Source organism: Thalassophryne amazonica, chromosome 7 (assembly GCF_902500255.1).
Source record: "Thalassophryne amazonica chromosome 7, fThaAma1.1, whole genome shotgun sequence".
NCBI classification, from domain to species: domain Eukaryota; kingdom Metazoa; phylum Chordata; class Actinopteri; order Batrachoidiformes; family Batrachoididae; genus Thalassophryne; species Thalassophryne amazonica.
The window spans coordinates 81,384,945-81,494,648 of NC_047109.1; the positions used below are offsets into that span (position 1 = coordinate 81,384,945).

The 109,704-nt window shown below is 42.1% G+C and overlaps 2 protein-coding genes and 1 long non-coding RNA gene across 9 annotated transcripts; 2 read left to right on the forward strand and 1 right to left on the reverse strand.

The window, feature by feature from the left end:
- The first annotated feature begins 3,233 nt into the window (after nt 1–3,233).
- shc1 (SHC (Src homology 2 domain containing) transforming protein 1) lies at nt 3,234–68,227 on the forward strand. 7 transcript variants are annotated; one of them, XM_034174771.1, is made up of 15 exons: nt 3,234–3,453; nt 7,497–7,632; nt 10,739–10,778; nt 46,153–46,317; nt 46,513–46,583; nt 47,029–47,092; nt 48,171–48,290; nt 56,104–56,157; nt 56,485–56,536; nt 58,142–58,268; nt 61,974–62,121; nt 62,928–62,985; nt 64,599–64,718; nt 65,192–65,448; nt 65,574–68,227. In XM_034174771.1, the coding sequence occupies exons 4-15, from the start codon at nt 46,156–46,158 to the stop codon at nt 65,700–65,702; spliced, it is 1,362 nt and encodes a 453-aa protein (XP_034030662.1). In that variant the 5' UTR covers nt 3,234–3,453; nt 7,497–7,632; nt 10,739–10,778; nt 46,153–46,155; the 3' UTR covers nt 65,703–68,227. The 7 variants fall into 7 exon arrangements, with proteins under 7 accessions (XP_034030662.1, XP_034030663.1, XP_034030659.1 ...); XM_034174772.1 differs by lacking the exon at nt 10,739–10,778; XM_034174768.1 differs by lacking the exons at nt 7,497–7,632; nt 10,739–10,778 and having other exon boundaries at nt 45,960–46,317.
- LOC117514355 lies at nt 61,369–85,935 on the reverse strand. Its single transcript, XR_004561867.1, has 3 exons — nt 85,924–85,935; nt 75,382–75,389; nt 61,369–61,494 (listed from the first exon to the last, which is right to left on the reverse strand). It is a non-coding gene; the product is annotated as an uncharacterized LOC117514355 (long non-coding RNA).
- Nucleotides 69,400–70,487, forward strand: lenep (lens epithelial protein). The gene is made up of 2 exons (XM_034174774.1): nt 69,400–69,435; nt 69,486–70,487. The coding sequence occupies exon 2, from the start codon at nt 69,841–69,843 to the stop codon at nt 70,033–70,035; it is 195 nt and encodes a 64-aa protein (XP_034030665.1). The 5' UTR covers nt 69,400–69,435; nt 69,486–69,840; the 3' UTR covers nt 70,036–70,487.
- Nucleotides 85,936–109,704: the final 23,769 nt, after the last annotated feature.

A 109,704-nucleotide genomic window follows, 5' to 3' on the forward strand; every position in this document is an offset into this window, starting at 1 on the left:
TCGGAGAGGAAGTAGCCTTTAATTCCTTATAGTGTTTATTTCCTCCAGCGGTAATAGCATCTGTCTTTAGACAGCAAAACCGTAGATATGTGGGTGTGTGAGACCATCTCAGCCAGTTTGCGTAGGTAAGAACTCAAAATACTAATACTGTAAGAGAGAGATAAGACTTTATTGATCTCACAGTGGAGAAATTCACATGTTACACGTCAGCTCTTAAAAAACACACAAGATGGGTGCGAGTAGAGGGAAATGTGCATCACACAGCGTGTGCAAGGATAAGCAATAGTATTAATACTTGTAACAATACAATAAAATAAGAAAATGAGGTAGGAATAGAATATATATATATATATATATATATATATATATATATATATATATATATATATATATAGTGAGGAAAATAAGTATTTGAGCACCCTGCGGTTTTGCAAGTTCTCCCACTTAGAAATCATGGAGGGGTCTGAAATTTTTATCTTAGGTGCATGTCCACTGTAATTCACCAAAATAAAAACAAAGCATAACAATGGTAAACTATAGTTTACGGTAAATATTGATGCACCGTCCAAAAAGTGACTAATATTCCATGGACTTGTCTGCTCCGCCCTTCATGCTAGTGTCAGTGCCGTTAAGCTAGCACCCTCCAGAAGAGTGATGCCCAGTATATCAGAAAATTTAACATTAAATATACAACAGAAAGGGAAAGAAAAAAACAAATTTAAAATACATATTTGTGGTTCTGGATGGTGCCAAAATATTTTGTTGTCTCTTTGTTAATGCAAATAAAATAACACTAGACTCTTTCAAAACATTTTGAGCCCCCCCATTGAGACACCCTTTGGACATTTTTCTGGTTGTCTGCATGAAAAGGAAGACAAGCATCACAATACAAGTTGATGTCCACAAATTCAATGAGAAAATAAAACCCACAGACGGGACAAAGCTTGCATGATGTCACCTGGAACAGCCCATATGAATCCCATATCTGGGCGTCGCCATGTTGGCAGCAACTGCTGCGCTAATTCACGATGAAATCATTAATGCATAAAGGGGTGGAGCATGGGTGGGTCAGTGTGTGTTGAAAGAACCCTGAACACACCCCTGTTTTCAAGTCTGAACCACTTAAGCTAACAGGCTAATCTCAGTTTGGTTGTTTGTTAAATCATATTTTTGGGGACTGCGTTGCAGTTCTCATAACGATTTGCTTTGTCTTGGGCATTAAAAGTTATGAGTATGTTATTTTCTCAAAAATAGTGCATTAACGGGCTTAACAGATCAGGCTACCAATAGCTGCTAAAAGTGCCAACTTCATTAGCATACAACAAATACCACGAGAATTTCACTCAGCGCGAAAATTGCAAAAGGGATGTCTTTGTTGATCTGTTAGGACATTTCACCACACAACAGGCCTTATTGTGTTCATAATGAAATACGCCAAACAGAACAGAAACAGCATCCACACCAGCTAGCAGCCACATCGCGTGGATACTGAGTCACAGTTGGATGCTAAGAGAGGCGGAGCTGCCAGGTTTCCTCCTCATGAAGGAGGAAACTATCTATAGACACCTTTACGGTGTCAAATCTCGCACATAATCAAATTCTCGCTGGGGAGGCCGAGATTTCGTTGTCAGTGTAAATAAGCATTTGCAGCAACTTGTTTGCAGCATTGCGTCGTTATGGTGGTGAGTTCAACCAAAATATGTATTTAGGTGTTTAACTAAGATAATCATGAGTCTTTAATGAGAGTTTTATATAAATAAAAGTGTGTTGCTGTTAGGGTATACTTAAGAAATTATTCGATCCATCAACATCAATAGCCTTTTTGCTTAACGATTCCCTTATCAGTCCTTCAGAGTGGCCGTTGTTTTGGGGAGTGTTTGTCAGGAAAATGATTATTTCTCTACATTGATTGCAGACACTGCAGCGGGTCTCTATCATCAACCATTTCTGCAGCGCGGCTTTGCTTTGAACCTTGAACCAGTGAAGCAGTGCTTCGATCTTTGATCTGCTGCTTCGTTGGTTCTTTGTTTTATTTCGCTTCATCTTAATTTTTCCCCGCTAAAACCCTAAAGAGCATATGTCTGTGAGTAAGATTTAACTTTTTATGTTAAACTGACCTGTTATGGTCTTCTGAGACAGTTGATAGATGCATTTTCTAACTTAAAAGGGGGGCCGCCGCTAATGCGTTAGCATGTCTATGGCATTTTCAATGTTAAAGTGCGCAAAGGATTCTGGGATACTCTAAAACTGTGAATAGAAAGCAAAACAATTTTTGTACCAGGCTGTAAACATGTTTATTTCTGCTCTAAAGTTGGTCATTTTAACATGGACTTCTATGGGAATGTGCTCTGTTTTGGAGCTAGCCTCAAGCGGCCAGTCAAGGAAGTGCTACTTTTTTCTTCTTCCGGTAGGCCTTAAAGCTTCTCGCTTGGTAAAACTTGAATTAAACAGTAATAGAGCATGTGGCTGGGAATAATGCCAAAACTTTTCATCTGTGCTAAAGCGGCTAACTCAAAATACTGCTTTTGAAATATTTTGAATCTTCTTGTAGGTAACTGGCACACTGCAACTGAAACTACATGCTTACTGCCACCTACTGTACAGGATGTTGCAGAGGGAGCGTATCATTTTTTTTTATCTAATACAATAAAATAAAATAAATTCCATGTAGACATATGGAAAGTATTCAGTGCTATACACTGAAAAAAAAACATGATTAATTTACTTGATTTAAATGTGTACAGCAGTCCCACAATCAGCATGTCCAACAAAGATAATTTAAATTATATCACATAAGTAAACACAGTGTGTACACAAATTAATACACTGGTCTGTATGTGTGTGTGTGTGTGTGTGTGTGTGTTTTTCCTGTTAAATTCGGGGCCTTGAACGGCTGCTTTTTGAAACCAGTGTGCCCCTGCAGAGCATGAAAATAAATAAATAAATTAATTAATTAATTAATTAATTAAAATAGGTCGTCAGAGTGCCTAAAAGAAAAACAAAACTTAACTTTTTTTCTGCTCGCAGTGTTTATTTAAGGGTTAACGCGTTGGTGTGCGGTCTGGGAATTTCTTTCTTTTGTGCAACGCACGCGGACTGCACCAGGTGCAGAGCAACGCCAAACACACGCACGCACGCACACACACACACACACACACACACGCACACGTAAGCGCGCGCGCACTGCGGTCAGATGACGTCGTCATTTGTTCGCGGAAGTGGTTTCTGTCGTGACCGTGTTGAGGGGGGAGGCAGCAAGGGGAGGAGGAAAGGAAGGAAAGGGAGAGTAAAGGAGAAGTTTAGACCATCTCTTATGAACTTCATCAAAAGTGTAATGAACACGGCGGATAAAACAATCGAGTTCCATCCCGTTCGATGAAGTCTAGCTGAAGTTTGTGCGCTAACTCTTTGGTGGGAAGGAAGGAAAAGTCGGGGGCAGTTGGCACAGAGCTGGTAAGTTGTTCCTGAAAGTTATTCACAGTTTTTTTTTTTTTTTGAGGGTTGCTGCGGGTTTGTGTGTGCGACGTATTACTGAGTGTAAATATTTTATGTGTATATGTTGTGTTCACCGGGAAGTGTTCTCAGCGTGTGCTCGTCACACAGTAAAGTCTCTATCTCCTGTAGTGTTGCGCTGTATGTTCGAGTTAAATTGTTGTACTACCTTTACTACCTTTTGTTCGTTACTACTGAAGTCTCAGCTGCACGAGCAACTACACGAGCACCCAGAACAGAGACCTCCGCCACTTTTGCTCTAGGATTAACAAAATAACCATGCAGTCCCGTTTCTTACAATAGAACCACTTATAGAATAGATTCACTATTTTTTTAACAGCTTTATGGCCCCGTCACAGGGCATACGACGATTCCTGAACGAAGGGAAAAAAGTTAAAAAAAAAAAAAAAAAAAAAAAAAAAAAAGGTAACAAATCATCAAGAAAAGGTGAACGAATGAGCTTTTGACTTTTCCCATCACCGACTAGCCTGCGAAACAAGAGCACAAAAGGAACCAAAGAGGAACAAAAGGAAACCGAAGGTAACGTTGATCTCTGCGCTTTAAACGAAACACACCTGGAGCCACTGCTGGAGCAGTGTGTGTGTGTGTGTCTGCATCCTGCTCTGCGTCCCAGGACTCGGCGCTGGGATGGAGCTCTGTAGCGCCTGAGCCCTGGAGAACCTGCAAACAGAAGCGTGCGATCCGACCCACTGTGGAGATCTGTGCGCACGTCGGTGGATCCACCTGCTCTGGTTGCTCATCCAGAACAAAAGAGTTATCATCTCCTTCATCATCAGAATCCTCACTGTTTGGTTCAGACTGATGACGGGCTGCATGCTCCGTCTTGCTCCAATTTATATATAAAAAAAAAACTGAAGCGCTTGCTTAACATTCATAAGACGGCCATTTTTACAAAACAGAAACAAACAAAAAACCACCACCACACTAACCATACACACTAATCTAATATAATTGAATATATAATGAGAGCAGTAAATTGATCAGTCCGCGTGAGCGCCGCGCATTGACTCTCCATGTGTGGTTACCAGGTGCAGCTGATCCACAACGTGAATTCTGTCTTCCAGAACAGCTCTAATATAATCATCTGAATCATGTACAGTGGGGTAAAAAAGTATTTAGTCAGTCCCTGATTGTGCAAGTTCTGCTACTTAGAAAGATGAGAGAGGTCTGTAATTTTCAACATCAGTACACTTCAACTATGAGAGACAAAATGAGGAAAAAAAAATCCAGGAAATCAAATTGTAGGATTTTTAAAGAATTTATTTGTAAATTATGGTGGAAAACAAGTATTTGGTCACTCACAAACAAGCATGATTTCTGGCTCTCACAGACCTGTAACAACTTCTTTAAGAAGCTTTTCTGTCCTCCACCTGTTACCTGAATTAATGGCATCTGTTGGAACACGTTATCTGTATAAAAGACACCTATCCACAGCCTGAAACAGTCAGACTCCAAACTCAACCATGGTCAAGACCAAAGAGCCGTCGAAGGACACCAGGAAGAAAATTGTAGATGTACACCAGGCTGGGAAGAGTGAATCTACAATAGTCAAGCAGGTTGGTGTGAATAAATCAACTGTGGGAGCAACTGTAAGAAAATGGAAGATATACAAGACCATTGATAATCTCCCTCGATCTGGGGCTCCACGCAAGATGTCATCCCATGAGGTCAAAATGATCATGAGAACGGTGAACAGAAATCCCAGAACTACACGGAGGGACCTGACGAATGACCTGCAGAGAGCTGGGATCAAAGTAACAAAGGCTACACACTACGCAGAGAGGGAGTCAAATCCTGCAGTGCCAGGCGTGTCCCCCTGCTTAAGCCAGTATGTGTCCAGGCCCATCTGAAGATTGCCAAAGAGCATATGGATGATCCAAAAGAGGATTGGGAGAATATCATGTGCTCAGATGAAACCAAAATAGAACATTTTGGTAAAAAACTCAATTAGTCATGTTTGGAGGAAGAAGAATGCTGAGTTGCATTCCAAGAACGCTGTACCTACTGTGAAGCATGGGGGTGGAAACATCATGCTTTAGGGCTGTTTTTCTGCAAAGGTACAAGACGACTGATCTGTGTTAAGGGAAGATTGAACGGGGCCATGTATCATGAGATTTTAAGCCAAAACCTCCTTCCATCAGTGAGAACATTGAAGATGCAACTTGGCTGGGTCTTCCAGGATGACACTGATCCCAAATACACCGCTCAGGACGAAGGAGTAGCTCCGTAAAAAGCATTTCAAGCTCCTAGAGTGGCCGAGCCAGTCTCCAGACCTCAACCCCATAGAGAATTTGTTGAGAGAATTGAAAGTCCATGTTGCCCAGCGACAGTCCCAAAACATCACTGCTCTAGAGGAGATTTGCATGGAGGAATGGGCCAAAATACCAGCTACAGTGTGTGCAAACCTGGTGAAGACTTAGAGGAAACCTTTGACCTCTGTCATTGCCAACAAAGATTATGTTACAAAGCACTGAGTTGAACTTTTGCTATTGACCAAATACTTATTTTCCACCATAATTCACAAATAAATTTTTCAAAAATCCTGCAATGTGATTTACTGGATTTTTTTTTCTCTTTTCTCATTTTGTCTCTCATAATTGAAGTGTACCTATGTTGAAAATTACAGACCCATCTCATCTTTCTAAGTAGGAGAACTTGCACAATCAGGGACTGACTAAATACTTTTTACCCCACTGTACCTGTCACCACATGTACAGAAGGGCTGGATTGTCATTCCTCCACTCATATTGTTATATTTAATAATAAAAAATAAGCGCACGCAGGAGGCAATTGCTGCTGCCACTGCGTTCACGTACCGTCAGAAATTACATGACTTTTTTGTTGTTTCAAATTCAGCAGTTGCTTGTGGCAGGAGCGTGGTTTTCATTTTATTTTTGGTAAAATAATTCCTTGTATCCACACAAAATATTAATTCTGGCCTATATTAGGTACCTGAGCCCAGTGAAGCTGACCCCCACCCAGATAAAAAAAAAATCCAAGCAAACAGGCTGAGTTTGCCTTGTAATTTCTGACGGTACATGAAAGCAGTGGCCGCAGCAGCTCTCAGAAACCGGCTTCTGCACTGTATGAAAACATTCAGCTGGTCAAACGAAGTCGAACTAAAAGCTAACGTTACAAAAACTAAGCAAACGATAAGAAACTATCAAGAATGACAGCAAAACAAAATACAGACAAATTGAGGTTTTCGGCAGCATTTGTTCAAATTTTTCGACAGTCTAAAATCCTGATGAAACACCAGCTGCAGGAAAGAAGCTGCACGAAGGTTAAACAATGCTAACAAAAGTCAACAAAAGTCCAGATTTCTTATTTTGTTTGGGCTTCGTTGCCCTTAAGTGCTGTGTGACCGGGCCTTTAGTCGCATTTCATTATTGATTAATCTGTTGATTATTTTCTGGATTTATTAGTTGTTTGGCCCAAAAATAGGTATGTGACAAAAAATTAAAGTTGAACGAATTGTGTGGTTGGAAAGAGCTTAAAGAAACCTTCAAAATGGGCTTTAAATATCTGTTCTGTGTCACATATGAAGAAAGTTATGAGCATTTGAAGTTCGGAAGATCTTGGTAATTTCCATCTTTGTTCTTAAAGGAAAAACAACAGAAAGGTGTGACCAGTTTCTCATAATTTACATCTCAAAATGATGGTACTCTGTCAAACCTAATTATCTAATTTAAACATGTGCTTTGCAAAGATCTGACATTTAAACACTGTTTTCTGACAGTAGTTTCCAAGCTAAAAAACTGACAATTTCGCTATGTCCGCCGTCTTGCTGAATCAAAATCGTTTTTTGGAAAATCATAACAATATGCATGCAAAGGCTTCGATCACCACCAAACTTCGTAGAAAGGTAGATAATTACATGAATTAAATCTTCTATATGGTTTGAAAACCTTTAAGGTGAATTTCTTTGACTTTTTCGACGCATAATTTCAATCACATAATTTTCTAAATTCTGCTTGCCACAGGAATGCCATTTGAAAGGAGGTTGAAGGGGGGAATTCAACTTCGTCATCAAATAGGGGGATTCCCGATTGCCAAAAAATAAACGCTTTCCACAAAGTGTGAACTCAGCACTACTGCCTGGAAAGTCTCTCCGGCCAGGTACAGCTGATACATCCACAGCAGCGGACGCCATGTTTAGGTCATACATGCATACCTACATAAAAATGACAGAAAATGGTGACAAACGATGATCAGTGTTTCCCAAAGCCCATGTTGACTCCTACCAATGTCTCATTTTGTCCGACACCCCACACTATTAACTTTATTGTCACAAAGAATTAAATACACCAAAAAACATTCACATTTAAGGTGTTGAAATCAGAGAATTTGGACATATTTAATTAAAAGGAAAAAAAATACTCAAAACAATAAATTATCACAGTAGTTGGAGATTAATTAAATAATCAAGCTAATTAATTATTCATTGTAACCCTGTGTCAATATACTGTTGGAATTCCAGCCTCTGAGTGCTTTTTTTCACCTTTGATAGTTTATAGATGTTAAAAAATGCTAACAGTGAATGGCACATTCTGTGTTTTAGCATTAACCACAGTGTAATGCGACACTTGCTGTGTACTGGTTTGGAATGGATCTCTGTTCCAAATTGTTCTTTACCTCTGTATTTGAGGCTAATTTTTTTCACAAAAACCCCATTATCATGAATTATTATTTTTTTGTGTGTGTATCATTGATTTGTCTTAAATGAATTGACCCCCCCCCAAAAAAACTACATTTATATGGGTGAAAATATGCCAAATATCGATTTTAGGGTACCTATCTTCTAGCTTAGATTTAGCGCTCTGGTGAAGTTAGCTCAGACTTTTCAGAGGTATACAGGGGCTTATTTTCTTTAATATCCAATCATCTAAAAACCACCTTCAAACCATGCTCAGGAAACAATGGTCATGGGCTCAATGGGAACGTCCTCTACCAACATGCTATGAACAAAATTTTTTTACTTTTGCAGTATGTGCAGTATGTCTCTTAAGGTTTAGCAAATGTAGACTGACTACATTCATGAATAAAGTAAGTCCCTTTGGCTGCATCCTTGTTTTCACTTGGGATTGCCACATCAGATCCAAGGTGGAACTGCATGTTGATTTGGCACAAGTTTTACACCGGATGCCCTTCATGATGCAACTCCACATTACGTGGAGAAATGTGGCAAGGGTTGGGTTTGAACCAGGAACCTTCCGCACCAAAATTAAGTGCACTAACCACTTGGCCATGCTGGTCACATTCATGAATGATCTTGTAATATTAGCAATGAAAGTGTAAACCCATGTTAATGAGTAGAAAGAAACCACAGACAGGAGCTCTTTCACTGGTATCCTGTGCATAGCCGTATTGCAGCATCATATTACATTATGGGTATTGACAAAACACAGAATGACATCCATTTGGGACAACCTGTTCTGCAGCGACACTTCAGCCAGGGTCAGTGCCTTTGTGACAGCTCAGTGAAAGGTCAGGATAACTGATTCTCTGCATATACATACGAGGTCTGTTAGAAAAGTATCCGACCTTTTTATTTTTTTCAAAAACCTGATGGATTTGAATCGTGTGCTTGCATGAGCCAACCTTGAACCTTCGTGCGCATGCGTGATTTTTTTCACGCCTGTCGGTTGCGTCATTTGCTTGTAAGCAGCCTTTGTGTGAGGATGGGTGGAGTCTCTCGTCATTTTTTCTTTGCAAGGAAATGGCGGAACGACTGGAGCAGCGCGACTGCATCAAATTTTGCCACAAACTGGGCAATAGCCAGCTGGAAAGCATTCGGATTATTCAGACGGCTTTCGGTGACGATCCTGTGGGCATCACACAGATTAAGGAGCAGTACAACCGGTTTAAAGACAGCCGCACAACGGTGGAGGGCACGCCGCACTCCGATCGGCATCAACACGCTGAAACGACTAGATCATTTCCAAAGTGAACGCTGTGGTGATGTGGGACCGTCATGTGATTATCCGAGAAATTGCGGAAGAGGTGGACTCGTGTGACTATCCGAGAAATTGTGGACAAACTGGGCATGTTACAACTTGTCCTGTGAGGCTTAATCACGGAGGCGCGTTTGCTGCGCCATCAGCTTCGTGCCGATGAATTTTTGCCGCAGCTCTTTTCATGGCAAAATCTTCTTTCACAGTGGAATGTGCCGAAAAGTACTGATGTCCACCTCTTCCGCAATGTCGGGCGTTCACTTTGGAAATGATCTGGTGATTTCTGATTAAAAAAGGAGATTTTTTTTAATGAAAGATGTGCGGACGGATTGCAGTGTCGGCTTGCAGCCGCCGCGCCCCTCCGCCACAGGAAAAACACCTCCGTTGGAAGCCTTAAGGTCAAGTTGGAACATGTCCAGTTGTTAAACAATTTCTCATATACTCACTCCACTGAAAGCCATCAAAAGCCGCCTGGATTTTACAAATGGTTATCAACACGGAGGTGTTTTTCCTGTGCCGCCGCACCGCGCCGGCTGCGTCCCGACGCGCGGACCCGTCCGCACGTCTTTCATTAAAAAAATCTCCTTTAACAGTGGAATATCCAGATAAAATGCTGAAACCGACTTCTTCTGAAACTTCTCTGTTCTCTCACGACGTTCTGGATCAATAGAGCCTGAAATGTGGAGGGTTTCAGCTTGAACAGGCTGACGACGGCGCCTGAGAGCGCTGCGCGACGTCTCGCACCGTGGGAAGTCCTTAAAGCGACAGTATCACCTCAAAATCTCTCATCAGCCGTTAAAATTTTCACTGAAAACCAGCTTAATTTTTCGAACCGTGTCCACTTCGATGTGTCTCACAGGTTTAGAAAAAATTTTGATCAAACAAAGCGCCAGTCTCTCAGCAACTTCTCAGACAAAAGAATTCCGACAAGGGGCTGGACGACTCCTCCCACAAGGAGTGTTCACAGGTGAATGACGTCACCGACAGGCGTGGAAAAACTCACGCATGCGCACGAGGGTTCAAGCATGTCTGACGTAAAAACATATGAATGAAATCCATATAGTTTTTGAAAAAAAATAAAAAGGACCTATACTTTGACAGCCCTCGTATGTTGGCGACCGCAGTCTCAATATCAAGGGATTTGACCACTTATGGGGTCCTCCATTTAATATATACACAGCATAACTTCACACGGATAAATGGTGTACTGTTTTGTTTTCCTCTGCAATCACCGAAGCAATCGCAGTTTTTTGTTTTTTTTCGGTTCCCAGTGGAGAACAAAAGACGAAGCAAGTGGGAGACGACGTGTTGGTAAGTGTTAGCCTACACAACTGATCAGAGTAGCTCCGTTCTCTTGCCTGCAAAACCACCTTGACACGTTTGAGCTCCGGACATAAACACATGTCCACTTTCCCACCGCATCGTCACTTTTTCTTTGCATTTTCACTATGTTTGCGTGTAATTTGCCCAAAAACCTATTGAAGGTGCTGTGGGTTGGTCCCCAGGAAGTAGAGAAATGACATCATATGTGTCATATTTTACCCCTTTAGCACCTGCCCCCAAACAAGACTGCAGTCTCCTATTACCAAATGAAATTAAGTTGACCACATGAAATTTCCATACCAACCTAACTTTTGATGATTTGGGGTTGTACTCTAATGTGATTATAGATTAGGGTTATGGTTATTGTCATGCTCAGAAAATTACTATGCTGTGATATCTGTGAGGTAATGATAATGATGCGTGTTGTACACTCATTAAGTGTTTTAGTGGGAATGGAACTTTTTGAAATTGTACATGGAGTACACAAAACAGCACACTAGCAAAAAATGGTCAGCAGGTAACCACAATGTCTCTTGCATTTATTTATCATTTCTCAAACAAGTATCAGTAACCACAGCAACATACCCCAGAGTAACAGCCTTCTTAGAAGCTGGAGTACTCTGCTGTCTCAACAGTGTGAGTGAGGAAACAGCCGTTGTAATGCTCATGAAAAAGCTGAAGAAACCTTTCAAAGTTTTTTCCTGAATGAAGTTGCTAGAACTGATGCATGTGATAAACAGAAAACGGCCTGCGTGCAAAATTGTTCCTTACTCCACCAATGAAGTTGGTTATGTATGGAGGTTATGTTTTCACCTGTTATTTTTTTTGTTGTTGTTTTTTTTTTTTTTTTTTTTTTGTCTGTTTGTGAACAGCTTGTAACCCACAATTTTTCATATATCGTTATTAAAGTTTTACAAAGGATTCATATCCTGATAGGCAAGAACTGATTCAATTTTCAATGTCAAGGGTCAAAAAAATTGCCAAGGGTCAGGAAAAATTTAGGAAAATTGGAAAAATCCCTATCCTTTTGAAAGAATGTTCAAAAAATCATAACTCTGTCAGAAAAGATCGAATTTCTTTCATATTCGATAAGGAGTTTGATCCAGATTACAGATTTTGTGGCCATTGAAACTCTATTTAATGTATGTTTTACATTATATCTTAATCAAACGTGCCTTAATCACTCTCATATTTGAAAGTGAGGTGCAGCCTGGAATGTGGATTTTGTGGACATTTGAATTTAATATTGAAAAGCTCATTTGGTGTACATTTTGCATTATATCTCAATGAAAAGTGTGTCAATTATTCTTATTTGTGACAATCAGGTGCAAACTTGCACTCTCAATGAATAAACTGTTTGAGCCACATCTGATCCATATTGCGAATTTAGTGGGTATTTGATTTTAACATTGAAAAGCCTTTTTGATCTATATTTTGTATTATATTTTATCCTATGAAAAGCCACTTCTAACAGGACTTTGACCTTGAAAATTTTTTCCAAGGTAAAAATTTGTGGAATTAGAAACTAGTGTTGGCGGAGGTTTGTGCTCTAATTTATGTCAGTGTCTGCTTTCAGGCGTTGGGAAATGGGTCTTCAGTTTTGCTTAAAGCAACATTTTTAGAAAGTGTAACATTGTAGACTCCTGCAGATACCCTGTAGTGGTCATCCACTGGACATACCGGATAGTCTGGAGACAAAGAGAGGAAAATGGGGGAGGAGAAGAAATATGTTTGAGAAAGGACACAGATTATGTACAAAAAAAAAAAAAACAGCCATACGAAGGTATTTGAAAAACATTGTAGTGTCTAATTTGGAGTACATTGAAAGTCGGGCTGCAAAAAACCCCCCCAAAAAACAAAACAAAACCCTGTGAAACTGAAACCAGCAATATTTTTCATGTGCCAAATTGTGGGAATGTGTACTGTAGAAGAAGAAAAAAGTGAGGCTTGCAACATTGGCTATGACTTATTGTCTTGTAAGTAATGTGGAAACTGTAGCTCTTCAAGCCATCTACAGCGGGGTAAAAAAGTATTTAGTCAGGGGCTGACTAAATACTTTTTTACCCCACTGTAGTTTAGATTTAAAGTGATATTATTTCATCCTTTGTGTCAGTCTTTTTTTTCCTTACCTGTATGAGGTTATCTAGCAGGGATGTACCATAATTTGAACTATGCCGTGTGACCTTGAAACCACGATTCCTATCGAACCATGAGGGAGATGTACAGTTGCACTCCTAATTCAAACAGAATCTTAACTCACAGGAGGTGATGACGAATGTTACGCAGTGTGATATTAAACTGAAATTCTTGACAGTCTACTAACCAGATTATTTCCATCCTCAAAAGAAAGCTGAAAAATTAAATCAAATAAAAATTAAAGTCCAGTGAAATTGTGTGCAGTATTTCAGGAACAATTTCTTGAGGTCACTGCTACAAGACACATGGCAGCAATTCTGTGGCCTCAGATTAGCAGTATTTTCATTGAAGTAATGGACAGTGTAATTCAGTTCAATGTATTTAGTTTATATAGCACCAAATCACAACAAAACTACCTCAAGGTACTTCACACAAGTAAGGTCTAACCTTACCAACCCCTAGAGCAAGCACACAGGCTACAGTGGTAAGGAAAAAATATTTAGGAAGAAACATCAACAAACAGACCAGACTCAAAGGGGACAGTGTATTCTTCAGAATGTTCTGGATGTGAGCATGTTGTCCTATAAATCAAACCATTTTTCTTAACTCAGAACATGGTACGTTCCTTTGTTTTGAACCATGCAGACTTTGTACTTTTCCAGTAAATTTACTCAGATCCATATTTTTCATATTCATCTGTAAGAGCTTTTTCCAACAGAGAAACTAGTACCATCCTAAGGAACTACTACTGGTTCTAAATGACAAACCAAGAACAGTATGTTTTGTAAACCCAGGAATAAAGGGATCAAGTGTGCAGGGCTAAATAGCAGTGATTTGTCAGACTTTAACGCAAGAAGAAGCCAGAGTTGTTTTTAATCAGATAGAAAACCACATTTAGACCAGAATAGAGAATTTACAGCAAGATGCACCACAGCTAAAGCTCTGCCATTATCTACAGTGACTCGACTTCTCTTTCTGAAATAACACTTCAGTCTCAGCAAAGACACTATTAAGAGGCAGACGGCAACATTATATCGATTGATAGCTGGGCTACAACATATGATTACTTTGATAATTAATAAAGTTAAGATCAGTTACTTGACTAATCTGGCAAATAATGCAATAATTAATCAACATCTCTAAATGGAATATTCAGCTTTTGTCTTGTTGCCTTGTACTACAACCCCTGGCAAAAATTATGGAATCACCGGCCTCAGAGGATGTTCATTCAGTTGTTTAATTTTGTAGAAAAAAAGCAGATCACAGACATGACACAAAACTAAAGTCATTTCAAACGACAACTTTCTGGCTTTAAGAAACACTATAAGAAATCAGGAAAAATAATTGTGGCAGTCAGTAACGGTTACTTTTTTAGACCAAGCAGAGGGAAAAAATATGGAAACACTCAATTCTGAGGAAAAAATTATGGAATCATGAAAAACAAAAGAACGCTCCAACACATCACTAGTATTTTGTTGCACCACCTCTGGATTTTATAACAGCTTGCAGTCTCTGAGGCATGGACTTGAGTGACAAACAGTACTCTTCATCAATCTGGCTCCAACTTTCTCTGATTGCTGTTGCCAGATCAGCTTTGCAGGTTGGAGCCTTGTCATGGACCATTTTCTTCAACTTCCACCAAAGATTTTCAATTGGATTAAGATCCGGACTATTTGCAGGCCATGACATTGACCCTATGTGTCTTTTTGCAAGGAATGTTTTCACAGTTTTTGCTCTATGGCAAGATGCATTATCATGTTGAGAAATGATTTCATCATCCCCAAACATCATTTCAGTTGATGGGATAAGAAAAGTGTCCAAAATATCAACATAAACTTGTGCATTTATTGATGATGTAATGACAGCCATCTCCCCAGTGCCTTTACCTGACATGCAGCCCCATATCATCAATGACTGTGGAAATTTACATGTTCTCTTCAGGCAGTCATCTTTATAAATCTCATTGGAACGGCACCAAACAAAAGTTCCAGCATCATCACCTTGCTCAGTGCAGATTCGAGATTCATCACTGAATGACTTTCATCCAGTCATCCACAGTCCACGATTACTTTTCCTTAGCCCATTGTAACCTTGTTTTTTTCTGTTTCGGTGTTAATGATGGCTTTCGTTTAGCTTTTCTGTATGTAAATCCCATTTCCTTTAGGCGGTTTCTTACAGTTCGGTCACAGACGTTGACTCCAGTTTCCTCCCATTCGTTCCTCATTTGTTTTGTTGTGCATTTTCGATTTTTGAGACATATTGCTTTAAGTTTTCTGTCTTGACACTTTGATGTCTTCCTTGGTCTACCAGTATGTTTGCCTTTAACAACCTTCCCATGTTGTTTGCATTTGGTCCAGAGTTTAGACACAGCTGACTGTGAACAATCAACATCTTTTGCAACATTGCGTGATGATTTACCTTCTTTTAAGAGTTTGATAATCCTCTCCTTTGTTTCAATTGACATCTCTCGTGTTGGAGCCATGATTCATGTCAGTCCACTTGGTGCAACAGCTCTCCAAGGTGTGATCACTCCTTTTTAGATGTAGACTAACGAGCAGATCTGATTTGATGCAGGTGTTAGTTTTGAGGATGAAAATTTACAGGGTGATTCCATAATTTATTCCTCAGAATTGAGTGAGTCCATATTTTTTCCTTCTGCTTGGTCTAAGAAAGTAACCATTACTGACTGCCACAATTATTTTTCCTGATTTCTTATAGTGTTTCTTAAAGCCAGAAAGTTGCCATTTGAAATGACTTTAGTTTTGTGTCATGTCTGTGATCTGCTTTTTTTCCTACAAAATTAAACAACTGAATGAACATCCTCCGAGGCAGGTGATTTCTTAATTATTGCCAGGGGTTGTAGTATTTGACAAGTGCCAGTAAGGCCATCCCTCCAATAAATACAGAACCTGTGCTGTGATTAAGGCATCATGATGTGATGGAGTCTCATTTTATGCATTTGTGCAGCACAATTATTTGTGCCATAGTGTCACTACTGAGCCCCCCCACCCCCCAAAAAAGACATTGCTCACAATACTCACATGTGGCCATAGACTGCATATACAACCCCTGGCAAAAATTATGGAATCACCGGCCTCGGAGGATGTTCATTCTGTTGTTTAATTTTGTAGAAAAAAAGCAGATCACAGACATGACACAAAACTAAAGTAATTTCAAATGGCAACTTTCTGGCTTTAAGAAACACTATAAGAAATCAAGAAAAAAAGATTGTGGCAGTCAGTAACGGTTACTTTTTTAGACCAAGCAGAGGAAAAAAATATGGACTCACTCAATTCTGAGGAATAAATTATGGAATCACCCTGTAAATTTCCATCCCCAAAACTAACACCTGCATCAAATCACATCTGCTCGTTGACATTAACCCTATGTCATGAAATTGACCCTATGTGTCTTTTTGCAAGGAATGTTTTCACAGTTTTTGCTCTATGGCAAGATGCGTTATCTTCTTGAAAAATGATTTCATCATCCTTAAACATCAGAAAAGTGTCCAAAATATCAACGTAAACTTGTGCATTTATTGATGATGTAATGACAGCCATCTCCCCAGTGCCTTACATGACATGCAGCCCCATATCATCAATGACTGTGGAAATTTACATGTTCTCTTCAGGCAGTCATCTTTATAAATCTCATTGGAACGACACCAAACAAAAGTTCCAGCATCATCACCTTGCCCAATGCAGATTCGAGATTCATCACTGAATATGACTTTCATCCAGTCATCCACAGTCCACGATTGCTTTTCTTTAGCCCATTGTATCCTTGTTTTTTTCTGTTTAGGTGTTAATGATGGCTTTCGTTTAGCTTTTCTGTATGTAAATCCCATTTCCTTTAGGCGGTTTCTTACAGTTCGGTCACAGACGTTGACTCCAGTTTCCTCCCATTCGTTCCTCATTTGTTGTGCATTTTCGATTTTTGAGACATATTGCTTTAAGTTTTCTGTCTTGACGCTTTGATGTCTTCCTTGGTCTACCAGTATGTTTGCCTTTAACAACCTTCCCATGTTGTTTGTATTTGGTCCAGAGTTTAGACACAGCTGACTGTGAACAACCAACATCTTTTGCAACATTGCGTGATGATTTACCCTCTTTTAAGAGTTTGATAATCCTCTCCTTTGTTTCAATTGACATCTCTTGTGTTGGAGCCATGATTCATGTCAGTCCACTTGGTGCAACAGCTCTCCAAGGTGTGATCACTCCTTTTTAGATGCAGACTAACAAGCAGATGTGATTTGATGCAGGTGTTAGTTTTGGGGATGAAAATTTACAGGGTGATTCCATAATTTATTCCTCAGAATTGAGTGAGTCCATATTTTTTTCCTCTGCTTGGTCTAAAAAAGTAACCGTTACTGACTGCCACAATCTTTTTTTTCTTGATTTCTTATAGTGTTTCTTAAAGCCAGAAAGTTGCCATTTGAAATGACTTTAGTTTTATGTCATGTCTGTGATCTATTTTTTTTCTACAAAATTAAACAACTGAATGAACATCTTCCGAGGCCGGTGATTCCATAATTTTTGCCAGGGGTTGTATAATGGAGACAGCCTGCATGATGTCATCCATTTCAATAGAGACCTGGAAAAGCCGAAATGACACCCTTATCTGGGCGTTGCCATGTTGAGAGACCCACCCTCACTGATTCACGGTGAACTCACTTAATGCATAAAGGGGCGGAGTGTGAGTTGCTCAGTGTGTGACAAAAAAGCATGACCACGCCCCACTTCTGAGTCCAAAATGCAAACTAACAGCTGACCTTGGTTTAAGTGTTTATTAGTTCATATTTTTAGGGAGTGTGTGGTGGTCCTCATAAGGGCTTGCTTTGGTGTGGACAGAAAAAGTTATCAGCCACGTATTTCCTCAGTAATTGTGCATTAAGTGAACCTACCGACGGCTGCTAAAACACCCTTAGCAAACAATATTAAATAAGATGCAAGAGTCTCACTTGTCCTCAGTATTGCAACAGGGACGTCTTAGATGATCCATTAGGACGTTTCACTGCACAACGAGCCATATTATTCCATGTGTTTGTAATAAAATACTCCAAACAGACACACAAATGAGTGGAGGCTGTGAGAGGAGGAGTCTAAGGACGCAGCACCTGTCACTCAAAACTACCACGGTCACAATTATACAGAATTTTATGAACCAAAACATATTAAACTAAGAAGTTACAAAATAATTCACATATGAGAAACATCTTAGTTTTGCACATAAATGCCACGGTTTCTGAGTTTTTTTTTTTTTTTTTTGCTCATATGTAAAAGCTAGTGAGAAATAAACACTTCTAAAATGAAAAATGCTATTTTGTAACCTGGGGAAAAAAAAGACATTTAACAGACGTCAGCATCACAAATCATATCAAGGTAACATCGGGGCTTTTCAAAAGCTCACACACACACACACACACACACATTGTTAAAAAGAAAAGAAAATATTCATTATGGAAATTCCCCCCAGATAAATATGTTCTCTTGATTAAAATGCGCTTTAATTTTACAAGATGGTTCAAAAATAAACTGACATTATAATGCTTGGATTTCAGGAGAAACACAGTTTTTTCAGTTGAGTGAAATGTTGGTGGCACTCTAGCTTTAAATGAAACAGTGACATTGAAATAGACTATTCTCCATCAAAATATCACCAGTGTCTTTTGTTAAAATGTCAGATGGCCTAGGTTGAAATATGTGGTCCAGGAGCCAGGGAGTGTTTATTTGCTTAAAATGAGAGGTTGTTTAATGGGTATTTCTGAGAAGGGTATTCCATGGGGCATTCAAAACTGAGGTGCTTGCGAGTTGCAGCCGGGGCATATAGCCAGTATTAACCCTTTTCCATTTTTCTTCAGCCGAGTCACAATTACTGCAAATTAATGGGGTAGGGCAAATTAAAACTTGAATAACCCCACTAGTTTTTGAGCTAGAATCATGTTCTATACCTTAAAATGTTTGGTCAGAGATGCTCCTTCTTCTGAATTACAAATTATGTAAAACTGACCCTTTTTCTGGGTCAGTAGAGGTCAAAAGGTCGCATGACATTGGCAAACCTTGAGATTTTGTCAAAAGTTCCATTGTGGCACTTTTTTCATGTGAAATCCAAAAAGGACTCCAAGAAAATCTCTATCTCCTTACAGATTAGACATCAGGGTACTTTTTAAGGGAAGGTTGGAGCTACGTTGCCCAATGTATGGGTGGCTAAAACCTGCATCAACTGGGGTAAAACGATCTACATTCATATTTGTTCCACATTTTGCTGATAGATGGCACCTCTGCATAAATCTTTTGTTTTAGGAGGAAGAAAATTAATCAGCATATCAATAAAGACAGTTCTTGAAATTAATCAATTAAAACTAGATATTTTCAGTGTTTTTTTTTTTTTCAATGATAGGATGTGGGATTCGGGTCAGGTAAGTGTAATTAGTTAATCTTCATCAACTGCAGAAGAGAAAAACAAAGGCTGTTACTTGTGTGGTGAAACTGAACCTAAAGTGAAAGTGATGAAACACATTGCAATACAGTTGCTTTGCACTGTCCATAATGAAACCATGTGCTAGCCCTATATTTTACAGGATCTGTGGTACACAGGTACCAGTTATCAGTTGGTCAGTAAAGCAATTTATATGGTATTGGTTTAATATCATTATGCATGATGAAGTTGATTGATGCAGAATAATCCTATGTGGCCTGTTGGTTTGATCTCGCATGTCGCTGAGGTAACTGAAGGTGCAGTGCCTGTTGTGGTAGTCAGAAGCATTGACACAGATGTGTTCATACTCCTTCTATATCATTCCCAATACATCAATGCCAAGTTGTGGCTAGATCCAGGTGTGAACTCAAAGAACACAAGGCATCTAATAGACATCTCTGAACTGGCTTTGAAAATCACCCCTCTAATAGCTGAAGCTTTACCAAGTTATCATGCCTTGACGGGCTGCGATTTCACTGCATCATTCATCAGAAAAGGGAAATGGAAACCATATGAGGTTATGGTGAAATGTGACAAATTCACCAAGGCGATGTGCGCTCTAGGGAACTCGGATAGAATAGACATGGATGTTGCTGCAACCCTGGAGGAATTTGTGTGCTCGATGTATGGTTTGAAAAATGTCAGCCAGGTCAATGATGCTAGGCTTCATCTGTTCAAAAAAATTGTATGCCCCCAAGAACAAGGGTGACCCATTGGGAAAGATAAGGGCATCAGATCCCTGCTATCTGCCACCATGTAGAGCTGTTTTGGAAGAAAAGCTGAAGCGTGCGATTCATGTAGCCTTTGTGTGGAAAAACGCAAGAAAAGCTCAACCTGTGGAATTCGGTCCTGTCGGCCATGGATGCAAAGTGGATAAAAATAACAGACTGAAGATGGTTTGGTTTGAAGGCCACCAGATGCCCCAGACATTGTCAGTTGAAGATATGGACTCGGAGGTTGAGGATAGGGATGAGGAAGGCGAGGACACACTGGCAGAAAGCCCATCTTCAGATGAGGAGTATTCGGAAGATGAATACGAATGAGGCAACTTGACATTTATGTGTTCTGTAGTGAATGATCAGTTTCCAAATTGTAATCAGGACTGAGGTCTGAGGGAGCTAGATAGCAATGTTTCTATCATTCTCAAAATAATTCTTGTAAAAACAAATTTATTTGATAGAGATGTGGGCAATTTAGGGTTGATTTGGTCAGTTATCAGTTTAAAATAAACCCATATTATCCAGTAACACTGTAAACCTTGCATAAGTTGAATCTGCAGGAAGGACCAGGGAATTGTGTTCGACTTCAATGTTCCAGTGACTTGCATGTATTTTTGAAGAAATGCATGAGGTGTATTTAGATTGGGCTTCCACTTGCACAGAATCCCAATTATCTGACTTTGACTTATGCAATGTATACTGTATAATTAATTTACCAATTATTTCTCATCTAAAAATTCCTCAAATTGTGGAATTTTTGTGTGCCATGGTGAATATGGTAAATGGACTGCATTTATATACCGCTTTTCCATCTGCATCAGATGCTCAAAGCGCTTTACAATTATGCCTCACATTCACCCCGATGTCAGGGTGCTGCCATACAAGGCGCTCACTACACACCAGGAGCAATAGGGGATTAAGGACCTTGCCCAAGGGCTCTTAGTGATTTTCCAGTCAGGCGGGGATTTGAACCAAGGATCTTCTGGTCTCAAGCCCAACACCTTAACCACTAACCCCAGTTATTTATATGCCAATTATTTATAGTTATTTTTTAGTTCTATTTATTTAGTTATATGCCAGTTATTTCAAATGTTTGAATCTATTCCATTAGCCATTGGTAAGATGATATTCATTTTTGCCAACTAAACACAGTTCCTTTAAAATATCATGTAAATATGTTTTATAACTTGCATAACCAAAATATTTTTCTGTGACTCTAAATCATTCTAATAAACTGCCCTTATGTCTATACTGTATGAATATATGATTATGTGGTTTTTGTTGAATTTTTCATGAAAACAGGAACCCAATAAAATTTTAGACAAAATCTCAAGGTTTGCCAATGTCATGTGACCTTTTGACCTTTAGCGACCCAGAAAAAGGGTCAGTTTTACATAATTTGTAATTCAAAGGAAGGAGCATCTCTGACCAAACATTTTAAGGTATAGAACATAATTCTAGCTGAAAAACTAGTGGAGTTATTCAAGTTTTAATTTGCCCTACCCCATTAATTTGCGGTAATTGTGACTCGGCTGAAAAAAATGGAAAAGGGTTAATACCGGCTATCAATCAATCAACATTTATTTATAAAGCGCTTTACAGCACTGACTGGTGTCCAAAGTGCTTAACATTAAAAACACAAATTTACAAAAAATAAAACACATATAAAATAAAATTTTAAAACAACACATAAAAAAGAACATACAAATAACAGAACATGTTGCCGGGGCTATATGCCCCAGCTGTAACTTGCAAGCAACTTGCAAGCACCTCAGTTTTGAATGCCCCATGGAATACCCTTCTCAGAAATACCCATTAAACAACCTCTCATTTTAAGCAAATAAACACCCCCTGGCTCTTGGACTACCCCACCAGGGTACACATTTGGTCACATGTCTGGTGGTGCAAAGCAAGGCGGGGGTGTTGCTTTCATTTATAAATCCAGGTTTACCTTATTGACTGTTGGGGGTCATAAATATAATTCATTTGAGCATCTGACTCTCCGCTCTGCTCATGATGCTACATATTGTCAGGGTCAGAAGTATGGAAATCAGTCATGTTATTTTGTCACTGTTTATAGGCCTCCTGACCCATATTCTGAATTCTTAGATGAATTTGGTGCATTCATCTCTAGCCTGTCAGCTAGTGCGGACAACATTTTGATTATTGGTGACTTTAACATTCATATAAATAACCCCTCTGATCCCCTTTGCAAGTCATTTATGGAAATTGTGGATGCGTTGGGATTCCAGCAATGCATTCAGGATTCAACGCACATTAGTGGAAATACCCTTGATTTGGTTCTCACACGTGGCCTTGCTGTCATGAACATTTACATTTTGCCTCTTGCCTCGGTGGTCTCTGACCACTCATTTATTAGGTGTACATTTATGTTGCCGCGTTTAGTGGACCGAAAGCCTTGTCTGTTTCTGCGACGACGCATTAATCCCTCAACTATGACTGAACTTGAAGCCATACTGACTGAAATTTTGGCTTCAGGTTTGGAGAATGTTCAGTCAGTGGATAGTCTTGCGGATGGCTTGAATTCAGCGCTCAAGGCTACACTGGATAAGGTTGCGCCTCCTCTTTTAAGGCCACACCTTCCGAGGGCGCAGTCGCCTTGGTTCAGTGGTTACTTGCGTGACCTTAGGCAGAAGGCTCGAGGTTTGGAACGGAAATGGCATAGTTCTAAATTAGAGGTGTTCCACCTTGCATGGCGTGATGCTGTCTTAGATTATAAGCATGCACTACTGGCTACAAAGCGTGCCTATTATTCTGATTTGATCAATAAAAACAAGCATAATTCAAAGTTTTTGTTGGAAACTGTAGCATTTCTCATTCATGGACAGCCACCTGTTATTCACTCTCCCTTTTCAGCACAGGACTTCCTGGACTACTTCGAGAAGAAAATTGAGGATATTAGGTTGAGCATATCTCAGCAGGCTTTGGTCCAGCCACCGCATACTGCTGTGGAGGTGGATGCGCCCACTGAGGTGTTACCCAGATTTACAGATTTTGATGGTATCTTGCTAGGCACGCTGACGAAGCTCATGACGTCTACTAAAAGCACAACCTGTTTATTTGATCCTATACCAACAAAACTGTTTAAGGACCTGTGGCCCACTCTTGGACCGACTGTGCTGGAAATTATAAATCTCTCATTAACTTCTGGATCTGTTCCTAAATGTTTCAAGTCTGCAGTGATTAAACCATTACTTAAGAAATCCAGTCTCGACCCTAGTGTATTAAAAAGTTATAGACCGATATCAAATCTATCATTTTGTTCTAAAATCCTGGAAAAAGTGGTTTTGCGACAGCTTGTGGACTACCTCACTGAGAATAATCTTTTTGAGCCACTGCAGTCTACTTTTAGAAAATATCACTCCACAGAGACAGCACTTACTAAAGTAGTGAATGACCTTTTGCGAGCAATGGACTCAGATACCGCTACAGTCTTGGTGCTTTTGGATCTTAGTGCTGCGTTTGATACTGTGGATCAACATATTTTACTCAGTAGGCTGGAGAATCACTTTGGGATTACTGGAACTGCTCTTGCATGGTTGACGTCATACCTGTCCAGTCGTTCTTACTGTGTATTGTGTAATGGCACCTCCTCTGATCATAGGGACATGAAGTTTGGGGTTCCGCAGGGATCCGTTTTAGGCCCCCTGCTTTTTTCCCTTTATGTAGCACCCCTTGGGAATATACTGCGGCACTTTGGGATTCCCTTTCATTGCTATGCTGATGACACTCAATTGTACATGCCAATAACTGCTGGTAATCTCATTCACATAAAATCTTTGGAAGATTGCCTTGTATCAGTAAGAAGTTGGATGTCTAGTAACTTCCTACTTTTAAATTCTGATAAGACTGAAGTTATGGTTCTTGGTCCAGTGAGGTATCGGCATCAATTTGATCAGCTAGCACTTAGCTTAGGTTCATGTGTTATACATCATACGGATAAAGTGAGGAACCTTGGAGTAATTTTTGATCCTACGTTGTCTTTTGATCTTCACATTAGAGACATTACGAGGACTTTCTTCCACTTGCGAAATATAGCGAATATTCGTCCCATCCTGTCTATGGCTGATGCTGAGACTTTGATTCATGCATTTGTCTCTTCTAGATTGGACTATTGTAATGCTCTATTTTCTGGCTTACCGCAGTCCAGGATTAGGGGTCTTCAACTGGTTCAAAATGCTGCTGCCAGACTTTTGACACAAAGCAGAAAGTTTGACCACATTACGCCCGTTTTGGCGTCCCTGCACTGGCTTCCAGTTTCTGCAAGATCGGATTTTAAAGTACTGTTATTAGTTTATAAAATTGTTCATGGACTTGCACCTCCCTGTCTGACTGACCTGGTAAGCCCCTATGTACCGGCTCGGGCCCTGCATTCTCAGGGTGCAGGACTTCTGTGTGTTCCCAGGGTGAATAAAAAGTCTGCCGGTCACAGAGCTTTCTCCTACCATGCTCCAGCTCTGTGGAACTATCTCCCGGCACACATTCGGCAGTCTGATATTGTGGAGACTTTTAAGTCATGTTTAAAGACTCATTTGTTTTCCCTGTTTGATCATTAGTGTTATGATGTGTTTTTATTCTTGTATTCTTTTATGGTCATCTTTTTATTGTGTTTTAAATTTTTAATTCAGTTTTTTTGTTGTTTTATGTTGTGTGAAGCGCCTTGAGACGAGTTCGTCGTGAATTGGCGCTATATAAATTAATAAATTTGAATTTTGAATTTGAATGTAACTGTTTTAAAATAAAAAGAGAACACACAATGCCTTATTACTGGTGTCTTACTTTCCCCAGTTATTGTTTTTCCACCTGTAAATGCAATATTTGAAGATATTTATTATGCTCGCAAAAAAAAAAAAAACAGAAACGTCTCTGACAGAAATGATGGAGTTAATTTATTACCAAAGCATTTACCAGTAATATAGTTAAAGTTGAGAAAAATGTTAATAACTACATTGCAAGTCAATTTGAAGTATGTGCCCATAAATCTTCTCATTGTGTTCTGAAAATATTCGGTAAGGGGCTGCAGTGCTCCTACTAAAGACAGTCTGGAGTGTTCTAGGTAGACGAGAAAACAAAAACATCTTTTTTCACATACCTTTACTGGGTCACAGATTTTTCTCTTTTTTTCTAATGTGTTTTATTACAGCTTTATAATGACTCTATAGTTTATATGTGCATCAGCTGCCTGTGAGGTTGAATATCACAGGAAACTGAGGACCCTAGCAACTGGAAAAGGCAGAGGGGCTCGGGTATCACCTAGCTGAGGCACATAGACGGCTACTTTAGGGAGGTGGGGATGGACCTGTTGTCTGTCCAGGTGATTGCTAATCACATCAGATTCACGGGCAGCACGGTGTATTAATGGTTAGCACTGTTGCCTCACAGCAAGAAGGTCATGGGTTCGATTCCCACTTGCGGCCTTTCTGTGTGGATTTTGGGAGTTCTCCCCATGTTTACATGGGTTCTCTATGGGTGCACCGGCTTCCTCCCACATCCAAAGACACACAGGTGAGTGTGAATATGTTTGTTTGTCTATATGTGGCCCTGTAACAGACTGAAGTCCTGTCCAGGGTGTACCCCACCTCAGGCCCTGTGACTGCTGGCATAGGCTCCAGCCCCCCGCGACCCTCAACTGGAGTAAGTGGTTGAAGGGGTGTGTGTGTGTGTGGCAGCAGTTGTAAAGTGATGCAACTGCACATTTGCATTTTTTTGGTCAAAAAAGAAAATGAGGATGGAAAAAAAAGATTTTCCAGGAAATAAAACATTTATTTTGTAAGCATGGTTTTTTATTATTATTATTATTATTATTATTATTATTATTATCATGAGGGTTTGTTTGTCTAACATGGAGGAGCATAAAAACCTAAATGTCTAGCTTCTTTAGGTATTGTCTATTTCTGGGTGAGTTTCAGAATGTCTTGGACATTTAGCCACTGATAGTTTCTTTGTGTGTGGTGTTTCTGTGTAGGCTCTCAGTTGTCCAGGTGGTTTCCATAGTAGAGAAGCTTGAATCTTCGACTGGACTGGGTTGCTTGACGCGAGGACGTTTCGCTTCAAATCGCAGAAGCTTCCTCAGCTAAAATTCTTGCTCTGGTGGTCTGACTTCTGTCTTGACTCTTGTAGAGAAGAAATGAGTGTGTGTGTTTGTGTGTGGTGTTTCAGTCCATCACAGAGGCAGTAAAATCCTGCTCTTAAAAATCAAACATAAGGAATTACAAAATACAATGCAACATCTTTATTCAAACTTAAGACAACAGGTGCGCCTGAAGTACAAGTATGGCTTTTTTAAACTGGGACCTGTTTTTAAATTTGTTTCGGCCTGAACATTTCACACGAGTCTAAAGAGAGTTTAATCGCTCCAGTATTTAGTTTGTTAAAACTGAGTTGGTGTATGGGACAATCTGAAAACACCACAATAAAATGCTGCTTCTGTCTAGTGAATATACTAAAATAAAATATCATTAGACATGTCAGGAAGCATGTAGTATGTAGCTGCTGAGGTACACGTGTGCATATTTATCTCAGTAAATGTAGATAAGTTTTAAAACCACCGATTAGGAACCTTACCTCGGTGACTCTCTAAAGTTCACAGTGAGTTCGTAACAGATGCAGCAATATGTACTTTCTTTTTGTTGTTCTTTTAACCAATGAAGAAAAAATGATCTATTTTCAAACTCCTGGCCAAATATTTATATATTTTTGAAAGTAGAAATGAGCTATAATTGATGGCTGGCCAAATTTATTGGAGCCGAATATACTGAGAAATGGCTGCAGGGCAGGGGGTACAGATGAAGTTGTGTGATGATGTCATAGTAGAGTGGTGTCTGTGAAAAGTATTATTTGAAATTTATTTGTTTTGTTTGTGTATTATCACATTATTTGTGAAAGTAATTTTTTTTCCACTGAAATTGTAGGTGGTGGTCTTAGTGCTTAAGCATTGGGCATGAGACCATAGCATCCTTGGTCCAAGCCTCCGCCAGACTAGAAAATCACTACAGTCACTTGGGCAAGGGCTTAATCCCACAGTTGCTCCAGTTGCACCTTGCATGGCAGCACACTGACATCACTGTGTGCGTGTGTATGTGAATAGCTGAATGTGATGCATCATTGTAAAGCGCTTTGAGCTTGTGATTCACATGGAAAAGTGCTATATAAATGCAGTCCATTTACTAGGGATATGAATCTTATAACAACTCACAATTCAATTTGATACCGATTCTTGGGGTGACTATTCGAGTCAGAAGCGATTTTCGATTCAAACTGATTCTCTGTTCACGATCAATACTCTTAGTAACAAAGGGTGCCAATTACAAGATTAACTACATTCCTCTAAGCTTGAAAGAGCTCTGAGAAATAGAATACTTAAAAAATGTTTAAGAAAATGTAGCTTTGCAAGGTTAATAATCAATAATTCTAAAGATGCGAACACAGAGATAATCTTTTGACAGAGGTAATTTATGTTTCAAATTTCTCATCTATAAAACAGAAAACCAGGCACATGTGAACTTTGAGACTACAACACAAAACAAAGTTCTCACTTAACTGTACCTTCACATTAATATTTTGATTACTTCTGAAGTTTGATCAAGTTTAATCATAATATTACAGCTTAAGCCTAATTTAACTTAAACCAGTAGGGCTGTGGCTAACAGCCCTTTAATTTTATCAGACCACTGCCATGGAAAAAAAATGAACAAATGAACACAAATAAACTGTTAATACAAGTGACACTACAGTGCTCAACAGAACATGTACTGTATATACATTTTTTTTAAATGACGGATTATTGTCCAGACGCAATGTCTAAGTTGTTTTGCAGAAAGAGGTCAACATGGTCTGGGGTTAGATTGCTCCTTTGTGCAGTCACAATATCCCCTGCAGTAGAGAATACTCTCTCTGCTGCAACACTAGTGCCAGGTATGCATAAGAAACGTTTAGCTAATTTAGCCAGGTAAGGAAACGATGCCTCATGGGAACTCCACCACTGAAGGGAGTCCTCTGAGAGTGACAGTGGAGGGGCCTCCAGATATTTCCTCAGCTCCTCTTCAGCTTTGATGCTGGCAGATTTGGAGACGGCTCTTCAGTAAATGTCTTTCCAAGCAGGTTAACAAGCGCTGATGCTCTTTTAGAATTTTAGGAGCAGGAGGGCCTTCTACTAATTCTTCTTCTTCTTCTTCTTTTATGGTCTCTGGATTCTCATCCCCAGCCTCAGCTGGCACCACCTCTTTCTGCAGATAAGCCAGAGAAGATGCCACATTCTATTTTTTCTGTTATATGTGGAAGTCCTATAACATCAATTGTATTCATTGCATAATATGCTCCTTAATTGTTAGATATCTTAAACATGTATTCATTAATCTTTATCCTCATTAATGTATATATGCATGTGTACTCTACACATTTTTTTAAAAATAGAATAAATATAATTACCTCGAGCTGCAGCCTCTGCAATCACTTTGGTATGGACGTCCAGGTGGAGGCAGTGAGAAGAATGTTCTTAGTCTGCATACTTATGTATCTCTTTGCAAGATCTTCATGGATAGTCATTTTTATTTCCTGCACAAGCGGTGCGTCGTCCTCAGCATGCGGTGTCATGCGGTCCTTCATGCGGTGTCATGAAGCAGCTGAGCATGTAATGGAGCGATCACTGACAGTGTGGGCGTGGAGTCCTCTGACATGATGTTCATCGTATCCCTTAATTGTTTGCGCGCTTTGGCCATTTCTTCAGCATTGGAGATGTCAGTTTCACTGAGTGTGCAGATGTCACCTGAACTGCCACCTTTTCTCACCTGCGGAGAGAGGAGAGCAACACAGACTGCAGGCTGCTGCTCTAAAAATCTTTAAACCATCTCGTAAGTGCTGTCACATCTTGTTGCTACATCGGTTTTCAGCCTGTGTGCTGGTATGTTTCTGTTTCTCCTACAGTGCATGGCTTGCGATAGGGCTTCAGTGGACAAACCCAGTGATTCGCCTTATCCTCCCAAGAAGTCGTGACACAGGGTTAAGCTTCAGTGCTCACTGAGCAGCCAGGTTTAATGTGTGTGCAAAACTTGTTATACGCTTTAACTTATCAAACTGCACAGCAGCCAGCATATTTGCAGCATTATCTGTGACTATAACCACATCCGTGATTTAGTTTCCATTTATTTGCCACACTGTGGAACATCAAATTGACACTGGTGGCTCTGTGGTTTTCATGCATCACTCGTGTTTGTAACACACGTGACTCAATCTGCTAGGTGTCGGTGATATAATGAGCCGTGAATGTGATGGAGTGCGTTGCTCTGGAAGTCCACGCATCGCAGGTAAGTGCTACTCTGTGGGCTTTGGCCAAGGCTTCCTCAACCTTAACTTTTGTCTCTTTGTAAAGTTGTGGTATGGCTTTCTCTGTGAAAAACTGACGTGACGGTATGACGTATTTAGGCTCAGTCATATGCAGCATGAATCTAAAGCCTTTGTTCTCCACAACGCTGTAGGGGAGAAGAGCTTTCGAAATGAAACATGCGATGGATTTACTTATCCGCTTTGCTGGTTCAGAGTTGGCTGGCAGTTTAGTGAAGTGATGGAGTGTGTGCTGGTCAGTAGATGGCAGAGGCCGCTGCTCCGCTTCTTTTAGCTCTGGGTGATGGTGCAGCATTTGGGCTCGGGGATTTGAAGTGTTCCCGAAGTACTTGACTTTCATTTTGCAGATTTTGCACACTGCATAGGTCATGTCAAGCTCCTTCTTACCCGGCAAATAATAAAATCCGAAGTGTGCCCAAACATTTGCCTTCAGCGAGGATGGTGCTGGCTGAATTAGCTCTTCGTCTGCCATGCTAAGATGCAGCTCACGAATGTTTGAAGCACACCGGACCCATCCCTAGCCGGGACGCTACAATATGAAGGCCGTTGCCTGACAAACAGTACACGCAGCTAGTAAGCAAGAAAATGTTTTAAAAAATGCCTTTCAACTATCAGTTCTTGGACATCTTGGATCGATTGATAATCTTAATAAATAAGAATTGCGATTCGGATGTGAATCCTTTTTTTTTTTTTTTTTGCCGGCATTTACCATTTCTGTATGCTGAGGGAATGAGTTCATCAGTCAAATTACCTGCTGATGTGACCAGTAGAAATGAAAACCTGCAAATTCTCAACCTTTTCTTGAAGTCATTTTAGATTACAGCTCATAATTCTGATTTCAGTCTCTTTTAATGCAAATCTTTAATAGTCCATGGATGGATATACATAAAATATACTGTGGAAGGCTTTCTATAGCTATTCTCTCCAAGCAGATCTCTAAGCATGATTATTATTATTCTTGTTATTCTTTTTATTTATTTATTTTCTACATTTCTGCAGTTTGAGTTACATTGTCTTTGCCACTGACACTTTGCAGCAATTGAGGATTGAACCCACAATTTTTCAGTTGGAAGAATATCCACTTTATGAGAGCAGATAGCTCACCGGGATAAGAGGATGGGCTACCAGTATGCTGGGCTGTATGGGTTCAATTCCTGTTATCCTACTGTCTGTGTCATTGGACAAGACTCTTAATCTGCATTGTCTCAGTCTACCCACCTGTAACTGGGTTCCAGCCTTGGCTGTGACGGACTGGTGTCCTGTCCAGGGGGAGTTGTAGACTCTCATCTGCGTTACACTGCAGAATCTGGAAATAAGCATTTGTACCGATGGATGTTAAGTCCTTTTATTAGTGCAGCAGATAAGGAGAAAAATACTTCAGTTATACAAAGAAACATAAAATTTGGCACTTGCTCACATTCAAAATATAAAACAAACAAAAACAAAAAATACACATTCAAGTGTTCCGTTCCTGTTCCACTTTGCAGAACAGTTAATTTAATAAGTCAGAAGTAATATATTTTTCATTATGATGAATTATATTTAACAAAATGACCATCGAGGGACCCTTTTGCTATGAGAAAAATCTCTAAAATCCTTTTCGCGATAGAAAACTTTCTTTTTTGTTTGTCTGGTAAGAGAACTTGGTTCTAGGTTTTGTATTGCTATATATGATGCAAAAACATATGTTGGTAATAAAGAAGATAGAAGCAAATCACAACAATGCATTGAAAACTCCAAATTATAAGGCTGGAATTTTAGTTTCCGTTGCGGCATTGACGTATCCTAAATTATTTTGAATGCAGTTGTGAGATACCTATAGATGCAATCTCTGCCTGTCATGAAATATTTTCTTCCAAAAGGTGCACTAAATCAAAAGAAGAAGAAAAATATATTTACCACTTTCACTTTGTGCTATTTTAATTGTATTCTGTAAGTATAAGCAAATGAAGATCAATAAAAAAAGTATGAGCTCATTTATGTGGCTTGTGGGTTTGCAGCTGAAAAAAAACTTCAGGCCAGACAGGAAGAAGATGTGTCCTTTTCCAAAAGACATTAGGCCGACTAACTCGGCAAACTCATACAAAAATCATAAGCTCATTCAGGAGACAGCTTACAGGTCACATTTGCAATTGCACAAAGTTGTACAAGCTAGTCCGAACCTGTAGCATTTGCACCTGCCACGGCAGCCAGAGTTGCAGCCACATTTGGTGAGTTGTTCACAACTCTTTGCAATTGATGAGTTGGCTGTCCAGTAGACCTTCCACTCATCACCTGCTTTCTCCCAGCCCCAATCAGATGGACTCTCTGCTTCTGGCTGACGTAGTATTGCCTGAGCCCATATGCATCCTGCCTGGTATGCTGCACGTTTGGTGTGTTGAAGCAGAGCTGCACTGGTAGGAGGGATGGCTTCATACGACCTCTGCTTCCTGGCAAACAGGTCAGGTCTGGCTTCATCTACACTGTCAACAGTGCTGGATCTGTCATACATGAGAACCACAAACTTCTCCAGAATCTCCATGTCTGCATCCTCAATGGACGGAGGCTACTTGCTCAGTTTAGAAAGTACTGGGGTAGCCTCTGGGAACATATCCCAAGTTTGCCAAGCTGTCTTCTTCCCTTTGTTTCTAAAGGCTGAGACCACATCAAAGCCAGTGAAGGCATGGAAGAATGGCATTCCTGTGGCCCTCTCTTGGCCTACATAGTCTGACAGGTCATGGATGGGAATCCAGCGAAGGCTCGAACCTTGACCGAATGCCAACCACAACTGCTGCACACCCATACTATGTAGAGTTGAGAAGACACTCAAGCCAATGACCAGCACATCTGTATCGTTGGCTTTGATCATGACAGACTTGCTGCCATGGCTCTATAAAACCAACAAAGAATACATGGCCAGGAGGGCATAAATGACGTGATCAAAACTTCTTGGTGGCCATCTTGAAATTTTGAGTGGCCATCCAGTGAAAATGATGATGACTTAACCTATGAAGAAGATGTGTCGAAAATTTCATGTTTCTTTGTATAAGTGAAGTATTTCACTGAAAAAATTAATTTATCTGCTGCCCTATATTAGGACTTAGTTCTTTCACGATACTCAACTCCAGTCACTCTGGAAGGTGAATGCACTGATGAGTTCTTCCCCTGATCGGTGGAGGAATTCATATGGTGGAGGGTTTGTAGATTTGTGGTCATCTGTGACACATGATTGTCAATACCTTGGAAAAGATATTGAGCAGTGCTCCCAACTCTGCTGCTGAAGATCACCTATCCTGCACATTTTCCATCTTTTCTTGCTCTGTCCACACCTCATTATCAACTAAACCTGATGTAGGATAGGTGATATCCAGGAGCAGGATTGTTGACCACTGATATAGAGTCTGTTGGTTCCTGCACGCTTATAATCTGTAAATGCACACAGTAAACAAGATGATAGTCCACTATTACACCAGCTGATGGGGTCATGGTGAAAGTCATCTATAAATAAGGGAAGGACAGACAGACTGTTATGGAAACAGACTGAAGGGTATGTGGGATGATTGAGGTGACTGAAAGTTGTGGGCTCAGTGCTCTTATCAGGTTCAGCCACACTATTCAGCCTCTGACATGATATTATATGGTGGAATTATCTGCACTGATAAAATGGATGGGAAAGCCCAATCAACAGCGATCTGAAACCTGGTAGATTCAAACACATCCCACTGTCCAGACACATAAGACACACACACACACACACACACAGCACAAACTGAAAGATGCATCCACCGTCCACAACACACACACACACTGTCAATCAAAGAGGAGCATCCTGGGCACTCGATCGCAGTTCAAAATCCATTAGATTAAAATTGGATTTGTCCAATTCTGCTCATCAATCAAAAGTGAAAGCTTGAGCTATGACTGACGGAACAGCAGGATACCTGTGATTGCTGAAGCTTCACTTTGACAGGCTTGTGTATTGTGTACCTACCCATACACGCACAGATATAATACACATTCATTCCGTAAATAAGGTTTGATTTTTATAAGTACGGAATGTTAGCAGTGATATTTGTAACTATTCTATTGATAAACCCCAGAGGTGAGGGACTAAGCTGCTGTACACATGCCAAAAGTGATGATGCTCACATCAGCGGAACATAGTGTGTGTGTGTGTGTGTTTTGGAAACAAACCGTGGGAGTTTGTTTTCAAGGTCATAGCATGTGGTTGTCGATCTCTAAATCGGCACAATAGGGCCGAGTCTCAGCTGTGTTTCCTGTTGCACTGTTCCATCGTGTGCAACATGCACAGTGCTCAGTTTGCTATGTTAAAGCCCACTCGAGGAAAATCGTAACCAGGATGATTAGATGTGAGGACTCTTACTGCAGCATCCATGCCACTGCATCCTGTCGGTGGGGCTTCTTTTGCCTGTGCGATTTCGCTGTGTATCTCTAATACTTGTAGATGTATGTCTCGTATTGGGAAAAACTCAGAAGACGCTATTTTCAGGATATAATGGACTCTCCAATGTGCCACAACGCAGAGCTGTGATCAGACATTATGCTCCGAACCTGAGAGCAAGTGGACCTGGACATTATTCTCTGGCCGAGTGGAACTTGAAAATGATCTCTGGCTGTGGATCCGAGTGAGGGCGAGTGGACCGTTCCGTGGCTGGCGATCGCATTTGTGATCATGTGTGAGCATGAAGGCTTCTTTTTGTTGTGGACTAATTTGGAAATCTTTACACTGGGTGAGTGGAATGAACAATATTTAATCAGTATTAAGCTTGTAGACTCTCTCAAATGTCATAAAACTTTCAGTCTCTATAAGTAACTTTTTAAAAGAGAATTAATGTTGGTTAATCCCTTTAAAAAAAAAAAAAAAAAAAAACAGCTGACATGCGGGTTAAAATGGCTGTTACGCTGTTTTAACCTTCATGTCAGCTATTCATTGCCGCTTAATGGACGTGGAATGTCTCTGACATTTGTACAGGCAACATGATGACAGATATATATATATATATATATATATATATATATATATATATATATATATATATATATATTAGATTTTTTTCCCAGTTATATACAACACTTATTAGGATTTTTAACAGGTTGCGTTTATGACTAATTGCTACAGGTGCAAAAAACCTTCTCACAGCTGCTCCTTTTACTGTGACTGCATCAAAATAAACAGTTATCACTTAAAAACGAGTCGCCATAAAACATCACACTTGTGTAAACTTTGGAATTAATCTGTGCCTCTGTTCTTAACATTAGTAGATACATTCCATTGAAGCACACTCTGGGACGCTCCTAACGCCTATATCACCTGTCGGAAACACCCGAGTACTCACGAATATTTGTTTTTGGAAGTCTCCGTAGCTGTTTGCTGCGAATGCCGTATACTTTGAAACCAGTCATGGAAGTGCACAACGTAATCTCGGTGGATCATCGGATGGTCACTAACAGCTTAAATCTAAGTTGTTTTGATTTCAGTGCAACATGTCCTTTAAAGCTGTATGGCTTTTCAAATTTCACAAAACTGACAAAATTTAGTTTCTACTCAAACCCAAGCATTATAATGTACGTTTATTTTTGTAACATGTTGCAAAATTATGGCTCATTTTAATGAGCTGTAATTTAGTTTTTTTTTTTTTTTTTCTTACTCACCGTGGGTGTGCTGCTGTTCTGTTTTTAGCTGCTGCTGTTTTACCTGGTCCTTTTCTCTGTGCAGTTTGTATGTTCTTCCCATGTTTGCATGACTTCTATCTGAGAGCTCTGGCTTCCTCCCACTTCCAAAGTCATGCAGGTTTGTTAAATTGGTGACTCTAAATTGTTAATATGTGTTGGCCCTGTGATAGACTGGGGACCTCTCCAGGATGTACCATGCCTCTCGCCCATTGACCACTTGGAAAGAGAGAGGCTCCAGAAGACCCCCCCAGTGACCCTGAATAGGATTAAGCGGGTTCAGAAAATGAATGAATTCTGCAAGATGTTTACAACATACCTCCTACTACTAGTCTGTATCATGGTCAGTTAGTGTTTATAAAAATAGCTCAGATTCTTTTAGAGATCCTGTCCCCCAATTTTTCTCTGACAGGTTTTAAAAGTGATATTAAAAATGTTAATCTGCAGCACAAGGTCATTTCAGTGCCAGGTAATTATCAGGTCTGGAGCAGGCTAAATTCTCATTTCCTATTCTGTTCCTGGGAGTGCCTTTATCTCTGTTTTCTAATCGAAATTGTCCCATATTCTCACTACATTGCTTGTGGAGAATTGCACTTCTCCTCAAAGGTAATTATCATGGCCAGTACTGTGAACGGTTTCATCAGATACTGCACCATTGTAAAACACTGTTCAGGTGCAGAAAACACTTTAGTTCTCAAACATAGACCCAACAACGAAAAAGTAATTGAAGAACGAGCGTACATCTGAATGGAATAATACTGTCCGAATGGTGACAGCAATAAGACATAAACTGCCAATATGAGGACAATCACATGTGTGCCAGTTAACTGAAAACGATGTGAAGAAGTAAAACTGTCTGCAGAAGTGACACTGGTAAAACAAGTTGTAAGTAAAGAGAGTGGCAGCAGGAAGGGAATGATGGAAGGAGATAGGGATGTGGGTGGGTAGAAAGGGGAGGTGGTGGAGGGGGCTGGTACAACCCAAAATAGCCAGCTCGCATGTTTGCTGTGTGCATAGTGAGCAATGAACCTAACAGAAAGACCTCCTGCTGAATGCCTAGCAGATCTAATGTTCACACATGCCCCCAGTATTTTGAAAATTTGATTGCCTTCTTGCTGTCTGTATTTGTACACAGCCCCCCCCCGCGCCCCATCACGAAGCTCTTTCATTTCATATCATCATTATCATTCTAGCCTCCGTAATGTGAACTGATGTTGGGCAGTGATTCATTCTGGCAATAATCTCATAGGGAAAAGGTCAGTCACTGCGCATGTTTGCGCACCAACTCATTTTAGGCCAAGTATGTGTAAGCGTGTGAGTGAGGTGGGTCACAAACTCTGAAAACAGATGTGGCCCTGGAGCATGTGTGTCCAGGACTGTAGCTTTCTCAAACTTCTTCATGTAATACGGGCTGATAAGCCGCAGATTCTACTAATGTATCCCCAAGTGCCTTGAATACACATGCTAACTTGTGTAGGGCAAGCTCAAACACAAACATCTTACACAGCAGTGCTTTCAGGTCATTCCTTTCATACCGCAGTGTGTGTTTCAACATGCACACAGGATCATTCCCATTCTTCATCACTGGGCCTGTCTCTTAATCTGTCCCTCTCACTTGATTTCATGCTCTCACAATCTTGCTCTTCATGTCTAATTTGTGTGTTTATGTGCTTGCTCAATTACACTGTTTATGCCAAGGAGGTCCTGTAACACTCTTCACAACTCATCCTGGGAGCAGAGCATGCTGAGAGTGAAGCATCTGCAAGAGCGGCTTTGGCGCATTTTGCAGTTGGTGTCTTGAGTTTTGTTTTTGTGTGTGCCCATCAGTGTGTTGATGTGCACTTTGATGTTTTAATGGTTACAGATGGTCTGGTAAGCCAGTAAGGTGAAATACACAACCAATCAAAAAACACATCATGACACAGTGGAGAAGAGTTTGCTACCACAGTGTATCTGTAATTTGAAAAGTCAAGTCTTTATGGTCTGAGTTGTACATCTGTTTTTATAGTTGAAACTGCATATAGACTGTATGTTTAGCAGTAAATAGCATGACTTCAGAAGGGTTAAAATCCTTCTCATTCCCTGTGCTGTTAAGTGTAGGACTTGCACAGGAAGAATGAAGATGAGTATGCAAATGAGATTTGTCCATCCCAGCAAGATTGTGTAGACAGTAACTCAAAGCAATAAATGCTATCATCTTATAATTCACTAAATGAAAATGTGCACATACCTAAAATAATTGATTCTTTTGTGATGATTTTTTGCACCAAATGAGTTGCTTTGCCTGTGTAACAGCAAATAGATGTGTTTATATAACACCTAAATAGATCCTTGTCATTTGATTGGTGGTGTGTTTGTCACATGATATTGATCATTTGTCCCATTTGCCATTTTGTTCCATTTACCCTGCAACTTTGGTTCTATTCACCATGTAATTTTGGTTCTATACATTTTGTACCATTGCACGCCGCGACCATATGCATTTCTATGCATTTTGGGTCAGAATCCATGGAACACTGCCATCTGCTATATAGGCATTTGAATAGCATCCAATTGCCACACTGTGGCTAACCTCTGTGGCTGAATCGCACTTGACAAACAGAATTTTCAGTTTTGCATATGCCTTTTTTTTTTTTTTTTACAAATGAAAAAACTGACATACACTCAACAAAAATATAAACGCAACACTTTTGGTTTTGCTCCCATTTTGTATGAGATGAACTCAAAGATCTAAAACTTTTTCCACATACACAATATCACCATTCCCCTCAAATATTGTTCACAAACCAGTCTAAATCTCTGATAGTGAGCACTTCTCCTTTGCTGAGATAATCCATCCCACCTCACAGGTGTGCCATATCAAGATGCTGATTAGATACCATGATTAGTGCACAGGTGTGCCTTAGACTGCCCACAATAAAAGGCCACTCTGAAAGGTGCAGTTTTATCACACAGCACAATGCCACAGATGTCGCAAGATTTGAGGGAGCGTGCAGTTGGCATGTTGACAGCAGGAATGTCAACCAGAGCTGTTGCTCGTGTATTGAATGTTCATTTCTCTACCATAAGCCGTCTCCAAAGGCGTTTCAGAGAATTTGGCAGTACATCCAACCAGCCTCACAACCGCAGACCACGTGTAACCACACCAGCCCAGGACCTCCATATCCAGCATGTTCACCTCCAAGATCGTCTGAGACCAGCCACTCGGACAGCTGCTGAAACAATCGGTTTGCATAACCAAAGAATTTCTGCACAAACTGTCAGAAACCGTCTCAGGGAAGCTCATCTGCATGCTCGTTGTCCTCATCGGGGTCTCGACCTGACTCCAGTTCGTCGTCATAACCGACTTGAGTGGGCAAATGCTCACATTCGCTGGCGTTTGGCACGTTGGAGAGGTTTTCTCTTCACGGATGGATCCCGGTTCACACTGTTCAGGGCAGATGGCAGACAGCGTGTGTGGCGTTGTGTGCGTGAGCGATTTTCTGATGTCAATGTTGTGGATCGAGTGGCCCATGGTGGCGGTGGGGTTATGGTATGGGCAGGCATCTGTTATGGATGAAGAACACAGGTGCATTTTATTGATGGCATTTTGAATGCACAGAGATACTGTGACGAGATCCTGAGGCCCATTGTTGTGCCATACATCCAAGAACATCACCTCATGTTGCAGCAGGATAATGCACGGCCCCATGTTGCAAGGATCTGTACACAGTTCTTGGAAGCTGAAAATGTTCCAGTTCTTGCATGGCTGGCATACTCACCGGACATGTCACCCATTGAGCATGTTTGGGATGCTCTGGACCGGTGTATACGACAGCATGTACCAGTTCCTGCCAATATCCAGCAACTTCGCACAGCCATTGAAGAGGAGTGGACCAACATTCCACAGGCCACAATTGACAACCTGATCAACTCTATGCGAAGGAGATGTGTTGCACTGCATGAGGCAAATGGTGGTCACACCAGATACTGACTGGTATCCCCCCCCCCCCCCAATAAAAAAACTGCACCTTTCAGAGTGGACTTTTATTGTGGGCAGTCTAAGGCACACCTGTGCACTAATCATGGTGTCTAATCAGCATATTGATATGGCACACCTGTGAGGTGGGATGGATTATCTCAGCAAAGGAGAAGTGCTCACTATCACAGATTTAGACTGGTTTGTGAACACTATTTGAGGGAAATGGTGATATTGTGTATGTGGAAAAAGTTTTAGATCTTTGAGTTCATCTCATACAAAATGGGAGCAAAACCAAAAGTGTTGCGTTTATATTTTTGTTGAGTGTATTTACAAATACACATTTATTTGTAAAAACCAACACACACATTAGATGAACTAACTTGTGTGTTTTTTTTTTACAAATAAATAAACCAACCAACCAGTAATGAGGAGGCATATTTTCCCATAATGTCTTTTGGCATCTGTGAGTTTTAATGCTCAAACCTCCGGAATTAACGCATTATTTTAAAACTAAATGATATTTGTGATATTTTCACTTTGTAAAAATGACAGAGTTGACGTTAATATCAATAAACTGCCCGGAATGCATTTTGTTTATAAATCTAAACCATAAGTGAGAGTTTGCGTTTGATGTGTTCTGTCACACATCTGGGGCAGTGTATGTTGAATGTAAATGACTCTTCTATACAGCAGTGGGTAGGGCACACAAAGACATAAGTGCTGACTCATTTGTGTTGGGTTTTTGACCGCCTTTGACTCTACTCACAAGCTGGCTTGTCATTAGCTGACAGTGTACTGGAGTTAAAACTAAAAGTTAGCGATTAGCTGTAGCTTACGCTAAATTCTTTATCGGTTTATTAGCTTAGCGTTACAAAAGCTAACTTTTCAGTTAGCGGATTAGTGGTTATCGAAGCTGACTTTTTGGTTAACTGTGCCCACCACTGTGTAAGAATTTGCTTTTAGCAAAAATAAATAAATTAATTAATAAAAATACTTTTTTCATAACCATGCAACATAAGCAGAAGTTCCCATGGAGAATCGAAGGTGGCATAGCTAATTTAGAGTCCATTGATAAAACCATCACACTAAACAGATGCCAAGATAAAACAAGAGGTTATAGCATTAAGGTAGAGGCTTAACAACTGTGCATACATTTATTGTCACATAGTTTGTGATGTAATTTCCAGAAAAGGTCATGTGTACTTCTGGTTCCTTGATGCAACATGCTGGAAAAGTTCCTGTGTTCCCCGATAAGGTTTCCAGTTCCTGACATTGTTATTGAGGTATAAAATGTGTTCTTGAGGGAACTCTTTAAGAAGTATACCACAGGCAGGTTATGCTGAATTGTCATTTGGTGATTTTGTGCTCTCCTCTCTACCGGGTTCCTGTAGCACCCTGTGGCTGTTTTGGATCCCTCCCCACCCACTACCCTTTACTTTCCACAGCATTGCTTTAGATTGCTATGCTATACTGGGACCAGTCTCCAGAACCTCTACTTGGCTGTTAGTCTCCTCACCTTTAACACTTAGTGAAATACGCTAGTTTGTTTGCCATTTTGTTTTTCTATGAAGGTTAAATAAATTGATTTATAGTGTCACACTCGTTCTGGGTGAATGGATGGATGAATCCGCTTCATCTTTCTCCATCCATTCTCTTTTCCTCTTGCTCTGTCTTTCGGGTGCTAAATGCAAATATGGGAGGAGTTTCAGATAATCAACATGGACTGACTGCCCCTCCTACCGAACCCCCAAAAGGAAAAAAAGCACATGTAGAATGCTCTTTGCCTCCCTCCTTTCTTCCACATCTCCATCTCCCCGTGGAGTTTGTGCATTAGCGTGCAGGAGCACAGTGTCTTGCTGTGCATACACATGTATGCTGCTAAATGACTGAGGCTGCAGGGAAGGGAAGGGGAGGGAAGAGGAAGGAGGCAGGATGGGAGAAAAGGAGGTGGGGAGGGCAGAGGCAGCAGTCGTGTGTGTGTGTATTTGTGTGTGTGTCTGTGTGTGAGAGAGAGAGAGAGAGGAAGAGTAAGAGAGAAGGAGATGGTGAGAGAGAAAATGGGAGGCAGCATCACCCAGCCAGACTGGGAGGAGGGGAAGACAGACAGCGTGCTCGTCCCTCTAACAGACAGAGGTGGAAGGAAAGTCGGAAAGAGAGACCGATGTGAGGGGAGAAGAGGAGTACAATAAGGAGTGCCATTGTCCATCCTGGCAGCTTTGCCGTTTCACCATCTGCTGAAAGAGAGAGAGACAGGAGGAAAGAGAAGAGGAGGCAGTCAAACGGAGGAGAAGATAGATGGAGAGATGCTTCCGGCAGTGACTTTGTGAATTAATCGAGCGGAAGAGCAGATCAGAGGAGAAGCACGTTATCAGGGAGTGGAAGGAGGGAGAGCCAGAAAGGAGGAGAGGAAGCATAACCGACAGTCTGTGGCTGTTTAAACATTAATATGGTTGTGATATGAATGTGGAGCTCAGCTTTAGGTGGATCACAATGGATTATCATCTGTACGCTTTTTAAACCAAAAAAGAGTGAGAGAGAGAACTCTTTGTTTTTCCATTTATTTAAAACAGAAAAAACCTTCGGATATTCGCCATACTCTGTTTATACACAACAGTCAAAATACTTCTTTTCTAAATATAGACTTTGTGACACGATTTTATAAATTGTCTATGAACACAGGAAATACCATGCAAGGTATTTAACAATCTCACCTTGTTAACCGCTGCACCAAATATTCAGGTTGTTTTATGCAACTTTTCTAAACATCAGTGTTGTCTTAAAACTAGGCAGTTAGTGCAGTTGTGATATTTATACTGGCTTTTTTCTTTTTCTTTTCCTTTTTTTTTTTTAAATCGTTTCTTGTTTTTTTCTGAAATGATGTTGGCCATCCATTTGTACATGCTCTCTTTGGAGATGCAGCTGCCGTGAGATGTCAACATTGATTGGGTTTATGGCTGACGGAACACCGGTCAAACTTTGATCATTTCCTGACTGCCTATTGATTGGTCTAAGAGTCTGTAGTTTTCCTACTATATGAAAATGGCTGTTTCATGGAGCAGTCTACTCCTGCCATAGGATTCCTTCTTTGAAAATTTCTGCTTTTGTTAGGAGTTCTCAGTATATATCCCACACAGGCATCACTTTTAATGTCTGTTGCCATAGCAACAGACAGCAGCTGCAGACAGCACGCCATTTTTTGTATTATTATTTTTTATCATTTAAAAACTGGTGCTGTTCCTCGACCTAATTGTATATACTTTGTACATAAGAAGCAGTAGACTGAATTAGTCCACTGTGTACAGTTTTTGAGGTGCGCCCCCATGCCAGATTTATTGTTTCCTAGATTGTCTTTGTCAGTGTTTGAGAATCAGGGTTTGTTTCAGGTCATCTGTATCTTGTACCTCTTCATTCCATGTGTTCGTTTTGTGATTGGTTCATCCTAATCTCACCAGTAGCAATTGCCATCTTCATCAGCCAAGCTGATGTGCCATTATCTGGAATTTTATGAAAAATTTGATTGTTGTAGTGGTTCCACTTGTACATATCACTCTGTTCAGCTGCTTGGTCTTGGGCCATCAGTCAGTGATTATTAGGTGCGCCATTTTTCTGATGGTCTTTTGGTGTCTACCTGCAAGGCCATCTCTTCTGCACTCACATGATCTACACTGTGTTCTGTGCATGAAAGCCAACCTCAGGGGGAAGGTTTACTCTGCTCATAGAGTTTTTGAACACACCTGTGTTTTTCTTTCAAATATTGCGAAGTCCACTTGTTGGATTTTTAAGTGCTAATACTTCTCTGGGCTCATTTTTTGCTTTTTTTTTTTTTAATAATAGGTGCAACAGACTGTTTTGTTTGTGTGCTGCTTGTGATTTGATTGTCCAAATCCTGTGTGTCTTTGTGACTTTTCAGTCATTCTTATCATCGGCTTTTTGGAGACTATACCCAGCCTGTTTGGCAGGGCTTCCTTGTAATTGGATCCTCTATGGTGCTTTTTGGCCAAGACCAGATGGGTGACTAGCAGCCATTGCTAGGCAATTCCTCTGTGGTGCTAGAGTGGTGTAGGCGACTGTTTCTATGCCATGTGCTCAGCACACACTGCAAGCTGCCGTGCTGTATTCCAGGCACATTCTAGTGTGAAATGTTAATGTGTGGGAAAAGTCTACTTCTTTATTGGGCATCACTGAACACTGGTGCCAAATTTACAACCTTATGTACCTTGGCCAGACGAAGTGTGTGTAAATCTTGCTGTCCTTCAAAAGAGCGACGGTCATTGGATTGTAAATGTTACTCATGCCTCAACAGCACGGAGGTGTAAACCAGCCAGCTTGGCGTAAGACTTGAAGTGCAGTCTTGCCTCTGACGTAGAGGTCAAACTGCTGCAGACTGTTCTGTTTGTGAGACTTAAGGTTACTGTTAATGTCAACAGACGTTGTTTGCCTTCTAGATCGGCCTATGCAGAATACAAGATGTGCTGTCTACACGGTAGTTTGCAACAGAACTGACTGACAGCTAACCTGAACTCTGTTGTTTTGATAAGCCTTGTCTTAGATAAGGAAGGAGTTCCAGAATACAGCATTTGACTTGATCATATCTCATGGGGCTGCATCAATGCGCTTCTCTCAGGTAACTGATTATGATCTGGCCTCGTGTTTGAACTAGAATCGTGGCAGTATTGAAGCAACAGAGAGAGGAAAAAGCATCCGTAGTCATATCAGTATAACAGAGTGTAGTTTTAGCTTGCATATTTCTGGCTGGGTTAGTGTGTTACAACTCTGAGATACTGGTGCCATTCAGGGAACCCTGATTTGGGAGTTCAGGCAGGACCAATCAGGTTGCATCGTCATCACAGCAAACCTACCCGTGGTTGTCAGCAGCCAGTGACCTATATTCTCCAGAGTTACATCACCACTGTGCGACTGCAGTCTGTGTCAGTGTATCAGACACAGATGATGTGCCAGACTGAGCCTATCATAATCTAATGGTGCTCCAGGAAACAAAACAAACAAGGTGGCTGTTTTTACAGAACACACTTGAACTGAGGCACCTTGTCTTATTTTGTCCATATCAGGAATTTCAGGCAGGAACGTGCCCAACTTTTCAGGTCCAACCTTAAGTACCGTACTAATTTGTTTTCTTTTCTGATTTCTACTGGTGTCTAAATACGTGAACCATGCTGATCCACTAACTGTCTTTTAATGTTGAAATAAAAGAGGCCAAAAGGCAGGGCTAGCCATTAATATATCTGACAGAGGGACTGTTGAACAGGACAGCCTGGAGAACGGGAGAGCAGACGGGGGAGGGGGAGAGGGGGAGCGAGAGATCATCTGGAAGAGGAGAGAGGAAGTGGTGGCGCGAGAGAGGGCGGAGGCATTGGAGAGACAGAGGTTGGCGGAGTACATCGTGTGGAGGAAGAGAGAGGGCTTCCAAGAGAAGAGAGGAGACCAAGAGAAGGGAGGAAAGAGTGCAGAGAAAGGGAAGGAGGCTGTGCCAGAAGTCATCTGGAAGAAGAGAGCAGAAGACGACGACGACACAGGGAGGGAAAAGGCGAAGGCCATTCAAAGAGGACGTGACACCGTGTGGAGGAAGAGGGAAAGGGAATAAAAAAAGAGGAGTCTGACAAATTTCAGAATGCGAAACTCTTGAAAAGTAGGTGTTACAGAAAGCATGCTGCCAGGAGGAGCTGGAGACTAGCCATAAATCAGTAAGCCTCCTCTCTCTCTCTCTTCTCTAGCCGTCCAAGGCTTCATTGAGCTCTGCAGGTGCTTGTTGTACTATCGACCAGCTGGAGCCGTGCAAGTGTCTGTTGTGTGTTTGTTGCTGCCGTGTTAGCGCACACAGCATCCTTGTGCTCGTCGTTGGCTGCTAATAGGATTTTTATGTCTGTTTCAAGCAGGAGGGATCTACCAAAGGGTGCTGCTACGCACGTGCACATGAAAGAACACGTACACAGAGATAATCTAAGAGGTATTGTGAGCAGAGAAGTTTTAAACTGTCCCATTCCTGTAAATGCACCCCTCAGTGCACTAATACACAAGTGAGGGGGTGTTGAGAGACAGTGACTTGTGTTGATTCTCCACGGTGCCCGTGACAGCTGGATCACTGGCCCTCACTGAGAGGCTATTAAGTTTACTCAAGATATTCACAGATATTGTTTTACATGATGGCAAAAACACTGTACCAAGAAGCGCACTTTGTGGCTCTTTCAGAACATGTCCTTATCCGTCCTCGGGAACACAAAGAACATTGAAGCAGATTAAAAGTGAACTGATGACAACATGATCTGCACTGGTGCACGCAACACAAACTTTTTTTATCTGCATACTGCCATTCGCTGGTACACCCCACTGCTCCTGTGCGCCTTTTCTCATTTCGCATTCATCGTGGACAAAGCTGTTTTTGACGTCGCTCGGAGCTGGCTGCCTGGTATTGAGTGGAGGACAGACAGCCACACAGATGGATGCAGCCGTTACACTGAGGGAGACTTACAGATGGATGTGTGTGTCCCTTTAGAGAGAAACTTTGAATACTGAAACAAAGAGACTTTGATTTGAATCACAGCGAGCCTGTGTGGACTTGTGTGAAGATAAAAACTGACACTGCACATTCATTATGGAGCTTGTTCCAAAAACCAAGTACACCCACTTTCGGAGTGAATCGCTGAGCTCAACTGATGAAACAAACTCCAATCCATCATCGTTCCCTCCTTCCAGCCCTGCTACCCCACTCACTCCCTCGCCTGGTTTGCCTTCTTCTCTTTCCTCCTCGTCTCTAACGCCCATCTTACCCCCCTCTTCTCCCCGCCCGGCTGAGAACAGCCCCACCACACTTTGCTCTTTCTTCCCAAGGATGGGATCCCTTCGCTTGGGTGTTTCTGCTACTCTTCTCCCAGGTCTCAAGGCCTCAAGCAGGCCACAACAGCCCCAGGCGCGTGTGGAGTCCTCCGGGGATGACCGGAGCAGTTCAAGCTCCTCCCCTCCGTCTCATCACCCTGCTCCTCCTCTAACAGCTCCTTCTCCCCCTCCCCGACCTCCTCTGCAGGACATGAACCGGCTAGCAGTGGTGTCCAGGAGGGCACGGGTGGAAGGAGGGCAGCTGGGAGGAGATGAGTGGACGCGCCATGGCTCCTTTGTCAACAAGCCCACCCGTGGTTGGCTACACTCTGACACTGTGGTTAGCACCACCGGGGTCTCCTACACTGTACGGGTAAGTGATTGTATAGTCTCAGTGACTGCATTATTCACTTAGTTTTTATCAAATTGTTTTCACATGCAGTTCTTGACAGAGAAAGACACCAAATTTCATTATTGTTTTTATCTTGTTTCCTTCGCTCCGTTCCATCTGTGCAGTCGGCCTGTGAAGGTCTGTTGGTAATGTGTTGTCTTCCTGTTTCCTGGGCAGTACATGGGTTGCGTTGAGGTGCTACAGTCGATGCGAGCGCTGGACTTCAGCACCAGAACTCAGGTCACCAGGTGAGCTTGCACACTACTCATTCGCTGCTTGTTGTTTCTCATTTCAGTGCTGATTTCTTTATACATGAACAGGATGCTAAAGATGCGGTGCAGAGTTTGAAGCACTAATTGCATACACTCTGTCAGTTTCTGCCCTACTTCTGCTTTCGCCAGCTTGCTTGCATTTTTTTCTTCTTTTTCTGAGTGCATCAGTTCATTTGAGTCCATGTATATGTGCCTGCTGCTCTCCATCCCTTAAATTACCACGTTCTGGATTCCTTGTGGTTTCCCTCTAGTTTCCGTAGTGATGTTTGTCTCCATGGCAAAAATGGAGTACAGTTGCCAGGGGCGATAAATTCTACAGCTACTGGCAGATAGCATTTAATCAGTACAATGGTGAGTCCAGGAAGGTGTGATAGTTAAGAAAACAGGCTGTTGCAACACTTGCATATTGTTAATGTTTCAGGGAGGCTATTTCGGTGGTGTGTGAGGCAGTTCCTGGAGCCAAAGGAGCCCAGCGTAGGAGAAAGGTACACACCATGCACGCAAGTACACACCCATATAGAGCATTATTTATTTATACTGCTTAAGTGGACGGCGGTAAGTGGGAATGGTTTTCAGCACAAGAGCTAGATTTAGCTCAATTGTCCACTCTGTGGTCAGTTGGCTACTCAGTCATGCATTTTCTGTCTCTCTGTCTCTCGCATACACACACAAGTCTTGATTTAGGCTGACTGAACACTAGTGTGGTTAGTGGGATTCTTGCAGGTAATTACCCATCATTCTTAAGTCTCTGTTCTCTCCTTTTGTCACAAGGGAGGCTCAAGAGTTTGCTCAGTAGGACATGTGGAGCCAATGCTAAGCCGAACCAGCACTGCAAATTAGCAGACACAGCCACCAGTTTGCTGTTTACAGGCTGTGTGTGTGTGTGTGTGTGTGTGTGTGTGTGTGTGTGTGTGTGTGTGTGTGTGTGTGTGTGTGTGTGTGTGTGTGTGTGTGTGTGTGTGTGTGTGTGTGTGTGCAAACAGAGTGTTCCTGTAAAACTAAAAACAAACACCCAAACTGTTCATTAAACAGGTGGCTAAATTCAGCCGCCTGCTGCTACGGCGGAGTTTGACCAAGGAATGTTTGGCAGCGCAGCACACCAGACAAAACATAGTTTGAAGATGTGATAAAATAGAAAGAATGAGGCTTCCTCTTTTGGGTGGACTAAGGTTAACGTGGTTGGATGGGCAACCTGTCAAAATGCTGGTGTTGTTCCCAAGCTTTGCTGCAAATATACAGTAGTGGAGCAGTTGAGACGTGCGGTCATGAGAAAAGGAGGAGGATTAGGCTAATGGGTTGGTACAATAGCACTGGTGTGGAGTGTGACATGCTCTTGGCCTTGGACTGCAGTTTGAGAACTGCCCTGGCTAGTCCTCATTGGTCACAATTGGCCTCGAAGACAGAATCACTTTCACGATTGCAGCTGTTCCCTGCACACAGGCCCTTCCACAGGCAGTGAGCCCCTGGTGGACCATAGTTTCATTTTTAAGTTAAAAAAGGAAGCAAAAAAGTCGCATGCATGTTGCTTGTTTTTAATGTTGAATACTTCCTTGTTCTTTGTAGCCTTCTTCGCGCTGTCTGTCCTCCATTCTGGGGAAGAGTAACCTGCAATTTGCTGGCATGACAATCAGCCTCACCATCTCAACCAGCAGCCTCAATTTGCTGGCCTCTGACTGCAAACAGGTAAAACGGGAAGCAATCTTGTTGTTGAAGATGCCTTTGTGTCTGTTGACCAGAAATCTGGCTCTGTATTGAAAAGCATCTGATTGGCAGAGGTCTGTACAGAGCCAGCTACCTAATGAAAATGCAACTGTCATAAGGCTGAATTAGATTTCTGTAGCTAATATACCTCCAAATATTGTTTGAAGGAATATATTGACTATACAACAGCTTTTCAGCACATCGTTCCATGTCACATCAATCAGTCCTGGGTGTCTTTTTCTTAACTTTGCACTTGAATGATTAACTGGAAGATTTTGGACATGTAATGTCTGAGGGTATTCTTTATGATGACCACAATGACGTTTTTATTATTTGTGTCCATCAAGCCACACCAAGTGGCAAGTTCAACGCAACCAAGCAATTGGAACAATGGCAACAACAGGATGTTGCATGCAATTTTAATGTGCAACAATTTCATATCTTCAGCGTTGTTACCAGAACGGTGGAGGTTTGCCCGCAACCAGGTGCACAAAGGATAACAATCACAAGACTTGGCTACAGTTGACCATGTTGTGTTGCGCCATGTTAATAATCACTTCCACACAGCTGAAACAACTGCCTTCGACACTATCAGGACAAGAGGAAGGCTGGTTAGGAGTAAAGCAGTGCATCAGTGTGTTGCAGCTTTGAGCATTTGTGCAAGAAGTAGGGGTGGGTGAGGTCAACTTAATTGGAAAATCGCAATGTCTAAAGTAAAACATCTTGATAGATGAACTGGAGAGGGGAGGGGAGTGGTGTGTTTTGTACAACCCCAATTCCAATGAAGTTGGGACGTTGTGTAAAATGTAAATAAAAACAGAATACAATGATTTGCAAATCCTCTTCAACCTATATTCAATTGAATACGCCACAAAGATGAGATATTTAATGTTGAAACTGATAGATTTTATTGTTTTTGTGCAAATATTTGCTGATTTTGAAATGGATACCTGCAACATGTTTCAAAAAAGCTGGGACAGTGGTATGTTTACCACTGTGTTACATCACCTTTCCTTCTAACAACACTCAATAAGCGTTTGGGAAGTGAGGAATTTTTGATCCTACGTTGTCGTTTGGCCTCCACATTAGAAATATTACGAGGACTGCTTTCTTCCATCTGCGAAATATAGCGAAGATTCGTCCCATCCTGTCTATGGCTGATGCTGAAACCCTGATCCATACGTTTAGCTCTTGTAGATTGGACTACTGCAATGTTCTAATTTCTGGTTTACCGCAGTCTAGCATTAGGGGTCTCCAATTTGTTCAAAATGCTGCAGCCAGAATTTTGACACGAAGCAGAAAGTTCAACCACATTACACCCATTTTGGCATCCCTTCACTGGCTTCCTGTCCCAGGGAGATCAGATTTTAAAGTTCTGCTACTAGTGTATAAAATTGTTCACAGACTGGCACCTCCCTATCTAGCTGACCTAATTCAACCTTATGTACCGGCCCGGGCTTTGCGTTCTCAGGGTGCAGGACTACTTTGTGTCCCTTGGGTGAATAAGAAGTCTGCGGGTTACAGAGCTTTCTCTTATCGTGCCCCTGTTCTGTGGAATGATCTCCCTGCGTCAATAAAACAGTCAGATTCTGTGGAGACTTTCAAGTCCAGACTTAAGACGCACTTATTTTCCCTTTCATATGGCTAGCATACTGGCATAGTATAGTTCTACGCTTTTTACTCTTTTAATTCATTTTATTAGGAAACGGAGCAGGCCGCAGCCTCAACTTTACCTAAATTCTGGGTCTATTAGTGAAGCTTAGGGCTAGTGGCCGGCAATCACCTTAGTATTTCCTGTTTTTCTTGTTGTTTAATGCTGACAAATTATACTGTATTTCTTGTCTTTCTGATGCCTCATTCTGTTTTTTTCTCTGTCTAAGGTGCAGCTCCATTCAGAGATGGATGTGGTAGTTGTGCTGGAGACCCTCCTGTTCTGTGGAGGGTCCACATACCACTGTCCCAGCTTTTTTGAAATGTGTTGCAGGCATCCATTTCAGAATGAGCAAATATTTGCACAAAAAACATTATTGAATATAGGTTACACAACGTACCAACTTCATTGGAATCGGGGTTGTATATAATTTATGTTACACTCTTTAAAATCTGCACTCATGGATTAAAAAAATAAATATTAAAATACTGTTTCTTTATTTACTGTTTTTAATGTAATAATTTGTCATAACAGGTCAAGTGAGGGTGAACCTCAGCTGATTATCCCAAGCAGATCTCGAACTGCTTCATTCAGAACAGCAGAGTACTTTTAGTTCTTTTCACCATTTGGCAAGTCGGGAAAAGTAATTCCTCTTCTTGATTCTTGATGACTCATATCACTACCCCCCCCCCCCCTTCTCTGCAAGAAGACCTCAGCTGTTTACATGAAAATAAAAACTCACTGCCATCCTTCATTGTAATGTCGGCCAGCCTTTCAGTGTTGGCCGAAGGAATCGCCCACCTGCCCAAACATAATAAGAAGGCTATAGGACGGTCAGAGGGCAACCGTGGGCTGAAGCTGAAGGCCACATGCTCAACATGTGATGGAAAGCTATTTTTTCCGATAAATGAATATCAGTTATCCAGATGGCCAAGTCAGAGTCTACCAGCATCAAGATGAATGCTTTCTTTAAACCTTTGTTCTGGACAGGGATTGTGTTGGTGGAGGTAGTGCTCTGGTCTCAGGAACCATCTGTTCTTTCCTTAGCTCATATCTGGTTTTTGCTCAAGGAAATTTGACAACCAGTTCTCCTCCCTCTGGTTAGTACAACATAGCTGTAACACAAACTTGGTATTTGAGTGTGACAGTGGTTGGCCACACACAGCAGGGTGACCCAGAATTTCTTTTGAAACAACAAGGTGGAGGCGTTGTGGAACCTTGCAACAACATGAGCTTGCAATACGTCAAGCCTGTTGCTGTTGTTTTGGTCTTTACTAATCTCAAAGATTCTGTCATGTTCCACTCATGAGCATCTGTCATTTGAGTGAAAATAAAAAATGATTTTCAGAATTTCACATGCATATATTTACAAGCTGTGTGCGTGGTTTAACAACCTGTAACTACATTTTAACAATCTCTTGGTTTAACATTGCAACTGGAAAATGGGGTTTTTGGATAAAAATGAGAAATTATGTATAAAGTTTTTTTTTTTTTGTAGTAATGCAATATGCATTGTTAAATCACTAAATGAGTACACGCCAATAACTGGTGTTCTTCGGTGTTCGATAACTGGTGTCATTGAATGCTTAAAAGATTTAAAATATTTGCGTCTGGTGATTTAACAGGAGCTCAGTACATTTCAAGATGATAAATGCATTTTGTAGCCAAATTGTATGTCCAGTCGTGCTACAGCACTGCCCTCTGGCGGTCAGGAGGAATGAAATAGACAACTACAACTGTTATTTCCAAGGTGTTGCATAATTCATGTGCATTAATTAATATTGTGCTATTTAGTCAGTTATTGTTAGTTGATCCTGTCAAATGTTTAGGTGATTATGGTGCTATCAGAATTTTTCTATTGCTGGTTATAAGTCTCAGTTTTCACGTAATTGATATGGCAGTTGTTTGCATAATTTCATACTGAGTAGTAACATAAATGGATTTCTTTTTTAATTCATTTACAATGTCTCAGGTTGAAGCTATGTGATTGAATGGCTATTTATTTGGATTCCCATTAGCATCTGCAGTGTAACTGCATCAGCTACTCTTCCTGGGGTCCATTCAAATTTTAATTACAATTCACAAATACACATTTCAGTACAATAACACAACACATTTCCATTAAGGCCTATAAAACACAATGAAAACTCATAATACATTACAATGCTTCAGACATTTGCTTAATATAATACTTTTTAAGTTCCTTTTTAAAACCCAGACCACTGCTCAGTTCCCTTAACTTTTGGGTTAAATGATTCCATTCTCTCATGGCTCGAAACATCACTGTCTGTTGGCTCTGGTTTGTTCTACATTTAGGCATAATGAAACACAGTCCTTTGGCATGCCTAGTTGGATAAAAATGAGTATCTTTGCTGAAAGGCAATTGTTGGTAAAGGACAGACGGTATCTGAGTTATAATAATATTTCTTAAAAAGTTTGATTTTGAATATAACCACCTGTCCCTTACCAAAAGCCAAGAGAGGTGCTTATGCATTGTATCTACACTCGTCCTAAAGCCACATTTTAACGCCACACGTGCAGCTTTATTTTGCACAAGCTGTAATTTTTTTACATTATTTACTGAAGTGTTTGACCAAACGACTGCACAATAATCCAAATGAGACAACACTAAACTTTGAATGACATATGGGATCACTGATTTAGTTAAATATCTTGAACATCTTCTTATCACTGCCAAACTCCGTCCCATTTTAGATACTACATTATTTATTTGTTTGTCCCAGGACAGTTGGCTGTCAATGCAGACTCCAAGGAGCTTGACTTCTTCCACTTGTTTAACAACTGTGTTTTTTATTACAAGATTTAGTTGAGGTTTGGCTCTTAAGGAATATTTAGTTCCAGTGACAATGCTTGTTGTTTTTCCTACATTCACAATGAGTTTGTTGTCTTCAATCCAATTTTCAATCTTTTTAATTTCCTGCTCAAGTTTTGTTTTAACCTCCTCAATTGATTTCCCAGCCAGATAGGCTGTTGTGTCATCTGCAAACATTGAAATGCTTGCTGTATCAAGCACTAATGGTAGGTCATTTGTGAAAATTGAATATAAAAGTGGACCAAGACAGCTGCCTTGTGGCACACCATGTTTCACAGTTTGAGCATTTGAAAAACATCCATTATAATACACTAATTGTTTTCTGTCACATAAGTAATTACTAATAAATTGCACAGCAGATTTGGAGAAGCCATAACATTCAAGTTTTTTTTTAGAAGAATTTTGTGATCAATGAGATCAAAAGCAGCGGAGAAGTCTAGTAATACTGTCCCAGTAATATTACCTTTGTCCATTTCCCATAAGCAGTCATCTGTCATTTGGGTCAGTGCAGTCGCTGTTGAATGTTTTTCTCTATAAGCATGCTGATAGTTTGTTATTAAATTGTTCTCTCTAAAATAAGAGTTAATCTGATCATACATAATTTTTTTCCATTAATTTACTCAATACAGGGAGTAAACTAATAGGTCTACTATTTGTTGCAGAAAAATACACTTTCTTATTTTTTGGCAATGCTATAATTTTTGATATTTTCCAAGCTGACAGAAATTTATTTTCATTTAAACATTGATTAATTATGTGAGTTATGGCTGGTGCAATTATTGAGGCTACAGGTTTTAGGAGGTGCCCATCTAGTTCATCTACTCCTGGAGATTTATCATTTAGTGTCTTTAAATATTGTTCAACTTTATTTATACTTAAAACCTTAAAGCAAAATTACACTTTTTTATTTCATATTTTCTTTTATGATCTCAAATGACTGATTTTCATTTTTTGATTGTAAATTATTTCTGAATGCGTCTATCCAAGACCAGTGGAGTTGACGTATTACCATACAAGAGGGAGTTTAGACTTTCCATAACTGTATAATCTTTTCTTTTTCTTGTTTTCTTTAACCACAAAATTTCTAAGTTTACGATATACTTTCCAGTCAAGCTCACTTCCAGATGTTATTGCAGTCTGCTTGGCTTTATCTCTTTCCTTCATTTGTGCTTTCAAGTTGACATCCAGCCATGGACTATTTGAGTTAGATACAATACATTTCTTAATAGGTGCATATTTGTTGACAATTTTTTCAGTCATTACTTCAAACCAATTTACATGTATGATTTCATCCACATATTTGTCAAGATTAAAATATTTAAAAGATCTTTTCCTTATAATTTTAGGACCAGCTCTGGGAACTTTTGTTCTCCTGACAATACCTATTAAGTTGTGATCAGTAAATCCTACAGATGTAGAAGAGGCATTAAAACAGAGATTTGGTCTATTTGTAAATATATGGTCAATACATGTTGCTACCTCAGTTCCATCAATTTTGAGACTCACTCTAGTGCGTTCAGATATCATTTGTGTCAAACCATATGCCGTTGCCAGTGTCATCAGTCTAGATTTCATTGGACAATTCATAGTCCAGTCAGTGTTCAGGTCTCCAAGCAAAAACATCTCAGAATCTGTGCTAGTGACATGATCAAGCATCTGATCAATTTTATCTAAATAATCGTTACATGAATTTGGAGGTCTGTAACAACATCCTATAAGAATTGGCTTGAGATGTTTTAAATATACCTGTATCCAAATGGATTCAATAGAATTCAGCATTAGATCATATCTCACTTTTACTGGCAAGTGACTTTGAACATAAATTGCAACGCCACCTCCATGTGCATTTCTGTCTCGGCGGAATATATTGTACCCATTGACTGTAACTGAACTATCTTTCAAAGTTGAATCTAAGTGAGTTTCCGACACTGCCAGTATTGAAAATTGTGCTCAGCACTTAAATTTTTAGTTTCAGTTAGTTTCTTAAGCTACATATATTAATATGAGCTATTTTTTTTTAGCATTTTTTGTGAAATATTGTTTAGCATTAGCTTGATTTTATTTTGCTAACCTGATTTTTCTTTTGAAGTTCTATGAGGTCACCTTCTGATTCATCTGTATTTGTCTAAATCTTTTAGTTCTCTAATGACCATCACTCTAGACTCTTCACTTTGTTTCAGCATTATTTTACAATTTCTGGTCCAGGTCGCATGGATTTTGTTTTGTTTTTTCAACATTCGAGCTTGTCTGGCAATTTCAGCATTTCTCTGTCAGGTGCTCATTCAGGAACACTCCTGACCCTTTTAAGTTTTTTGGCTGGTCTGAGCAACTCAATTTTCTGTTTTCTGTTCCAGAATCTAATGATTACCGATGGTTTGGCTGTCACATCTTTCCTAGGGAGTGTATTGCAAGCCTCAATGAAACTGCTCTGGATGCTCATATTCTTACTTTCAAAAAACTTCACAACTTGTTCCTCTAAAGTTTCCAGTTCTTTGGAAGAAGCATCCTCCCCATCCCTGTCAGCTGTTACAGTTCGGGCATATGTTCGATGTCTTGTGTCCAGTCCTTGAATTATCAAATCATTCATTCTTGAATACTGTTCAAGATCATCAACTCTCTTCTCCAAGTATTCAATTTTTTTGTCTTTTTCCATTACAATGTTCTTCAGATCTCTCACCTCCTTCACATTTTTGATTTTGGAATTGTTCTTTATTTTTCACAACTTTTGTCTTCTTTTCACACTGAGTTTATCGTCAAGGACTTGTTTTTATAACTTGCAACGTAACTCAACTTCATTGGTTTTCTTAAGACATGTTGAAACTGTGCCCCCAAACCGTTGTTCATATTCCTGTTTTTATTCCTGCATTCTGGAGCAGGATGAACTTTACTTCAAAAAGCAGAAAAGCGAGTGAAGGATTTTTTTTTTCTTCTTGAGATTGCCTACGTGCAGTGCATTACACATTAACATGTAGCACATAGAAACATGCTGTGAAGAGCACACACCTGTTCACAAATAAGGCCTTAGACCACAGACTGTCAAGGCAGCATTAGTAAGTGTTGATGCCATTATTGATCCAACTTGAGTTGTTGTTGCAGACTGTTAAAAAAGTGTTCCATCCATTGCCTCTATTTAGTTTTTAATCCCTGCTCCAGTCGATGGTGCTGAATGCAGGAAAAAGCACTTTTCTCAGTAACGATTCCACATTTGTCTCTCCATCCACATGCTTCCATCTCACTTCCCACATCCATGTCATCCATACACGCTCTCTCTTTCACTCTCTCCTTAATTCTGTTTTTCTTTTTCTCCACAGATAATTGCCAATCATCACATGCAGTCCATCTCCTTCGCCTCTGGAGGAGACCCAGTGAGTCAACCAACACTGCTCAGATTTCTCTTTGGCCTTTTTCCATCTTTCTTCAGCCTGCATATCCTTCTTTCCTGTCTTCTGTCATTGTCTGCTCCTGTGAATATCGCTCACTCCATTGCTGGGCTGTCCTCTTCCATTTGTGAGCTCATAGCTTCCTAATCATTTCTGCTTTAGCTCCATGTGTTTTTAACTCCTGTTATGACTGAATAGGATATTTTTCTTACTTCCCCACCTGTTTGTTCTTAAACTACCCTTCAATTTTGTTTTGTTTTTTTCTGCTGTTGATTCTCCTCTCTTCTGACTTTCTTCCAATATCTCTTACAGGATACAGCCGAATATGTTGCATATGTGGCCAAAGACCCAGTCAACCAGAGAGGTGAGCACCAACAGGAAAATAACACCTTCACTCAGATGGCACTTTGCTTATTGTCTGAATAGGTCTTTAGTTTCATAGCAAAGAAAAATTCTACAAATTTACACCCACTGTGTAGCCAGACTATTAATGAGGATGAAGATATTCGAGTTTCAGGAATATGGAATATTGCATAAATATGAGAAATTGTATTTATTAAAAGATAAATGAGCCCCATTTGCACAGTGCTGGAAGGGGGTCCGTAGTTTAAGGCCACTTGTGTCCCATTCTCCATGTACATCTGGAGTTACATCAGGAAGGCTCTTCGACATAAAACATATGGCAAATCAAAATGGAGATCCATACTGGTTCTGCTGTGGTGACTCCTCTCAAAAATGGGAGCAACCGAATGAAGCTATATAAATAGAGGTATCATATATTCCACACTGTGTCACACTGGAGTATTAGTTACATCTGTCCAAAAATGCACCATGAAGAGGGAAAAAAAACATTAAAGTGACATTGGTCTATGTCACATTTATTTTTGAATCCTTGTTCTACAGCTTCATCCAATAAGAAGCTAAATTAATTTACCATATCCACATGCTGGACCGGCTCTGGCTACGCATCGGCCCACCCCGTTTTCAGGCAGAATTTTGTGTGGAACGCCCTGGGACCGCTGATGCACAAGTACAGTAATTGGCACATTTATTGATAATACAAACTCCACATTAGCGAACAGGTGGTAATAGCATAGTTAATGTTGTACAAGGCACAATGAACTCGAGTAAGCTGCTTCTTGTCACCACTGAACAGATGAAAATGTCAAAGTAAAGCTAAACCTGTGAATTTTTACCTCATTTAATATAAATAAACTTTTGTATTTGATTATACATTTATAAAACATTATAGGTAGCCTTACCTTAGCCTAGTCATCTTTCTCCTGGTCTTTTGGTAATTCCACAAAGTTCAAATTAGTCAAATTTCAAGTAGTATGAAGTTACTCCCTCTCTTTATTTAAGAGTGTTTATGTGTTTATTCTCTCTCATTATTCAAGAGGGTGGGCTTTCTTTGAGAGCTGTGGGACTGCATATTTTCTGGGTGGACTGGGATAATGCAGATTAAGTGTATTGTCCAAAGACACAGACAAGTAGCGCAACTGTAAATCAAACCCAAGTCAACATATTAGTAGCCGGACTCCTATCCTATTAGTATAGCTGATCTCCAGTTATATAAAAAATTATATTTATATAAATGAGTCCCATTAAATAAATGACGTGGATTTTATGCTCCTTTGAATAAGCCACACTTGAGCTAAGATGTTGCAGAACCACTTAGCAGTGAGAAAATGTATTTTTTATGAACACAATGGAAGGTACAGTTTTTCCAGATATTCAGTTTTATGTGTAGAAATTCTACAGTTTGAAGTAAAACCTCAGCAGGTATAATGATGTATCATTAGCTACCTTACTGCATCCTCAAGTAAGACACATATTGCTTCTGAACATGTGAATGTAAGCACATTTTATACTTAACTTGAGGGTTGATGATGCAGCTTTTCACATGCTGTATTTTCAGCTCATGTGGCCACAGCTGCTTTATTAATCATTTGTTCCTCTTCTGCTGCAGCATGCCACATCCTGGAGTGCTCAGAGGGTTTAGCCCAGGAAGTCATCAGCACCATCGGCCAGGCATTTGAACTGCGTTTTAAACAGTACCTGAAGAACCCTCCAAAATTGGTCACACCTCATGATAGGTAAATATGACTATAAAGTCAGGGCCACAAAATTTATCATTGTTGACATTATTGTTATTTTAGCAGTCTCCCACATCATGTTGCTGTGATCTTTAATTTGTGTTCATCTAATTTAAATGGACACAAAATTAACAAATTTTTAAACTCTGGTATAATGTAGCATAGTGGTGAAAATCACATTGACTTTGTAATTACCCAAATATTTATGGGCAATAATTTATCCAACAGATCTCTCTATAGAGCCCGTTAAAAGTTTTGTCACAACATATTGAAAGTTTGACTGAGTGAAATTAGTGTATCAGCAGATATTTTACAAAACAGTATTTACCTCATCTGCTACCACCGCGACCCGGACTTGGATAAGCGGCTGAAAACGAATGGAAAAATATTAAAATGTTTAAAATGTGACTAATTTTAAAATTATCACTATTCTTGTCATTTGGCATTTATCACTGCACCATACTGTTTACTTTATTTTCTTGCTTAATCACTTTGAAGGATGGTGGCTGGTGCAGTGTGCATGGTGCCACCCCTGTCCAAACCTGAAGCACTGTTGTCCACTGTTGTCAAGACAGATTGGAAAAACTCCACATTGCAGTGGCTGTACTGTTTGAAGTGTGAAAACCTGGGAAGTGGGGGTGGATAACCTTCTTTTGGTAGGTTGGTGTACAGAGGGAGTGGTAGTTGCTGTAGCAAACCAACTCCTTCTAATGGTGTCAGATGTCACCCTGTCAATGAGCGCATTATGAAGCTCAGACTCAAGCATTCACTGGGTGTCTGTTGTCTTAGTCTATGCTCTGACTGAGGTGAGTGATGTCTCTGTGAAGGAGACCGTTTATTTGTAGTGTCATTTGGTGATTGATGAGTGCCCCAGAGGTGATACTTGATTATAGGTCATTTCGATGTGATCACTGGCACCACCATGGCTGGCTATGAGGACTGCATTGGTCTACATGGATGTGGTGACCATAGTGAAAACGGCTCAGTGCTCATTCCCTTTGCAAAATCTTGGTGGCTGCAAGTTGCTGGATCCTGGTTTTAACATCCAAAAGGAATACCGCTAGACACGGTATTCTAAACCAGTGGTTTTGCCAATGAGTGATCATGTCCTTGTGGGAAAATTCTGGAGAACTGTCAGGTCTACAGAATGGCCTAGTTTGTGAATTTGGACCACAGACGTGTTGTGGCTTCCCTGAGGATTCAGTTGAAGTCTCACAGACTACTGCCTGCTCAAGGCCCAAAATTTAATCTGGCAAGACTTCAAGATTAGACTGTTTCTTAGGAATTTGCATGCAATTTGGCTGGAGAACTTGCAAACATGGATACAGCTGGTGAGCCAAATAGATTGTGGGAGTTCTTCAACAACCAGACTTTGAAAGTTACTCAGGATTGTATCTGAATCACCAGTGTCCATAGGAGGAGGTGTTTCATATTCGAGGGCACATTCAAGATCATTAAGAGGAGTCACAGTGCTTCTGCTATACTGTTATGTTGGGATGGCTACTTTGAACAGTTGTTCCTCCAGCAGAGATGTTAGGTATCTCCAGTGTCAGGGTTCTTGTGACTGATTCTCTAGTCAACTGTGAACCACTAAATGTTAGTGACATTTGCACTGACACTAAGTATTGCTGAGGTTAAGCAGCTGAAGGCAGTTAAAGGTCCAGGAATCTGTGACATTGGAACTGAACTTCTCCAGGTGGGTGAGGGTGTTCTCCTGGCATTGCAATCAATCTTTGTTTTATTCTGGGAGACTGGTATAATCCCAACAGACTGGAAGAAAGAACTTATCTCAATCTGGAAAGGAAAGGGTGATCACATGATTGTAACAACTGTACAGGTATTGCACTGCTCTATGTGCCGAGGAAGATACTTACAGTTGTTATTCTTAATAGTATTCAGTTCCGGCTACTTGCTGCTCAGGGACCAGAACAGTCTTGCTTCATGCCCAAGAGGTCAACCGTCAACTGCATTCTAGCAAGTGTGAATTATTGGCAGTGCTTCTTTGCAGTCTTTGTTTTTTTTTTGTTGTTGTTGTTTTTTGCAAAGCATTGAATCCATTTGATCAGACTGCTCTTTGGGACATCCTCATAATTTATGGAATCCCCAAGAAGTTGCGGGACATCATAGCCAACCTTCACATATACTGTGAGCGCTGTACGGAGTGAAGGCAGAGACTGATTTTTTTTTTTTTTCCCAGTCAAAACTGGTGTTTGTCATGGAGGTGTTCTGGCTCTTACTCTGTTCAGTGCTTATATGGACTAGTTGTTTGGGTGGGGTTGTGAAAACCAGTGACTTGGGGGCTTTTATTGGCAAGGAGAGTTTTACTGACTTTGACTTTGTGAGTGATGCTGTGATCTTTTCAGAATCATTAGATATACTGTGACTGCAGCACTTGTGAAGCTAAGTGTGGATTCTGAGTATCTGCATTTGCGATTATCCTGGCTCAAGACTAAAATCCAAGCTTTTAATGTCTTCCTGGATTCAGCTAACAGAAATGTTTCTATATGTGGTGAAAGTGTTGACCTAACAGAGGTGTTTATTTGACTCAGCAGTGATATTCATTTCTCTGTCATGGGCCTTTGAGATCAAGAATTGCCCGGGAAGAGCTTATGGAGTCATGTGGCCACTGGACAGAAGTGTTTTGGCAATGCCAATAACTTTGCAGGAGACCAAAGATCTAAGTCTTTAGGGTCCTGGTGCTACCTGTCTTACTGTATGGTTGTGAGTTTTTCATGTTAAACAGTGACCTAAGGCAACAACTGGATGCCTTTGGTATCACGTGTCTTTGGAGGATCCTGGAGTGCCACTGGGATGACTTTGTGTCAAACTTGCACTTACTAAAGAAGACTATGATGAGTATCATCTCTTGCATTGTGAGGAACCTTTGGCTTGGTTGCAACGACTATTGAAAATCATTATTCGACTTGTCGGTACCATTAGTCATCGACGAGTTGGTGATTAAGTGTGACATTGAATGAATTAAGCAAATTTAGAATCTTTAACTCAAATGTGACATTTATTTCAACAAATATAAGCACAAAATCACAAATACAGAAAACAACATTTGCATAAAAACAATACCTGCATTCATTTGCTAGGCCTAGACAACCTGTTTGAGCTGACTAATTCACCTGCCAAGGTTCACATACTTTCTTCACTGAGTGAAGGGAGTGCTAGCAGCTCCAAAGATCTATTCTTTTAAGGGTTGAATGAACTTAATAAATGGCTGTCTAATAAAAAATAAATAAAAATAGTCGACTAGTCAGATGTTAGCTAGTTGCAGTCTACTATTACAACTCGTCATCCCATCCCTACTTTTGACCATGTGGCACATTTGTGTGTATGATCCAGCGCATAAGTACCTGAGTGTTGAGGCAAAGAGGACAACCACACCTCATCTGGGCGTGGCATGTAGATGGTTATTTTAGAGACATGCAGATGGATGGATTGTCTGCCCAAATTGACCGAACACGGTTTTGTGGTGTTACGGAAGTGTAGCACCAATGCATGTGCCCAGACTCGACTAAACACTTTACAATTTAAAATTTTATTATAGAGCAGTTATAAAAATGTGGTGTTTGAACTTACCTAGTATATATGACTGTACTCTTTATGTGGACACATATAAGCAAAGAACAGGTGTTTGTTTTTAAATATTGTCACAAATGTTTCCCTGATAGATTGTGCATCTCTCCTCTCATCCAGAATGGCTCCGTTTGATGGCTCTGCATGGGAGGAAGAAGATGATGAGGCTGCTCCACTTCCTGATGTCCCTTACTATAATAATTTCCCTGGAAAACAGCCGCCCCCTGGTGGACTGATTGATATGCGAACCCGCCCTGGTGCCACACTGGTGAGAAATAAATATATATATATATATATATATATATATATATATATATATATATATATATGTGTATCGTGGGAGTTACGCCTTAAAAATAACCCGCGATAAGCGAAATCCGCAAAGTAGTCAGCGCTATTTTTTGCAATTATTATAGATGTTTTAAGGCTGTAAAACCCCTCACTACACTATACACTTTTCTCAAGCAGGCATGAACATTTTCTCACTTTTCTCTCTTGTGTAAACACTGTCTTTTTTTCTTCTGTGCGAGAAGATTATAAACAGACACACGCAGAACACAATGTGCATTCTCTCCCTTCGCTCACTGCCTCCGGAGGTACGGATGCGGGACCCGCAAAGAATCCAAGTCCTCTCTCAATGGCCACGGAGCTCTGCGGCTGCAGTCAGTATATGGATCAAAACTGCAAGCGTAGTCTCTGGACCTGTTGCCAGATTTGGCGCAGCTCAGCACAGCAGACAGGAAGGCGGTGTGAGTGGCCTGCTGCTGCGTTTACAGAGCCCGCAGAAAGCGCATCGGAGGCAGTGAGAGCAATCGCGGTGATGCCGACCGGTGCCGCGACTGTCCCGCCTGATAAGGACGCAGAACACAATGTACTTACTGTATGCATGTCGTAAATGCATTGCTATAAATTTTAACTAATTTAAAATCGGCTCTAACAAAGCTGAAAATATTCTTTTTGAGGTATTTATGGAAATGCTGACTTTTGGTAACCCTGTGTATAGGCCTCCATTGCTATTTTGATACAAAGCACACAACAGCCCACAACTCATCATTTATGTATGTTTGTGTGCAGCCTTATGGACAGCCAGGTCAGAATGACATTCACAAGCAGCCTCTGCCGCCTCTGCCAGGTGAGTGCTCGCACGCTGTCTTTCCAACTAATAATCTCACTGAGCATGGGTAGGTGCTTCACTGTTAGGCCATTTGGGTTCATTTTACATTATAGTGGGTTTCAGTCAAGACTGCAACCAAGAGAGTCTAATCACTTTCTGGCTTGTTAAAGTGTAAAAAGGTGTCCAACAAAATTGCTTAATCCTACGAGGTCTGTTAGAAAAGTATCCGACCTTATTATTTTTTTCAAAAACCATATGGATTTGAATCACGTGTGATTACATCAGACATGCTTGAACCCTCGTGGGCATGCGAGAGTTTTTTCACGCCTGTCGGTTACGTCATTCGCCTGTGGGCAGTCTTTGAGTGAGGAGTCGCCCACCCTCTCGTCGATTTTTCATTGTTTAGGAATGGCTCAGACTGCTGCTTTTTTTGATAAAAAATTTTTCAAAAGCTGTAAGGCACAACTGAGTGGACACCATTCGATAAATTCAGCTGGTTTTCGGTAAAAATTTTAACGGCTGATGAGAGATTTTGGTCTGGTAGTGTCGCTTTAAGGACGGCCCACGGTGCCTGACGGCGATCTGCGCTTCGAGGCGCCGTTTCAAGTTGAAAACTTCCACATTTCAGGCTCTGTTGACCCAGGAAGTCGTCAGAGAACAGAGAACTTTCAGAAGAAGTGGGCATGAGGAGTTTATTCGGACATTCCATTGTTAACAGACATTTTGTAATGAAAGAACGTGCGGGCAGAGTCGCATGTCGGGCCGGACCCGACCGCGGGGGGTTGCGACAGGAAAAACACCTCCTTTGGAAACCTTAACGGGCAAGTTGGAACATGCCCAAGCTGTTAAACAATTTCTCAGTTACTCACTTGTTGAAAGCCATCAAAAGCCGCCTGAATTTTACAAATGGTTTTCAACACGGAGGTGTTTTTCCTGTCGCGGCGCACACAGATTCGCCAAGTCGTCATGGAAATGACTCGTGCACGTCTTTCATTACAAAATGTCCTTAAACAGTGGAATGTCCACATAAAGTCCTCATGCCGGCCTCTTCTGAATCTTCTCTGTTCTCTCACGACGTCCTGGGTGAATTAAGCCTTAAATTAGGATGTTTTCAGCTCGAAACAGGCCGACGACGGCGCCTGGAAGCGCTGCGCGACGTCCCGCTCCGTGGAGGTCCTTACAGCGACAGAAACACCCCATAATCTCTCATCAGCCATTAAACTTTTCACCGAAAACCAGCTAAATTTCTCGAATAGTGTCCACTCGGATATTCCTCACAGGTCCAGAAAAAATTTTGATAAAGCAACGCGCGCGGTCTCGAGCAGCGTGTGAAACAAAGGAATTCAGCCGAGAGGGCGGGACCACATCTCACTCAAGGCCTGCCCACAGGGAAATGACGTCACCGACACGCGTAAAAAAAACTCACGCATGTGCACGAGGGTTCAAGCATGATTGGTGTAATCGCACGTCATTCAAATCCATATAGTTAAAAAAAAAAAATAAAAGTGTCGGTTTCTTATCTAATACACCTCGTATTTGTTTTTAGTGCACAGATTAAATTATACTTTGACATGCTGATCAGTTAAGGGGATCTCTCTCTGTCCCTTTCTCTCTTGATTTTCCACCTTAAGTGGGTGCCAAGGAAGGAGGACGTGAACTCTTTGATGACCCTTCATACGTCAATGTGGATAAACCCCGCCCCCCAGCTGCTGCAGCCAATGGGAATGCTCACAGGGATGCTTTTGACATGAGTGAGTATTGCACCTTACTGTTAGCCTCACTACCTTTAAGCAAGGAAACTAAATAATGAGAACAGTTTCAGCTGATGTGATAAAGTGAAAACTTGGATGATTTTTCACCAGAGCTTGTTGGAAGATTGAACCTGGCATCAAACCAGCTCTGGTGAAAAATCATGGCATGATCATAAGATCATGTCAGTTAATATTACCTGTATTTCCTAGAGTATAAGTCATGTTAGTTTTCCTCCCCACTTGTTTTGCTGGTCCTGTGACTTATATTTCAAAGCAGCTTATTTGTGTGTAAAAAATATTGCGTTATCATCTAAGGCCACAAAATGGCACTGTCTGCACACGTGACAAGCTGCTGTTGTCTACTGATCTGAGAAGCTGTACTGTGATTCAGACTCCACACTGCGGTGCAGATGGTGCTCGTAATGCACCACAAAGCTGGATGTCAATCATTTTTTTGTGTTATTATTTTAAAGAACCTTTTGATGATGCCCTTGGGGTCTCTGGACACAGTGGACCAAGCTCAGGGACAGCAGCGCCTCCTCTGGTGGAGCAGTTGCAGTGTGAAGCCTGGTTTCATGGCAGCTTGAGTCGTAGGGAGGCAGAAAGATTGCTAACACGCGATGGAGACTTCTTGGTGCGGGAGTCTGGGACCACGCCGGGACAGTACGTCCTCACAGGACAGCAAGGGGGTCAACCCAAACATTTGCTGCTCGTCGACCCAGAAGGAGTGGTGAGTCAGAGAAGGGACTGCAGTGGGGAGGGAGAGATAACTGACAACCAACAGATGGTTATACTGCAGTGTTAGCTGTTAAACTTGACTTTGTTTTTGATATTAGTTTTCATTTTGTTTGATAGGTCCGAACCAAAGACCATCGGTTTGAGAGTGTGAGCCACCTGATCAGTTACCACATGGACAACCGGCTCCCCATCGTATCAGCCGGGAGCGAAGTGTGTCTGCAGCAACCAGTAGAGCGCAGGGCCTGATCTTACATGCATGGGCATAGAAATACACGCATGCACATACACACACCAGTTCAACTCCTGGAGACAGACTCACTTCCTCACAGTAATGCAATACAAGAAAAACACACATCTACAAGATAAGTGTACTGCACACAGCAAAAAAATAAAATAAATGACACGTATACAAGAATGCATATGCATACACCATAGTATAGAAAACCAAAAATGGGAGGAAAAGACATCATGTTGATTGATATATTGTTGAGTTGCTGCTGTTGCCACATGTTTCCGTGCTTTCCGAGCGCCAAAATGGCCTGCGATCTCTCCTTGATCATACAACCTTCAGGCCATCCCTCCACACCGGAGAAGCAGTTTTTTTTCTACTGTGAACCAGGGAGGAGCCCTTCTTGAATTCAGAATGGGGCAAAACACATGTAATTTCTTTTTTGTGTGTGTGCATGTGCGTGCGTGCGTGTCTATAAAAACACAGAACATTTTGTTCATACAGACAAATGTGTGTAAAAAAAAAAAAATTCATGGAACTGAAGTGACAACGATGATGAAAGTGGGGAAGTGAACATGTTTGAAAGCAAATTCATCCAAGCATATCCCTTTCATTTGGGGAAATGAGTTCCATCATCAGACTGGTGTTGGATCATTTTGGGTCAAACGCAAACTTGATTGCAAAAGTCCGCCTTCACTTCACATCTCACTGGACCAATCGGATGCAAACCTGACTCTGAAATAAATCACCCTGGTGAATACGCATAAAAATGTTTGCTCCCACATTAATCAGGAGGGCCACCCTATCTAACAACTTAAAGGACTTTTGAATTTTGTCTGTATTATGGAAAGATGCAAAACAGGGACTGCTATGCCAATGACTCTTTTTTTTCTTTCTTTTTTTTTTTTTTTTCTTCAAAACACAGGTGTGTTTCTCATCTTCATACTCATTATCTGTTGGACAGCTTAGATTCAGGATGTTCAAATCAGCTGTATCTGCTTCTAAATGCGGATGAAAGGTGCAAACGTGCACATTTGCACTGCACACATTTTGCTCCACCTGCCATGCCAAAGAACATGAGCATGTTTGCTAAAGGCAGAACAAACATGATTATCAACTGTTAGACGTCAAGTGCTCACAGGCTCAGAAGCAAGTGTAGACAGAAAGAATTGCAAATTTAAAATAGGCTAGTTTTATTGCAGATGAATTTATATTATTGTTGTGCCTGAATACGTCATCAGAAAGGAGAGTTCACACTAACTTGTGCAATGATGTCATCTATAAATAGAAAGTGGTCTTATGAGAAGTGTAGATCAGATCGTTTTGAGCAACTTTTAAAAACTATAAGTATGTGTTTGCATTGACAATCTGTGGGCTGTTTGTCATTCACACAACACAAAGGTGAGCAATTAAAGGACACTTCTTTTTTTGTGGCCCATGAGAATGGACTTCACTCTGCAAACATGATGCAAAATATGTATAAGATCAGTCTATTGTTTTTGGTTATGATGTTGCTTTAAAAAGAATCACTTGAAAAACATCTTTTTGTAAAACCATGTATCAAGTGAAATGGGTTTGGGGCAATTGAATATAATTATACAAATGCTTTTGGAGCATTGCTGAGGTATGAAGCCAAATGTTGCTGTTTTTGCAGACTTTGAGGATCACACGGGAGATCACAGTATCGTTTCTCTTTTCCTCCCTCGGTTCATGATGTTGTCTTTTTTATCTTTTTAATCGTGCCTTGGTTCTTCAGTGCAGTCACTTCAGTTCAGTGCAGTTACCTTGTTGTAAATGTACAGGAATATTTACGCACTAGTCTCAGTATAACAAAGATTGCAAAAATGACACGCCAGTAGACATACACCAACAGGTCCAGTGATGGCAATCTCCTCTGATGCACGTTCTTGCATTCAGCTTAGTCACAGATACTTGATGTCATTAGTGAGGGTGGGGGGTTATTCCCATACATCTGTAAATAGCAGTGATTGTTATTGGGTCGCAGTTATTGGTTTTAGTAGAACTACATTTTTGTGGTGTGACTCTGCCTGAAACCGCAGCGCTGAGGTTGCTCTTGAAGCCAACTGCATCTGTCAAAATGTGCGGGTTTGAGGCTCAAACATTGAGATTTGAGAAGGGATCTTTTACTTTAATGCTTTATTGTCAAAAAAATGTCTCAGACTGTGGAGTAGTGTCACATGGTAAGCACTCGATGTGGAGAACCTAGAGCTTTAAGTATCGCTGTTAGAGCGCATTTGTGCAAACCGACCCACCTGTCTGTCTGTATCATTAATGAAATGCTCTGTTATTGTTTTCATCACAGTTGCCTTTGTTGCATGGAAATCTTTTCAAAATTTGTCAGTAGTGGTGATATTGTGAATGATTTATATTGTGTTTTTGAAAGCCAAAGGTTACTTTTAAATAGTGTGCACAGATTTCTGATTTTTTATTTTCTGTTTTAATACTTCTTTGTTTCTTGGGGAAAATGTTTGTTTACTTCTGTACCTGAAAATATAGATTACATATATAAAAAATACATATATCATTCATCTATAGGAGTTTTTGATATGTTCTTGTATTTGCTGCAGTACCTCCGTAGTGTTCCATCAAATGTAATTTGTTATTATTGTAATAATTTTATTTTTATAGCAATTTCCAAACAATTCTTAAATCGTCTGCTATGTCCATGTGACAAGAGATAATTAAAACAGCAAAAAGAAAATAAGTAGTCTTGAAAAGACGAATAAAACATAAGAACAAATTAAAAATTAATATTTAGTTATTTGTCCATGCTTATGTGGCCAATACAATAAAACTATAATGGATAATAAAATGAGGCCATTTACTACTAATTGTTGATAATGGGGGAAAAAGAAGGTCCATTCCCAATCATGCTTATCCCCAGATTCTGTAGAGTGAAGCAGATCAGAGTCTACAACTCCTGGATATGATGCCAGTCTATTACGGGTTACATCTGCATCTAATGCTAATACCATTTACAACTGGGTGGATTCAGACAAGAACACAGGTTTTGTGACTGGGAATCAAACCCAGGTCTCTTACAGATATGGGTAGTCCCACTCCTATGCACTAAGCTACCTGCTGTGTAAGACACCATGAAAAACCCTGTAACCTCCTGGCTTATTTTTTCCACCTTTGGAACACAGTGGAAGCTTATACCTTGAGAATGCAAAACAATGGAAGGTACGTAAGGCTGCAGACGTTCTGAGTGACAAGAGGGTACATGACTTTTTAATGATGATATAAATTTGAGCAATGTTCTCAAGAGGCTAATATCTGAGTAATACGGTAAAAACTTAACTTTTCCTGGTTGTAGATGTGGGAGTGAATTCACCCATGCTGCCTATCTGTCCTTTAATAAGACAACTTAATGTAACTTAATCTCCACATGTAACTGGGGAAATAAATGAGAGGCATTATTAAGTGATTTGAGTATCAGGTAAATGGAAAAAGTGCTAGAGAAATGCAGTCCTGCATTTTGAAGCATTTATAGTCTTTGTTACATGACAAGCTGGAAAATGAAGTGATCCATTCTGGATGAAAGAAATGCAGCACCAGTGGCTCTGCATCCATCATAGACAGATTGAGTTTGTTTTTTGTTTTTTTTTTGTAGTATGATGCAAGTGAAATAGGCTTTTTTTTTTTTAGTTTCTGTATTATGGAAGTCAAAAGACAACATGCGATCAAAGATCACACAAGATCTTCAAAGTCAGTGATCATGTTTAACCTGTAATTCTTTAGGATGAGGAAAACGTACAGAAAGTAGAGCTTGTGTGTAGGGAATCTGCTGGAGCGCTCCTGATTGTGATCAAAATCAACCTGTCGCAGCAGGGGGCTGATTCAGGGGTTCAGAGCATTGAAAGAGCCAGCACAGGGAGGAATGAACAACAGTGGGGAACAGTTTACTACTGATGTAAACAAGGCAGTTAATCCATCAGCATCCATTTGAAAGCAGGGAATGGTCGAGAAAAAGCAGGTTATGAACAGAGGCAGCTTTCTCTCTGTATAGACGGTAATAGGTGTGGGACCCGACTGTCAGGGACAATGAATCACACCTCAGCTGTCACAATATTCCTCAGCCGCTGCATCGTCTTTGTTGCCTCTGTCTGATCATTCTGTTCCCACTATTGATCCATGCATCCTCAGCGTCCTCTTCCTCAGGCCATGCCTTCATCCTCTCTGGGACAGAACCTGCGGGACATGGTGCAGGGTCTAGGTAAAGCCAAGAACTTCTTTGGAGGAAACTTCTCATACAGTTTCATCCAGTCTGTAAAGGAGTGTCTGTATTTTCTCCTCTGCTGCTGGTGCATCAAAGAAATCCTGGACTGAGCCGATTGAGTCAAGTGGCTGCACATTGATTTTTCCAGTTTCTCCAATGGCTTCTTGTGTAATTTTAACCAGCTTTTACTGCATCAGAACTGCTGTGTTTGAACAACAATGCTGGCAAAGCTTTGGCAAGTATGATCCATTATATCGTGCACTATAATATAGCGATGTTTATAGTCTACACTGCTAAATTTTGGGTTGCTTTCATTAGAGCAATTGCTGAATCATTTTATCTTAACACATATCTCACACATTTTTGTGTTTTCCAGGATGTTCTTCCTGTGTTCCCTGGAAACATTGTTTAGGTGCTACAAACATTTAATGTGGGCCTAATGGGTTCCGAAATTACCCGGTGAAATAAGATCTTCAGCAGAACAACACTTGTGATGTTCCCTACACAGCCATACAAACTGCTGTGAGAATGAATAAAGAGAGTTGTGAATAGAAAAATGTTACCTTGACAACTGCATGTTTTATTTTATATTGCTGTAGCTGCTTTCAAAAAGAGAAATGAAAATTATTTTGTGATTTGGTAGAGAATAATCAAATCAATTTTATTTATATAGCGCCAAATCACAACAAACAGTTGCCCCAAGGCGCTTTATATTGTAAGGCAAAAGCCATACAGAATAGTGAAAATGGGTGAATGTAGATCACAAGGAATCTGTTAAATTATCCGTTTTGTAGGATGGAACATTTGTATTGTGATGGGAGTGGTCCATGATAACATTTCAAAAGCATGACTGAATGTCCAAACCATCACAGGCCTCCAAGCAACATCTTCAGCAATGATGTACAGTTGAGGAACACCCATTTCTTCGAATACCTCGGCAGTATTATCCCCAACTCTGGCCTTATCGACAAACAGATCGACCATCTCTTGAATGCTGCTTCTGCCGCTTTTGGACGGCTGCGACTGAAGGTGTTCTAGAACATTTGGAGACCAAGACCAAAGTATACCGTGCAGTGTGTCTGACTCTTTGCTCCTATATGGTGCTGAGTCGGGAACACTCTACAAATGCCTTGTCAAAGAGTTGGAGAGGTTTCACATCAGATGTCTTCAGCTCTTCATAGGACTGAGCTGGGTGGACCAAGTGCTGCATGTGGATATCCTGCCGCATGACCACCATTGAGGTGTGTATACCTCATCAGACAACTGAGGTGACTTGCACATCGTTGTAATGCCAGGAAACTGCTGTCCGAAGAAGATGCTGTTCAGTGAGTTGAAGCTGGTCCACCAACAATGTAGAGGGCTGAAAAAGCGCTATCACAACCACATAGGCTTTGTTGATCTGCGCCATTGAGGAGATTGTCTCGGACTGGCTAACCTGGGACAACGCTTGCGGAGGGTGTCAAGCATTTCTAGTCAGAAAGGAACCATCACCAGACAGCTGAGGAGGCAGAGATGACACCATCACCAGTTATGGCAGATCCAGCATTGTGGTCCACCCTGGATCAGCCGGGTCTGCAGACGGAGATGTAGATCCGCAATCACCCCCTTCAGCCATGAGAATATGTCACTGTCAATATCAGCAGGGGTGCATTCAAAACCATCTGTTTATTAGTACATAGTTACCTGCAACAAAGGAATGATGTGTTTTCAGAAGGTTAAAATGGGCCCTTCATATCTAGATAGGAGCACGCCCCCTCACGGAGGCCGCCATGTTGATGTAGTTGCCCGAAAGGGATGTACTTTCTGCCTTTGGCATTTTTGCTGCCAGAAGGCTTAAGAAAAAAGAATCTGTGATTGGTTCCCCATGCACGGTCTACTGGTTGCTAGTACAGGCTACCACATTTGAGAACACTCAATTTTGCAAAATGGAAGATTGTACATATCGTTTATCTCAAAATAAGCCAAGGGAGCATGAATTTTCATTGCCAAAGAAGTGAAAATGGGAAGGGGAAACAAAATCATGACCTGTGACAGCATAATGCAATCTGCAACTTCACCACTAGATGGCACTAAATCATACACACTATGAGAATAAGATCAACTTTATCTGTCCCAAGGATTTATTTATTTATTTATTTGCCAGCTTGCAGTAGCTTGAATGAAGCTTGAATCCGTAAAGTATTCACAAGACTTCATTTTTTCCATTTTATTTTAAAGTCTTATTCAAAAATGGATGAAATTAATTTTTCCCCCCTCAAAATTCTACATACAATACCCCATAATGATAAAGTAAGTCCCTTCGGCTACTCCCTTATTTTATTAACCATTTGGCCACCAGCCGTTACAATGACATTTTATATTTTTGCTAATTTATTACAAAAAAAAGAAATAAATAAACAACTAAGAAATCACATGTACTCACAGGACCAGCAAAACAAGTGGGGGGAAAAAAATGACATGACTTACGTCTCACATTCTGTGGAGTAAAACCAGAAGTGCCGGGGCTCAGAAGACTTTGACTTGTATTCTGCAACTATATCTGTATTTCTCCAAACACCTCTGTCCAGTGACCTTGTGAATCCACACACTCCATAAGGATGTCCTTCAATTGCATGGGCTGAAAATCCAGAGGTATGACTGTCAATGCTGAGGTAAATGAACTTCAGCAAGTTCAACAAGTTACTGAGACACAAGCCAAGACAATCTGATTCAGCTGTTTGAGGGCTGCAACTGTCTTATTCACTGATTCCACAAATATCAGTGTCATCTGCAAAGTCTGTCAGCGAATCTTTCCTCACAGACAAAGACACACAGGTCACAAACTCCAAGAATCCACTGTACACAGTAGAAGCCAGAACACATCCCTGAGGAATACCAATATTCACTGGGAACAAGTCAGAGATTCTGCACATAAGTCTTGTCAAAATTTACATTTGTATTGCATGTACTACTGCAGATGGACAGGATAGGATGCTGTCTTCAATACAATAAAAAAAATAACCTGAAAATAAAATATAGATGCATATCATTTAGAATCATAATCAAATGTATTGCCAAGTAAGTTCTCACATACAAGAAATTTAATCTGGTGTCACTGGTGCATAGACAACAATAAAAGAAAAAAATACTTCTGTCAGAAGTAATTGGTACAACCCCAATTCCAATGAAGTTGGGACGTTGTGTAAAATGTAAATAAAAACAGAATACAATGATTTGCAAATCCTCTTCAACCTATATTCAATTGAATACACCACAAAGACAAGATATTTAATGTTCAAACTGATAAATTTTATTGTTTTTGTGCAAATATTTGCTCATTTTGAAATGGATACCTGCAACACATTTCAAAAAAGTTGGGACAGGGCAACAAAAGACTGGGAAAGTTGATGAATGCTCAAAGAACACCTGTTTGGAAACAGGTGAGTGTCATGATTGGGTATAAAAGGAGCATCCCCAAAAGGCTCAGCCATTTATAAGCAAAGATGGGGCGAGGATCACCACTTTGTGAACAACTGCGTGAAAAAATAGTCCAACAGTTTAAGAACTATGTTTCTCAACATTCACTTCAAGGATTCAAGGAAATTTTATTGTCATATGCACAGAACAGAAGAACATCTTCCCTGCACAATGAAATGTGGCTACTGCATTTAACCCATCCTATTTGCCAGTAGGAGCAGAAGTCGCCATTAGGCGCCCGGGGACCAGCTCCAGATGTACATCCCTGCCTTGGTCAACAGCAGGGCTGAGCAAACCAACACCGACCCATAACAAACAACACACACAACACACAACACATAGGCCGGCCCGGTACATAAAACATATATATGAAAGCAAAACACGAGGGAAAAGGAGAAGAAAAAAAACCCTCATAGTTGCTGCATTACACAGCGGCAATGAGGGAAAAAAAATCCCATCAGCACAAAAAAACAATAATCACAGAGACAAAACAAGGACACAGGACGACAACCGAGATTTGAAAGGACCAGTTTATCAGAACACTCCGGAAGGCAGCCAGTTCGGCGCCGTCAACGGCCCTGTCCGACAGTCTGGAAGGGGGAGGGAACAGCCCTGCGCGGTCTGAGAAGTCCTGGACAGTTCTAACACAGTTCACGTCAGAGCTGGAGAAGCTGAGGGGAGGGGGGAAGACCAGGGAGCGAGGCTTAAGTGTTGATCTTCTGAGGAGGTTTTTTATCACAGCGACCTTGAAGTGTAGCTGTATTTGGGGAAGCCAAATGAATAGCCAGATTAACAGACGCCTGAAAGATTCCACAGTTCTGAGAACAGAGTGGCTCTCAATGCATCTGAATGTAGAATGTGGTCTTCACAGATGTCATAGCGGGTTTCCAGGGCTGCGATCTTGCTCGAGATGTCTTCCAACACGCGGTTAACCCCCGCCGACTGCGCAGCCACTGCCTTCCCAATCGAATCAATCATATAGGGCAGCCTGGAACGACCAATCAAAGCTGCTTCCACTTTCTTGATTTTCCGGTAAACCAGCAGAGTGCCCGCACCACACATCAGAAAGCTGGTCACCACCAAGCCGAATATGTACACATCTTCGACGTCCTCCACAGAAAGCATGTAAAGGCACATGACCTGCCATCTCCTCCACGAGTCCATCACGTAACCCATCACATGCGTCCCAGCAGGACAGGTCGGGTCCTCCGCTCCCGAATGTCTTGTAGAAAAAATAGTGTCAATTGCGTTCAGAGACCACTTTAACAGATCCATTTTTGTCGTTTCCAGAAGAGCAAAGCTGCAGGCTCACAGACAACACGCCACAGAAGCAGGAAAGATAAGGAGGGAGGGAGAGGAGAAAAGTGCGTCCGTCTCGGTCGAGTGCAAGCTGGCAAAAAAACTTGTAAGGAATTTAGGGATTCCATCATCTACAGTCCATAATATTGTTATTTCTACCCGGTTGTTTTATGTAAGATTCTGCCCCTTACCAAAAACCAAACCACTGTATTCCTAATTTTGAGTTTATTCAAGGTCACGTTAGAAACCAGGCCTGGGACCCTCACAGACAGTGCCCATCTTGTGAAAGGCCCCTAAAATGAGTCATACAACACTTTTTATACCTTGTGGGTGTTAACATGGGTGTGGTTTAGTCTCACATTTCTAATGTTACTGGCTCTCACCAACAGGGGAAGATCTCTCTCTGTGTGTGAAACCTGGACACAAGATAAAGTACAACTTAACTTATATTTCTCAGAACTTCCAAACAAATAATACAAATAGTTGATAGCTAACATAAAATAAAGAATTAGCGCAGATATTATCTAACAATATAATCAGAAGATTCAGAGAATCTGGAGAACTTTCCACACATAAGCGGCAAGGCTGAAAACCAACACTGAATGACCGTGGCCTTCGATCCCTCAGGCGGCACTGCATTAAAAACTGACATCATTGTGTAAAGGATCTTACCGTGTGGGTTCAGGAACACTTCAGAAAACCATTGTCACTTAACACAGTTTGTTGTTACATCTACAAGTGCAAGTTAAAACTCCACCATGCAAAGTGAAAACCATATATCAACAACATCCAGAAACGCCGCCACCTTCTCTGGGCCCGAGATCATTTGAAATGGACAGACACAAAGTTGAAAAGTGTGCTGTGGTCTGATGAGTCCACATTTCAAATTGTTTTTGGAAATCATGGATGTCATGTCCTCTGGACAAAAGAGGAAAAAGACCATCCAGATTGTTACCAGCACAAAGGTCAAAAGCCAGCATCTGTGATGGTATGGGGGTGTGTTAGTGCCCATGGCACGGGCAACTTACACATCTGTGATGGCACCATCAATGCTGAAAGGTACATCCAGGTTTTGGAGCAACACATGCTGCCATCCAAGCAATGTCTTTTTTAGGGACGTCCCTGCTTATTTCAGCAAGACAATGCCAAGACACATTCTGCACGTGTTACAACAGTGCTGCTTCGTAGGAAAAGAGTGCAGGTACTAGAGTGGCCTGCCTGCAGTCCAGACCTGTCGCCCATGAAAATGTGTTGAGCATTATGAAGCGCAAAATACGAAAACGGAGACCCCAAACTGTTGAACAACTGAAGTCGTACAGTAGTGTTCAGAATAATAGTAGTGCTATGTGACTAAAAAGATTAATTCAGGTTTTGAGTATATTTCTTATTGTTACATGGGAAACTCTCACACATCCAACAAGACCAAGCATTCATGATATGCACACTCTTAAGGCTATGAAATTGGGCTATTAGTAAAAAAAAAAAAAAAAAAAAAAGTAGAAAAGGGGGTGTTCACAATAATAGTAGCATCTGCTGTTGACGCTACAAACTCAAAACTATTATGTTCAAACTGCTTTTTTAGCAATTCTGTGAATCACTAAACTAGTATTTAGTTGTATAACCACAGTTTTTCATGATTTCTTCACATCTGAGAGGCATTAATTTTGTTGGTTTGGAACCAAGATTTTGCTTGGTTACTAGTGTGCTTGGGGTCATTGTCTTGTTGAAACACCCATTTCAAGGGCATGTCCTCTTCAGCATAAGGCAACATGACCTCTTCAAGTATTTTGACATAACCAAACTGATCCATGATACCTGGTATGCGATATATAGGCCCAACACCATAGTAGGAGAAACATGCCCATATCATGATGCTTGCACCACCATGTTTCAGTGTGAACTGTGGCTTGAATTCAGAGTTTGGGGGTCGTCTCACAAACTGTCTGCAGCCCTTGCACCCAAAAAGAACAGTTTTGCTCTCATCAGTCCACAAAATATTCTTCCATTTCTCTTTAGGCCAGTTGATGTGTTCTTTGGCAAATTGTAACCTCTTCTGCACATCTTTTATTTAACAGAGGGACTTTGCGGGGTATTCTTGCAAATAAATTAGCTTCACACAGGCGTCTTCTAACTGTCACAGCACTTACAGGTAACTCCAGACTGCCTTTGATCATCCTGGAGCTGATCAATGGGTGAGCCTTTGCCATTCTGGTTATTCTTCTATCCATTTTGATGGTTGTTTTCTGTTTTCTCCCACGCATCTCTGGTTTTTTGTCCATTTTAAAGCATTGGAGATCATTGTAGATGAACAGCCTATCATTTTTTGCACCTGCGTATAAGTTTTCCCCTCTCCAATCAACTTTTTAATCAAACTACGCTGTTCTTCTGAACAATGTCTTGAACGTCCCATTTTCCTCAGGCTTTCAAAGAGAAAAGCATGTTCAACAGGTGCTGGCTTCATCCTTAAATAGAGGACACCTGATTCACACCTGTTTGTTCCACAAAATTGATGAACTTACTGACTGAATGCCACACTACTATTATTGTGAACACCCCCCTTTCTACTTTTTTTTACTAATAGCCCTATTTCATAGCCTTAAGAGTGTGCATATCATGAATGCTTGGTCTTGTTGGATTTGTGAGAATCTACTGAATCTACTGGTACCTTGTTTCCCATGTAACAATAAGAAATATACTTAAAACCTGGATTAATCTTTTTAGTCACATAGCACTACTATTATCCTGAACACTACTGTACATCAAGCAAGAATCGAAAAGAATTCCACCTACAAAGTTTCAACAATTAGTGTCCTCAGTTCCCAAACGCTTCTTGAGTGTTGTTAGAAGGAAAGGTGATGTAACACAGTGGTAAACATACCACTGTCCCAGCTTTTTTGAAACGTGTTGCAGGCATCCATTTCAAAATGAGCAAATATTTGCACAAAAACAATAAAGTTTATCAGTTTGAACATTAAATATCTTGTCTTTGTGGCGTATTCAATTGAATATAGGTTGAAGGGGATTTCCAAATCATTGTATTCTGTTTTTATTTACATTTTACACAATGCCCCCAACTTCATTGGAATTGGGGTTGTACATAAACAATAAAAGAAAGGGAAAAATACTTCTGTAAGAAGTAAAGGAGTCAAATAGAAAAATGGGCAAAACTATGTTCACTGTCAAATGTAAATATAGTGGAATGGGGCTGTGCAGGTATGCAGATGTACAGTACCTTTCAGTCTGTACTCTGTGGGAGTGGGGTGGGGATGCAGGTTAAGTGGGGGTGTCATTGCCATTATTTATAAGTCTACCTGTGGACAGAAAGAAGCTGTTTTGTGTCTGGAGGTTTTAGTCCTATTGGACCTCAGGCGTCTGCCAGAGGGGAGGGTGACAAAAAGTTGTGTCATGGGTGAGAGGGATCAGCCAATAGCTTTCTTGCTCGCCTCAGGGCCCTGGAGGTGTACAGGTCCTGTACACAAGCCAGCACAGCCTGGACAGATGAGAAGGACTGCATCAGTCATGAACTGTTCCAAATCAAATATTCCAAATCACATTTCCATACTGGACTGGATGAGGCCTGGGTTATGCTGCGTTTACACATAACGACGACAAGTCACGAATGCCACGAAGTACACATTCTTGGCCGCTGATCACGAATGTGATGATTCGGGGCAGAGGCGTCAGGTGTCCTCAGGAACTGCTGCAACCTGTTACCACACGTTACGATTAATGGCACGTTGCCGGATAATTATCAGGAACCATTACGCACGGTCAAGAATAGTGTTCCGTGTTGTTGCGCGCTATTGCACGTAACAGCGCATGTTTAAGTTCTGTCACGTTGTGAACGAGGTGAATTGTCTCCACACACACACCCATATTCATCCAACCGAATTCAGATCGCTCCAGTTTTTTAGAAGAACTTTGTGACTGCATGCGTAGTTGGGCTCTGTGCCATGGTGTGGCGCAGAGAGGAGAAGACGGACAGAGCCAGATGTGTGGCTTCATGCGGCTCGTCTCGTGCATTTTCCCAAACATCAGGCACATGCAGCAGGTGGAACACCTGCAGGAGCGCACTGAAGAGCACTGAAATTTAAGTTTGACCGACTTGGTGTCAGCAATCAAACTGAATGCGGTGCAGCAGGGTTTAAATGTGCGCACGCTTCTTCTTCCGCCGGACTGGAGGAGGTGCAGAGATGTCTGGCTGCACGTGAGTCTCCTCTCGCTCCTCTGGCTCAGACTCGTTCTCCTGCTCATCGGTTACAACAGCAGGTGGAACACCTGCAGGAGCTTCCTGAGGAGCTTCAGCGGGAACCGTGGAACGACATTTGGAGCCGAGTTTAATTGTGCGCACGTGACAGAAAACTGATTCGCCGTGGCGCGCAGTGAAATGTGACGCCGCGTTACAAGTCGTGTCAAAACTTGACAGTTTTCGTGTCACTTCGTAATAACGCGTGACAGTTTGGGCTCCAAGAACCATCACAGGAACAACTACGAACGTTGTCACGTTCTATTAAGGATCAATACTCATCAAGACGGATCAATACGCTCAGTTGCGACCTCCACGATGTGAGACGAAATGAGGGTGGTGTGTGACATTCGTGGAAGATTTTTTGACAGGCAAAAACATGCTCCATGAATATCAAGAATATCACGCACCAACACACACTATTAAGAAACATATTCAGATGCGTTAAGTCACATTAAGAATGTCAGGAATGTGTCACGAATGACAGAAAAATGACATTCGTAACGCGTCTTTCTTATGTGTAAAAGCACCTTTAACAACAACCACCACTGGTGCTGTTGTCCAACAGCGTATGGGCAGAAATTATGCTACTGTTGGGCGAAAAAGTAAAATGAGTAGAAGAAAGTGTGTCTGAAGGATCAGGCAGAAGAGGTTAGAAATTAGTTGTTGGAGAGTAGGAATTTTGAATACTGGGAATATGATTGGTAAAATCAGAGAGCTATGATAAAAATGAGTGGAAAAATACAGCAACACTGTGCGTAAAAGATCAAGTGGAAGGCCAGAAGCACTGACGGTAGGTTCAACCTGTTCTATCATGAAGTGCATGAAAGTAGGAATGGTGCACAAGTAATCACAAAGGAAGAGTCTATTAGTAAGAGTGTTTTTGAGGTAAAGAGACTGTGACAGACATTTATGATATGAAACTGGAAAATGCAGGGTGATGATGAATGCCTATGTGCCACAAGTGGGATGCAAAAATGGAGGTGTGTACTGTCGCGGCTCGTCTTTAGTCTTCTCGGGATGTCTTCTTTTAGATAACACAAACTAATTGCAAGTGATATGCTAGAAAAAGGACACAACACTTTAGAATAATTCAGCCTTTAGCAAGATAAAATGCACAGAGTTTTTAAGTTTATTTAAGCCTTCGACACAGAGCTTAGACAAACTGAGTCCTCTAGAGAGACTGAATATGACAACCGCGCTCGTCTATTTATTGGAGACCCGCGGGCATCGCTCCTCCTTCAACTTTTTTATTTATTTCATTCCTAAGACATGGTTTTCTATTGGAAGCGTCCTCTAGTGAACCCTAAGCAGGTGTTAGGCCATTATTTCAATGTGACAAACGCTCCCATTAAAACATGAAGGATTTACAACTGATTTTTTTAAAAGACCTTCAGCCACAGGTGCAGCTGGCCTGAGGCCCCCCCGCACGTGGCCTCAGCCACACGTGCAGCTGGTCTGAGGCCCCTGCACGTGGCCTGCGGGAAAGCACCTAAGAGGCCTTGGAAAGCCCCTGACAGACTGAATGACTAATAGAGCCCTTTTTTGGGGTTGAACACCTGCTAGTTCAACCAGAGGACATACAGTTCGGATCAGGACACTTGATAGTTCATCACAGTTCAAATATGGACCTAAAAATTCTTCTACAGTCCCTCCTCTGGGACTCGAAAGAGTCCCATTACTTCAACTATACTCTTGGGTTGTTTACTGACAAGACATCTTCATTTGTGCATTGCAATAATAAAAAAGAAAAACACATCACTCGACTTACTGATAACTCTGGTGTGGATATGAATATCAGTGATACTTCACACGGTAAATATATTGAAGTGCAGGTGAACCTACATACTAAGGCACAAGGTGAGCAATTAGCCGGATTATATCAATGCAAGGTGACATTCAAACATTGAGTTTTGGTGTAATTCAAGGCACTTAAAATGGCCACATAAAACAAGTTACATCAACCTCTTAATCATAGCAAAGTAAAGGCTTCACATTGACATCAGTGCAACCAATCATCTTCTGGCATCTATTGACTCACTCAACCAGAGGCTCCAACCCATTATACTTGGTTCTACATATTATTTTGTTAAAGCGTCACACATTTATTATTTAAATGCATCAAATAACCCCTACGTTACCACTATTTAGTCAACCAATCAAGAAACTATTCTAAGGTTAGCGCAGCTATGTCTAGTTAAATGATAAACACAATAAATGGTTTCCCTTCATGTCCGTCCTTAAGTCATTTGCCTTAGTCAATCATATAATGGTTTTCATTATAGGCCATTTCTCAACATTCTCCACTTTGTTTTTCTTCTTTTTCAGCTTGTTTTCTAATGCCCTTTTTGGCCAGACGCCAAATTTAGGCGATGCATGTCTCTTGAGGCATGCTATAATTTAAGAAAAAGGGGTCCCTATGGTGCATCTTTACTACTAAATCTACAAACACGCCGTGTAAGGGTCCCCTTTTTATAACTTTGCAATGTGATATCTATGTGTATGCATTTAGCTTTATCTGTGTTACGCAGATGATGGTAAGGACAGACATTTACCCAACCTTCGTTACTAACATATATCCTTCTTTGTTTTTATTTACACTCAGATTTCTGAAACCAGTCCGCAATTCAAACTCAAGAACTAAGATCATAGTCCGTGTTCAGTGCCATTACGTCAGTCCGCGCTCCTCAGCATTTACTCAGCATCTGAAGTTTTGGGAGAAGTTGGGGAACATGGGGAGGTTGGCCTTTCAGGGGTAGTGGGGGAAGGATCAGGAATTCTGGCTTTCAGACAGTCGTGCAGTTCTCTGATGGATCTTTCCAGCTCCTTGTGCTGCTTGGCCAGGTTGTACAGGGCCCCCAGAGAATTCTTGCCCACATTCAGGGTGGTGGTGGCCAGTCCTAGCTGCTCCCTTTCCATATGCTCCATCATGCTGGCTAGCATGTCCATACTAGACTGAAGACCACACAGTTGAGTATGGAGGCCTTCCTGAGCACAAGAGATGTTGGCATTGTCACGGTGTATCCTGAACAGGTATGCAGCTGTCTGACTTAGTTGTGGCATGATTTCCTCAAATAGCTCATGGGGAATGTGATTTGTGAGGGGCAGGAGCTGCTCCAAGGTTTTTGGAACAGACTCTTGTGGAAGACGAAGCTCTCGAACCAAGATTGCCATGTCCAGTGGGGTGACCATGACCAGATTAAGGTTGTGCAGTCCAGGGGACAGGAAGTACAAGGGGGAAGGCATTTCGTGTGTGGGGGGAGTATTGTTGATGTCGCACAGGCAAGTGGTTGGGACACTCTGGGCATTTAGTAGCCTGTACAAAGCTCCCCTCTGTCCTGGTGGGTGAGTTCGACTAAGGTCCACCCCTGCTGATCCTCCTCCAGAGGTACTGGGCTGATCAGAATATCTCTCCTGCCTTGGGGGTGGAAAGCTGGGGACAGGTCCTAGCAGTGAATTGGGTCTAGGATGCACTCGGGCAGTTGCTGCATATGGCCGACCTTGGCTGCCTCCCCTGGAGGGTATCGTTGCCACTGGCACATGTGACTGTCTCCATGGCATCTGCGGAAGGGGTGTGTTCCTGAGTCCAAAGGGTCCTTCAGGTGATGGTGGAGTCCTCGGGCCGACTCTTGCTGCAGGCAGATTCTGTGAAGCCGTCATCGCCAGGTGCTGGAACGATGAAGATCCTTCTGTTGCCAACTGGTTTAGCTGCTGGATGGAAGGCGGCTGTGGCGACCAATCATGTCTCGACCATCCCTCCTGTATATCCTCTCCTCCAAACAGTTCTGAGAGTCCAATCAGACTTGATAGAGGCAGATCAGGCATAGGTCCCTGATCAGGGGAGTCTGGTCTCTCAGCCATACTCCTGTGTCCTAGTAATATACATATACGTTCATTATTACAGCTCCATGTCATTCTTTCAGATATTGTCTATCCTATCCCTCATTTTTGTGGGTGCATGTGTGTGAATGTAAATGTGCGTGCATGTCTTCTTCCTCGTCTACAATATCACCAAGCACGGTCCATCCCAGTCCTCCCTATCTGGGGTATACGCCACAATATTAGGGAGCTGGGGGCTGTCGGGGAGGATAATTGGTATTTCATCCATTTCCATATATTCTGGTTCTCTGTCTGTTTCGTTTGTGCTTTCTTCTAGGGCTCGGATGGCTAGCAGTGGGAGCTGTCCTACTGTGGATGAAATCAATTTATTGACCAGAAATTTTATCAAGGGAATACCACAACATATTACCAGCAAGACCGCCACCCCTGTTAGTGCCAAGATTACACCTATCTGGTATAACCAGTCTTTCCATGATATCCACCCTCTCCTTAGAGTCCCAAACAGTGAAAACAGTGGGCCAATATTCATTCCATTCCCTACAATGTATCCAGAATCGTCCTATGGAGTTACTTAACAGTTCCTGTTGCATCTCTTCAAGTGTGATTAAGAGCTCTGTCAAATTTCCGTCTTCCCCTGTACGCATGGGAATAGCTGTGCAACATTCGGTGGCTTTGATCATAATACAAACTCCTTGTTCATCAGCCATCATCATCTCGATAGCTAATCTATTTTGCATTGTCATTAGCGAGGTGGCGTGCAGTTGTTCGGTTAAGGCTCCTACTGCTGCCAATGTCCAGTTCAGGTATCTTTGCTGATTATACCACAAGTAATTAATCCACTGCACCTCCTGGAACCTAGAACGGATTTTTGGAGTAACCCCGAACAGAGCCAATGCCCATCCCCATTTATCCGCATCTTCATCTGCTTTAACTCTGCTACTGTCTATGACTTCTAACTGTCGGGGTATCCCTTCTGGTATCCCGTTTCTTACTGTGATGTTGTAGTCTGTTTTAAACGTCATTATTCCTCTTTTCTTACGAAGTTTCTGTGGCATGGGTTGTATTGAATTCGGCATTTCAATTACTGTTATTGCTCCTGTGAGCATCACAGGAGCACAAAGGCCTTTCCAATTCGGGGACAGCGATGACAGGAGTTTCCTTTTTTGTCCGCATATCCAAAAGATGTCAGCTAAGGGTACCGTTCCCTTAGCTAAATTTGGAGTAGATACCCATGAAGCATGGGTGAGATTCAGTCCAATTACAGACCCCCCTGTGGCCGGTACTATTTGTTCACACTGTATGCCTGCTGCTGGCAGGGTGTGACAGACGGTAATGTTCCATGCTGTTTTGGCCGGTTTGTATTCTTGCTGCTTTTGCATACACTGTATGTGGTGTTTTGGCTGGGTCGTCCCTACCTGCCAATCGCTTATGTATTGTGCTACTAAGCCTTTAGCTATACAGAATGGGTGTATCATCCCTTTCTCTATTTTAATCATAGGTGGAACGGTTCCTTCTGTACTTAGGGGCACTGGACAAAGTTTACTGTCGGCAGCATATTTTTCATCACCTACTGCCATTTTCATAACACATTGTGTATAGCATTCTGCTTGGTCTGAGTTATGTTGGGGACTCCTATAACAGTTGTTGATATCAGGTAGGGGTTTAGCCTGAGGTATCACACCTTTCCGGTGACAGGCTATGCAAGGCTTTTCACTGATCTGCCTAGCCGAAAATTTCAACCATTGGTAAAATAAATTGGTCTTCAACCCTTGTGTGCGGGCTAGGTCTGTACTGGGATCCCATCTCCCTAAGTGACTGCTTGTTTCTAGGCTTCTAATTGTCCTCTTTTTCCTTGGTTTGATTTTTACCCATTTTGTGGCTTCATGTACTGTAACAGTTACGTCTTGCTTGGTTTCCCTGCATCCTCTTTTATCACAAATTACCTCTATGTTGAGTGTTCCCTCCTCTTCACATTTGATGCTAATGGCTTCGCCTAATATGTAATCCCCCAGCTTTCCCTGTATTCCTATGTTCTTGTAGGCTTTTGATTTAATGTATACCAAATTATATGTTTTTCCTGTGTTTAGAAAGCCTTGTTTAGCTGCTTGTTGGGTATTTTCTCCTCCAAACATTTTTAAAACCTTTAACAAGACAAACAGAGTCAAGAAACACCAGTGAGACAGAAAGTCAAATATTACGCGCGGAGTGCGGCCAGGCTGTACACCAAGGCTGCACTAAAGTCTGGCCTGCTTTTCCGCTCTTTTTATTAAGAGACGCCCTCATCACATAAACAAGAAACTTGTCCTAAGGGTGGGGGTAATGACGCAAGACAAGTTTCTTCCCATAACATAAACGCATACGTCAATAAGTGCAGCTGTAAGGAAGAACACTTCAGGTCAGCACATCTCGTTCGTCTGTTGCAGGTATCAGCTGTTCTGCATCTGCCTGAAGTGTCCTGTCTTCCACACTCCTTCACACTAAACACCACATCACAAACGTCAAAACAAAATTGAATTCTCAGGATTGCATTAAGACAGGTGCAAAACAGCACATCTCCGTTCTCATGAGAAAGAAGACAAAGCTAAACAAGGTTGAATAACACGTACGTTCTCAGGGTGAAGTGCAAAACAGCACAACACCGTTCTCATGAGAAAGAAGACAAAGCTAAAAAAGGTTGAATAACACGTACGTTCTCAGGGTGAAGTGCAAAACAGCACAACACCGTTCTCATGAGAAAGAAGGCAAATGTACAAACGTTTAACAGTGATAACATGTATACAAAATCTCTAACATTCCCCTCCTGTTTATCGCCTGTTAAAACATACAGTAGGCATCACTCAGCTTAGCACTTCTTTTTGAGATTTTCACTAAGAGGTTCATCATGGTATGTTTTCTCTAGGCTTACACCCCAGAGGTGATGTCATCATTGTCACCATCATCGGTGTCTGGGTCATCATACTTCCATTGGTCTGGGTACAGGTCAGGAGAGCCATCGTCCTCCTTGTCGTCATCTGTCCCCAGAAGTGGATATGATGCTGGACCCCCTCCTGGTCCTGGACTTATTGCTGTGGTTATCATTCTATTTACAAAGCCTCGGAGACATGGAATACAACAACATCCACACAATGTTAGAATTGCAGCAAATACTGCTATAGACACTAATAGTGAAGAAATCAAAGACCTCCATTTTCCCATCCCTTCCAGCCACCAATCCCAGCCTTCGGTGTTTACTCCACTGTGCTCTTTCATCTTCCTGTTCAACGTCCTCAGCCCGTCAATGGCTTGAGTGAGACTGCCGTCTGCAGCTGTGTTGTTTGGAATGAATGTGCAGCATTGTTCTCCGAACATGGCACAAACACCTCCTTTCTCTGCCAACAACATATCCAGAGCAATGCGATTCTGGAAGGCCATAAGGGACGTGGCTTCTAACTGTGAATGGACAGCCTTAAATCCTTCCTCAGTCCAATTTCCTAATTTCTGTACATTGTAGTGGATGTAGTTTATTCTGTCCACGTTTTTATTAATTGAGCACCACCAACAGATGGAAGATTCGAATCCAGCTGCTATTTGATTAACCAGTTTATACTCGTCAGGCACTCCCCTGGGGACTCCTATTGCGTCAATATATGTTGGATTTCCCACTCCTTTCCAATCTCTTTTCACTCTATGTCTGGCTACGCCTTTCTGCCAATCTTCAGGAATAAGAGAGGCTGCATATGTCGTAACGTCTTCAGGGGTCATGGGTATGGCTTCAACTGGTAACAATAATGATATTAATGCACAATAACCTGACACATTTCGTGGCAGTCTGTCAAAGATTCTGTTATCCCCACACCACCACCATACGTCACTCCTCCCGACAGGTTTGAATGTGGGAGTACTATGGACCACATTCTTACACCAGGCGGTGTGGTTTAAGCTACCCAAAGTCTTACTTGTCCCTGTCAAGTGTACACATGTATGGTTAGCATGCCCAACTTTGCTTGAGAATAAAGGTTTAATCTTAGTCAATTTGGTCACTGGATAGATCTTGTCCCACTTAGAACATTTGTTGTTTGCCGCAATGTATGTCTGTGTCATAGCAGTCAGTAGACAGTCTTTGGGTAATGCTGCCGGTATTACCTGTAATATAGGTCTGGGTCCCATACATACATACAACACAGTCCTTCTTTGCTGCTAGTCCTGCTTGTTCTGCCATTAAAAGCCAATTGTTATTTTGTCCACTAATTCCAGTAGTTACTAGGAACCAGTCATCTGCCTTCATGTCTTTTGTGCCTTGTACAGACACCCCCTTTGCTTGTATGGACACCCCCTTTGCTTGTATGGACACCCCCTTTGACGTACTTAATTCGGTCAATATTGGTTGCTGTACTCTATCTGTTTCACAGAGGAAGAAATGGAAATACGGATCTTTTCCTTGTTTGTATACCCAAAGGAGGAACAACCAACAGTCTCCCTCTATATCAGGTGGGAATATGGTTCCTTTTTCTGTGGTATTCACCACTATAGACAGCTTATCATCTGTTTGATACATTTTGAGACTTTGACTCTGGTACTTAGCCCACTCGGTTTGTGCCCATCTTGGTGTCCATCTACTCCATTCATCGGCTACCAACGTTTCCCATCTCCTATCTTGTTGATCGTTGGTCATATACCATGAGAAACTATTTCCGTAATTAGTCCCTCTGTCACCATCCGGCATTCCATGGGTAAGAGCACTATATGGTACAGAGATGATCACAGAAGTATTTCTAGGAATGCAGGCCTGTACACCAAATCGGTATGCATTATTCCCATCACAGCTATGTACTGTGGCATTAATTATCGGACTGGGGTCTTTGTTACTTCTTTTTGGTCTCTGCAATCTGCGGATGTGATCCTTATTATCATGTCCCGTGCTCATGGCTTTTAATAATACTCCCAATTCAAAAAAGAAAAGTAGCATAACAAGGACTGTCCGTGGGGTCCAGAAACCCCCGTTCTTTTATTTTTTTCTTTCGCCATTTCTGCACACTACAGCACACCTATGTTCAGAACAGTGGCTTCTTAATGTCTTCTGCTAGCTTTCGTGTCTAACCTGGATCTCAACACCAAGCTCACACACTATTACTAGTCTTATCCTACTGTTCTTACTGTTTGTCTGTGTCTGCAGAAATGACTTTCTTACAGTGAGTTAAATGAATCCATGTACTTCTTTCCCCAATTTTCAAAGCTGTGGGTGTTGTGAGTAGTACTTGATAGGGCCCTTCCCATTTAGGTGAATGCCAGTGTTTTCTCTTGATGCTTCTTATCAACACCCAGTCTCCAGGTACCACTTTAGGGTCCTCCTGTGGAGAAATGGGATCATCAGTGTTTGGAACTCTCCCTCGTTGTCCTTCTAACATTTTTCTCATGTAATCCGCCAAATTGGCTTCCTCAGGTACATCCCAAATTTGTCCATAATATGGCAATCGATATTTTCTGCCAAACAATGTTTCATACGGTGTCAACCCCATGGTACTAGTTATGTTTATATACATTTTTACCAAATCTACACAATGTGTCCATGGTCTGCCTGTTTCCTCCATTGTCTTTCTAAGTCTGTTTTTTACTGTTCCATTCATCCTTTCCACTAATCCGGCACTTTGTGGATGATAAGAACAATGATTTTTGAGATTAACCTGTAGTGCTTCTCCTACGTATTGCACTATTGCATTAACAAAATGCGCTCCATTATCTGAATAGACTGTTTCTGGTATTCCAAATCGTGGGATGATGTCTTTGCATAATGCTTTAGCCACTGTAAGTGAATCTGCATGTTTTGTAGGGAACAATTCTACCCATTTTGAGAAGGCATCAATTATGACTAAACAAAATTCCTTCCCTTCATGTTTACTCAGCTGTATATAATCCATATGAATCACTTGAAAGGGATATTGTGGTGTTGGAAATTTACCTCTTTGGGGTCTCAAATTGCCTTGTGAGTTGTGTTTTGCACATATCATGCATGCTCTACAATGCTGTTTTGCATATGCTTCGAACCCATAAAGACAAAAAATAGATTGCAATTGCGATATCATACCCCCTGATGAGACATGCGTCACGCCATGGCTCATAATAGCTGCCCATTTAAACATATTTTTTGGCAATATGGGTTTCTTTTGTGGTCATACGCACAAGCCATTCGCATACGTAGCTCCTTTAGCTATCCACATTTGTTTCTCTCTGTCAGTTGCCTGCTGTTGCATGTCAGCAAGCAGTGTATGACCTAAATGCAACTCTGGGGTAGTTTCCTGTACAACAAAAATAGAAGGAGCTGCTGCTGCCTCTTTTGCTGCTCTGTCAGCAAAATCATTTCCTTTTGAAACACTGTCAGAGCCATTGGTGTGAGCCGCACATTTGCATATAGCAATTTGTTGAGGCAACTTCACAGCTTGCAGTAGGGCAGTTAGGAGAGTGGCATGAGTCACTGGCTTTCCAGACGACGTCACCATTCCACGCTCCTCCCACAGTTTTGCAAACACATGCACTGTGCTAAAAGCGTACTGGCTGTCTGTATAAATTGTTACAGCCGTACCTTCAAACAGATAGCAAGCTGCAGTTAAAGCAACTAATTCAGCTGCTTGTGCTGAAAATGACGATGGCAATGAAGCAGAATCTAATACTTCTGAATTTGTGACGACAGCATATCCAGATTGCGTTTGTCCATAAGCATTTTTGGTGGAAGAACCATCCACATACACGATTGTACTGTTTGGGATGGGTGTGTCCCGGAGGTCTGGGCGTGCTTTTGTACAAACTGTTGCTACATCAAGACAATTGTGCGGCTCACCATCCTCAGGTAAAGGTATCAATGTGGAGGGATTCAATGTTGTACATCGCTCTATCGTAAGGTGTGGCTGTGATAATAGCAAGGACATGCACGAAAGATGTCTTGCTGGGGACAAAAGGCTCATGTTTGTCTGCAACAAAAGTGCAGAGACTGCATGTGGAACTTTCAATGTCAACTGATGGAATAGAACAACATTACTGCTACTTTGAACAGCCATAGAGGCTGCAACAACAGCCTGTACGCATGGTGGTAAAGCACTTGCTACTGCATCCAATTTAGATGAGTAGTAGGCAACTGGCCTCAATTTTGAGCCATACACTTGAACCAAAACACTAGTCATGAACTTATTCTTACAATCAACTGTTTGAATGAATGGTTTACTATAATCTGGTAGTGCCAAAACTGTGGATGACACTAATGTTTGCTTTACTTTTACAAAGGCTTCCTCAGCATCTTTGTTCCATTCCAACACGGTTGACATTGAAATATCATCTTTGTACATCAAATCAGAAAGTGGACTAGTCAACTCTGCATAGCAAGGAATCCATGCCCTGCAGTAATTTGTCAATCCAAGAAATGACATCATCTGCTTTTTGGTTTGTGGTTTTGGAGCGTGCAAAATTGCTTCCTTCCTGTCAGACAGGATCGTGCGCCCTGTGGCTGATAACTCATGTCCTAAATATTTTACTTTATCCCTACACAACTGAACTTTGTTTTTACTCACTTTGTGGCCATTATCAAATAAGAAACATAATAATGCTACTGTGTCAGTTATGCAGTTTTCTCGTGTGTCAGAGGCAATCAAAATGTCATCAACATACACTAATAGTTGGCTATCTGCCGGTGGAACAAAATTGGCTAAACATGCTGACATGACTTGAGAATAAATAGTTGGGCTCTCTGCGTAACCCTGCGGTAATCTGGTGAATGTATATCGTTGTCCTTTAAAGGTAAAAGCAAACCAGAATTGACTATCTGGATGCACTGGCACAGAGAAAAATGCATTACTTATGTCAATTACTGAGAAACTATTAGAATTTGGTCTCAGCGAATTTAACAAGGTATGTGGATCTGGGACACATGGTGCTCTTTTAATCACAGCAGCATTTACTGCCTGCAGATCTTGAATCATTCTCCACCCCACTGAGGGCGGAGCCTTTTTCACAGGAAATATGGGTGTGTTACATGGTGAATCTGGACATGGCACTATTACTCCTGCTGTTAATAAATCCTCTATTACTGGCCTGATTCCGTCAATTGCATCAGGTTTCAATGGATACTGTCTTACACATGGTCTGTATTCTGTTTTTGGCCTTATAACTACAGGTTGTGCATTTTTAATCAGTCCTACGTCTGAAGGACCTGTTGTCCACAATCCTGACGGTACTGAAGAGAGAAGAGCATCCTCTTCAGGACTCAACTGAAACACTCAGGATTGTGAAGTGGACGCATCAATGTGTGTTCCAGCTGTCAGCACCAATGAGACATTAACTGGCACTTTATACAACTTGGTTGATGGACTGAACTCCGTTCGTGGGCCAACTCTACTCCAATCAGAGGCTGACAAAGCTGTTATGACTGTCAGTCCCAATTCTTGCCATTCTGTCAAATATGGCTTACAAAGTGACATATGTAATGGCATACCTGTGAATTTCAATTTTGATACATCTTCAGTGGCGCCTGTTACTGTTATGACGGCTATTGAGTTGCCATCATGAATCAAATCGGTCATTGTCAGTTTCACAGGTGAAACATTTTTCAATTTAGTTTCATAGTCACCATCCGGACCTGGAGGATCTTTATGCCACATTGTGACATGCAGGTCAGGTGGTGACATCTGTTGTTCAGGATTTTTTAGTAGGGCTGTCGCTTGCAAGACGACATCTTTACCCCATCCTGCAGCATCTTCTTCTGAGATGTCAAATGTATAGTAATAGTGGAATGTGGGGTCAGCGCTTTCTTCTCTTACCATGTTAACGCCTCCTGTGCGTTCAACAACTAATTTCCCTTGTTCCACAATTATGGACAAGCCCAATGCAGTCAATCCGTCTCGTCCTAGGAGGTTAACTGGACATTGTGGCATGCTTAACACTGACATAGTACACGTCAGGCCAAATGGATCTGTCAACGTTATGGGTTTGGTGATAGGGACGTCTGATGTTTGTCCATTTGCAGAGCGAACCCTAAAGAGTTCGTTGCTTAATTGATGGACAGGTATGTTGTCATTACATGTGGTTCTACATGCTCCTGTATCACAAAGGAATGTCACTGGTCGTCCATTTACCAACAAAGTCACTTCTGGTTTTGGTACCGGATTTCCCAGCAAGGCACACAGATCCATACATACAGATTCAGACTGCCTATCTGATATGGAATCATGGATTATGGATTCTAGTCATTGTGGATACTGTGGCTGCGGAGGATTATTCCGTTGTGGAATTCTCCCTGCTGCTCCCTCAGTAGGTGGATTTGGACAATTTCTATACATATGTCCCTCTCTTCCACAGTTCCAACAAATCAGGGGACCACGTGGTGGCCCTCCCTGCTGTTGTGGTTGCCATGGTCCTTGACGTTGTGGCTGTCCACCTTGTCTATTTTGCCATGGCTTTTTGGGGCGTTTGCACTGCTTCTGCTGTCTTAAGTTGCCCTGCTGGTAATATATTTCATCATCTCCATGTGCTACATACACTCCTTTGTCGCTGTTTCTTGTCTTTTTCTGTTTTAAGACTTCTTCTGCATGACAGCAGTGTGTATGTGTGTCTTCCAATGTGCCTGTAGGCAATCCAATCCAATGTTTCTGTATCCAAGCTTTTATATCCTTATTGGAATGTTGGATCAGAGCGTTTTTCAATTGTTGTTCATACACAGGTGTTTCTGGCAATATGCCACTATGGACCCTAAACACATTCTCAAATCTGCACCTAAACTCTGTCCATGGCTCTCCTTCTTTCTGAGTTGTCCTGGTAATTTCAGTATAATTTATCTTTGGTCCTAACACTCCTTTTGCACGTGTAATCATAGCTTCCACTCTTGTTTTCAAGACTACATCATCATGTGTCAATGGTACGCCTTGTTGATCTGCAGGATTCCAGTCTCCGCGTACCTGACTCCATTTAGGGCCACATGCTTTCATCCACACCTGTTGGACTTCAGGTCCATTAAGGTGGTAAGATGTTCTAATGTTTTCTATATCCTGCATAAATCCCTCAATATCGACATGTGGCGATGGTATCATGTCGACTGCTGCTTTGATATCATCAGCATTCCATGTCCGATAAACGAGCATGGTTGGTAGCTGTCCTGCTGTTCCTGCACGAGGATTTGGTACTTCTATCATAGGATAGGCACCTCCCTGATCACTATGTTCCACCATGGGAGGGGCTGTAGGCACTTTCGCTTGACTGCGTGTTTGTGGTTTTTCTGGTTTTTCTCTTTTTACCTTAGGTTTTACCGCCAAATCATACTGTGGTGGCGGTACATCGTCATCCTCTGGTAGAGGAGATAAAGGTCTCTTTGTCACCGACGATCCAGCCGGCGGTGATTGTTGAGGCTGTTCTGGCTCTCTGTGCTGAATTATCACATCTTCTTCTGCCTTACCTACAGCTTTCTTTTTCCTTGCTTTCTCTAATCGTCGCTTCTCTGCTCCTTTCTGTCTGTTCTCTGCTTCTTCCTCCCAAAATGCCACTAAATCTGCCCCTACTTTCTGCATCTTTTTCTCATCACCTTTATGTTCCCGTTCTAACTCCTTCTTCAGCTTTTGTATGCTGATCAGGTTCAGTCGTCCGTCAAAGTCATGTTTATTTATCCAGGTCTCCAATTTCTTTGTTGCTTTTGGATTTTTTGCCTCCATAACTTTCCAGTCATCAGTTGATAAATTTTCCTTATTTTTAGACGTCTTACCCCCCATTTTTATTATCCCTTGTTATAATTTGGACTTCAGACGGGGGCACACCTAGGGTGTTCTAAATCTGAAGTTTTCACACTTTCTTTGGACGTGACAATTAATTTGCCGTCGTGTGGTTGATTCCTTTCACCTCCCCGTAGGAAGCGGAATCACTTGCCTGCTGCTTCCACACGCACGGTTGTCACTAACGTTGTCCAAAGTATTACACTTTCACACAGTTATTTACACTTGCGCAAAACACTATTTACACATAGAAACACTCCTAATAATCGTACGCGTATTCTTATGTCAGGGGAGCTCGCCCTCCCGTGAAATTTAACTAATGTCCTGCCTTAGGGGACTCCGCCGTCCCTGCCAAATTTAACTGCCTTTTTACAGTGCACATATTTCTACCCGGGATTTCCTGTACGTATTAAAACAGAGGAGTCCGTATCCTCCTTCCGGAATTTAACTACTTGCGTCCCTCGCAACCGTAGAGGAGTCCGCCCTCCTTACAGAGTTTAACTGTGTTTCATTAACAGACGATTCTGTATCATCGCTTACGGAGTTTAACTGTTTTATGTGATCACTTTTATCCCCTACCGGTACGCGTATATAAACAGAGGAGTCCGCACCCTCCTTACAGAGTTTAACTGCTTTGCATTAACAGGCGAGAGGTCCCGGGTTCAAATCCCGGACGAGCCCCCAGTCAATGTTGGGTATTTTCTCCTCCAAACATTTTTAAAACCTTTAACAAGACAAACAGAGTCAAGAAACACCAGTGAGACAGAAAGTCAAATATTACGCGCGGAGTGCGGCCAGGCTGTACACCAAGGCTGCACTAAAGTCTGGCCTGCTTTTCCGCTCTTTTTATTAAGAGACGCCCTCATCACATAAACAAGAAACTTGTCCTAAGGGTGGGGGTAATGACGCAAGACAAGTTTCTTCCCATAACATAAACGCATACGTCAATAAGTGCAGCTGTAAGGAAGAACACTTCAGGTCAGCACATCTCGTTCGTCTGTTGCAGGTATCAGCTGTTCTGCATCTGCCTGAAGTGTCCTGTCTTCCACACTCCTTCACACTAAACACCACATCACAAACGTCAAAACAAAATTGAATTCTCAGGATTGCATTAAGACAGGTGCAAAACAGCACATCTCCGTTCTCATGAGAAAGAAGACAAAGCTAAACAAGGTTGAATAACACGTACGTTCTCAGGGTGAAGTGCAAAACAGCACAACACCGTTCTCATGAGAAAGAAGACAAAGCTAAAAAAGGTTGAATAACACGTACGTTCTCAGGGTGAAGTGCAAAACAGCACAACACCGTTCTCATGAGAAAGAAGGCAAATGTACAAACGTTTAACAGTGATAACATGTATACAAAATCTCTAACACTGCTATTGCGGCCATGGCCACGGCACAGTCCGTTGTATGTTTTGGATGTCTATTTTCTCCCATACTGACCACCAGTAGTATTGTCAATCCCTTGAATAATTCCTTAATCATTGCTCTGATGACTGTTGAGATGTGCTACTAGATGTGCTACTAAGTGAGCCGTCACTAGATGAGCTGTCACTAGGGATGTGTGGTGTATCTGTGCTTTGTCTGGGTTGTACTTTCTGCGGTTCTTCTGTCGGTAAATCTACTGAGTTGCTGTCCGAGTCTGATGTCTCCTGTGGCCTGTCTATCTGTCGGTCTGTATTTCTGTCTGTCTGTTGGCCTGCGTCTCCAGTTGTTTCTGAGTCTGCATCTGAGTCTGTCACTGCTCTATCTGGCAGGGATCCACTACTCTCTGAAGCTGTGCGTCGTCTTTGTTCAATCAATCTCTGTGAGCGCCTTGGCCAGTGTTCGCCTGGCTGCAGGGAGGCGTGGCCTTCCCTCGGTGCTTCTTCTGGCTGCAGGGAGGCGTGGCCATCCCTCGGTGCTGCTGTAGGGTCTCTGGCTTCTCCTGCTTCCCCCCTTGGCCCGGCGGCTCTGCCAAGATGAGCTTGCCGAGGCCGCAGGGGCGCTGGGCCACCAACCCTACAGCAGTGGTTTAAATGAAACCAAGTGTCCTTACCGTCTACTTTGACTGCTGTACGTGAGGCAAGAATAACTTTAAAAGGACCTTCTCGGCGGGGCCTGTCCCACTTCTTTTTGAACACCTTGACGTAAACCAGATCACCAGGCTGGATGCTCTGATTTTCGAGTGGAATCTCTGCTTCTCTGTCTTCTGTAGCACCTTTGACCTGCAAAAAGATAGTTTTGTGTATTTGGGTTAACTGTCTCAGATAATTATGCCATTCGTCTTGTAGCTGCTCCAGCGATGGTCCTTCGTAGGGTCCTCTCAGGTATGGAATAGGCATCGGCCGACCTGTAAGAGCTTCAAATGGTGTCAAATGGGTTAGTCGGTTAGTTTGTGAGCGCATTGACAATAAAGCAAGCGGCAACGCATCCAGCCAGGTTAGTTTGCCATTGCTGTCTGCTATGATTTTTGCTAGTTTGTTCTTTAAAATGCCATTAGCCCGTTCCACCGCCCCATTTGATTGGGGGTGATAAACACACCCAAACTTCTGTTTGATACCCAATTGTTTGAATGTTTCTTGTGTAACCTTGGCTACAAAAGCCCTACCGTTGTCAGATGAGATAGTATCTGGAATGCCAAATCTTGGAAAGTCGTCTCGGCACAAGAATTTGGCTACCGTTTTATGGTCTTGATTTGCAGAGGCTACTGCCTCAATCCATCGGCTGAATCTGCATATCACTACCAAAACATATCTCATTCGTTTAACTCGGTTTTCAGCTCCCATGTCTATGAAATCCATCATAAGATGTCTGAATGGCCCATCAGGGACCGGAATGTGGGCTAAAGGGGCTGTGAATGATTTCCGGACATTGTACTGTGCACATACCTCACACTCATTCAACAAACGGTCCACTGTAGCTGCCATATATGGTGACCACCAGACAGCTTTTAGTTTGTTCATAATTTGGACTCGCGAACAATGATCGGGTCCGTGGGCCCAAATGATTGCATGTCGTAATAAATTGGTGGGTAACACAAAATGTCCATGACTACTGCGCCACAGCTTGTCCGCTGGCCCCTGACTGCGTGTCTCAATAGCGCCTTGTTTAACCCACATTCGTTTTTCTTCTCCACTGGCCCTACTTTGAGCCACTATCAGTGCGTCAAGTGAAACCAGTGGGGCACAATCTTGGATGGTTAGCAGGGGAAACATATTTTCTCCTTGTGCTCCTTTGCGCGCTGCGTCATCTGCTAGGTTGTTACCTTGAGCTATGATGTTATTATTCTTTTGATGACCTGCACATTTAATGATGGCTACCTCAGACGGTAATTGGAGAGCTTGTAACAGTTGGGAAATCGCTTCTCCATGAGTGACAGGGGTGCCATCTGCTCTCAGGAATCCCCTTTGTTTCCAAATGTTTGCATGTACATGACATACGCCATAAGCGTAGGCTGAGTCTGTGTAGATATTAACACGTTGATCTTTAGCTATCTGGCAAGCCATAGTTAAGGCTTTGATTTCTGCCAGTTGGGCTGAACAAGGCTGATCAATTCCTTGGGACTCCAGTAATTCAAAGGTCTCGCCATCCGTGTTTAGTTTAACAATCCCCATACCCGCATGCAATCCCGCGGCATCCCGAAAGCATGAGCCATCCACGAACAGGGTTAGATCTGCATCTAAGGCGTGATTATACAAATGTTCTCTGGCTCTCAAAAATTTCTCTGTCTCTGCCACACAGTTATGTGGAGTACCATCTAACGGTGTGGTCAATTTGGTGGCGGGATTCACCGTGTGACAACGTTGTATTGTTATTTCTGGAGCGGACAACACAACTTCATATCCAGTGCATCTAGCTTGTGTTAAGACAAAACGTTGACTGGTTAGCAGGGCATGTAACTGATGCGACGTGTACAACGTTACTGCATGTCCCATGATTATGGATGATGCTTTTTGAAATGCAAAGGCAGCTGCTGCTAGACCCTGATAGCATGGTGGCAATCCTGTTTTAATGTTGTCAAGCTTTGTACTATAATAGGCCAATGGTTGTTTTCCTTCATTTGTTTCCTGCATTAGTACAGCACAAGCATAACCAGCTTTTTCAGTAACATACAAATGGAAAGGTTTCCCATAATCTGGGTTACCTAACGCGGGAGCAGATTGCATGTCTGTTTTTAGGGCCTCAAAAGCTCCCGTTGCCTCATCTGTCCAGACGAGGAGAGCTGCATTGCTTGTTTGCCCCACTGCTCTAATCATGGCACGCAAAGGTGCAGTTTTTATAGCATAATCACAAATCCACGGCCGACTGTACCCTGCCATCCCAAGGAATGAAAGCATCTGTCCCACTGTTTGGGGTTTGGGAGCCTTGATTATAGCCTCCACTTGGCTTGGGGCTATACATCGCGTGGTCCCACACAACTGTCTTCCCAAGTATTCTACTTGTTGTTTGCAGAACTGCAATTTGTCCTTACTTACTTTATGACCTCCATCTGCCAATGCATGCAATACAATTAATGAATCTTTTTCACACTGTTCTTGAGTCTCTGATGCAATAAGGAGATCATCCATATATTGCACCAATGTACTGGGTATATCAAGGTGTTGTAAATCTTCAGCCAGGACTTTGTTAAAGATGGCTGGGGACAGGTTCAGTCCCTGAGGTAGCCGTGTATACGTTAGCTGTTGTCCCAGAAATGTGAATGCAAACAAATGTTGTGAGTCTGGGTGCACAGGCACACTGAAATAGGCTGAACACAGATCGATTACTGTGTACCATTTTGCTCCAGCAGGGATGCTTGATAGTATAGTATGCGGATCAGGTACTATAGGTGCATCCATTTCTATTATTGCATTGATAGGACGCAGATCATGTACCAGCCGATACTCTTTGGTATTGTTTTTAGGGATAGGATAGATAGGAGTATTGCATGGGCTTGCAGTTTTTATTAAAACTCCAGCTGCCATTAGTCCCTTAATTACTGGTTTTATGCCTTCAATAGCCTGAGGTTTTAATGGATACTGCCTTTGGTGAGGCAGTTTTGCTCCCGGTTTTACTTTTATTTTTACTGGTAAGGCTGTTTTTACTAGTCCTACATCCGTTTTGCTTTTGGACCACACCACTGGTGGTATTTGCTCTAACAATTTCTCTTGTTGGGCCGATAACACCATCTGTCCCTCTGGTCTAGGATTGAGCTCCACTTTTTGAGCTATAGCCTCATCATTTACTTTTAAATTAATTTGTATAAACTGCTGGTCTTTTGACAGATGTACTTGTGGACTTTCCATGTTTTGCCATTCTTCAACTTCTGAGGCTGTCTTTACCATTGGACCTAGGTCATGGGATTCGTACTTTTCTGAGACTAAAAGGGTCACATGAGGTGTGGCATTCGGCACTTGATACCATTGTTGTTCAGCTGAAGTTAGCTTGACAGAAGCTGCGGCCCCTTGGGGGCCTAAATAAATTTCTGTGGTGGTTATGTGAAACAGCCGTTGATTCATCAATGCATCCCAGCAGCATGCATAGTCAGTTTGTTCTTGTTTGGCATCGAACATCAGGGTGACATGTAAAGGTAAACTAGGTGTACATACTGCTTCATAGTGTTGTTCTGCCCAGGGCTTCCATTTTTCCCATTCCAGTTGAAGATTTGAATTTTCTGGTTGTAACTTCAGCCAGTATACCATGGGTTGCACAAGTCGGACCTTGTTTTCCATGTCCATAAGCACCATAATGTTGGCGAGTGCTTCGTCAGGAAAGTGTATTTGCAGTCCTTGGTGGGTACCCACTATCTGGGTTTGTAGCTTACATAAAATGTCTCTTCCCAGCAAATTCACAGGTGTATTTTGTGAGTATAACAGGGGTGCTTCAATTGTTTTTCCTGCAATCGTTACAGGAAGTGGGCGTGTAAAAGGTATTATTTGAGTTTTCCCAGAGAAGCCGATGGTCTTAATTACAGACCCAGAGAGGGGGAGATGAGCGCCCATTTTCCCTATGCAAGAGTATGTTGCCCCTGTATCCACCATGAAAGGGAAATCTCTGTTTTGTATATTAACAGTGACGGTTGGCTCTTCCTTAGGTATCATCGAAATAGCCAATGCCACCGTTTCCCCCTCTGTCTTCTCTAGGCCTCCCTATTGCCAATAGGCAGAGGGTCCAACCCAAGGTCGGGCCGGACAATTTCTCATTCGATGTCCAGGTTGTCCACAGCTCCAACACTCATTAGAGGGTTGATCCCCTATTGGGGGTGTTGGTCCCATAGGCGGTCCCGCTTGACTGTTCCTGGGAGCTGAGTTTTGGAATCTGCTTCCAAATGAAGGTTGGCGAGATCCTCTTCGCCACCCTCCTCTTTGACCTTGAAAGTTCTGTGACTCTCCTCTCCACCCATGACTGTAGGTGGGTCCATTTCCGGGTGTGCCAGTGCTATGGTAGTGATAGTGATGTTCCACTGGTGCCGAGACTTCTCCTGCAGCAGTGCTCCCTGCTGCTCCTTGGGGGCTCTGTGTGGCTGTTACCACAGGTGCCTGTATGGTGGCAGCAGTGTTTGTCGTAGGGGCTAGGCTTGCCGACTCAGAAGGAACAGGGGTCATCATTGGTGCCTGGGTCTTTGTTTTTTCTTTCTTGACTTTGGTTAGCTCTCCCAACTGCATCTGCACCAATTTTTTCGTCAGGGATTTTGCTGCATCTTCTTCTTTTTGTTTTTCTTTCTTGTAGATTTCAAGATGGTGACAAATATGCTCAGAGTATAAAGCCCAATTCATTTTTGATAGTCCCACGACTCCATCTAGGGCTTTCTGAACCTCATCTGGTAGAGCCTTTTTTACAGTTATTTTAAACAGGATTTCAGTTGCTGGAGAATGGTTCCATGCATTTCCTGTTTCCTCCGCCCATCTTTTCTGGAATCGGTGCAGGAACTTCTTTGGGCACTCTTCAGGTGTCCACTCCTCATCATCCAATTTAGAGGGATCCAAGACCTCAGGGTACTTTCTTCTCAGTCCTTCCCACATGGAGTTTCTATAGCGATTAAAGGGGACTTCATCATGTTGATTAGTGCCCATCATTTGTGTTAGTCCAACCTTTCCTGCTAATTCTTCAGTGTCATGTTTTCCCATGACATGCATTAGCAAGGCTTTTATGTCACCTAAAGACAAGGTTACCCCTGCAGTGCCTTCTTCTAAGGCAGTTATCCATCTCCCAGCTCCTTGGGTGATGTCTGGCAGTCTGTTGGCCAGCCCCACCATGTCTGTCCAGCTCCATGGGGTATACACATGATGACCATTTCTAACCACCAATGGGCATATGAGGTCTTCGTCCTCCTCTTCTTCTGTGCGGGCTCCATACTGTCTTCCAGATCGAGTGCGACTGACTGGTTCCAGGCAGTCCATCCAGTCGGTTATATTCTGTTCTAAAGCCGCTATGTCTTTGGCTACACATTGTTGTCTTTGCCTGAGTCGGGCCTCTTTTGCAGTCTCAATGATGATCTCACCAGAAATATTTTGGGTGGGTGGCTCTATAATGTGATTCCCTTGATTGGGCGTCGATTGTTGTAATATTCTTCTTTCCTCGGCGTCCCTATGTCTTTGTATTCTTTCCTTCGCTAGCCGAAGTTGCTCTGCTAGTTCTTCATTATCTCTTCTGGCCAGATCCAGTGTGTCACAGAAGCTCTTGTGCCACTCTTCGGAGCCTCTATAGCCTGTGAAGGTCCAGTCGGCTGACTTATGGTGGGAGGGGACGGTTTTCAGTGGACCTCGATGTGCAGGCGGAGCCTTCAGGTCTCTCTCTTTATCCTCGTCTGCCTCCGTGTCACTGTTATTTGTGGCCCCCCCTGCTGGTCGTGGTGAGCGACCACTTACTTTCGGACTTGGAGACCTTGTATGATCCATTTGACAGACTGAGGACCTGTCTCCTTGTGGCTCTCGAGCTTTTAGTGTCAGTGTGAATTTGCCCTCCACATCCATGCCTTGGTCCTCTTCACGAGTTCCTAATACAAATTGTCCAGCTGTCTTTCCCATATCATGACGTTTATATGGGGGTGGCTCTGATTCCCAGCTCGGTGCACTGGCTTTAGTCTCTTTGGATCTTTCCTCTGTCATTTTTTCTCTTTTCTGCTGTAGCCTCTGTGCTTCCTGCTTGAACAAGGCCAAAACTTCTTTTTCTTCAGTGCGTTTTTTGTTGTTATTTACGTTCTTCTGCTGATCTTTAATTTCTTTTTTCTGTATTTCTACCGCAACTGCTTCACACATCACCGGATCAAATGATCCCTCCAAAGGCCATTGCCTGCCCCCATGTGACCTTTTGTGCCACTTTCTCATACATTGGTTGGCCTTAGTGCGTTTTCCTGGATATTTTCTTAGTACTAAGTCTAGCGGGGTACTTTCCCGACCTTGACCTTGAGAGTTACCCATGTAACCCTGACAAACGCTATGTGAGGTGTTTCTATGGTGTTCTGGTAGTCCCTCAGGGGCTGTCCTGATCCAGACCAGTAACTTGCTGGCTGTAACACCTGTTTTGTATTTTAAACCCTTAAAAGGATTAAATTTCCAACTGTTATGCCCGTCTTCTTTTTCTTTAACTAAATACGAAAATGTACCTGTTTCCCACCGAACCTTCCTTGGGACCACAGTCAGAGTCAACCTAGGAAACAGTTCTTCACCTGGATCGGCTGGCAGTGTTATTAAATGATTTAATGGAATGCTAATTTCTTTATTAGGATCAGCACAAAGCAGCTCCAACCACGGGGTTAAACCCTGATGCCACAGACGTCTTATCAGCAGCTCCCAATTAATTAGAGGGAATTGTTCTTTCTTTTGCTTCAGATTGATTACCTTAGTAATCTGCCATAATTTCTGATTGATCTCTTGTTCGTCCTGCCAATGTTCTGCTCCTACCCTGTCAAAATAGGTCCTTTCCAGCCAAAAATGTGTCCTGATTCCCTGGGTTTCGATGTCTCCGTCAGTCAAGTAATGTTCTGGGAGTATTATTTCATCATCACTTAAGTCTCCCATCAATGACTGTCCCAAGCATTGATCAGTCTGTCAGCTTTTTCACTATAATCTAAGCTTTAACTCTTTTGATTTATAACCAACTTTATTTATTTAATCCTCTTACAACCCTAACACCTCCTAATGTCTTTGCTCCCGACTTTCTATTTTCCTTCTAATTTTTTAACTTTCTGCTTCTCGTCTTTTTCTGCTATGTTTGTTTATTAGTTTTCTCTCCCACACACAATTTTCAACAGCTTTATACACAAAAATTATTAAAAACAACTTTCTATATATCCCTATCTAGACTTCTGCCACTTTTCACTCCGCGGCTTTAAACAACCTTTTTATTCACTTAACACCAATGTGTTCTGTTTAAGCATGTATCTCTTCTTCACGTTAGACAGCTTCTCCGGCGCTGTCAGCAACTTCATATATTACTTTTTTACAAGCCCTCTTTGAGCGTACAATATTTCGTTTACTTCTACGCCTTACCGCGCCTCGCGTGCGTATCCTGTGCTTAATATATTATTTTTCACCAGCTCCTTTCTGAGCATACAATATTTCATTTACTTCTACGCCTTACCGCGCCTCGCGTGCGTATCCTGTGCTTACTATATTATTTTCACAAGCTCCTTTCTGAGCATACAATATTTCATTTATTTCTACGCCTTACCGCGCCTCGCGTGCGTATCCTGTGCCTTTCTGCACTTTCTTCTACCTTTTTCTTTTCACTTACTGAGCTCCTCGTGAGCTTAATGTGCCTTTGCACTGAAAATACTCTCTTTTTCTTTTCTTATAAAAAACTCATATTACTGTGTACTTAATTACTTATTCTTCTCCCACGCCCCACAAGCGTGTATCTGGTGCCTTACTGCACTATTTTCTGCTTCATTAATTCTCATGTATTCTGCACTAACTCTTCATTCATTTTATTTTTTATAGTTTTTCTCTTTTCTTAAAAAATGACGTCCTTTATTGAGCTCTTTTACTTACTGTCAGCTGTGCTACTTTGCACTTTTAAATCTCTTTATCACGTACGGTATTTCTACTGCGCCCCCTCAGGCGCTTATCTTGTGCTTCCTCTGCACGTATTCTCTGTTAAACTCTTTTTCTCACTTATTTCACTTCAGTCTCTGTTAAACTCTTTAAATAACCTTGTATTACCTTGTATCTATTTGTCAGTATACTCCCCTAAATTAACCCCTACAGCGCATGCTATCAGCCGGCACGTTAGTAACAAATTTCAACACCAATTATTCCCCAAGCATCCAGGTTAATTCTCCACGCATTCTTTTCCGCACCAGAGTTCATGAACATTCCTGACCTTTCACTCACACAGACATTCTTTTTTCCCGGGAACACACACACCTTCTGAGCATTTTATCTACAAGGCCTGATAATTTTCAATCTTATCTTTTTTTAGTCTCTTATCAATTTTCTTAGTCCAGGTTCTTTTGGGTAAGAGGCAATTAAAAATATCACCTGTCAACTTGGGCGGAAATCCCGACTCACTCCTCCAGATCGTGCAGAAGTTATAAAAGGTTTCTGCTTACCTTTTAGTCGTGATCACTGTTATTTACGGTCTGGAGGGATGAGCTGGACTGCCCCAGGCTGCCGGAATGCCCCTGGACCCTCCTGAAGCTGGCTCGCCAAGTTCTGTCGCGGCTCGTCTTTAGTCTTCTCGGGATGTCTTCTTTTAGATAACACAAACTAATTGCAAGTGATATGCTAGAAAAAGGACACAACACTTTAGAATAATTCAGCCTTAAGCAAGATAAAATGCACAGAGTTTTTAAGTTTATTTAAGCCTTCGACACAGAGCTTAGACAAACTGAGTCCTCTAGAGAGACTGAATATGACAACCGCGCTCGTCTATTTATTGGAGACCCGCGGGCATCGCTCCTCCTTCAACTTTTTTATTTATTTCATTCTTAAGACATGGTTTTCTATTGGAAGCGTCCTCTAGTGAACCCTAAGCAGGTGTTAGGCCATTATTTCAATGTGACAAACGCTCCCATTAAAACATGAAGGATTTACAACTGATTTTTTTTAAAAGACCTTCAGCCACAGGTGCAGCTGGCCTGAGGCCCCCCCCGCACGTGGCCTCAGCCACACGTGCAGCTGGCCTGAGGCCCCTGCACGTGGCCTGCGGGAAAGCACCTAAGAGGCCTTGGAAAGCCCCTGACAGACTGAATGACTAATAGAGCCCTTTTTTTGGGTTGAACACCTGCTAGTTCAACCAGAGGACATACAGTTCGGATCAGGACACTTGATAGTTCATCACAGTTCAAATATGGACCTAAAAATTCTTCTACAGTACCCAGTGAAGAAAGTGTGATGATTGGAGTGGACCTCAATGGGCATGTTGGTGGAAGAAATAAATAGAGGTGATGGATGTACACAGTGTCAAGGAGTGAACAGTGGAAAGGCAGATGGTGGTGGTGAATAGATACAAGAGGCAAAGGGTCACATATAGGTCCTTTCCTTTGACCTACATTTTAGAGAAATCACTAGGACGGCTGTCTTCCATCATTGTAACATAGCAAGGATTCATCCCATCCTGTCTATAGTTGATGCAGAGAGTGCATTTGTCTCTTCTAGAAAAGATTTTTGCAGTGTTCTATTCTCTGTGTGGCAAGATGAATTCCGGAATGAAAAGACGTTCCCACTAGCTTGGCTAATGGGGAATTCCCCTTTGGCTTGCCTGGTAGAGTTCTGGTCTTTAGTTTGAGCAGTCCGGGGTTCGATCCCACCGCGGTCCTGGCCTCAAAGGTCCTCCAGTCACATCTGGCTTACTGCAGTCCAGCATTAGGGGTCTCCAATTGGTTCAAAATGCTACTGCCAGAATGTTTACAAGAAACAGAACGTTTGACCACATTACATCGATTTTGGCCTCCTTTCTTTGGCTGTCTCTGTCTGTGGGGTCTGATTTTAAGGTTACTAACTTATAAAATTATTAATGGACTAGCACCTCCCTACCTCGCCAACCTATTTACAACCTATACGTACCGGCCCTTGCTCTGTGTTCTCAGGACTCAGGACCACTTTGTGTCCCTAAAGTTAAAAAAAAAAAACAGTCGGCAGGCCACAGAGCCTTCTCTTATCATGCCCCTGTTCTGTGGAATGACCTCCCTGCAGAGATAAAACAGTCAGATTCCGTAGAGGCATTCAAGTCCATGCTAAAGACTGTTCTCCCTCTTGCATGGCTAGTATACCGGTGTGGTATAGAAGTATGTTTCCTGTCATTTTAATTCATATTATTGGCAACGGAAAATGTCTCCGCCTCACTACATCTAAATTCTAGGTCTGTGAGTGAAGTACAGGGCTAGCTGCCGGCCACTACTTTAGTAGTCTCTTTGCTTCCCTACACTAATGCCTTTAGTGTAGGGAAGTGTTTAGTGATTCTGCACTTTTTCTCTCTGTCTAAGGCACTGACAAGCACTTTAATGGATGCTGGCCCTGCACCCTATGGTGCCAGACTGACCTCAGGATGGAGCTTTATTCTGATTTGGTGCCCAGGCTGGACTGGGACAAAAATTCAGCCATGGATTTTTTGGTCCAGACTGGCCCACCACTACAATCCATGTGCAGAGACTGTGCCAACTCACCCCCGCTAAAGTACATATAAACACACAATCCCTTAATAACACTACTATACTGAACAATATTCATTTATATTCTGGACCATTGAAGAAAATAAATGATGACTACACAGTATGTTGCTCATTTGCTCCTAAGAAGGATGCTGGAGAAAGAATTTAAGATTCGAGAATGTTTATCACTCACTCACTCATAGGCGGTGAACCTGTCATGGCATTGGCAGGCTGGCACTTACGGGTGAAATAATCTATGGGTGGGCTTTGTGTCTCCGGTGAGGTCATCTCCACAGGAGATGATGTACTTGGCCTGCTGCTGCCTATGACAAATCTGGATGTGAAAAATAGAGGAATAGTGTGGCATATGTTTGAGCAAGAGTACATGCAAAAAAAAAAAAGAGTCTGGGTGCAATCAGAACTTTGGCTAGTTGCCTTAAGTATGGAAAACAATAATATAATGATCTGAACAATGGACAAACACTTTATACAGCTCAACAAAATGTATAGCCAATAAAGCATGACAAAAGAAGTACTTGTAATTTGTGTACTGCATCATGAGTAATACGTATGCAGGTGTTTTTTATAACAGTTGTTTTATTAGTTTTTGTTGTGAAAGTGTTGTGACACGGACCCACAACAGGGGGTGTAAATGAACGGACAATGGATAAGCCAAAAGTAACAATTTAATGTTGTGAATCACACAACGACGTACAGACAATAACAATATAGTGACTGTCAATCATACACCAGGTGACGTGTGGGCAGGCTCGACGATAGAAGACGCCTGGCGAGAGAAGAGCCGGATCCACACAGCTTCCACTGCCAACGGAGCTGAAGAACACCGGAGCTGCCAAGCCCTGCGCCCCAGGTGGCCGCTGTCTTCAGCAGTCAGACCCGGTACTGCTGGCAGAGAACAGAGACAGTCCTGATGAGGGTGAGTTCGCACACTCAGTAATCCCCCAGTCTGTATTCAGTAAGGAGGGAGAACCTCCACCTCCAATCACACACTCGTGCAGCTCCTGTTTAACCACTTATCTGGTTGGGGTGTGAAGCGAAGCCGTCGCTGATCACACCAAACGCCAATCCCACAGATAAGGACACACCACAGGAAAACGGCTGCAAAGAAAGATTATTACTCAATGTTTTGAGTCAGCAGAGAAAATTACCTGATTGGTAGTTGATTTCTCGGTGGGGAGGTGGAGTTGCAGTCCGGCCTTTAAGGTGGTGGTGATGATGTAGATGAGTGACAGCTGATGCTGATGACGAGTAACAGCTGTCACTCCTGGTTGCTATGACGCCCTCTCGTGCTTGAAGCCCGCACTTCAAGCAGGGCGCCATCTGGTGGTGGTGGGCCAGCAGTACCTCCTCTTCAGCGGCCCACACAACAGGACCCCCCCCCTCAACGGGCGCCTCCTGGCGCCCGACCAGGCTTGTCCGGGTGCCGCCGGTAGAAGTCGGCCAGGAGGGCCGGGTCCAGGATGAAGCTCCTCTTCACCCAGGAGTGTTCTTCGGGTCCATACCCCTCCCAGTCCACCAAATACTGGAACCCCCGGCCCTTCCGACGGACGTCCAGGAGCCGGCGCACGGTCCAAGCTGGCTCCCCATCGATGATCCAGGCAGGAGGTGGCGCCGGTCCGGGGGTACAGAGGGGTGAAACGTGGTGTGGTTTGATGCGTGACACATGGAAAACCGGGTGGATCCGTAGTGAAGCTGGCAGCTTCAGCTTCACTGCGGCTGGACTGAGGATCTTGAGTATGGGGAAAGGTCCAATGTATCTGTCCTTCAACTTCTGGGATTCCACTTGCAGGGGAACGTCCTTTGTGGAAAGCCAAACCTCCTGCCCAGGCTGATACGCAGGGGCCGGGGCATGCCGGCGGTCCGCATGGTTCTTGGCCCTCGTCCGGGCTTTGAGCAGGGCAGAGCGGGCGGTACGCCACACCCGACGGCACCTTCTCAGATGGGCCTGGACCGAGGGCACCCCGACCTCTCCCTCCACTAGCGGGAACAATGGGGGCTGGTACTCCAAACACACTTCAAATGGGGAGAGGCCGGTGGCAGACGAGACTTGGCTGTTATGAGCGTACTCGATCCAGGCCAGATGGTCACTCCAGGCCGTCGGGTGCGCGGAGGTCACGCAGCGGAGGGCCTGCTCCAGTTCCTGGTTAGACCGCTCTGCCTGCCCGTTCGTCTGGGGGTGGTACCCAGACGAGAGACTGACGGTGGCCCCCAGTTCCCTGCAGAAACTCCTCCAGACCTGGGAGGAGAACTGAGGACCACGATCTGAGACAATGTCTGCTGGAATCCCATGCAGACGCACGACGTGGTGGACCAGGAGGTCTGCAGTCTCCTGGGCCGTTGGGAGCTTCGGGAGGGCCACGAAGTGGGCCGCCTTGGAGAACCGGTCCACTATCGTTAAGATGGTGGTGTTGCCCTGGGATGGCGGGAGGCCCGTGACAAAGTCCAGGCCGATATGAGACCAGGGGCGACGAGGCACAGGCAGAGGCTGGAGGAGGCCTTGGGCCTTGTGATGGTCGGCTTTGCCCCTGGCACAGGTGGTGCAGGCCTGGACATACTCCCGGACGTCGGACCAGAAGCGCTGCCGGATCACTGCCACGGTCCTTCGCACCCCTGGGTGACAGGAGAGCTTGGAACCGTGACAGAAGTCAAGGACCGCAGCCCTGGCCTCTGGTGGGACGTACAGTTTGTCCTTCGGACCTGTCCCTGGGTCCGGGCTCCGTGTCAGGGCCTCCCGGAAGGTCTTCTCCACGTCCCAGGTAAGGGTGGCCACGACAGTGGACTCTGGGATGATGGTTTCAGGGGGGTCTGACAGCTCGGTCTTGACCTCCTCTTCATGCACCCGGGACAGGGCGTCAGATCGTTGGTTCTTTGTCCTGGGGCGGTAGGTGATCCGGAAGTCAAAACGCCCGAAGAACAGCGACCAGCAGGCTTGCCTGGGGTTCAGACACTTCGCGGTCCGGATGTACTCCAGGTTCCGATGGTCCGTGAAAACCGTAAATGGTACCGATGCTCCCTCCAACAGGTGTCTCCACTCCTCAAGAGCCTCCTTCACCGCAAGAAGTTCCCGATTGCCGACATCATAGTTCCGTTCAGCTGGGGTCAACCTGCGGGAAAAGTAGGCACATGGATGGAGAACCTTGTCGGACTCCCCGCTCTGGGACAGCACAGCTCCTATCCCTGAGTCAGAGGCATCCACTTCAACAACAAACTGGTGCTTGGGATCGGGCTGCACCAGAACCGGTTGCAGTCGAGAACCGGCGTTTCAACTCCCTAAACGCGGCTTCGCACCGATCCGACCAGGTGAAGGGGACTTTTGTGGAGGTCAGGGCTGTCAGGGGGCTAACTACCTGACTGTAGCCCTTGATGAACCTCCGATAGAAATTTGCAAAACCGAGGAACTGTTGTAGTTTCCTACGGTTCGTTGGTTGGGGCCAATCTCTCACCGCCGCAACCATGGCCGGATCAAGGGGCGACGGAGTTGGAGGAGATTATGAACCCCAGGAAAGACAAAGAAGTGCGGTGGAACTCACACTTCTCGCCCTTCACAAACAGCCAGTTCTCCAACAACCGCTGTAGGACCTGACGTACATGCTTGACATGGGTCTCAGGATCCGGAGAAAAGATGAGTATATTGTCTAGATATA

What these genes read in the sequence shown, in the direction of transcription:
- shc1 (XM_034174766.1), top strand. Translation starts at nt 45,724, where the DNA reads ATGGAGCTTGTTCCAAAAACCAAGTACACCCACTTTCGGAGTGAATCG. An exon ending in TTGGTCACACCTCATGATAG is followed by an intron (nt 58,269 to 61,973) that starts GTAAATATGACT and finishes CCTCTCATCCAG; the next exon opens with AATGGCTCCGTTTGATGGCT. An exon ending in TCGTCGACCCAGAAGGAGTG is followed by an intron (nt 65,449 to 65,573) that starts GTGAGTCAGAGA and finishes TTTGTTTGATAG; the next exon opens with GTCCGAACCAAAGACCATCG.
- lenep (XM_034174774.1), top strand. Translation starts at nt 69,841, where the DNA reads ATGCATCCTCAGCGTCCTCTTCCTCAGGCCATGCCTTCATCCTCTCTG.